General features: G+C 41.2%; 15 protein-coding genes across 21 annotated transcripts; 8 read left to right on the plus strand and 7 right to left on the minus strand.

The window, feature by feature from the left end:
- The first annotated feature begins 2,559 nt into the window (after positions 1-2,559).
- Positions 2,560-19,775, plus strand: LOC119559932 (mucin-5AC). Its single transcript, XM_037873139.1, has 6 exons — positions 2,560-2,610; positions 3,067-3,393; positions 13,887-13,934; positions 15,880-15,926; positions 15,992-16,258; positions 16,316-19,775. Exons 2-6 carry the CDS (start codon positions 3,372-3,374, stop codon positions 19,349-19,351), a joined length of 3,420 nt encoding a protein of 1,139 aa, XP_037729067.1. The 5' UTR covers positions 2,560-2,610; positions 3,067-3,371; the 3' UTR covers positions 19,352-19,775.
- A 692-nt stretch (positions 19,776-20,467) lies between these two features.
- LOC119559934 (protein transport protein SEC31) lies at positions 20,468-23,139 on the plus strand. Its single transcript, XM_037873142.1, has 3 exons — positions 20,468-20,584; positions 21,683-21,729; positions 21,791-23,139. Exons 1-3 carry the CDS (start codon positions 20,554-20,556, stop codon positions 22,916-22,918), a joined length of 1,206 nt encoding a protein of 401 aa, XP_037729070.1. The 5' UTR covers positions 20,468-20,553; the 3' UTR covers positions 22,919-23,139.
- Positions 23,140-23,297: 158 nt separating this feature from the next.
- LOC119559933 (nucleolar complex protein 3 homolog) lies at positions 23,298-26,087 on the minus strand. The gene is made up of 4 exons (XM_037873141.1): positions 25,959-26,087; positions 24,288-25,906; positions 23,604-24,227; positions 23,298-23,546 (listed from the first exon to the last, which is right to left on the minus strand). Exons 1-4 carry the CDS (start codon positions 25,965-25,967, stop codon positions 23,324-23,326), a joined length of 2,475 nt encoding a protein of 824 aa, XP_037729069.1. The 5' UTR covers positions 25,968-26,087; the 3' UTR covers positions 23,298-23,323.
- A 291-nt stretch (positions 26,088-26,378) lies between these two features.
- Positions 26,379-27,386, plus strand: LOC119559936 (G patch domain-containing protein 11). The gene is made up of 2 exons (XM_037873144.1): positions 26,379-26,507; positions 26,560-27,386. The coding sequence occupies exons 1-2, from the start codon at positions 26,461-26,463 to the stop codon at positions 27,308-27,310; spliced, it is 798 nt and encodes a 265-aa protein (XP_037729072.1). The 5' UTR covers positions 26,379-26,460; the 3' UTR covers positions 27,311-27,386.
- Positions 27,343-28,690, minus strand: LOC119559935 (serine/threonine-protein kinase 16). Its single transcript, XM_037873143.1, has 4 exons — positions 28,499-28,690; positions 27,842-28,436; positions 27,646-27,780; positions 27,343-27,589 (listed from the first exon to the last, which is right to left on the minus strand). Exons 1-4 carry the CDS (start codon positions 28,606-28,608, stop codon positions 27,473-27,475), a joined length of 957 nt encoding a protein of 318 aa, XP_037729071.1. The 5' UTR covers positions 28,609-28,690; the 3' UTR covers positions 27,343-27,472.
- Positions 28,691-29,022: 332 nt separating this feature from the next.
- LOC119560903 (tRNA-uridine aminocarboxypropyltransferase 2) lies at positions 29,023-30,023 on the plus strand. The gene is made up of 2 exons (XM_037874601.1): positions 29,023-29,162; positions 29,226-30,023. The coding sequence occupies exons 1-2, from the start codon at positions 29,083-29,085 to the stop codon at positions 29,896-29,898; spliced, it is 753 nt and encodes a 250-aa protein (XP_037730529.1). The 5' UTR covers positions 29,023-29,082; the 3' UTR covers positions 29,899-30,023.
- On the minus strand, positions 29,927-31,181 carry LOC119560904 (general odorant-binding protein 84a). Of its 2 annotated transcripts, XM_037874603.1 has the most exons (5): positions 31,021-31,181; positions 30,513-30,737; positions 30,380-30,444; positions 30,200-30,326; positions 29,927-30,138 (listed from the first exon to the last, which is right to left on the minus strand). In XM_037874603.1, exons 1-5 carry the CDS (start codon positions 31,172-31,174, stop codon positions 30,044-30,046), a joined length of 666 nt encoding a protein of 221 aa, XP_037730531.1. In that variant the 5' UTR covers positions 31,175-31,181; the 3' UTR covers positions 29,927-30,043. The 2 variants fall into 2 exon arrangements, with proteins under 2 accessions (XP_037730531.1, XP_037730530.1); XM_037874602.1 differs by lacking the exon at positions 30,513-30,737.
- Positions 31,182-31,272: 91 nt separating this feature from the next.
- LOC119560745 (glucose dehydrogenase [FAD, quinone]) lies at positions 31,273-47,045 on the minus strand. 3 transcript variants are annotated; one of them, XM_037874360.1, is made up of 5 exons: positions 46,855-47,045; positions 46,731-46,772; positions 36,684-36,860; positions 36,492-36,612; positions 31,273-33,604 (listed from the first exon to the last, which is right to left on the minus strand). In XM_037874360.1, exons 3-5 carry the CDS (start codon positions 36,849-36,851, stop codon positions 32,016-32,018), a joined length of 1,878 nt encoding a protein of 625 aa, XP_037730288.1. In that variant the 5' UTR covers positions 36,852-36,860; positions 46,731-46,772; positions 46,855-47,045; the 3' UTR covers positions 31,273-32,015. The 3 variants fall into 3 exon arrangements, with proteins under 3 accessions (XP_037730288.1, XP_037730287.1, XP_037730289.1); XM_037874359.1 differs by having other exon boundaries at positions 46,731-47,045; XM_037874361.1 differs by having other exon boundaries at positions 32,055-33,604; positions 46,731-47,045.
- A 362-nt stretch (positions 47,046-47,407) lies between these two features.
- Positions 47,408-52,632, plus strand: LOC119559974 (synaptotagmin-4). Its single transcript, XM_037873211.1, has 5 exons — positions 47,408-47,552; positions 48,157-48,256; positions 49,148-50,334; positions 50,812-50,886; positions 50,950-52,632. The coding sequence occupies exons 2-5, from the start codon at positions 48,214-48,216 to the stop codon at positions 51,067-51,069; spliced, it is 1,425 nt and encodes a 474-aa protein (XP_037729139.1). The 5' UTR covers positions 47,408-47,552; positions 48,157-48,213; the 3' UTR covers positions 51,070-52,632.
- Positions 52,633-53,329: 697 nt separating this feature from the next.
- Positions 53,330-56,371, minus strand: LOC119559975 (SPARC). 2 transcript variants are annotated; one of them, XM_037873212.1, is made up of 3 exons: positions 56,277-56,371; positions 54,269-54,444; positions 53,330-54,202 (listed from the first exon to the last, which is right to left on the minus strand). In XM_037873212.1, exons 2-3 carry the CDS (start codon positions 54,425-54,427, stop codon positions 53,450-53,452), a joined length of 912 nt encoding a protein of 303 aa, XP_037729140.1. In that variant the 5' UTR covers positions 54,428-54,444; positions 56,277-56,371; the 3' UTR covers positions 53,330-53,449. The 2 variants fall into 2 exon arrangements, with proteins under 2 accessions (XP_037729140.1, XP_037729141.1); XM_037873213.1 differs by having other exon boundaries at positions 54,269-54,480; positions 56,277-56,335.
- Positions 56,372-57,347: 976 nt separating this feature from the next.
- LOC119560430 (zinc finger protein rotund) lies at positions 57,348-103,469 on the minus strand. Of its 3 annotated transcripts, XM_037873867.1 has the most exons (9): positions 102,980-103,469; positions 101,558-102,186; positions 92,223-92,762; positions 86,095-86,196; positions 84,868-84,907; positions 82,811-82,861; positions 81,786-82,066; positions 59,943-60,972; positions 57,348-59,105 (listed from the first exon to the last, which is right to left on the minus strand). In XM_037873867.1, the coding sequence occupies exons 2-9, from the start codon at positions 102,026-102,028 to the stop codon at positions 58,789-58,791; spliced, it is 2,832 nt and encodes a 943-aa protein (XP_037729795.1). In that variant the 5' UTR covers positions 102,029-102,186; positions 102,980-103,469; the 3' UTR covers positions 57,348-58,788. The 3 variants fall into 3 exon arrangements, with proteins under 3 accessions (XP_037729795.1, XP_037729796.1, XP_037729797.1); XM_037873868.1 differs by lacking the exons at positions 101,558-102,186; positions 102,980-103,469 and adding an exon at positions 93,397-95,522; XM_037873869.1 differs by lacking the exons at positions 81,786-82,066; positions 82,811-82,861; positions 84,868-84,907; ... (2 more) ...; positions 101,558-102,186; positions 102,980-103,469 and adding exons at positions 62,829-63,711; positions 68,535-68,771.
- On the plus strand, positions 68,919-75,770 carry LOC119561120 (GTPase-activating protein RacGAP84C). The gene is made up of 4 exons (XM_037875041.1): positions 68,919-69,011; positions 72,988-73,331; positions 74,562-75,369; positions 75,562-75,770. Exons 1-4 carry the CDS (start codon positions 68,919-68,921, stop codon positions 75,586-75,588), a joined length of 1,272 nt encoding a protein of 423 aa, XP_037730969.1. The 3' UTR covers positions 75,589-75,770.
- LOC119560151 lies at positions 95,549-97,438 on the plus strand. Its single transcript, XM_037873505.1, is given in 5 exon segments — positions 95,549-95,574; positions 97,057-97,147; positions 97,150-97,267; positions 97,270-97,397; positions 97,400-97,438. Coding segments are annotated over 5 exon segments (402 nt in total).
- Positions 103,470-112,566: 9,097 nt separating the features above from the next.
- Positions 112,567-115,157, minus strand: LOC119560425 (endoplasmic reticulum resident protein 44). Its single transcript, XM_037873862.1, has 2 exons — positions 114,592-115,157; positions 112,567-113,342 (listed from the first exon to the last, which is right to left on the minus strand). The coding sequence occupies exons 1-2, from the start codon at positions 115,149-115,151 to the stop codon at positions 112,673-112,675; spliced, it is 1,230 nt and encodes a 409-aa protein (XP_037729790.1). The 5' UTR covers positions 115,152-115,157; the 3' UTR covers positions 112,567-112,672.
- Positions 115,158-124,332: 9,175 nt separating this feature from the next.
- Positions 124,333-124,583, plus strand: LOC119560167 (the record flags this gene model as incomplete). The annotated part of the gene is given in 2 exon segments (XM_037873526.1): positions 124,333-124,477; positions 124,480-124,583. Coding segments are annotated over 2 exon segments (249 nt in total), but the record flags the coding sequence as incomplete, so codon positions are not given.
- Positions 124,584-139,931: the final 15,348 nt, after the last annotated feature.

Genomic DNA, 139,931 nt, shown 5'->3' on the forward strand with positions numbered 1-139,931 from the left:
GCCTGTAGGCAATAATTATCGCTTGCATTACGTATTTCGGCTGCTTCTCGCTTTTGTTTTCGGCTCGGCGACTGTGTGGCAATCTAACTGGGTTGGCATAGAAAACGGGCGTTAAAATTAACGGGAGTTAAATGGTTTTTCAATTCACAAAAGGCAAAGGCAACGCCGCGATTGCATGAGGGCCCACCATCCATGCTTCTGTGATGGATAGTTTGGGGTTAAATATAGGCTAGATGCCTTCTTAGATACTTCTACAATGATTTGACACTTTGCCCGACCTCTCGGCTTTACCCACCGAAATTGCTGAATTACTTTTCAACAAACGGAAAAACGACCTTTTAAGGTTATTGCCCAATGTTCATAGTTGCACTAAGGGAGTGCTTAAATTTGTGTGTTTCATTGTGCTCCCTGTTTACTTGGCAATTAATTCGTTTTGTCAATGAGTTTGTTTTAACAATTTATTTAGCTCTATTCGGTCAAAGGTTGAGTCCTTGAAACCAAGACAGTCTAAGTGTGTTGTACACGTACTAAAAGTATTGGATTGATTAATTTTTTTTGGCGTCTGCCTGTGTAACACTTTTCAAGAAATTATTATTATATTTTTATGTTCTTTGAATACCATAAAATAATAAACAGGTTTTTTTTTTTTTTTGACAATAATATTAGCGGAAAATTAGGGTCTTATTAGGAGCATCAAATAAACTTTTTAGTGCTGGCCAATCGCTTGCCAGTTATCAATTGAGCAATTCATTATGATTGCATGCAGCCCGCAAAGCCACAAACTCAATGTCATTTGCATGGGGCAGACAACAAAACATTGTCAATATCTTTTAATGAAAGGAACTACACCAACCAGTTAAGAGCCAGAACCAACTCGCCATTAAAGTCACGTTAAGCAGGCAAAAGGCAGAAGCGCCAACTGGCGGGTGATTACGACCGTCACTTCTGATTTTGAATAGAATCCAATGTTAATTTTACATGAACCGCCAGCAATTGGCGATGATCCAATGCTGGATAGCTACTGCCGTCTGCGCGATGCCCCATGGCTGGGGTTTCGTGGGAACATTTGCGGCTGCCATTATTTGAGCATTTTCGCTACACCGAATCCATAATCGCAGGCGCAATGAATCGGCATCTGCATCTGCCCCTGCCTTCGTGTGCAGAAGGAAGAAGCCGTCGCTGCCGAGCCAAAGAGACGCAGATAAACCCAGCGAAAATCAAATAGCGATGTTATGCAACCAGGAGTTGCTGGGCCCAAAGAGGCTGCCCCAAAATCATAATAAAAACTGTCCACTGTCAACTCTTCAGCTGTCTTCCCTTTCGCCCCATTGTCTGGCATGATTGGCTAGCAAGAAAATAGAAGTCGAGAAACAAGGCAAGAAACAAGAAACGCCTCAAGTCAAAAAGTCGTCACTGCGAGCATTTCGAATCTTTAATTTGTGATTTTGTTTGTTATGCCTTCCATGAGCGATCGAGCCATCGACCGACGATCCACCGACCCACCCCAGACCCCTGCTTCCAGTCCGAAAACCCTACAAGTGCTTCCCCTTCCTCATTAAAGGCTGATGGATTTCCAAACTGTCATCTTGCTGATTGACTGAAATCGATTTCGATTGAATGTGCCCAGCATTTAATGCAATTTATGGCAAATAATGCAAAGGAGGTTAATCCTTTTCGCTGACAACCGATTAGAAGGCGTGCGAATATTACGTAAGGTAATAAATAAGGTAATGATTGAAGATGATTTGTGAAAAGATTCATATTTTCTAGAATATTTTTATGACCATTGTTTTGATGATCTAAAGTATAAATAATTGAAATTTAAAAGACTTGATTTGCTGGGCAAATATAAATATTATTATTCCAAACATTTTTTATAAGTACTTTGAATTAATATGAGGTAAAGTGAGTTTCCTATTTTATTAGAATGATTAAGGCCTGGTTATTGTTATTTTGATCAAAATTTACAAACAAAATGTTTATGATATATTTTTATGATATAATAAAATGAAAATAAAAAACTATAACTCGCACTTCATATACGGTAATAGCTATTACAAACGTTATAGATACATTTTCTGAATACGTTTTTCCTATTTTCACTTCATACACACTGATTAAATACCTAAGATAGCTATTTCGAGCGTAAGAGATACATTTTCTTAACAGCCATGTTAAGCTTTCCAAGCCGATGGGGCTCTGTTAAATTCTTCGGAGCCCGAAGATTTGTGCTCTTGTCTTCGGTCTTTTCCGCCCCTCTCTGGATCGCAGCGAACAGCTGATCGCTGGACCGGTTGCAAAGTCAATCTGCTTTTGTTTGGCTTTGCTGCTGCATTTGGATGTTGGCCTGTCTTCGGGCTTCTTTGGGAATTGAGGAAGATGTGGCAGCGATCTTCGTTTGGCGGTAAGTTCGTCCGGATCGGCGACGTCGACTGGCTTTGCTTTTGCTGTGTTTGCGGTGGCTTTGCGAGCGTTTTCGCTAAACAGAGTTTCGAGTCTGCGGCCCGCTCAACTACTAAAGTTGGACGCCGCATTTGCCAATTGAAACATTCAAATGTGAATATCGTACGGGTGAAGACGTCTTCTGTTCGTCTGGCTCTGGCTCTTACTGTATTTTCATACCAATCTGATGTGATAAATTTAAGAAAAATAAAGTGCTCCTAGTGTTCAATACTTCAAACTCTTGTGATCATAAATATATTTTTTTACTTTCTGAGGAGTTAATGCTGAACTATAAAAATCATCAAGGATCTAAATTATATAGGAACAATTGTGAACAACTTTTGAATCTTCACGATTTCATTTGAAAAAATACAAACAAGATCACTTCAGGCTGCATTTATTTTAATTATTTTTTGCTTTTCTATCATTCATATGAACTTGGCCTAAATCTTGCATAAAAACTGCTACTAATTAACTTATTTTCTTTGAGATTACCAAACTTGAGTTTCGTCTTAATGACGTCTTCATAATGCAGACATGAACAGCTTGAAGTGATTTTGTGCTACTACCGAAAACATCAACTAAATCGTGATATCTGTGCATTACAACCGGATCCCACTCTAGCCCATAACAAATAATAAACCAAATAATCGAGCATAGTGAGACAACATAAACAACAATAACGAATAATATGCAACAATCTAAGTAATATTCACAAGAAAAACGAAAACAACAAAACGCTACGAATAACCCAGTCGGAGAGCGGAAAACTTTGTCATAAATAAGTTTACGGCGAAACCTCCATATTACTTCAATCACGAAACTGAAAGCAAAAAAGGAAGCTGTGGAAGATTGAGTTGCTGCCACAGTTACTTAGCTGAGTTACCTGAGTGTTACTGCTCCACAAACTGACATTCAGAGCACTGCCAATGATGCTGATGCCGCTTAAAGGTGAGTGAGCCGAGGAGATCTGAGAACATCTAGCCGAGAATTTCGACAGTTTGGCAGATCGACAGCTGAACAGCTTCGAGGCCTCTAATAAAATGCCAAACGCATTTCGTACGCATGAATGGATAAAAAATGGTTGTGTGTGCTCAAGCCGATGCCTTTCACAAAGCATCATCTTACTTAGATTTATAGCATGCATTTCCAAAGTAATTTTATTATTACTACTTTTGGCCAGTCAGCAGGCCAAAGATGCTGGTAAAATGTCAATGCGTTGGCTGCATAATGGAGAGGCCATTTTATGGTGGCTCTTGTAAGTTATGCAAGTAAACCTGCATCTTCACCAAAGCAGCACATAAAATAAATGAGTACAAAATTATAATACTTGACAAGGAATCAACCTCAAGGTTTTTAATTTTCCTAATGAGTATTTAACTTTTTAAATTCATTTTTCTTTTTCAACAGAAAATTACTTATGATAAGATTATTATATACAATTTCAGAAAACTGTCCGATTCCTATCCTTGATTGAAATAATATTTTTAAACATCATTTTTGATTATTCTACCGAAGAGCCAAAAATTAATAATATTTGCTTCCTTGAAAATAGGTTCTTCAACATTTAATATTGGATTTCTACTTAATTGGCTAACGATCAGGGTCCATATGCATCCGATTATTAAACCATTAAAATTAATAACTTCATCAAGATGGCTCTCTAGTATATTCAAAGTCATTATCGCAAAATGATCTGCAGTAGCTTGACTTCTTGTATTTTTAGTGATCAATGTAAAAATTAATTGGTTCTAGCCAAACTAAACGACGAACAATTTCCATAAATCTTTAATATGCCCGGGGTGACTCTGGGCTGATGATTAATTTGCAAATTGTTGGCTTGCTTAGATGAATAGATACAGCAATTAAAAGCCTCAAAATTGCCGGCATGCATTTCAATTTTTTGTAGGTTTTCTAATTTTTACTGCATAAATTTTGTCTTGCAAAATTTGCAACCGCAATTGTTGTTTTCGTCTTGGCATTGTTATTAACGAATCTAAGATAATGCTGGTGGGTCTGAGCACACAGTTCAAGGATGAACGGCAGCGGTAGCTGTTCAACTCAGAACAAACCCTTGGGAGGGGGCTGGGCCAGAAAGAAAAAAAGAAAAATCAGCCATTTGCAGCTGCAGCATTTCTGTGTTAGATAATTTCAATTGCAGCTCAGCCCGTGGTTACTGGGTGAGCAACTCGGCCAGAGGGCCGCAGAAAGTAGTGCAGGAATTGGGAAATGCGCCTTAAATGTCAAGAGGTGCCACAGTTTTGTTTTCTCCTACAGTACAGCCTCGTGGCGCAAATGAACAAAGGAAAGGCTGGCTAAGAGAAAAGACAAATTTAGGCCAAATGTGTGACTTAACGTCTTTCACATCGCACACACACCCACACACAGAGGCGGCGGCGGCTGGTGGGAGGAGAAAGGGGGCCTGCTTTTGTTTTATGTGGCAGGAGGTTAAAGTTGACTGGGGAGACGAGCCGAAGGCAGGCGAAACCCAGCCGGGCTGCCTCAAATGTAACAAAATGCTACAATATAATTTTGCCCGTTGTTGTCTGCAGATGGCCAGATAAAAGTTCAAAATGCGAGTGGTTGTTGCTATAGTCTTAACTGGGCTCTAGTCTGGCCAAGTTGGTCTGCTCTGGCCTGGTCTGGACTGGTTGCTCTGCTCTGATGTGCTCTGGTCTGGTCTGCTCATTAACGTTGCCAGCGAAAGAAATGGCAAATAAATTAAAAAGTCATTCAAGCAACAATACCCAAAAGGAGGATTCCCCTCCAGCAACTAAGGCAGTGTTGTCTCAAATCGCCGTAGTCGTGTAGCCTGTATCTGTATCCCATTCAAGTGTTGATGCGTTAACTGGCGCTGCGTGCGCATCGCTGAAAAGCCAATGAGCCGCATCTGAGAGATACGAGTAAAATTATCTAACGATTCCTTGTAGACAAAACAAACAACCTCACAATTGTTGTTGCCTTAAGGTGCTTAGCTGATGTTGTTTTTGCGGCCTGTCTTTAGTGATTAATGAAGTGTAAATAATGTTCAAGTTTTTTTTTTTTTTCTGCCTTTTTTTAAATCAAGATTTCAACATATTCTAGGCGGACTTAGTGGCGTTTTTCATCGAGGTAATTTTACGATTCATCATTCTGTTTTCGATTTCTGCCGTGACCATCTGAGGGCTTATTTGGGCAGCCATGAACAAAAAAACGAAAGACTTTGACAACGAACTTGCATCGAGCCAAAAAGTCCACTTTTTGTGTCGTTTTTGTCAGCTAGCAAAATGTCAGTAGAGTGCACTTGAGCCATAAATAACCCATTTGTCAATTTTTTCGTGAACAAATAGAAAACAAAAACCAACGAACTTGAACTTTTCAAAGGAACTGTGTGAATTTCGCAACGGTACTTTGCTAGGAGTGCTGAAGTGTTGAAATAAAATGATGTCTTTAACTCAGGCGCTTAACTATAATTTATCAAATTTATGCTGCATCAATCTTTTCCGTAATAATAGTTATTTAGTCGCATGCGTAGACCGTTCAATTACATCACGATTTTAAATATGATCATTACATCCACTCAACAGCTAAATGCCAGCATTCTGCTCGTTCATCAAGACACACGTGCGTTGCGAATTGCGTAGCGTTTGCCAGTCTTTTAATGGACCCATCTACATCCACCCAGATATAGCCATAGCCGTTTCTAGCTTAAAATATATGGCCATTCAGGCGGCAGGCTAAATGTCAGGCCAAGATGCTGACCTCCATGGCCTGACATGCTACGTTTAGGCCATTTTAGGGCTGCCAGCTCAATGGCATTTTGATCTGCATGGTCTAAGGTGAACTTCATGGAGAAGAAGTTACCAAGTTGGACTGTTAGTTGCACATAAACATTTTATAGCATTGGGTATCTTTGGAAGCTTAGCAAATCAGATCGTATTTCTTTGGGAGCAGAGCCACTTTTTTAGTACGAGTTTTTGGCCACAAAAATAACATTTGGTTTTAATACCTAATAATCTTAATTATCAATATTCTCCCATTCACTGAGCAAACAATGAAAAATGAGCAAATATTTGTCAGTCATAAAGCCGCAGAACAAGTTTCGCAACGCGCTTTCTTTATACGCATCTTGTATTTATCTATGTTTTGGTATCCAGATAATTAATTCGTTATTTTACAGTTGCTTGAGAACCTGATTCCAGATTGTTTGAGTCACTTCTGTGTTTGTTTACCTCTTAGGCAGGATCTAATTCGAGCGAGTGACATCATTTGGCTCGCGCTAAGGATGCGCATTAGTTCAATCGCGATCAAGATCAAAGAACAGGTTTCTGGGTGGGTTCATGAATCAAAAAAAAGGCATATCAAATATGAAGACACTAATGGGTTTTTTCAAGAGGTGTCGGCCAAGGCTGGAATCCAAAAGTTCCGTTCTCACCGCGAGCAATAAATTTATGACCGAAAATAATTTCCACTGATATTTTTCTATTAAAACACTTCGGTGATGCCTCTGAGCTATTATGACGAAAAAAAATAGACAAGAATAAACCGTCAATAATCGTCTGTTGGGCACTACTCAAGTAGGCAACACTCACAAATTGGTATCAATATCAGACACCGATTCAATTCCAAAAGCTGACAGCCAATTAGAAACGCCTACCTCACATGTTTGCTATTAAAAATCAATTCAATAAATCAAAGAAGTGAAAAACAAATTCCGCATTTAATTCCTCGATATTGTTTGATATTTTCAAGCACCATCAAGCGCGCGAAGGCAACCAAATGACAAGATCTTTCAGCAGTCATAATCATGTTTGCTAAGCAAAAACACTTTGATATTTTGGAAACTTGTTGTCGCTTACAGACGCGCGCTTAAAAATGGCAGGAAAAAAAAGGCAAAACCAACAACAGCATTTTTTGTCGTGCCAAAGTCAAGTTCGTTACTTGAGTCTTTTGTTTGCTGCTCGCAGTGCAGACTCTAGAATCGTGTTTTAAGCTATGAACTTATCTTAATTCGCCAATGGATTACGTTTTCGGACTGAAGAGCAAACAAAATGTAATTTTCCCGGTGATTTCCGCTTGAACTTTTTCATTTTCCGCCACAGACACGCTAAACGAACAGCGAAATCATAACAAAATCCAAATCAAAAGCGACTTTCATTTACGCGGCAACAGGCAAACAAGAAACAATTACTCCGAACAATAAGCAACTAATTCGCATTTCGGCTGCTGTACGGGTTGGCCACACATATGTTCATGATGTGAGTGCATAAAGATGGGTGCAAGTTGAAGCAATCACAAAAAGGCCATCTCGACGAGGAAAAGCACGGCAAAGAAAAGCCGCAAAGCCCCACTGACTCACTGGGAGTTGGCCATTGTTGCTGGCCGTAATTAAGCCAAGAGTTGGTTATTTAACCAGGTGACATAAATACGTGGCGCCCTGATAACAAACGCTGACCCAAATATGCGTAATCTGGAATTGAGCCGAACAAAAGAACGAATCCGAGGTGCAACAGTTTCTGCTGCCGCTGCTTTGGCAACTGTGGCAACTGCCGACGACGTCAACGGCAATTACTTATTAATTGCCGCTCGACTTGGCCTGCTAGTTGTTGGTAGTTGGCAGTTGGTGCTACTGGTTTTCTGCTGCAATTGTTGCCGGCGTGTCTGAAGCCGCCCGGGCTGTCATAAATTGCGCTTGCCAGCTCGAATCTCGCAGATTGCCTCATATCAATTGAAACTGGCTGAGCGGCGTTTTCAATTGTTATCTTTTGATATTTTTTCGGCTATTAGTGAAAACTTGGCACATCCTACAGAAAGTTATATATCTTTTCGGTGACAACTCAATTGTTATGTGAACACTGGCGGGGGATTAATTTCCGCATGTGTGTCTTCGATGGATGACACAGCGAATTGGTGGATTGGAGGAGGCAATACAGGAATTGGGAGATTGGCAACTTAGATGCGCCGAACCGGATTGCGTCGAGTTCATCTTCAGCCGAACGTAGTGTAGTACTTTCACAAAGTAAAGCCAAATAGGTTTTTTAATTTTGAACCTGTTTTCTTTTAATCACTAACACTCAATATAATTTCAAGATCCAGATTATGTCAAATTTGTTAAGTGCCTTTTTGTTGTTCTTGTTGCTTGTATATTGAATTTCCGTTCAACGTAATATATATTTTTGTAACTTTCAGAAACTCAAAACAAAATTGTTGTTTAATTGACAACCTGTTTTCTTTTAGATTAACTTCTTAAACGTTTGTTAAGTACTTTTTTGACATCTGAATTTTGTCCCATTTATTTAACAGTTATTGATGAGTAAGCACATGAGAGTCAGTCCTGTTCACCCCACTTAAAATCAAGTTTTTTGCTTAAATCTTTTGTTTAAATCGATACCAAATCTGGTTGACATTTTTGCAATATTATTTTAATGACCCAAACAGACATTAAATTGAAGACAAAATAATAAATTTCTTTGGAAGATTAAAGCATTTAATGGACCTTTATTGCTCCATTTGACCATTAAAACTAGAATAAATTGGCAAGAAGATATTTGATATGCATTGAAGACTCTAATTATAAATTCCGATTTCAATTCTCAGAGACCCGAATTCGGATTAAGTAGCTACAGCTTCCGGTTAAGGGCCCGGGCTCCTCGTTATGCCATTGTAACCCGAAGCTCTGCAATTACCTTGGCGGCTTTAATGGTATAATGCTAGTTAACTATAGTGTGAGCGGTACTCTCGTTATTACAACAGCTTTTTATGATCTGACAGGCAAACTATTTTCAGGGGAGCTGCTGAACAAACAAGCCAAAATATGTTTAACCGATAATTAAGTAGCATCAAACTCTGCCCACTGGAAGACTGGGGGCTGCATTCAAACCTTCAGACTACGAAATGGGCCAGTTCCAACATAGAGCGGCGGGATGCCAATGGCAGATCCCGCCCAGCGGCAGCTCTTGCATGAAGAATTGCTGGGGCGCAACGCAAATAGCTTGGCACACACAAAAAAATGAAAATCATCTTCACATTTGGCGCTAAATGTTTTTCGCTGCCTTACAAATCGCCGGCAATTTGCTTGGCCCCAACAAATTGAGTTCCCTTTAAGCCTAGGCACATGAATGCGCTCGAAGCTCCGACTCGCCCTCAATGGGCCAAGTGTGAAGCAGTTGACAGGCGGCTGCCACGAAGCGTCAAAGTGACTTCTGCTATGCCTCGACCGCCGGGCTATTTTGCTCTTTTTTCATTCTCGCCCAACAGCCACACAAATTGCAAATGAGTGGCCGACACAAAAACGCTGCACGGAAATGCACAAGAATTCTTGGGCAAAAAGCGGCCGAAAATTGTATCAAAGGCGGACAGAAATGGCCAGCGGCAGCAGCCGAAAACGATTGCATTTGACCTCAAAATCTATTAGCACGTCGAACTCTGGCGGCTATGAAATGCAACTGATGCGGGGCCCCTTCGGGCGACTCGGGGCCCGAAAATTGTGAGGTTGCGGCAAGAGTAACAACATCGGTGGCAATAATTGCCACCACACTCATGTCTGGGTGCATCAGCGACACGTAGGTCAATGCATCAACATCTGGCCAGGGAGCATCATCAGACGCAGCCGCAGTCTGGCTGCCTATCTCTCGGATCTTCGGGGCTACGACTTTTAAAAAATGTTTAACAAAAAAAAAATTGCAAAATTTACATGTCTTGTCTGACGCACATTCACACTTGGGATTTTTCATGAATGTTCCTCGCACTCGAATGAAATGCTGGGACAACTAAATAGTGGATGATTAATTGTTGGGCAAACAAAATGTCACAAACTACATGTTATGTGATTGATGAATTGTTTACCCAAAAATTGTCTCAGACTCCTCTTTTATTTAAATCAAGTCATATATTTATCACTTGGCTCAGATCCCGACCCATTTCGAAGCGCTCATCTGTCATTCAAAACGACGATGCAGGTACCTGAACGGACAGGGGTAAATATTTATTCAGTAATCCAATTATGAGTATTCGCACTGGCCCCAAACATTGTGCAAATATGAAAACGCACATCATTCGAATGATTTATGGGAAGAAAAGGCCCACGAAACAGGGGAAATAAACCCCAAATCGCACACTTTACAATGGGTTTTATTTTGGGCAGTCCCGAAAAGTGATCTCTATCGCTGGGATGTGCCAATATTAAATACTGTTTTAATTGCCCGCCTCGCAAGACTTTTAGGAACAACAAAGAGCAGCAAATGATGCTTGCCAAATCTGCTGTAAAATAAATAAACAAAATGCACAATGGGGCTGGAACAGGCACTTTCAAAACATTTGCCTGGGAATCGCTGACGGAGCCAAGTGATTTGCTCGCCAAAGACTTTTATGCATTTATAATGACATTTTTCACACAGTTTATTTCCAAAAGCGTAGGCAAAAACAACTGTGCGTTGCCATTTAAAATGTTAAACATTTTAATATTGTTTTGTTCCTCAGTTCAGCTTTGGATTTAGGTAAAATAGTATGACAGAATCTATTTAGATGTATAGCAGAGGGTAGGTAGCATTTTTCTGATTAATTATGGGAAATTAGCATAACATTTGCTCGAGTCAAAGATTAACACCGAAAGACAAATGAGTCAGGCAGGAAACTGGAATATGGTGTTGAAGTAGATGTTATCTAGATAAATGTGGAACTACCAGAACATTATATTTCCTCCTTAAGACGTTCGTGACTTGTTCATTTACTCCCAAGGATGCCAATGGCCTTTTGCGTCGGCAGACAATTTCTCTCCCACCATTAGCCAAATGACCAGCATATCCATCCGCACCTGCATGGCACTCCCAATCGCGGCGAGCAAACAAAAAGCCGCAATCAAGTTTTAGATTTTCCTTAGTCCGCGCATTAATCGTGGGGACTTCGATTGAAGATGCGCTGGCTTTATGCAATTTTTTTGTTCGCAACAGGAATGGCCGGCAAGGCGAGTCAGCCGTTTCATAATGAGCATCGCTAAAGGTGAAATTTTTCCTTTATTTCACCTGCACACGAGTTACAAATAAAGTGAAATAAAAACCATTTATCCAGCTTCGTTGGAGGAGAAGGCCACACAAGAGTCAGTGCAAGGCAGCAGCTCGGGCAGATAAGCCCCCACAATCCGGCAAAACACGAACAGCCAAAACAAATAAATCAAATCTTCAAATAACACGTATACGACATGTGGTCGACGGGGAAGAAGGCAGCAGAAGCAGCAAAAGCACCAGCAGCAGCAGCAGCTTGGCGTTGCCTTAGTTTCTATGCTCTGTGTTTCAACACTTTGCCACAACACAATGCGGCAAAGAGCGCAAAAAACAACAAGAAAAGCTGCGGAAAAAAACAAATGCTTCCTTCATGTCAGCTCAGCAACCGTAAAGGTTAAGCGGCAACTTGACAAAAAGGTTAAAACGATTTAACAGACATTTGGCTGCAATGCGAGGAGTGTGCCCCTCGAAACTCCTCACACTTCAGTCTGCAAAAGCGACCCGGGCAATCGCTGTATGCATCGATCCTTGGCAGATCCATCTTGAGGTTGATGTCCCCTTCCCGAAGTCCCCGAGCTCTCGAACTCCCGATCCCCGGAGGTCTAAGCTGCGCATGTGTTGAAGGCGGAACCAAATTGATCGCAGAGACCCTCGGCCTGGTGCGGAAAATGCAACCTCAGTCTTTAGCAGTTAACTGGCGCTAGCTTATTATTTTTTAGCTTTTCATTTGGTGTTGGCACAACACCTGCTCTTGCCATCGCGTTGACATTTTTTGTTGCCCCGATGATAATGATTCGGCGGCGAAACTTCCTTATTTGTCATTGTTGTCGTTGCACACTTTTCAGCCACACTTTGCCACCAAGATGATGAATCTCTTGCCTCGCTTTCTTATGAATTATTGTGGCAAGCACTTGATTAATATCATCCAATGCTTTTGCTGAGAGGAAGTGCCCGGCCAAGGAACATAATTTATCAATGAAGCTAATTCATTAATGGCAATCTATTATATAAATTCTCAAATGAACCCATCCGATTTGACCTTCGCCAGACTAATCGCCATTTAAGCCAATTCCATTCGTTTTGGCAAAGCCTTGACAATGACAAACTCTTGATTCGTGTAATTGCAAATCGAGAATCGTGAATTGAAATTAAAATCTGTGCAGACCAGCCAGTGCAACTCTTGAACTTTAACAGATCGCTTGGCTAATCGACTTAATTTACAATTTTTATTAAATTTTAATGTCAAGCTTTGTTCGCTTGGCTGTTACTAAAGTGGCGGCAGTAATTTAATTTTGTGTACCAACATTACGCTATTTTGACGAAATTAAATTTAGGTGTGAGAATATTTTATGCAAACAGCCGCCAACAGACGAGAACCCCGCCAAGGCAATCCACTAATTTAAATACAAAAAGCAATTTCGGCAACCGAAGAATCCAGCAGACAATGCATAGAAGCAGAATCTTCGTCGTCTCGAACAACTGCAGCTAATTCCAATTTAAATTTATGTTCGCATCGAATGAAATTTCGAGATTCTGTTCGATTTGCATTGTTATTGAAAATAGCCGCGTTACGTAAAGAAAACGAATCTTTTGTCTTGACGGTTCGGGTAATTACCCAAACCATTGAAAATGATTTAATTGAAAGAGTGTCGCCGGGCAGGCCGGTTGGTGTTTGTCTCTCTGGCTTTTGCTGGTGTCTCCCCCAGTTTTGATATTGTTTGCTGTTGTGCAAATTAAAACAATTATTTGAAATTATGCAAAGTACGCAGAAACTACAGAAACTCCACAAACTACGGGAACAGCAGCGACAACAGCTGCAAAAATGAGCTGACGGAAGCGAGCGATACGATAGTCGAAGCAAAGTGAATGTCTTGGGGGATTGACTGACTGCCTTACTGACTGACTGGCTGACTGACTAACTGACTAACTGACTAACTGACTGACTGAATGACTCCTGGCCGGCGCCCGACAGCTGTTCCTGGGCAGCCCAATCGCTTTTGGCTGGGCCAGCCTAAAATGTATTAATTTATTGCGCATACACCCTGTGCTGCAAACTGCAAATCTACATATCCAACTATCTGAGCATCTGAATCCGAATCTCTATATGGCGAGCAGATGTATCTAACGATCTGCCGTAAATTTCTGCATGCGTTTGTGGGCGTCTACGGATTATGCAATCGCTGAGAGCCTTCTGCGCTTTGTTTGTCTTCTTCGGCACATTGACAACTCTTCTCCGCCGATTTGTGCAAGCCCCGGAGTACATTTATTATTATTTCTGCCGTTGTTTTCGTATAATTTCTATTACCCAATAAGGCGCCTTGTGGTGTGTACGTGTTTTCGACAATAATTAGTTTTCCGTTTCTTTCTTTCTTATTTTTTGGCATCTCCCACGATCTTGTGCAATAAATATTCATAATTTTGTTAACTAGCTAAACATTTGTCTCTCCGCTTTCCTCTATCTTTCAGGCAATTCCAAATACAAAATGCGGTGTACGCAGCTCAACTTGTTGTGCGGTAAGTTTATAAGTTCAAAAGGTTGGACAGAGAAGGTAGGATTAAGTCAGGGATTGGAGATAAACGCCTTTAAGACCTTTTTTGGAGATCAAACATTTTAAGAATTTCCTTAAACTAATGTGGGTGTATATAACAAGCCATTGGTGAATCCAGACTCGGAGGGATACATATAATCTTGACATGGCTAAGGAAATATACAAGCTACACAATAAGTAGACTATACCCTGTAATTTTTTAAAAAATCATCTTAATATGTTTTGACATTCATTTTATGTTAACAACGCAGTTCATTTAATTTCAATATTGGTAATAAACAAATAGTACTTAAAGATAAAGTTAAGTGAGTATATTTATCTGTATTCTCCGTCACGTCTTGCCGCATGTAAAATTGTAAAATTATCCAGCTGGTGGTAATAGGCATGTAATTATAGTTTGTACAATTTATTATTCATAATTATATTCGATTCACTTAAGGGGAAAACCAAATAAATATTTCGGCAAATAAGAGGCATTCTTCGGGCTGGCAACATCCTTGACCTTGTCAGCCCATAATTTTCCCATCATAGATCACCGGCTAACGGTTGATGGCTGTGCGTGTGCCTCAAAGCGTGGGCGGCAAAGCGGCCAAGATTGCGTTAATGCGCCTTTGTCTTTTCTTAGCCGGTTGCGTGAGTCGTCTTCGTTTTTGTTATTAGGCCGACTTGGCGTGCGACAAAAAGGGGTTCCGAGACATAGTTCAGATTCGGATTCAGATTAAATGTGACTTTGATTTGAATTAATGGATTGGCCGAGTGCCTGGGAAGTGCAATTTTTACCGGCTCATTAGGACGGGCGTGATGGGGCTGGCCGAGACCCAGATGCCGAGCGGGCATTAGTGACAGCTCATCCAGCGAGCGAATGAATCGAATAAAACCAACAATGGCCGACATTCTTCTTTGGGCCTTTGGGTCTCTACGAGTAATTACGCGCCCATCGACAGCACCTCTCAATTAAGCTGGCAGTCCATCCCGCTGCGAGGGGCACGAACCCAATCGAAAAGGCAAACGTAATGAAACGACAGATCGGACAGATCCGAAATTGATGCGATGCGAGTACAACGTGGCGTATGCTTGATGAGGCGACCGTTCGATTTTGAGCCCGCTTGCCAATCAGCGGGCACAAATTATGGGCAATTGTTTTATTTGAATAAGGCAGCAACACCCGCGACCAAATCATCAGCGGGTCTTCTTCGATGATTCACTTAATCGCTGTGATTATGCAGCAAGTGGGCCTTGAATCTTGTGGCTATTTTGGTTATTCAATAACCCTCTGCAGCTGACATCTTCCTCTGCCGGCCGCCACTCAAGACGCAGTTCATCGTGACTTTTTTATTTCTGTTTCTTTCTTTAATTGTTTTTATGCTTTAAAATTTAATTATTGCACTTCGAGGAGGCCTGAGGTCAGTCACTTCCAGCCAGTCCCAGTAGTCGCGTCTTGCGTAATTTGGCAATGTCTGCCATCCAAGTTGAATGGAAAAGTCAAGGTCTGCGGGCTCACCGTCAAGAAGACATTCTAAACGGCGAAGGAGAATCCAAACCTGAAAAGTTGACGAACCAGACTTTGCGGAGAATGCCCCGAAAAATCGCCAAGCAAATCTTTGCACAAAGAACATAATTGCGGTATAGCACGAGAAGAATCATTAAAGGAATTCCTTTTAAAACTTTAAACAAGCGTGCAACTTAAAATTCAACAAGATATAATTAAGAATAAGTGTAGGTTTGAAGAGCTAATGGATTTGGTGGTTTTTTATAGAAGTTAGTTTACTATTAATTAACAATTGATTACAATATAAGTATATATTATCATATTACCAATAGCTCAAAGGCTTAAAAGGAAACCTATTATAAATAAGGATTACTTAGTGGTAACTTGTTATATAATAAAACCAATCAATTAACCATTACAGCTTTGCTCGTACTGGTATTTCTCGGCTGCACAAGCGCAGAATCAAAGGTAAGTTAGAATTACATTTTAACTGAATTTTCTCATAAGGTAATTTTTCCTCTTCCTTTATATAGTATCGTACTCCTGCCCGGATATTGGCCAAGCAAACGGGGGCCACTCAGTTCGAGGAGGAACGATATGAGGCGCATACGAACTGCAACGAACACAAGCACCACCTAAAGAAGCGTGCCTCTGATGAGGATGTGGACTACGAGGTGTACCAGGGAGTGGTTGGTCGTCCGGGCATCGACTTTCCCATCTACCCACGGATCCCAAAAACCTCGTTCAGCTGCCGTTCGTATGGGAATGGCTACTTTGCCGATATGGAAACAGATTGTCAAGTAAGATGATGATTAAATATGATCTTTAATGTTTAACTCATAAAACATTTCTTTCAGGTCTTTCATATCTGCGAGGAGGGCCGTAAGATCTCCTTCCTCTGTCCGAATGGCACGATCTTCCAACAGAGCGAGCTCACCTGCGACTGGTGGTTCAAGGTCAACTGCCTGGGATCCTCGGGTTATTATGCAGAGAGTGCTGAGATCCTCAACAAGCAGCGGGTGCATCGTGTGCGGCCTTCTGTTCCCGTTCAAGGATTCAATATAGTTGGTGGTGGGTTGAACATCAAGCCAAAGGTCACGCCAGTCGCTGGTCAGGGAAGGTCAGGTCCTCGAGCTAATCCGGACAGGCGAATTGATTCCACGGAGGATGTTCCTGCCTCAGTAGAGAGCGTGGACTTTGATGATGTATCCGGCGAGAAGCAGCGAAAGGTTCTGCCCAGCATCGATAGTAATAGCAACGACCACGAAACGCAGATCACTGCGGAGAGCTCCTCATTTGTCAGTGGTTCCGGCAAGCGGAGGACCAATAAGGATAGCAACCCCAATCGCAATGATGACATTACAGTTCTGAAACCATCCCGCAGTAGGGCTCCAGTTGCCTCCCAGGAAAGAGGAGTCTCCACTGAAAGAGCACGTAATGGCCACAGGGGACAGCATCGCTACAGTGGAAGTGAGGAGCACAGCAAGGAGAAGGAGAAGCCCTCTCCCAGCCAGTCTAAGGAAAAGCCAGAGTTCTTCGAAGCTCATTCCACCCGATCAGTGCCACAGACCACGCCTCACTACTCCACTGGAAGCCACTCCACCGTGCGCCGTCTGGAGCCCAGCAAGTCCACTCCTTTCTACACACCCACTGTGCCCAGTCTGGTTAAGTCGAAGAGCACCGATGGAAAGCTGAATTACATCAAGGGTGGTCATGTGGCCACAACACCTAATCCCCACAGATTTGGAGGCTCCAGCTCCGGAATTTTCCTGGAATCCTCAGTGGCACCGAAGGTTAAACCCACCGCTAGTGCCAGTATCGAACTGGACAGCACCTTTAAGCCGATCATCATTGGCATGAGGCATCACTACGATGTGGCCAGCTCCGGGGAATTCCGACCACCTTCCAAGTCCACCGAGAGTCGGGACTACCTGCCCACCACTCCGTCGCCATCGGCCACCAGCAGCGGACCAACTTATCTGCCCAAGAGTGCAAAGTCGCCAAGGGGAAATGCTGCAGCTGCAGCTGGAGAGGATGTTCTACTGTTTGCTCCCAATCCCGTGAAGGATGAGTCTGTCTACCGCAATGTGCAGGAAATGCTGAAAACAATGAACCTTCTGAAGGATCAGTTTGAGGACGTCGAGCTAAATGCCGCGGCGGCAGCTCCCGCTAGAGTTGGTCTAGAGATCCCACCTTCCTCGGGACCAGATGCCCTTGTATCCTTTGCCAAGTACTTTGCACAGGAACATAATGAAACATCGAATGCCCTGGGCAAGCCAGATAAGGCGGAGAAGCCGGACAAGACTGGAGTGAAGACTAAGCTATCTGTGAAGCCACCACCACTGCCCACCATCAAGCCATCGGACACCACGGCGCTACTGACCACTTCGGAGAATCCTCCAGCCATTAGTGATAATGCGGACGACATCAAGAAGAGTCTACTGAGTGATACCACCGTGAAGAAGTACAGCAATCTGTTTGGACTGAAGTCCGCCCAAGGTCGTGGTGCTGGAGAAGGGGACATTAGCTCGGGATTACTCTCTAACCAGCCCAATGGAACCAAGTCCGAAGCCGGTTCAAGGTACCAGCAGTTCCCACAGATTGGCAGCACGGGTTCCACTGTTGGTGCCCTGGCAGAGAAACCCGAGTCCCGTAAGATCGCTCAAATCTTCTCCAACGCTTTGTCCAGCTATCTTGATAATCCAGCTACTTTCCGTGCGGAACTCGCGGCCCGTGCCCGACCCACGGAGCCCCCAAGTACTCCCAACTTCAGACCCGTGACTACTACAGATCCTTCGCTCTTCAGCGATGGAACGGCCAAGTACTACCTGCCCACCAAGGGAGTACCAGATGCTACCACGCCCACACCGAACAGCATTGCGGCGGAAATTAACCACAAATTTGATTCGACACAATCTCCAGATTACTCCACCACCACAGAGCTCTACGAGGGAAGCACAAACCGCGGACAGGATCTGGAGTTCTCGGGAGAGCTTTCGCCACCAAGTCAGGATTCCGGCGAGGAGTTCCTGCAGCAACAGCAAACACAATCGTTTGTTAAGTCCCGCAACGATCTGCTCAAGGATGCTAGGCCGCAGAAGCTAGTGACCACCCACAAGCCCACCGAGCACCCGTGGGCGCTGAAGTCGCAGACGGATTTCCTGGATCCCCTGACCATCAACGATGGCCTGATGAAGGAGCAGCGGACTTCCACCACCAGTACCACGACTTCGACGTCCACAACAGCATCTCCGTTAGCCTACAGAGTAACCACGCCCACGCCATCACGTTACGAGTGGGAGGACATCTTCCGCAGCTACGACATTCCCAGGGATGCCCTGCCCTCCAGCAGTGGCCTCCAGAGGATTGCCAACAAGTTGTTCGGCGGTCTCAACGAACAGGAGGCACTGCATCTGCGAAACGTGATGGCCAAGGCGGAGCACGATCGCCAGGTGCTGAGCCTGCTGCTGTTGCTCATCCAGACCTGTGATGACCACAACGGCAAGGCGCTGGAAAGGAGCAGGAAGCATCTGCTGAACGCACTCATCGATATCGATAGCAAGACGGCGGCCGGGGGAAAGACCTCCAGGCAGAGACTGACCACCACCACCAACCGCATCCCGGTGACCACTTTCCGACGAGGTGGTTCCGCAGCAGGCGAGTACTTCACCAGTACCACGCCGGGCTACACGACAACCACGGATCTGCCCACCACAACGGGATTGGGGGCGGGCAGTTACGAGGAGACCACCAAGTTCGAGATACGCGTCGAGGACCTGGAGGAGACCACGACGACGACGGTCCCGCTGCTGGAGGTCAACTCGGACCGGAGGGCCCTGGAGCTGCTCAAGTCATTATATTCGCTGGCGTCCAAGTTCAGCAGCAGGCGATAGAGCGAGGGCGGTGGCGGTTCCTAGACCTTGCGAGTTAATGCCTAACTTTAGTCAACTCCACTCTCCCCCCTTCAGTTCAGTTTGATTTTCTTTAAGTTAAATCCCCCTATACCATTATGATTTTGATTCTGAACCACTTAATTGTTAATCGACTTCGTTTAGCCAATGCAATTGCGCAATTAGTTTGTAAATATGTAATCGAAATACTCGACGATGAGAGCCCTGAAATACTCCCGCGCCCGAAACAGGCATAGACTTGGTTGTTCCTGATGCCCAGCCAAGCAGTTTCCGCTTAAGTTTAATCGAGTGTTGTATTAAATTAGTTTCTTACTGCTTAGTCTTAACGAACGATAACACTTTCCATCCAGCATCCAGCATCCAGTATCCATTATCCAGTAGGTGCGATCTATTTGAACAATCTGTACTTCTTGCTGTCTGTTTGTAAATATTTATTTAAACTTAATAAAGTACATATAAAAATAAATAAAAAAGATCAACCGAAGTGCGCTTATGGACAGGAAACTAATGGGAGATGAATTGCCAGGGGGCCAAGCTAACTGATTAAATCATTACCACTGGCATTAGTTGGGGTCTCAAATAAGTCAACAGGGGTAATCCCAAGAGCCCATCACAGACTGCCTTGACACAAATCGAATGGCTTTTGCGTTTTCCAGCTCTAATATAAATCAATGGTGAGGTCGAACGATCGTGTAATCAGGCAATATTTAAATATTTTTGTCATTGCTACTGAATGCATTTACAAGAAAATCAAATTTGCCGCTCTCAAGGACAAGTCAAATCGTATTGAAATTACATTGCACTTGAAAAGGCCATTATATTGAATTGATCATCGCGTATACGTAACTTATATTACGTATACGTCATGTAGGGTCGCGCTGATATATGAATTCTGATAACTGGCCGCCGTCCCCGAACAATGGATAATCCAGCGTCATAAATCTGCTAAAGCGCAGGCACAAACGAACTGACGAACTGTCGTCGGTCTTTGGGGCAGCTGCCACATAAATATGGCAAAGATGCCGCATCCAAGTCGGGTTTTCAGTTTGGTATAAATTTCTAACAGCGTTCTAGGTTGGCCTGCAGTTGCTTCTCAAGTTTTGGACAGTTCGCAGGTCGTCGGGCGAGAAGGATTAACAGGATATCTCACTAGGATAGTACTTTGGAGTCCATACTACTCCACCATGATGCAACGCTGCTCGTGCGTCTTGGCAGGTGAGTTGGCCAACAAGTCGGACTAGCTGACCCAGACCCAACCCACTGCGGCGCGTAACTCAACAGTGACGAGCGATCGGCTGTCCGCCCCATCATTCCCAGCACTATTAGCACTTCCTTTGGAGGGCGTCTGTCTGTCTAACTTTTTGCTGCCTTGCATATTTACGAGGCATGCGTCTTGCCTTCGGCCCACCGGCTGCCGCAATTCTTGGCAGCCAATTGATGTTGCGGTGCGTTATTTCTGCAATTGGCACCGTGGAATTTTGAGTCTAAAAAGATACCAGTGCAGTTGTCTGAAAAACATAATATTCAAATTTTAAAAGAAAATGTTACTTATACATATAACGACATTGCTACTTACAAATATTTGGTGTAATTGGATAAATTTCAGATGGATAACAAGAATTTCTACTGATTTCAATAAACAAACAAGTAAAAAGCCCATTAAACTATCCAACTTTTGAATATTTTAGAAAACTAAAACCAATTGTATAGTGCATTTTGAACTTCGTTTGGCAATTTTATCAGTTTTTCGTAAGAAAGCATTACAAATGTACATTGATTTTTCATAAATAGATGTGGATCGATGATGGATTTTGCTTCTTTTGGCCACGAATATTCATAGGTTTTAAAACTGTAACTATTGCCTCAATCTCCGAACCATTACATTCCAAATCCGTTATATATTGTTGAACGTTGATGCACTAAGAGCTGTACAAAAAAGTGGCCCAAACGACACCAAGCACGTGCTTGTTACGCGCGGGCCCATTTTTACTTCGGGCAAATACGCTTCCAAATGTTGTAGTAGAGAGATCCATTCAAATTAGACCTAAAACCACGGTGCCCCCAACTTGGGAGTAGGAAGCTGATAAATAAAGATCGCGGTGCAGAACCGTCTAAGTCGCGCTATCAGCGCCCAGAATCGCGACGTACTTGGCCTTAATATGGGCTGCGAAACTTCGCTGCCATCGCCATCGATGGCTGGCGGGGCGTTCATTTCCATTTGGTGCGTCGACGGTTCCACAGCTCGGAGAAGATCTTTGCCAGATTCCACAAACGAATAGAAAGCGTTAATGTTGGCCCGTTTATTAATTCCAGTTCTGGTGCTGCTCTGGAGCGGTGGATTGGCCCAGTTGCAGGTGCAGGTGAGCTCCAAAAACGCTCCTGAAAGATTGCATTCCTAAGACTTAATCCTTTTCTTCACAGGCTCAAAGTGGGTACAACTATGGGCGTCCTGAGGTGTCCAATGTGGGTGGAGCCACCGCTGGAGGTCGCTTAACACCTGGACCGTATCCCACGGCCTCGGCTATTCCACTGACTCCCGCTCCGGCCACCACGGCGTATGGAGCTGGTTTGTTTCCCTCGCCTGCCGTTGGATTTACACCCAGCGGTCAGGCCACCACTGCTTTTGGAGCTCCTGCCGTTGTGGGAGGTAGTAACGCCGTCAGCCAGCCGAGGAGAACTTCATCTGGGGGTCTGCCCACCACATCATCTCGCGGTGGACCCTATGGACCACAGACTTCACAGTACGGTAATGCTCCCGGTGGCTCTCCAATCCGAGTTACTAGTGGAACTGGAGACAGCGGGGACTACAACGATGGCGAAGGCGACTACTCGGCCATTCCGGGGGTTCCCGGAGTAGATTACCCCATTTACGCACAGGTGCCGCGCACCAACTTCGACTGCTCGCAACAGCCCCTGCCCGGATACTATGCGGACATCGAGGCGCAGTGCCAGGTCTTCCACATCTGCGCCCTCAACCGGACATACTCCTTCCTCTGTCCCAATGGCACGGTGTTCAGCCAGGAGACACTGGTCTGCGTTTGGTGGAACCAATACGATTGTGTCTCGGCACCCAGCTTATATGCCAATAATGCTTACATCTATGACTACTCTGGAGGAAGTGGCTCCAATCTGGGAACCTCTAGTGCCAATAATGCCTATCGTCCGGCTGCTGCTGCTACCACTGCCTTCGGGGCACCTGTTGCCACGGCCGGAACCCTTCGGGCCACCGGAGTGCCTCAGGTGTCTGGTTACAATTCCGGACGGGGCTCTTATCCTTCGGCCACGCCCACTCCAGCCGCCCAGGCTCAGAGCCCGTATGGCGCTGGTGCCGTCCTTCGACCCGCCATCGTCCCGAGTGCCGGAGCCAATCGGTTGCCGCCGTCTGGAGCTGCTGTCGGTCTGTTGGCCACCGCCGCAGGCTCCCTTCAGGATAACTCAGTGGCTGGCTTCGGTCAACCGCAGCAACCTCAGTTAGTGTCAGGTGGCAATCGGGAGTACCTGCCACCGGCCAGCGTTGGACAACGGCAGCGTGGAGGAACCTCTGCATAGACATCGAGACCCTGGCGAACCCTGGCACCTGTACCCGGTTTTATGGCATTAGATTTAGCGACCCTAGATTTAGCCTCTTTATAGTATGTTAGGAGCTCCGAACATAGATCTGTCTAATTAGTTTTAAAACCCATTCAATGAAATATACTAAAAATAACTTCTTAAAACAGTCAATGGAAAATTAATAGAAAACGGAATAATAATACGTGGCTATAAATTTAATTAAAAGTGCGCAAAAATACCATGAAAAAGCTAATATCTACTGGGTACTTAACTAAAGAAGGTTTTGTATAATGATGATAAAAAAGTGGCTTTTAATAACTTTCGATATAAAGTATCCTTACCAGAATATAGAATAGTAACTTTTGCTTTTAATTTGTTAAGGTTTTATCTCCAATTTGACCTTTATTGAAGTGCACTAAGAAAATCAATTTGTAATGTACGCTTATCCTTTACTTGTGAAACTTTGGCCTCCCGTAACAGTTTTCCGTACTCCTGCTTGAAGTCCGACCGGATATACAAATGTTTGCCCTTTTTCAGTTTTGGCTGGCCGGTCTTTGGCAGCGGTATCGTTGGATTGAAAGCCATCTGTGTGCTGTCGTATTGCGTGAACAGTTCGTGAGAGGTGCTAAAAAAATACATTATTTGTTAGAATCACATCTATAGCCGACATATAATCACTTACAGCTTGCCGATATCAGTGGGCAGGGCTCCCTCGCCTGAAGCTGGGACTCCGTGGGCAATGTGAACGGCCATCCTTCGCACCGTAGGATGATAGTGCCGTGCCAGGAGAGCGAGCTCATAAAGCGCCGTGCTGGCCGCATTACAGTACTCGGGATCGTCCAGTTCAGGGTCATAACGTCCTGAACCGATGCTAGTATCCGTATCCAGTAGATTGTCGAGCACAGAAGTCAGCTGGAAGGTCTGTTTTATGGTGCCCAGTGTGGCTAAGGTTCCGTTGTGAAGCAAATGCAGACTTCCAGTGAGCAATCGCTTTACGAAGGCCATTAAACGCTGTTGGCTCATATTTCGACGTCGCTTCACCAGCACCTCATCAAGAGTCCGAAGGATAATGGTAAAGTCATCGTGATTCTTGCCCGCCTGCACGGCAAGCATATTCCGGTAAAAGTGCTGGTAGAATCTTATTGGATCTATGTTAAGCACTTCACCCTGGCCGGAAAGGATAACAAATATGGTTTGAACGCAATGCAATCGCTCCCGATAGCCCAGTTCGTCTTGATCCTCCAAAATGCGGTTAAGCACATCGATCAGGTCGGAGAAAAATTCCAAATTAATGACATGCGCAAATCTGAAAAAATTATCTTAATTAGAGCAGATTGAAAGAATGAGAGGTACAACCACCACTTACTCTGCCAAACCCTCTAGAATGGCGCTTAGTACGCGCGATGTGGGATCGTTCTTCAGCACGCGGAAATAGATCGTAAACACCATCTTGATGATCTCGGTAAGCTTCTGGTGCTTGTCCTGCTTGTTCTCCTCGGCACGGGTCTCCTCCAGTTCCCTGTTTACCTCGGTCAGCTTCTTCCGCCTCTTCCGCTCTTTCTTGGACAAACTCAACAAGCGTTGACGATGTGACTCTAGCTTCTTTTGCTTTAGCTCGTTCTCCTTCTCTGCATCCAGGTTTACATTCTTGATCTTAAGGCCCATCAAACAGGTAATGCACTCCACATGAACATTGTTCTGCTTCGTTTTTATAAGGTGGTTAATGCGTCGCACTATAAAGAGAGTCATCTCCAATCGCTTGTCGTTGGAGAAGACTGAGCGGAAGCATTGATTGACCGCTGTTCGCATCTCCAGATAATTGCAGTTAAGCATGTAGACCAGCAGTTGGGCAATGTTTTGGACGTAGTTGAAGTAGGGATGCGCCACCAGCAAGTCACACATGCACTGCACCGCCACGGTGGCCAACTTGACGGTCTGGGGCGTCCTTAGACCGCCTCTTCTGTTCACCTGCGCCGTGATCTGCTCCAGCTTCTGCAGGAACTTCTTGAACTGCTGGAGCAGAGCGTTTTCAAAGGTCACACGGTCCAGAGTGGCCTTGCGCAGCGTCTGCATCTTGGTGTCCACCTGACCCACTCGATACTCGGGCAAAATGTCTTTGAAGATCTCGGTTACAGAAATTATAGCCAGCTTTCTCACGGCCATCAGGTTGGCCTGCCGACTAGCTGGGTTGATTTCATCCATGAGTTCGTACAGAGCATGGAAGTTGCGCATTTTATCCTCTGGTTTTTCGAGCAGCCCGGAGCAAATGATTCCAATGCGATACTTTTGGCGCTCAATCTCTTGCTGGCGGGCAATCAGCAGATCCGTGGTGGAGATGAGTTTTTGGACAGGAACTGCGGACGGCGCCTCGACGTCGTTGACCACATCGTCATCGCTGTCCTCGTACTCCGTTTCCCCGTCTTCCTCTTCCTCAGAGTCTTCGTCCTGCTCCTCTTCGTTCTTCTTCTTTTGCTTGGGCTTGGGCAGGTAATCTACCTCTGTGGTGCGGGTGATGATCTGACCATCCCTGGACTTAATGGGCAGCAGATCCAGCTTAATTTTCTGCGCCGCTTGCTCCTTTTTGGTGTCCGAGGCGTAAGCCTTTTCCAAGCCGATTGACTGACCCAGGTCCTCGTCCTCCTCGCCGGTAGTCTTGGCCTTTCTCTTGCGTTTGTTGGCATGTAGCAGGGCAAGATCATCGCCATCCAGCATGTCCGCCACGTTATCCAGCATCTCATCGTCGCCATCCTCATTGTCGTCCTCGAGAGGATCCAGTCCCAACGAGGCTAGTTTGTTGTGCTTCTTTCGTTGGGCCAAATTGTCCCGCTTTCTCGCCTTCTGCGAGAATATGTTCTGGCCCTGTTCGCGTTTGGAACTCAGTTGATCGCGCTTCTGCTTCTGCTTTTGTTGTTGCTGCTTGGACAGCGGTGTTTTCTTTGATTTCAGGTGAGCGGCCCGCTTCACCGAGCTGATTTTTACCTTTTTCTAAAGTTAATTGGGTTATTACGTGTTTTATGTGCTTATTTCAGTTACTTACCGCACCCATTGCGCGTGTTTTAATTGATTTATACTAAAAATTCACAAATGTTGTATTCTGAATTTGCCGAGCACATGGGGAGCTAAAGGAACTGTCCACTTGCCAGTGAAGAGCAACAGCTGGTAGAGTGCTGGCAACTCGTTTTTTTAAGGATTTGAGTGGTATTTTCTACAGTATTTTTTTGGCTTCGCGGTTTTAAATAAATACTGATGTCTTGAAAGGTGATACATGATCTGTTAACGGATGTTTAATTTTATTTAAACATGAACAATGGGAATTTATAATTAAATTTATACGTCGTAAATGTATTTACTCTTACGAGAGGCACACAAAATACAAAAATAGCAACCGCCTAAAATAATGTGCATCTAACAAATGTTCAAATTTGTTTGGTTTGCTGATGGTGGTGTTTTAAATTTGCAGAATTATCCATTTCTCGGCGCACCAACCACGGTCATACTAAAAAACAAGGTGTAAACACGGTTAAATTTTTAATAAACAAATGTCTGACGAGGAGGAAGATTATATGTCCGATAAGTTCCTGGCTGGGTGAGAAGAAACTAACACATTATTAGAACATAACTAACATATTTCCCATAAGCCTGCAAGATGTGCGGCCCAGCCTGGTGCAAAATCGAGGCAAGAAGCGGCAAATTGAAGTCGAGACCAAAAACGAGGAGCTGAAGAAACGCCAGCGAGAGGCAACAGCTGCCTCCGGAAAAGTGGACAATGATCGGCTTCAGCAGTCGCTCAACAAACCCCTCTCCGCCGACAACAAGGGCTTCCAGCTGATGGCCAAAATGGGCTACAAATCGGGATCTGGTTTGGGCAAACAACCGGATGCACGCACGGAACCCGTGGGAATTACCATAAAGAGCGGTCGTGGAGGCCTAGGACGCGAGGCAGCCGTGGCCGAGTTGACCCTTAAAAGGCAGGAAATGCGGAGGGCCCACCTCCTCAGCAAGGCAGGCATCGAATCCGGCGAGGAAATCAGCACAGAGGCTTATAGAAGGCGGGCGACCCACAAAGCGGAGGAACGTAAACTCCAGTACGACATAAAGCGGTGCCAGCAGACCTGCGAATCGTTGGATCTTAAGTCCGGAGTTACAGAACCAGATCTGGACTTCTTTTGGCCACCTAAACCAAAGGAGGAAGATGGATCCGGCAGCGAAGAAGACCCGGAAGAGGAGGAGCCTCCCAAGGAGGAGCCATACAGTCCATCGGAGCAACTAGAACTCCTCACTGGCTACCTGCGCACCGCATATACCTTCTGCTACTGGTGTGGAACCCACTACGAGGACGCCGAAGATCTCGGAAGCAATTGTCCAGGACTCACGCGAGACGATCACTAGGTCCCGTACATAAAAAACAAAAACTAGATTAATTACACATAATTTCACAAAATCTCTGCAGTTTTAAAATTATTTTACAATAATACGTAGTCAAAAAACAGTTAGCGGTGTATCTAGTTCGGTGAAGTGCGTATAGACGCGTTGGAATCCAGTGAGTGGGAGCTACAAGCGACCCTCCAGTTTCTGTATAAGGTCGTGGGTCCTTTCGATGACGCTAAATATGAATGGCCGTTCCATGGGGTCGGTGCGGAGCATGTAGTTGATCAATTCGTGCATGTCCTGGATATACATTTAAGTTAGATTTAATTCCTTTAAGGTGGGAGATATGATCTTACCTCTGTGTAGATGGAATCCTCTGGAATGTTAACGTGACCGCTGAGCACAGCCAGAGCTACGCTGTCGCCTCGCTCGTAGACGGGATCGTAGGGTGAGTTAAAGTAGCACATTGCATATAAAACACAACCAAGACTCTAAAAGAGTGGATTAACTATGTTAAACATGAAATTGTATGCACCTGGTATATTGTTTTACCCATATATCCGTCCGCTCATCAATAGTGCAGTACGTTTTGACGGTAAATAGCTCTGGAGCCCGGTAGACAATGGAACTCCTCTCCTCGGCCTCGTCCTGCAACCGCTGGGCATCCGCCTGGCCCACAATCTGCAGGCGGGCTTCCGTCATGGAGCCGAGATCCACAATTATGGGCTCAAACGAGTCGGACAGGCAGATGTTGGCCGTTTTCAGATCACGGTGCGCCAGCGGCACCGGCTTGGCCTCGTGAATGGCCTTCAATCCCTCGCAGACGCCCAGAAAGATCTGCAGGATCTGGGCTTCGGGCATGTGGTCCTGTTTCCGAGATCGCAGCTGCAGGTGGTCCGCCAAAGATCCGTGCTTGTAGTAGGGCAGCACGATGTACAAGGTGCTCGTTGTGTTGATGACGATGTCCGCCTGGCCTTTCAGCTCGTAGTCCACCACCCTGATGACGTTCTCCGAGTCGATTTTGCGACAGTTTTCGATTTCCCGCAGCGCTATATTCTGGTCGTCTATGCTGTGGCAGGTGATGCGCTTTATCGCGTAGCTGCGTCGCGTGGAGGCATTTTCCCCAAGGTCGATCAAGCTGAAGCCCCTGCACAGACACCCAGAGATTAGATATTCCGGAGGAGATAGTGGAGCTTATGTGGTACAAACCCAGTCGCCAGCCTGTCGCGGATTGTGTACCGGGATCCGTTGATATTCAGGGTTTCCTTTCGGCAGAAGCAGCCTCGTTTCATGATCAGCGTCCAGCCTATACTCTGCATTTTGCTTAAATTATGCTACGGTCTTTAAAACTTTAAGCCTAATTACTAGTTTAATTCATGTACAAAACCTAAATAGAAAACAGAAAGCTGAACTGCAATGTTTATGCGCGTTAGGGCTTACGATGTTTGCTTATCATGACTTGGTCAGTTGATTTGTTTTCTCTAAGAGAAACCTTAGTTATACAATGACATTATTTAATTTTCTTTTGAATGTTATTAGTTTCCCATAGCATTTATTTTTCAATATATACTATTTAGTTGTCATAATTTATTCAAAACTAAATGAATTCTCGTTCTTGGTCACCTCATAAACAAAGATTTCCCTGCCCGCTCACAGCTGATTTAAGGACAGGCTCGTTTTGTCTGCCATGTGGCGCCCGTCGTTGCCACCTAGTCACAAATGGTTCTGCGGTTGCGAATTTCGTCTTGTGCAGAACATCACTTCGCATTTATTTAATTTAATCAATTACAAGGATGGAGGATGAAGCTTGGCAGGATCTCGTAGGTATCAGCGCCGACCCGCCCGACAGACGCGACAAGTGCGAGAAGTGCAAGTGAGTGGTAAAACAGGGAATCCTCCACTGAAATCTCAAGTCTTATGATGACATCTTTCACAGACGGCCGGTGGTTGTTTGCTGGTGTCCAGCTTTACCGCATCCGCCGGAAGTGGTGGCTTCGCAGATTGTGATCCTGCAACATCCCGCCGAGGAGAAGAGATCGCTGCGCACAGCTCTTATGCTACAGCTGGGGCTGGAACCCGGAAAATGTGTGGTCTACAAGGGCAAGCGTTTTCCCAACAAAAACCACGCTGACCTGCAGAGTATCCTCGACTCTCCACAGACGCTACTCCTGTATCCCAGCCGGGATTCAGTACCGCTGGAGGAGGTGGACCGTAGCGCTGGTCCCTACACCCTGGTACTCATAGATGGCACTTGGCCGCAGGCCAAGGCAATCTACGCCAGCAGCCCGGCTCTGCACCGCCTGCGGCAGGTGAAACTCATCGCCGTGGGCATCAGCGACTACATCATCCGCACCCAACCCACCGAGGGCTGCCTCAGCACCCTGGAGACCGCTGCCCAGTGCCTGGCCGTGCTCGAATCCCGACCAGAGCTGCGACAAACACTTGTGCGACCGCTGCACACGCTCTGCAAGTTCCAACTGGACAACGGAGCCGTGGAGCACCAGTCAAAGGAGTTCCTGCTTAAAAACAACCAGTACCCCAAACCCATCGGCAAGCGGCTGAGCCGCCTGCTCAGAAACACCACGTGCGATGGCAACGAGGATACGTGATAGAAGGAGTAGAAAATCAGCGAAGGAGTTGCATGTGCCTGCGGTTTATAGCCAACTAGGTGCATTGCTCGTAGCATTTTTGGTTTTGTAACGCTAATATTATAATTTTCTACTGATTAGTCCCAGAGGCTGACTTTGCTGATACTCAAACGGTGGGCTTGTTCCTAGCATCCGTAAGGGCTCTGATGAAGACGCACTTCACGATGGCATAGCCTCGCATGCAGGCATTCGTTTCATCCTCTGAAGATTAGAGATTTAAGATGCCTTATGCATTTCAACACGTCCTGTTTAGAACACTTACTGCCTTCGGCCTCGCAAGCCTCAATGGAATCACCGGTGGCTGGCCAAACATATTTGCGCACCAGATCCTTATTTAACTTATAGTCTGTCATCAAACCGGACTTTTCGAAAAAGCAGTTGAAATAACACTGCAAAGAAACTGTGAGAGAAGGGAGGCGAAGGATCTGCAATATACACCTACCATGCTGGTTGCTTTATCCTTGTCCTCTGGCAATTCACCCGTGCTATTAAATTGCAACACGTTGGCTAAAAGAGATGATTAAAGACGTCAAACATTGCCTTCGTTATCCTCTACAATCTTTCCCGACACTCACTCGATGACGTTATAAAACTAGCATTGCAGTTCCGATTAACCTCTTCAAAATCTACATAGTCAGCTTCTCTTGGAGCTGGAGTGGTCGTGGATATGTCATCCACATCGCCATCGAAGCTATCATAGTTTATAATGAAAATATCGCCGTTATCCTTGGCATGATCCTGAAGAGCACTGACGCAATTCAGGCTCAGGCTCAGAATAGCAAAAACAGCACACGCTTGAACTAACCCGGAATACATTTTGATCTAGCGGAATGCCTAATGGGCTTTAGTGGCTTCCCTTTTATAGTTTGCTGATACTCTCGTGTATAATAAGCTTTGATCGTGCCATGCACAGTTAGAATAATTTTAAAATTTCACTTCCGGAAATTGATTACCAATAAATTGGGCTTTGAATAAACTTTGCACAAAAGAAACTAATATTTTCAGTGATTGATCAATTACAGATAATTTTTTAGCAAACTTATCTGGATAACTATAGAAAAGTTGATATGACAATCCACTTACCATATGGAATCATGTTCTCGTCCGCACAGGCAACTCGAGCCGTGTAGAACATGGAGTGCATTTGCATCTGCACTTCCGGATCATCGGGTACGATGTCCTGAGCACCCACCCAAACCAGATACAGAACTCCGATCAGATATAATGATCGAAACATTTTGCAAGACAGACTGGTAAGAGAAATTTTGGGCTCCTATTTATACTGATTATCGCTGATCGTGCGCTAAATGTTGACAAATTCATGAGATCGTTTGGTAGTTAAACTAAATTGTTGCACTTTAATCGAACAATAAATACATGCAATTTACGCGTACTCAGAAATATAGGACATCATTCATCCATGCAATTGCAAAATGAACGATAAACGAAATTTACATTGTCAATGGGTCACAAGTGTTATATAGATTAAATGTAGTTGTTTAAGACCGACGAACGACACGCAAATTTTACATGTTCAATGGGTCCACATCAATTACGTATGTAGTTTAAGTGTAATTTTAATTGGTCAACTTAACGTTCATTACAAAGCGAACATTAAAAGAAATCTATACGGTCAAACTTCTCCAACTTAAACTGTGCTAAATGATTCAAAGTTAATTTAAAAATCTACATTTTATAGGCAAATTTAATGTTTTAATAAAACTAAATTTGCTTTTTATAAGATAAATCAAAAAATACCAAAGCAAGAAACATAAACATTTTAAGTTTTATCGAGCCTAGTTGTTAATAGTAGTAAAATGTGCAGTTGAAGAAGTTCGTCTGTATATTCAGTGGGTCACAGTAGTTAGTTTAAGAGTAGTCTGTTATCTTATAGAGAACATTAATGGAGATTGCGCAACGCGGTGTGCCTAGAGTGAGAAGCCTTCGGATGGGATTGGATCGGATTAAATTAGATTAGACCAATTTGAAACATAGAAAGGTTTAGTTTTGCATCTGAGGGGCCTTAATAATAATTTCGCTTAAATTTTTACTTGCAGTAATTTTCGCTCGGATTCTGATTAAATTACTCTATGCAACGTCCACGTCGCATCCACGCGTCAGACCTTGGCGCCCCAGGCCCTCTTCAGGAGGTAGGCGCCCTTCTCGGCGATCATCACTGCGGGTGCATGGGTGTTCCCTGCGGTAACCTTGGGCATTATGCTGGTGTCCATCACGCGGAGTCCTCGAATGCCATGGACCCGCAACTCGTGGTTGACCACTGCCATGGGATCGTGACTCGGACCCATTTTGCAGGAGCCCGCCTGGTGATTCTCCGGACCCGTGTTCTGCCTCACGGCGCACTCCCAGTAGGCATCGCTACCGAAGGCGGGCGCCTCGCATCCCTTCACCACCGTCTTGTCCAGTCGCATGCCGTACTGCTGCAGCGGCGTCGTTTGCGACAGCCGGATGGCGAACTTGATGCCCTCCACCAGGGTCTTCACATCGCGCTCGTCGGTCAGGTAATTGGCCACAATACGCGGCGGATCCAGAGGGTCGGCGGACTTCAGGCCAATGAATCCACGGGAACGGGGATTCAGAACAGCTGGGAAGATCTGTATGGACCGGGAGTTGTTAGAGAGCAACTCGCCCACCTGTCCTGTACGAGCACAACTGGCCAGGTAGCCACCAAAGTAGAGCTGCAGATCGGGAAGATCCGGCCTATCCGCCCAGCGAGTGGCCAGCTTTCCGGTCACATCCGAAATTCCTGTGCCTGACATGAGACCATCGCGGAACAGCAAGTACTCCATGGCCGTGGCCCAATTAAGTGGTGCCGTATCCGCATCGTCGATGAAGAAGTTCGTAAAGTAGGCCACGTGGTTGTGCAGGTTCTTGCCTACACCTGGAAGATGGTGCACGGTCCTCACATTTACCTGCTGCAGTTCGTCCTTGGGACCCACACCACTCAGAAGCAGGATCTGAGGGGAGTTGACAGCTCCAGCACTCAAAATCACCTCTTTTTTTACAAGAATTTTACGCATGCTGCCGAACTGGTCACTAACTTCCACTCCCAAAACATTCTTGGTGTGCGGGTGGATGAGGATCTTGGTGGCCGTGGTGTTCAGCAGGATGTGCAGGTTGTTGCGCATTCGTGCTGGTCGCAGAAAAGCCCTAGCTGAGCTGTATCTGATGCCATTACGGGCCGTCATCTGGGCAATCATGAACCCGGTGGAGTTCTGACCATTGAGATCCTGCACAGAGAAGCCCATCTCCTCCCCGGCCTTTAGAATGGCGTAGGACAGAGGTGGATTGTAGGGGAACTTGCCCACGGGCAACAGACCGCCCTTGGCGTGATACTCCGTGCCAACGTCATTTAGTTCCTGGTTATCCTCCGACTTCTTGAAGAACGGAAGCACGTCATTGTAGGCCCAGCCAGGATTTCCTTGGGCTGCCCAGTCGTCGTAGTCCTCGCGGTTGCCACGGATGTACATCATGCCGTTCATCACCGACGTTCCACCAAGGACCTTGCCACGCGGCCAGTAGCAGCGCTGCTCCATCGAGGAGAGACAGGCCATCCGCTCCGGTTCCGTGTTGTAGCGGTAGTCTATGTCGCTGCCAATAAAGTTGAGGAACATCGAGGGGATCTGGGCTCCCACAGGTTCATCGCCACCTGGAAAAGAAAGAAAATATCGTAAGTATACGAAGTGTCTTTTAAAGATAATATTTTAGGTAATATATTATTCATAACCCGCGATTTGCATCCTTAATATTGCTTTTTAATTCGCATAATTGGATTTAAATTGTTCGCTTGCATTCAAATATTAAGAATCCGACTATGCAAAAACAGTGGTATACTTACGAGTCTCAAGTGATCAGCCGAAATTAATAATAAATGTTGACGGGTCGAATTAACATTTACATTACAGTTTTAGCATAAAAGTCTCTATTAGAAACGAACTTTTTTATGTCCATATTTCTTATTTTTATCTTACAATACGAACTTCTTTGTATACATATTTCTTAAGCAAGTTATAAACATTTAATGGCCCTCAGTAAAAATAGAATTTATGCCAATAATTTAGTTTTCATCTTCAGAACATAAAATCCATCCATCCATAGAATATTATTGCACCATAATTTATTTATAAATTTAATTTCCATAATTACTTGAACCAACCGAAACTGTTTTATAATATTAAATAATTAAATCCCATCAATAGGAAGTTGCAAAATTTGTCGAATTTAAATGCTAAATTCCTACCGAATAAGGTAATAGATATGCACCTATCCACCAACACCGAGATACTTCGAATAACTGGTCGTGAGTCTTGATTAATAGACCCTAACTGCCCATTAAGAAGCAGTACAAACAAACTCCGATTCAACCTTCAGCTCTTGGGTGGCCAGCCCCATTTGGGTTTGGGACACTTGAGGCACGCTTTTGCTTAACCCATGGCAATCCATTATAATTAGTATATTCGCTCAATCAGCGTTCTAGAATTTCCGTTGAGCTGAGCCCACGACTCTAGTTAATTAAATCGATTCAAGTGGAATCTTTGATTGCTAACCATAGCGTGGGAGCCGAAAAATTTGACCGCAAAATCCTGAAGTAATAATTTAACTTGGAATTTCAACAAAGGAAAATTAAACAAAATAGCCAAAATTAAGAAAGAAATACAAATACCGGTGATACTCTGATTCATTGAGTACCAGTGTTATATATGTTCCCCAAATTGTTAATAACTTGTTCTGCGGCAAGTCCTAACATATGTCTGTGTCGCGCAAATAAAAACAAAGTCGTTTCTTGGTGTTTACGCGACGGGATCAGAGAGAACAATTAACACCGGGAATACGCATTTTAATTAGCTTAGAATAAAGGCTTTAGCAAATAAACAAGTTGCAGTCTGGACCAAGTTCAACAACTTTTCATAAATATAAACCACATAACTCTGCCAAAAATATTCGAGTTTGTTATGAGCGCATGATTTCTCCAAGTGTGGCAAATGATTTGCGGTGACATTAAGTACACATTTGGAATATAGTTTAAACAACCCGGTTCTAGCTCATATTTAAAACACGTGCTGGGCGAAAAGTGTAGCCATTAACCCGAGGCGAGGTCATTGGCGGGGTCAGTGTGCCAGGCACCGGGTTGACTTCTTCAATCAAAGAAACCTCTTAGTCTTTTTTCCGGCATGCTTTTGGCATTGACTAAATTTGACGAGTTGCATGTCTAATGTCAAGCAAGAATTAAGCTTCTGCGGCTTAGTCGAAACAAAAGCCACTTTAGCCGGGAGTTGTCTGCTCATAGTGATATGGTCGGTCGTATAATAAGCCTGGTAATGGCCACTACTAATTGCACTCCAGCCCCAGGCATTGTATTATAATTAACGCCAACGCATTGACAACTTTGAATGTGTTTCTCTTCTGCGTTTTTCGGTTCGTAATTAGTGTAATTAGTGACGAGGCGTAAAAATTGTCGCCATAAAAACAATTACTTTGCGCAAAAATTGGAAAACTAAGGGAGACCCACAAAGTAAGCCAAGCAGAGCCGAGAATGCTGATAGGGCAGTTTTAATGGAGCCATTAGAATGCTTTCCCAGGCCCGAAGATATTTCAAGTGATTTTCCGAACGCTTTGTTGTCTTATTAAGACATTAGTGTTAGACGAGACAAACTTATGATTAATGACGTTATGCTTTCGCTTTAGGAGAGATGATAGATACCTTAATATCTTACTTGTTAATATGCTTCAATTAAGTTGAGTATGGTCCAGATAAAATATTTAAAGTATCTTAGTTTTGCAATTATATTATAAGCAGTTTAAGCAGGTTAATATTTTAGCTTTATGTTTGAAATATATATTTAATACGTGAACTCAGCTGGTCTAATTGATGTTTGGCATTATATTACCTGGTTACTGGGCTATAAACAAAAAACTCGTGCTTCAGCAAGTACGATGCGATTTAAAATTAAAATTATGCAGTGCTAAAAAGCCTTTTAGCCGAGTTTGCCGCATATTTGCGTCTAATTAAGACAAAGTGAATGAACTGCATTGAACATCGGCACCGATAATTAGAATCAAATACATTCGCAAGACACCTACATGCGCTGAAAGAGATTCACGTGTGGTGCCTGAATCGTTATTCATTCATAAAAAAGGCTGTGAGCAACAACAATTATTGAATGCAAGAAACCAAGTCAAGCGAATCGAAAAGGAAAAAAACTTTACAGGCTTTGTAAGCGGGCTAACAGCTCGAAGCGATGCAAAGTCCTATAAAGAGGAAAGATATTTGCATGGGCCAAGATTGCCTTCGGGCCGAGGTGGCAGCCCGTTTAGTTTACATAATGCTCGCGGCAGTTGCGGTTGCTTCTTTGCCGCCGAGTCTTGCCCAAGTGGCATTAGAGTTGCTGCCATTGTTGCAGTTGTTGCCGCTGTTAAGCTTCAATTACTTCTAAACAAATGCCACATAACGCGCCTCTAATTGCCCGTGAGCAGCGTGAGTTTATGTTGCTGGAAATACCCATGTGTGTATGAGTCGCTGGGGCAACATCCCTTACCGGCTTCGATCAGCAACACCTTCCATTGGGGCACCTCGGACAGTCGTGAGGCAACCACAGAGCCCGCTGAGCCGCCGCCAATGACAATGAAATCGTACTCGTAGTCCGGCTCCGATCGAAACTGTAAAAGTAATGGAAATGGTATGTGATATTGATAGCCACTCTTTGTGGCCATAAGTATTTATCACTTACCCTTGAGCTTGCCCGGCCGCAGGGATCCTCCAGATCACACTGGGAACGGATAAAGACCTCCAGAAGACCCATGAACAGCATGAAGGCACTTCCACCACATGTGGAGGCGAGGGTGGGTCCGGTGGGCACGCCCACCAAACAATCGCAGGCTGAGGGGCTGGCGGACATGTTGATAGACTAGAAAATTGGAAAAGAACTTTAATTTACCATTGATCTTAATGAAAATACAACTAAGTATTATACTATGTATGGACTATCAACATTTCAATATTGTGGTACTAGTAAATTCAAGTTAAATGAAAATAGAAGTTTAATACTTTATGTATATATTGGTAAAGATACCAATTCATTTTAAAAATTGATTTAACCATTTGTTTTCATTAAATGTTTTCACAATTCATGGTCACAATAAATTAGATGACAAATATTAAAGTAACAAACGAAAGTCTTAGAACACGAACTTTCTACATAAAAATGTTTCTCGCTGAAATGATGGAAACAAAAATTTTAGAATCTTGATCAAAAATATAAGAAGTTCGTGTTCTAAGTCTTTCGATTTCTCGAAAATGTTGATTAATGAATCATACTAAAATGTACATTATATTTTTCCAATGTACAAATAATAGCTTTAATTATCTATTTGCTCATCTAATTTTATAATTTCCAGTTGATTAAACGCAAAGCCATAGGGCAAAGTCATAACATTTTTGTAAACCACAACATGAACTTCTGTTTAACCTTGCCCACTGAGACAAAGACTGAAAATTATCAAAGTAATGCCCCAGCAACAGTACTGTAATTAATAAGAGTACCCACCGAGACAATGGGCGTCGTCGTCCGTCTCAGTGCACACCAAAAAGCAAGCCCAAATGAAATTTAAATCAAAAAGATACTTTTTATTTCTTGGCCATTTGGCAAACAAACAGCAACTGCCGCCAGCATTGGCAATTACCGAAAGGCCAAACAGACAGCGAACAGACAGAAGTCATAGCTCATCATCCGAGCCCGGCTTTGTTCATTCAGAGGCTGCTTCTGCTGCATAGTTTCACATGACCTTAGCCCCAAGCGGCCAAAAATGTTTGGCTGGCTTCACTTTTCTTTCCTATTTGAAATTTCGAAATTGCCGCTTGCTCTGTGCCTAAAACAGAAGCAATGAGGCTGGATGGGATTACGGTAGCCAGCGCCGGTTGAGTAATGTGCAATACAATTATGTCATTTGTTCGTCTCGTTGGTGGTCAACTAATGACCGCCGGGGTTGAACAGATTGACTCTGGACTCCAGAGTGACTCTGAAGGCGGGAAAACGTGATCTGTTCTAGGCTCCTTTTATGGGAATGAGAAATGTTAATTGTTTGCCTCTAACATTGCTCTTCACACTCCTTTTTGGGCGGTTCATTAGCGCCCAAAATAAAACCGAAACCCAACCGAACCGATCCCCGAAATCAGTGCATTTTTGGAAGATGCTGACAACGCTTTTGACCTCAATTAACTCGAACAGCTTGAAGCAATCAAATTGCAATTTGTATCCATCCAAAAACAGAAAACCAAAAAACAAAGCAAAAAGGTAATTGAAACAAAAACAGAAACCGAGAGTGAAACAAGAGAATCACCTAAGCGGAGATCGAGAAGATCAAGCAATTGCTACAGTTCGTCCGTTTTTTCGGTTTTGGGTGCCACAATGGAGCTCGCATCTGACATTTGGAACACGATTTTTCATTCATTCAATTGCATTTTGGTGTCTTTCGCTTTTAAAGTTGAAGGATGCCACGAAAGTGAATCGGAGCTTGGGCAAAGGCAGCGAAAAATAAAAACAGAGCCACAACAAAGTCGGAGAACATACGCAACTCAAGCGAGCGTGGAAAATCGAAAAGAGAGGCGGTTGACCTCGCAGCCAGTTTTCCAGCAGGCTCGTAAAAGCCAGGTAACAAAAGTGGCAACAGGCGAACTTCAAACGCCAAGAAAAACGCGTGCAAAGTCGTGCAGCGCTCAGAAAATTAAAAGTTGTTCGAGCAAGTTTTGCGTTGCAAACGGATTTTGGTCCACTTCTGCGTGGCTCATGGTAATTTGTGGGAAAATCCTAGGGATACGAAATCGGGAGTACTTCAATTTGCAATATGTTTTCCTAAGCTTGTTCGTTTGATTTATTGGTAATCGTTTAATGTGGGGAAAAACAATAAAATGTACTTATAGAGACAATATGCAAGAAACAAAAAATTTATATATAATTACAAAAATTCAAAATCGCTTAATGTATTCTGGAAATTGCTAAAATTAAAAAACAAGAACAATTATTTTTTCTTTACTACAATTCTTTAACTAGTGGTCAATACAAAATTGGGTCACTGTTTTAATGGTGAGAATATAGTACGTTGAAAATTACATAATCAGCTAACGACATTTTTTCTTGTTATCATCTGATTGTTAACACTTCCTGCGTAACCTATCTGACAAGATTATCAATGGAGTTGTCATAATTACAGCTTGTTTTTTATATACACCTTTATCGGATGTAAAGCGTGGTGCATAATATCTTGTGCACTGAAGTAAACCGAGTGTCGATTAAAGCCGACTCGAGTTGCAGTTGTCTGCTTGTGGTTTGTTTTGTACTCGTACTATAACTTCATTGATATAGCTTGGCATTGTCTTCATTGCTACGTTTGAAGGTTTCTTTGAGCTGTCAGTCAGTCAGTCAGTTAGTCAATCAGGCAGTCAGTCAGTGTGAACAATACCGCTGATAGAGGCTTGGTTTTGGGCCTTGTTATACAGTTATCTCGGTGTTGCTTCTGCCATATGTTTAGGTTAAGGCATGGTTTTTCGGGTGCTTATTAATGTGGGAACCGCGCATTTTTTAGAATAATAATCATAAAGTAATGCAATTTATGCGTGCCACTACAAAGGCGCCAGATAAAGCCATGTGATTTTGACTGAATTGTGTAAGGTCCACCTTTGGGAGGGGTGGGATCTGATCTGGTCTTTGTCAGAAGATTGGAGTAGGGAATTTTAAAAAAACTATAGGTTTTAAAAGCACCCCAAAAAGTTCAAACTTTCCAAAAAGGTTGATGGCGAACAATTTTTATACCCGTTACTCGTAGAGTAAAAGGGTATACTAGATTCGTCGGAAAGTATGTAACAGGCAGAAGGAAGCGTTTCCGACCCCATAAAGTATATATATTCTTGATCAGGATCACTAGCCGAGTCGATCTAGCCATGTCCGTCTGTCCGTCTGTCCGTCTGTCCGTATGAACGCTGAGATCTTGGAAACTATAAGAGCTACAATACTGGGATTAGGCATGCAGATTCCTGAGATTCCTGCGCAGCGCAAGTTTGTTTCAAAAGAGTGCCACGCCCACTCTAACGCCCACAAACCGCCCAAAACTGTGGCTCCTACAGTTTTGATGCTAGAACAAAAATTTTAACTGGAATGTATTGTTCTCATCAATACCTACCGACTGACCTAAAAAAAGTTTGCCACGCCAACTTTAACGCCCACAAACCGCCCACAAACTTCAAAAAATCGTAAATATGAACGCGGATATCTCGGAAAATATCAAAGATAGAGAAACGAGATTTCAGATTTAGATTCCGTAGGCTTGAGCGCAGCGCAAGCTTATTACGCGAATATGCCACGCCCACTCCAACGCCCACAAACCGCCCAAGCCTGTGGCGCCCACAATTTTCGTGCTAGATAAAAAATTTTAACTTAAATGTATTGGTCTCGTCAATACCTATCGATTGATTTAAAAAAAAGTTTGCCACGCCCACTCTAACGCCCACAAGCCGCCAAAGCCTGTGGCGCCCACAATTTTCGTGCTAGATAAAAAATTTTAACTTAATTGTATTGGTCTCGTCAATACCTATCGATTGATTTAAAAAAAAACTTTGCCACGCCCACTCTAATGCCCACAACGCTTAAATCTGTCTACCGCCGGTAGGTGGCGCATTTGCTGCTTGCATATCTCCATTTTCCTTTGGTCCCTTTAGCTGAGTAACGGGTATCTGATAGTCGAGGTACTCGACTATAGCGTTCTTCCTTGTTACTTAGTTTAGTTATTATTATCATTATCATTTTCCTAGCGTAGTAGCATATTTTTTCAAACACATATATGTGATTTTGACATACTTTATGTTCACAAATTAAGTAAATTAAGTCAAATGCCAGAACTGTCTGAAAGCTTTTAAAGAATGTCATTTGCCGTAGTAATCACTTCATCCAATTGCGGCTTGAAAGCCAATAAACCATTCAAATAATTTTCAAAAATTTCACATCGATTTTAAGTCAATTTAAGCCAGCAATTTCAAACTTCCCCGGCTGGTAGATAAAGCGCATAATAAGCGACTAAAAACCATAACAAATTTAATGCTCAACACATTGCGGCAAATTGGAGTCATTAATTTGGCCAATGGACCTCCAACTTTGAGCGGGAACGAGTTTGCTTTTGATTTCGCGGTTTTACTTCTTTGCTCGATATCAAAAACTAACGGTAAACGCGCTAAAGTAGAGGCATACGAAAAAAACAGAGACACAGATAAAAAAAAAACGAACCATAAAGTTTTTCACGTTCGGGCGTAAAATTGACAGGCGGGACCAAGCTGGCAAGGTGTATGAATAATTTAAAGAAAAGCACGATAAACGCAAAAAGGCAAAAAGCCAGTTGAAATAGATTTGGAAAAAGTTAATAAATAAAGCTGAACACATGGAGGATCTGCGGGAGTGGGGGATCTGACCAAGAGCGAGGCCATAAATTAACGCCGGCATCGCGGTCTGCAGAGGATAACGAGCCGGCAAACCAAACATTGCCCCCGGGATCCCCCGCATCGATATTACGCAGCCATCTCCGGCTGTTTCGGCCATTAGAAATTGGCCAAGAAACCAACGAGTGTGGCAAACTAAAGCAACTGCAACTGGATCTGGAACTGGGGCTAAAGCTGGAAACGGCAACCTGCAACCTGCGACTGCAGTGGCAACTAGCAACTGGCGGCAATTGCATTCGCAGCCAAACTGGAGGAAACTGCCGCGCAATGTCTGGCCAACTTGGCCAATGTCTGACTCAAAGTCTGAGTGGCCGTTGTTGTTGCCGGTCTCATGGCTCTTTGGCCATCTCTTGACTTCCTATTTTCACTTTCATTCGTCATGCGCGTGGCGGCAAATAGAAATGCAACAACACGGCGTCACACTGCAAAGCCACTTTGCTCTTTTCTTGCCCTGTGATTCAATACCCTTCTATGGGCCATGTAAGTTAGCCCGAAGTACTAGAATGCATTTGAAACGCCTTGCTTTGGCCGAAAAATTATCATTATTTTTACAAAATTTTATAAAAATACAAAATATTTTTATCAAATCCAAGAAAAAGTGCAAAATGGAAATTTACAGAATTTAATAAAAATACAATATATTGGACTTCCACACATAAAAATAGTAATTATATTATTATTATCATATTAACAACGTAAGAAAATGTAAAAAGCAAAATTGAAATTGTATTTGAACAAAATCCAAGTGGAAAATCATTAAGCTTTAATAGTATAAGAAAGTAATGGTAGTAATGGATATAGGTAAACTTGACTGTATTCAAATTTTTTTTCATAACTGTATATTTTATTATAAGTGTCACAAAAAGAATCACCAGAGGTCACGTTCAATTTTAATAGTCCTTTACAATTCTTTTAAATGTTACGAAATGGGTCGGAATTCTAAATATTCAACTAAAATATAAATGCATGTATTTTTTTAGCTCAGACCCATGTTTCTAAGACTTCAAGATTAAATATTTACCTACAAAATGATACCAATTACTAAAAAATCCCTCTGAAATCTGCTTAGTTAGGGTGGTAAAAATGTCGCTATATAACCATTGGATTGCAATTGTTTTTTCGCTTTTTTCTTGTAACTTTTGCGTACTTTGTTGTATTTCTTTGCCTCCGCTTGTGCCCCAGTCAGTTGTCAACGCCGCATCAACAATGTGCGAATGTTTTGTGTGAGAATTCGCTGGCAGTTGTTGGTCGCTGTTGTTTTTGTTTCCACCTTGTCATGCTTCAACACGTAATTGTTAAATGTTAGTAGGCAATATTTAGTTAATGCACTTCTGCTGACGCCGGTCAGGTTAACGGATTGACGTGTTTGCTATGGAAAAGATGCCAGGCATCTGTTGGCTAACTATCTACTTAAAGATTCTTTTATCGCCAGTAGCTCCGGATTTCCCCTGGAAATTCCGCAGTTTCTGGTTTACAGGCTTAAAACAATCGGTTGCCTTTCGTTGGTATTGATTAAAATCTGTAAGGCATCGGCTTATAACAATAAAATCGAAACTCGTGTACATCTGCATGATAGATAATTGGAATTTTATTAGCTTTCTGTTGTTATTATTTCCAGAGAACTGCACAGTATAATTCATTGAGATGGCAATGACCGGCACGACTGACAATGGATTTTTCCACCAGAAACAGAAACGGAAATGCCACAAAAAACCTATAAATTTCCCATTTTTCTTCAAGTTTCGGTAGAAAGCCGAACAAAAAGCGTTTTACATAATTTATTTAAATTTTGTTTTTCGGCCGCCCGGGCTATTGTTGCACGAACTACGTGATTGAATATTTACAACATTTTGTTGCATTTCGCTGGGCAAAAGTTGCGGCAACTGCATGTAATACCCTTGGCGTTGCCAATTACGTGGCACTCGTACTGTTCGTACAGTTCGTACTCGTACAATTAAGCTCCGAGTGAAATTCTGCAATTGCGCGGCGCATCATTCCGGCGATTGTCAAAGACCCCAGATGAGAGTCTTGATTGATCGCTGGTTACGTGCTGGATAAGGCAAAAAAACCGCAGCCACATCAGCCGCATCCACATCTATTCGGCGGCCCGAGGCAGATGCAAAAAAAAAAAGAAGTAAAAATATAAGGTGGCCAGCTCGGCTCCGATCCACGTTGTTTCAGGAGCTGCCTGTCAACTGGGTTGCCATTTCATGAGTTCGGTTTCGGGCCCCGCAGACAGTAACAACACTTTTAGTTTCATTGCTAAATGAGTGAATTTGTTAACAGGGTTGCGCTGTAATTGATGTTTTCCCCGGATTTCTCACGCTTGTCGCTAGGATAAAATCTTGTGAGCCGCCCAGGGCACAGCGATTGTCGATAATGACCTGATACTTGGGCTAAGAAATCCCAAAAAAAATAAATAACTCTACCAAAGCTGTGCTATTCATTTTTGTATTTCAGAGAAATCTGAAAAATATTGCACTCTTTATGCAATCTAATAATAAGGGAATACACATTGGAATGTAATAGTCATGACGAGGACGTATAAATATTGCCCCTTAAAACGAATCCCAAAAATTCAAAGTTATAACAAAAATGCACCAAAAGCGTTAAGCTATAAAGCCAAACAACTTCCACTTTTCTCCCAAACAATTCAACAAATTATAAGTAATTCCATAACAAGCGTGCTCATGCATTTATGCCTGAACCCATTAAAAAAGAGTTCGCTTGCGCATTTCTTTATTTGCTTATCGGATTCGATGTTCGTTATAGGGTCTTTGAATCTCGCTTGTTTTCTTCTGTTTTTCTTTTGTTGACAAGAGGAAATTAAAGAAGGTGACGATGATCCATCACATTTTATTTAGGGCAAGGAAAATAATAAAAATCTTCTGAGACTTCCAAAAACAATCCTACCCTTTTCTTAAGAATATAAGATCTTACAGTTTTAAACATTCCATTTTTCCCATCGTATATTATATGATTTCTCAAAATGCTAGTTCGAAAAAAGCCAATCCAAAACTTTTCACTAATTTGTAGTGAAAAAGCGAAGCTATCTGTTCCATTTTTTAATCTTTTCTTAATATGATTATTCCAAAAAAACCAATCCTCAACTCTTCATAAAAATATAAGATCATTCAACACAAAATACAATTCGTGTCGAAAAAAAGCAATCCATTCCATTCCATTTTTCCCAGTGCATATTCAATCTTTTCTCAATATGCTAATTCCGCTTCCCAGAAAACTTCCCCGAAAAGCATTCAAAATTTGTCCCATTTTGCGACTTGTGTTGGCTCACGTCGTGGCTGCTCTGGCCTGGCAATGTGCCATAACGAATTGTAAACAAATAAAGCCAGCCAAAGACCATTTAAATGGCAAAGGCAAAGACTTCAGGAACGGGGGGCACATGCTGCAGATACATTGAATGCTCGAAATGAATGGACGAATGCCAAAATGCCCAAAAGGGGAGCAGACATTCGCGAGGCGAACACACAACAGGCAGCCAAAGTCAATCGATGTCTCTGAAGAGGAGTAACAAAAGACAAGCAACAGGCTTGGCAAACTTTAGACTGTTTTTCGAGATTTCTCTCACTTTTTGGGCCCAGCAAATGTTGGCAGCAGATAAAGCGGCGACAGCACGCTTCCAAAACATGGAGACATACAAATTTTTATCTGCCGCTGACATTTAAACATGACTTTAAAAAATCTACGGGACTTGTGTGTGCAAACAGTTTTTGTGTGTGGAGTCTTTGAAGTTTTTGGCCAACAACTACAGAAAAGAAAGCTAAGCGTGGGTGTCATTCGGTCAAAGCACCCTGATCCATGTTCACTTAATCCCATTGCCCCCAACGATCCCCGATTCCCCTAGGCAGCAAACCTTTTTTATATTCGCCGGCCACTGTTTGCCCTCAATAAAATTTGATGGATCATCGCCGCCTACTTTAATTTGCTCTCGCCAATAAAAAGAAGTACAGAAGGAAACAAGCAAAATTTAAAGGCCCTAAAACGAACATCGAATCCGATATGCAAATCGAGAAATTATCTTTGCAAGCGAACTCTTTTTTAATGGGTTCAGGCGTAAATGTGTGAGCACGCTTTTTTGGAATTACTTGTAATTCGTTGAATTGTTTGGGAAAAAAGTGGAAGTTGTTTGGTTTTTTGACTTAACGCTTTTGGTGAATATTTGGTAACAACTTTGAATTTTTTGGGAATCACTTTTGGGTGCAATATTTTGGCGGCCTCGTCATGACTTATAAATTTCAATATGTTTACTTTCATGATTAGATTGCATAAAAAGCGCTTTATTTTTAAGGGATTCCGCTTGACTTTAAAATTTGAGTTCAAAGCATTTAATAAGAAATATTTTGTTGTTCGCTTTGCCTTAAGGTGTTACCATGTTTTTGGGGAATTCCGTTTTCGTATGACTAATCTTTGATTTTGTTAATTTCTAGAAATGGGTTAATGAATTGCGAATTCTGTGAATATTATTGGGAATCACTTTTAAACACCTTTAATCAAATTTCTTATTTTCTTGTTCAAATAATATATATTAAATGATAAAAAGTCCGTCCAAAAATCCATTAACTTTAATTTTTTTCAAAATGTGAGCTTGTTAGCTTGGTGATTTCCTCTTCTGTCTGAAAATCATACTTAGCACCTAACGGATATTTCCATTCAATTCGGATCCAAAGACGAAATGTGCTCACCATAAATAAGCTCAAGTATTATGTCTTTTACAATACCACCCGTTTCCGTTGAAACGAGGTGGCGGCTAATAAGCGATGGAATTGAGGGAGAAACCGGGTTAATTTCCTATTACAGTAATGGACGTTTAATGAACTGGCATCGTATAACACCTTAATGTGAGTACTTTTTCAGACGAATAATACACCGTGTAATTGAGCACAAAATCGAACACGTTAGTGGTCAAATGGCAGACAATGGGTGACCGTTTTGATGTGTGTGGAAAAAGAAATATAAACCAGTAACTAAAATCAGAAACGTGTCTAGAGCACAATCGTGAGGTATGCGTTGTTGTGGGCCAGAAAAACAAACGAATCGAATTGGAGCTATTGCAAAAAAGTGCAGTACAATTTATCGCCGTGAGCCATCAGAAGACCAAACAAAGTTCCGTTTCTTGGGCTTATGACAATGGCAAATTTCCAGCAGACTTCGGGCCCCAAAGCTGGCCAAATCTTTTGAGCTTCCTCAATGCCAGAAACGGACATGGCAAATTTTTGGGTTGTGAAAACCGAAAAGCCAGAAAATAATAGAAATAAAAGCGATTGCATCAACTTACGATCGTAGAGTCCAGTGGTTTGGTGTCTGGTTTCCTTTTACGCTTTAAATATTGAATTAATTATTTACTCCTTATTGAAAATGCCTCGAGGAAAATTGCTCAATGGCCCGAAGAAGATAAAAACCTGTGTGCTATTTGGCCTAAACGTTTTCCTTAGCAGCTTTAATTAAACACAAAAAAACACAAACTGCGGCTTTCAATGGTTTTTAGTCACTGCCTTCTAGGGTTTTTGTTAGTTACCCTCTGAGCACTGCACTAAGATGGGGTTTCTGGTGGGTCTATTAACTTGTTCGAACTGCGCGCAGACGCAGAGCGTTACCGACTCAGCTTCAGGCCAACAGGCGCGAGTCTTTTTAAACTGGCCGAAAGCTTCAACTTGACGAAAGACAGCTTTAAGCTGGTCAGAAAGTTGGCGCTCTCGGAAACTTGGCCCAAACTTGAAGCTTTTAGGTGTAGGAAACCAGTGGGGTAAGTAATTGGTATAATTTTTAACGAAATGGATTTGATGATTATAAATTTTAAATATTTAAGTCTAACTTATATTTATTTTGTAGTGTTGTAAAACCTTTTGTGAACCACCCTTGTTTCGGCTAAGACGTCACAGGTTTCTTCAACCCCCAGTTAGCCAGCCCACACAAAAAGCTGTTAACTTCTTTGTGCGCCTGTGCAGGTTTAACGATTTCCAAGTCAGGCGAAGAAGCCACTGGCAAAATAAAGTCAAACGGCTGCGGAACTGCGTTGTTGAATTTTGTTCCACACATCGTGGGCATTGCAAAGGTTTTAATTGTTGGAAATTACTTGTGAAGGTCTAGATACAGAAAAGTAAGATAATTTAACATGTAAATAAGTAAGATATGAGCTTAAAATTATAAAAAAGAAAATCCTATAAGCTACCCAGAAGCTGTTGCAAAGTAATTGTTCTACTTGAAGCTGGGATGCTGCAAAAAACAATAAATACAAAAACTGAATGTGATAGGAACAGTGCTTATTTTGACAAAGTAACTAGGGAAATGAAAGATTGGTGATATAAGAAAGAAAATTCTTTTAAGATGTGTTTTCCCCATTTAACTTGTCCCGTGGAAGTGGAAAACCCAGCGAACTTCGTGTGCGTGTGTGCGGGGGCTCTGATGATTCATGCGACCCCATGGCTCATGTGTGTTTGTGGCTCTCTGCTCTCTCCCAAGAACCCGTGCCAGTGTGTGCCTCTTCAAGTAATGAAAATAACAACAAAAGCAAACCGTCAGCATAACCTGGCCAGAACACGGGCAGCAGCTGCCCGCGAACAAAAAGCCTCTAGCATACATTTGTGCGCAAAATCGATGTACGAAATTTTTCACGTGCCACAGAAAGTTGCAAACATCCGAAGACAGTTACCAAAACTTTTCCTCCTCACTTACAAATCGTGACTAATTGTTATTCCACACAGCTACGAGGAACATCGAGTGCGAACGTGCTAAGAGCGGCGAAGCCAAATCCATTAAAAATGGCTGAAGAGTATATTCCAGATGTCAGCGTCATGGACACAAGTAAGTAACATATTGCAGGGCCAAATGCGACCTTTGTGGTTGATCTGTCCAATTTGCTCATTAGCAAGTTGTTCAAAGTGTTGGGTATAACTTTTTCCCAAACTTTTTCGATGGCAATGAATATTTAATTCGGGCTTTTGTGCCTGGGCAAGTTGCACATCATTCGTGTGCGTCGGTTTTGATTGGGGTTTCGTTTGACATTTTTTATGAGTACGAAAATGTTATGTAGGCTTCATTATGTGGGGTGTAATGCCTTGACTTATTAAGGGATTAGTGAATGTCAAGGTTCTTGTGGGTTGCATTTAATAACATAAGAAGTTTACAAACAACGCACAGCTGTTTGAGGAGAGTCTGTCTTTCCTTCTTTTTCATTTTGGTGACTAATCACAGATGTAAGTTAAGATAGTGTTTTATATATGCAAGTCCAACTGGTTTGAATGTTGATTTTTGATCAATTTTTATTATACTTATAATCTTAACATATTTATTAGGAAACTTTGTTCATTTAACCTAAGCAACTTTTAATCATAATTTATAACTTTTCATAATTTGAAGGAAAAGTATATAGGGATTTTCAATTAAGAAAATTAGAATTAATGAATGCAAAGATTTAAACTATTTGTAGATTAATTTCATTTGAAAATGTTGTTTGTGAGAATATTAAGTTTTCTCTTAAATACATTACTGTGCCTAACTTATAAATTCAATTATTCAAAAAATTTAAGACTTATGGAAATGATTGAGTTTTTATTTTTTTTTTTTAACTTATTTTTTTTGGGTAATGAAGAGCTAATTGCAAGCTGGAAATTGTAAAAATCTGTTGGAAACAGAAAAAAGTTTTAAATACGTTGGTTTATTTATTCCCTAATCAAATTCGATTCTACTCTTCAGTTGTGCCCGCCATCCTGGGACTGACCGCGGCTGCTGTCCTCTCGTCGGTGGCCTGCATCTGCGCCCGGCAGATGCGCCTCCGGAACAAGAAGCAGAGCCAGCACGACGCCTCGTTTCCCTTCCAGCCGACCCGGCGACCGACCGCCGTTCGATCGCCCAGCGGCCAGCCGCCGCACTATCTGAAGAAGTCGCCCTCGCCGACGGGCGGCAAGCAGATGGGTCTCTTGTCGCCGATGCAGGATCAGTCCACCTCCCCGATCGCCCAGCCGAATTTGAAGTACAGCGAGGAGGACGACGGACCGCCCCAGCATGCGGAGCAGCATAACGGCAACCAACTGACCGTGGTGGATGGAAACGGAATGAAGCACTCGCTGCACAACAGCCTCCACCACTCGCCTGTGGAGACGATCGCCAACGGAAGTGTGACCATTACCCTGGACGACCATGCGCTGACCAACGGGAAGGAGCTGTCCGTGACCGACCAGTACGGAAAGCTGGGCACCATCTACTTCAAGCTGCGCTACTTGGCCGAGAGGAACGCCCTGATGGTCTCCATCATCCGTTGTCGCGGACTGCCCTGCAAGGGAGGATCCGGAGGAACCGGGGACATCCCCACTGGCATGAACGGACGCACCCAGGCGGCCACTGACCCCTATGTCAAGCTGCAACTGCTGCCCGACAAGCAGCACAAGGTCAAGACCCGCGTGGTGCGAAATACCCGGAACCCAGTTTACGACGAGGACTTCACCTTCTACGGCCTGAACATGAACGACCTGCAGAACATGTCGCTGCACTTTGTCATCCTCAGCTTCGATCGGTATTCGCGCGACGATGTTATTGGCGAGGTGGTTTGCCCATTGACCTCCATTGAGATCGGGGACATTTCCAAGGAGGCCTTGTCCATCAGCAAGGAGATTCAGCCACGCAGCCTGAAGATTCGAGCCCAGGGTCGCGGCGAACTGCTGATCTCGCTCTGCTGGCAACCGGCTGCCGGGCGCCTCACTGTAGTCCTCCTTAAGGCCCGAAACTTGCCCCGCATGGATGTCACCGGTCTGGCCGATCCGTATGTCAAGATCTATCTCCTCTATAATGGCCAACGCATCGCCAAGAAGAAGACGCACGTGAAGAAGCGCACTCTGAGCCCCGTTTTCAACGAGAGCTTCGCCTTCGATATTCCCGCCGCTGAGGTAAGTTATCTATTGATCTAAAAATCACTCTAATGAAAAACTTTTACAAAATGTACGACTTTAAATGTTTTAGAAGTATATTGGTTTTAAAGATAATTTCATCCATATATGAGTACATAACTCAAAACAGACTTGAGTTATCCCTAAGAAGGTTTTATGGGTTAACTGTCACTTGGTGTATAAAATATTATTCATGATTCCATCCATTAATCAGATATAAGGTGTTATGTGTTGAAGAAAATTTAATCTTTATAAAAACGTTTAAGTTCTGATAAGTATTTTAAATTATTATTTTTTTATTCTGTTGGGCTTTAATGTCAACCGTACAGGTATAGTGAGATTTTTTGTTTACAACTATAATAAGTTAAAAAAATATTGCAATAGTTTAAAATAAATTCCCCCTTGTTAAAAATGTAACGTTTAGAATGGCTATATCTAAAAACGATAATAACAAAGGAAACTTTCATAAAATTGCAGGGCACTGGCGCCAGTCTTGAGGGTGTGTCTTTGGAGCTGATGCTGCTCGACTGGGATCGCGTGACCAAGAATGAGGTAAGTCGATTTGGATGACCTAATGCTAATAACTCTATAATTGCACGATTGACATTCTCGCAGGTCATCGGTCGTTTGGAGCTGGGCGGACCGAACTCGAGCAGCACCGCATTAAACCACTGGAACGAGGTGTGCAACTCGCCCCGCCGTCAGATCGCCGAGTGGCACAAGCTGAATGAGTAGGGGAGGGGATGTTACCACCTGGGCGCAGGCGCCCCTTTACTAGGAGGAGGAGGGAAGAAGCAGGAACCCGGCAACTAAAAACGGGAGTCATACGTTTCATCAGCATGAGCTCGTTGCCACTTTGAGTTTTTGTCTCTATTAGCTTATAATTTTATATTTTTAAACTAGTTTTCTACAATTTGATCAAATTAAATCTAATTTCTTCAAGGTCACTTGTGATCTGTACGTTTAGTTGCTTTCAAATTTGAAGCACAATCTAAGCGGGATAAAGGGCGCTTTACGCCAGAAGCAAGAAAAATATTTACCAAAACTAACTAAATTAAATGTATTAGAAAATGTTTAGGACCTTGAAAATGCATGTAAGTGTAAGATAATTCAGAAACATCTTAATATAAAGATGTTTAAAGATCTGAAAATGGAACGAAAAAGAAAAAATATACCTACATATTTTTAATCGACATCATTTTTGTTGCTGTACAATACTTTACTTCTACGCTTTATGTAACTTACATTCATATATGATTTTCATATCAACTAATGAAGTCCCTTTTAATGTGCCCACCATAAGAAAAAATCAAGTTGATTTCCAAAAAGAGATACATTATTAACCATACATATGTATAAAATATTTATGATGATATCTAACTCTTAAGCGTAATGTCTGTGTACAATTTGATTTGTATTGTTTAGAACATTTTTGTTTAAATGTAAAGTATTCAACTATACCATGGATTCAATGGATACCAAACACCAAAGCTACATACTCCGAAAGCTCTTGAAGTGTGTCCAGATGGAAGCGAAGAATATGGCTTACTGCTTAACACTTTATACGTACTCTTAAAAATAAAAATAACTAAAACTACAAATAAAACTAAACCAAATTGAATCTAGAGAGAACACGCAGCAGAATGCTTAGCACCAAGAAGCTACAAAACCACACACAAATCGATCGAAAAAGTCAGAAAAACATTGATTCGGAGAAGAAACCAAACACAATACAATAATGTAAGCAGCATAGTACATGTAGGAAACCAATAAAATACTTTAGAGTATAACCACTCACGAATAGCTCAAACAAAACGCAATAAGCACTCCAGGTGTATCTAGCGGCACTACTTATAAACGGATTGGATAATGGAACCCCAGAAAGCATAGCTTACCAACGACACCGAGTCATTATCCACTTACTGATACTGAGTGTACTGAATACAATTATGAACTATAACAGATCTATATAGACATCAGCCCGCTTCTACGTATATTTTGTAAAATGAGTGTTAGAGCATTAAATTTCATTGAATAACTACTTACATTGAACCATAAGGATATATACAAGCATACATAGCGATTCCAGAGAATGGCAAATACAACTTCAATTCGTGTCCAATCAAAACTTCAATTCGTCTAATGGGAAAACAATAATTACCAATACATATGCGAAGTGTTTTTGCAAACGAACCCAAATTATATGAGATGTGTATAATTCTACATTATATGTAATAGTAACTGTAAGCTACATCAAATGGTTAATTTCAGTAATAAAACGTATTATATAAAACAATATTCTCAACTATTTTTTTAATCTATGTCTTAAAATATCCCGCCACTTAATTCCCTTGCTCGTAGAGTAAATATTAAATTTTTTTTGGATTTTCAATCTGAAAGTAACAGTTATTTCTTATATTTTATATAAAAGTTGGAAAATAATCGTTGTATTATGACTTTTAAATGCAAGGTGATAAATGACATGTGCATTTTTAATTAGTTTAACAAGCAATGTAATTGAAATTTCTGTCTGCGAGTATTTATATAGGTTTATTTTTATTTAATTGCAATGACTACCTTTTCCCTTTAGCTTATTCGCAGGGCAACGTCATCTTGGCCAACTAAGCCATCCAGCATTTGGGCCCCATTAAAACATGCGACCCTAATGTTTTATTTAGATTTTAGAAAAGACAAGCTGACAATTCGACGAGCTGTAATGATTTTGGCACATTTCTGCGCCAGTACGCACTTCTTATACACAACATAATGCATAATATGTATTTCTAGCATCTCCCATATACAACAAATAACAATAAAAACAACGTATTACTCCCACGCATTGTTGGATTTTTAATGTATAGTACAGTCTAATTCCAGTATTGCGAAGAAATTGACTTTTTAAATATTGCATTTATCTCGAACTAAAAAACTACATTCGTAAAAACATAAACAAAATGCGGAACAAATAAATCCATCCTATTCATGAGAAATCCCATTTTTTTAAAATTTTATCATTTATTTCATTTAACACCGAGCACAAGACAAAAACTTGTTAAAGTAGACATTTTTGGATTAAGGAAGCAATACGAAACTACTTAATGCATTGTACATCGGTTTAACCCAGAAGGTGGGGCTGAGCTTGCTGGACGTCGTCGCAACGCTCCTTGAGGTCCTCGGGCTCCAGCTCCAGGCAGGCGCCCCACTCCACCAGGGTGATGCGATGGTCGTTGTTGGAGTCGCAGGATTCCAGGAATGGTGCGATGCAGTGCTCCAGGCTGACGAGCGGGGCACGGATGGGGAACAGCTCGTGCCGGGAGACGGAGCGATCGGTGTCGCCGTCCAGATCGCACCATTTCCACACCGCGGCGTTCGACCAGCGACGGGAGTTGTTGGTCTCCGCCTCCAGCTCCATCTGCATGTAGTGATCGGTCAGCTCATCGCGCTCGGCCAGATCCCGCATCACGTTGAACAGCCAGTCGCGCATGCGCCTGGGGAAGTCCTTGAGGTCCTCACCCTCGCAGGCCCTCGGCTCGTGGCAGGCCCCGTAGTAATCGATGTGCATGTGGGCGTTGTCCGCATTGGTGCAACCGGGCTCTCCACTGTCGCACCAGCAGCGCTGCTGATAGACGGAGCAATCCGATGGCCAGGTCTCGTTGGTGTTGGTGCAAACCAGGCGGCGGGTGTCCAACTCCTTGGGGCACTCCGGGATGCACACGCACTGGGGCTTCTCGTCGTGCATCTGGCAGATGCGACCAGCTCCGCAGCGAATCCTCTCGCAGAGATCCTCCTCCACAACGGGATTGAGCAGATTGTGCTGGACCTCGGCAAGTTTGGTGGCAATCTCGTTCTCCCGCTCCACATCCTTGATCTGCAAATCGGATTTAGTTATTTACATAAATGTATAGTTAGCTTCAGTGGATGAAGGGCAACCCACCTGGTTCTTCTCCTCAAGCAGGCGCAAGAACTCCTCCTCGTTCTCATCGATATCGGTCAGGTCGAGGTCATCCAACAGCTCTTCGTCAACTTCCGAGGAGGTCTGGACCTGGGTCAAAGCCAGCAGCCCTAAGGCGAGCAGCAGCCAAGGAGAGCGCATCTTGCTGGCGATCTCAACTGCATAGGTTAAAGTTTGATGGTAAGAAATGTGTACTTAAAATAAAAGGGTATATTGAACTTTATAAAAGCTTTTCTCAATAATATTAAATGTATTCAAGACTCTATTTCAAATTTCTGCCTCAAAAACATCCAATTAACTTATAAAAAATCCAGTTTAACAATAAACTAATTATTTGATAACTAGCAAAATCAGCCATAAATTATTTTTGGGGTATTAACGAAAGTCAGTTTATAAATAAAATAGGTCAACAATCAAGTTTTGGGGGATAACCCCAATTTACCTTGAGATAACCTTTGGCCTTGGAAAAACTTCCGTTTTATGGAAAGCGATATCATGGGTATTTCTGAGCGCACCGGCAAAGCTTCTGCACCCCACAGGAAACTGTGGGGTCGCCAGTCTTATAACTCACCCTTATAGGATGGTTTTTACATTGAGATGAACGATATGCGGCGGCGTCTTTTCCTCATTGAAAACAATTGAAAAAGCCGCAAAAATCTTGCCCGCCTCTTCTGCAGGGTTCAAAAGGTCAACGTAAATAAATCGCGCAGATACAGATGCAAAAGTTCTCCTTTTATGAGAAAGTTAATTTATGGATCTGTGCCAACGGATGGAAAACAATGGCAGAACATTGTTGTCAGGGAATCGAGGGAAGATCTCTATTACAGATTAAGAGTTTTTGATGTAGAACAAAGTGGTGATTGAAAAGGGGCCAGGTAATGGATGAAATCTCAGATTTTTAAATATTTGCTTTTTATTTCCTTTGAGAGTTGCAAATAGTCTTCTTGCTAATGCAACCACAAAACACATTTTTGTTTTTACAAAAAATTTAGGCATGTTGAACACATGTTAGTTCAAAGCTATTTATGAAATCATCGCCAAAGCAAAAAATGTATATGTAGTATTTGTATTTATGCTTGTATGTGAATATCCCTGATTAAAGCTGACCTTATATATATACACAGAGTCAATTCAAACCCAATTTCCATAGTCCCTCTTTAATCAGTTCAAGACGTCGCCCTAGTTCTATGATTCGACTTAGTAAATGTGCTACAAGTCTATGGTACATTAATTGCCCAACGACACATTTGGCTTATCGCAGGCTTGGCCTCACCGCCTCTTATCAGGATCGCTTCCGTTTTGGGGACCGAGATGTGCTTAATCGCCGCTTTTGTGTTGCAAAATATCAAGTAAAATGCGCAGCAATGTATCTGGCAATTGAGAAATGTGTATATACGATCTCGGGGACTGGGGGCTTCCAGGAATATCCGAGTTGGATGCTGTTGCAGTGCATTCCAGATGTATATATGCTACTCTATATGTATATGCACTGATGAGTGGGCCGCCTGTGGTTGCAGTTTAATTATACCGACAAAACTAGAAACAATGACGTGATACAGCGTCCAAGATGCAATGTTTATGTTGGAGGGGCCAATGAATCGGGAATGAAATGAGGCCTGCCACAAAAACAATTTAGTTGAATTTGCGGAACTGCAATTCGCTAACGACTGCGACGACGATGATGATGATGATAACGGCACTTTAGTTGGGCACAGTTGACCTTGCAAATCAATTAACTAACTTTTTTGTCTCTAGTAAAATGGTTAAAAGCACAGAATTCTGGCAATTACCGCACAAATTTCATCGAAAATTGAGTCCAATTGATGACTATTTGTCAATACCGAAGAACATTGAACTTGAAGAAATCGAACCCAAGCTGAGCATGCAGTAATTCGAGAAACAACCAAAGTATCTGTCTCTAAGGCACACTTATTTTCACTTCGATTTGCACACTCAATCCTAATCCCTTGTTCCACTGGTCAATACTCACTGTAGATTTATAAGAACAGTATTTCCTTTAAATGGTCTGAGCGTGTAGACGGATGGCAAGTGACTGTTCGCCTTTGGAAAAGCTTCCGAATGATTACAGATCTTTAAACTGGAGCATTACCCATGTTTTGGGAACGCATCCGACATGTTGGCTGCCAACAAGTTCGCTTGGAAGAAAACACACATTGATTATGGATCGTTACGCGGCTTCCAACATGTTCGCTTGGACTATAAGCGGTAGCATTACTTTTAAGATATCTAATTAAATGTATTTTCAGTTGCATTACCCTTGGGAAATTTTATGAAATACAATTTGAGTAGCTTTATTTTTGGGACATATATTGAAATGAGTTTTCAAAATCATTAATATTTCAATGCCAATGAAGTGTTGAATTAGGATTACTTTTTAATGAAATTTGATAAAACAAGAAAGCAAGCTGACTTCGGCAAGCCAAAGTATATATACCCTTGCAGCTTAAACCATATCATGCAATTAAAATCGTTCTTATATTACAGAAGCCGTAAATTCGAAAGATTTGTATGTAAATATTCCGATTGATTCTATGACATATATAAAAAATCCGAAATTATAAAATATTAAAACAATGCTATAGCCCATAGAAGATATCAAAAACAACAAGCTATATATTTTCCAAATTGTTGTCTTGATAAAATTTTGATCGTTTGTATGGCAGCTATAGGATATAGTCGTTCAAATAAGAAACGAAATTGTTTGATCAACCTGAAGTAGAATAGATAGACTTAAAAGTAACATTTTATGAAACTATGCACTTAGCTTACCTCAACTACAGTATTTATAAACAAGTCTAAACTACCATTTAAATCATTTTAAGGCCTGAAATTTTATGAAATTTGTGATGTTTTATAGTAAGCAAAGGTAGTGACCACTTAACCTACTTAAGTATGGGTTTGGCATCGATGCACTTGTTGCAGCTCCAGTTCGAGATGATACGAGCTTAGTGAAATAATAAGCGATGCCTATCAAATGTACTATATCCGAGCCGTTATGCAGGCCACCCAAAATAATATGGGCAAGACACAGGCGAAGGGGAACATTTAATTCACTTTATTACGGGTTGAGTTTGTGGTTAATCGGAAATCAATTTACATCAACTGAGGAACACACATCTACTATTGACAATTATATAAGTATGTATGCATATTCAGCTGGATATCCGCGGGGTATCCACGCCGTTCAGCGATCGAAGTCCAATCGGGAACTATCTTTGTATTCGCATATCTTAGCCATTGAAATCGTACTGTAATCTGCTGTAATCGTTAGACGGTAAAACAATAATCATTTAGCTCAGCTATCTGAATACCCCAAATGTTTCTATTTAATGCGTGTGTGTGTGGTTCAGAGTTCATTTTGCTATTCACTTAACTGTAGGTGTTTTGTTTTGTGTTCCATTTTCGGTTTTGTCTTTACATTGAGATTGCATTCTGGAGTTAAACACTAGCTATGGGTTAGTTTAAATTTACTTTAGATTAAGATTAAAATTAGAATTACTTTATTTAATAATACATTACATTTGATGTTGTCATACTCGTAATTACGTTTAGGTTTAGTTTCTGCCATTAGTACGAAATTTTATAGGACACATTCAGTTTGCTTAGTAACTGCGGTAAAAACGCTCTTTAAAATGTTTGATTTTTATTTAATTCCTCCTCTGGTTCGATAATTTTGATCACTTCAGTCTTTCCAAAAAGTAATACAACATCTCTGTAAGGTTTTGTTTTCCTTTTTCTGTTTTCGCAACTGCCAACATATACTTAGAAAAGATTCTTTCAAAATAGTTTTTATCTATCGCATAGTTTCATCTATAGTTGTAAACACATTTGATTTCTTGAATTCATTTTGCTGTTTGTGTTTTGTTTCTCGAGAAGATTCCCTCGGAAATGTCTGTATTTAATACGATACACCTAAACAAATATATACGAAGTTTTGTATTTAAAGGTAAATTACGTTTGCCGGTAAGTTCCTTTAGGTTGATGTATATCTATGTACATATATCGGCTTAGTTAGCAGCTTCTGACTTCTGCCATTGATTTAAGACTGCGAGATCCGTTTGTGCATCGAAAATAAATTCATTTTCAATTATATTTACAGGCGGCAATAGACGAGGTCCTAGAAAACCAATTACTCGATAGGGAAACTTTAGCTGGACAGAATTTGTATACTCGTAAAACGCAGGATTTATATTGGTTACTCGCCAGTAAGTCGCGATTCCGGTGTTCGATTTCAAAGACATAGTATAAACATAGGTATGGACGGTGTTGGTCAAATTAGAGTACGTATCGTTGGCCATTTACAGTTTGCTTATCAAGTGCGCGGGAACACCCTTAACTTAACCCAAATAAGATCTACCAAAATTACAAAACGTCCATTACGCACTACGACTAACTACAAATTAATACTGTACAGGAATGCACGCCTCGTCTCTGCTTGGAGAAATAATGGATGAACTACCAACTTAGAAGTAGGGCCCTAGCTATCCCTTGTCCTTCCCAGGACCCACGCTAACGCCCAGGAGGTGCTCCCCCGCCATCAGACCCGCCGGCTGGTGGGCGTAGTTCCGGATCTGGTGCAGCGAGATCAGCTGGTTGGGGAACGCGTTGGCGTTGTTCTGGTTCACGTTCTTGTTGGGGAAGCTGATGGCATCGTAGAGATAGGGTCGCTGGGCCATCGGGTGGTGGCTCAGCGAGTTCAAGTGCGGCGGCATCGAGTTTATCGGCGTGAAGGCCGAGTTGCTGGTGGTTTTCGTTATGGACGCGGCGTCGTAGGGTCCCACGGCACTGGGGGTCGAAACTGTGTGGGAAATGGAAAGTAAGGAAAATGTATCCGTTAGTTAAAGCCGTTTAAATTGATGCAAATCATTTTTTTTATTTAGCTGCTAGTTCGAATTTGTGTCGATTGAACAACAAGTTAAATTTTTAAATCATAAGAGTATCTTGGGAGAAATAAAATGTAGAAATATTATGTGTTTGTCATAATTTTCAATTCAAAATTTTCAAAATTTAAATAAAAATTCTTAGTGAGCTTAAAAAGTTTAGATGTTTGCATAGTTGTGCAGACCGCATTAAAATTTTAAAAATGGCTCCTACTTGGAACGAGTCATTCTAAAGAGATGTCAAAAAACATTTCAAGCTTCGACATACAAAGGAATATATTTCTCCATTTTATAAATGTCCTCTTAGACATAGTATCGAATTATATGTCTTAATATCCAAATATTCATGTATGGCCAAAGTTCTCAGCTCATTTGAATAAAGTAGAGTAGTAGAAAAAAATAGACTCGGCTAAGTTTAACCAGTGAATATGCCAATATCGTTGGTTTCGTATAGTTCTGATAAAATTAAAAATGGGTTAAAAAGAAATTTGACAATTTTTGTACTTAAGATTTTTTCTCGATCAATCTGTACATAAAATATTCTGTACCTATAACAATATAAATTTGATAAAAGTTTATTAAACAAATGTCATAGTGTCTTATAGTCTTAAACGTGCCGAACTATGGAAAAATCGGTTCAAATTTTAGATCAAATTACATTTTATATGACTTTTTTAAATTGTGTGTCTATAAGTACTTTGACAGTAAGTTGTTCTTGACAAAAAATGAATGAATAGCTCTACTTGATCACTTACCGATATCCTCCCGCACGGGGTCGGGCATCCGATGATGGGGCTGCAACTCCGAACCGTGTCCGTTGCTCTGGGCGCCGTTGGGTGCCGTCGGCTGTGCGTAGTGGGCCTCCATGCTGTGCTGCGGGGGCGGCTGCTGCTGCGGATGGTGGTGTTGCTGCTGCTGTTGTTGCTGCTGCTGCTGCTGGGGCGGGACATGTTGCTGCGGCGGGACTCCGTGGTGCGGATGGTGGTGCTGGGCCTGCTGCTGCTGTTGCTGCTGCTGTTGTTGCTGCTGCTGCTGTTGCTGCTGCTGCTGGTGCATCACCTCCATGGCATTGGCTGCGGCGGCGGAGTCGGGACTCACCTTCGGCCAGTAGCCGTTGTCGCTGGGCGCAATCGAGACGGGCGGCAGGCCCAGGTTGTTGCGCTGATGCTGGGCGGGATTGGGGGGTGGGGGCGGTCCGTTGGCCGAGTTGCCCGCTCCGCCGGCAGCAGCAGCAGCAGCGGCCGCCGCAATGGCCGCCGCACTGCCCGGCGCAATCGGCGGCCGCTTGTCCGTCCGCTCCGCGTGCTTCTGCATGTGCTTGGTCAGGTAGGTCTCCTGGGTGTACGACTTGCCGCAGTACTGGCAGATGTGCGTCTTCAGGTGCTTCGACTCCTTGTGCTTTGGGATGTGCTCCAGCAGCGAGGGCTCGTCCGAGAAGCACTTGTAGCAGGAGTTGCACTTGAACGGCTTGTCCGTCTGGTGGCACCGCGAATGCGACTGTAGGTTGGAGAGCTGCGAGAATGCCTTCTGGCAGCCGGGATGCCGGCACTTGTACGGCTTGTCGCCCGTGTGCGTCCGGATGTGCTGCTGCAGGTGCGAGAGCTGCGTAAACTTCCGCTGGCAGATCTCGCAGCGGTACGGCTTGATGCCCAGGTGGATCCGCGTGTGCTGCGACAGATACGACGAGTTGGCGAAGGCCTTCGAGCACTGGGTGCACTTGTACGGCTTCGCCTCCCGCATGTGGATCTGCGTGTGCAGCTGCAGATCGGCCTTCGAGCTGAAGATCTGAGGATGGGAAATCGGTTATTTAGCGCTGGGATTATGAACGGATTGGCTGCTGCCTGCCTGCTGCTGGACCTGGCTGAAGAGGGTTTTCATCGCTTCTAATTTTAAAGAATTTGAATTATAAGAATTTTCACTATATGGCTTACATATCGAACGATTTGATTGATTTTACACCGTATCTTGTCGAGAACAACGGGGAATCAAGAAGTTGAATCCACCCTCCCACCCCCTAAAACAAAATATTGTGTTGTAAAAGTTTGGTTAAAAGACATTCTTTTAAAAACCCTCGTCATTATCATTAAGTCGTGCACTATGGTATCGCCTTTATATGTACAAGTATTATAAAAACCTTTCTTTACCTTATTTTCCAAAATAATATAATATCTTATGATGGAGTTGTTAAACAGAATTTAAAAATTAAACTCTCATTGGCTTGAAGATTATTGGGAAACGCGCTTATATTGGCTATTTTTATGCAATGAATTTCATGCATTCTCGACCACGTGAAATAAAAGTAGGCCCGTTTATACAACACAGGCAAATTAAGGAAATAATATTAGCTGAGGTGACAGATGCTCTAAAATTTTTTTGGATCTCTATAGTTAAGTAGGCTGTGCCTCAGCATCTTTGCATTGAGGCTGATTTCATAGTCAACTTTCGTGTGTTATCAAATTTATCAAACGGTGTTTATGCACACACCATTTGGCTCACTTCAAGAAATGATTTCATGAAATAAATACAGCATAAACAGAGTAATTGTAGTTTAAAAACAAGTATTCAGACTTGTTTAAATATATTTCAATTTATTGTTCAAAGAAAAAAATCACCCATTTTCTGGATGGTCGAAATTGCAAAATTTTTAAGATTGCGAACAAGGATGGTGCGATCTTCAAACAAACACGTGAAATTAATTCTGAAGTCCATTTGTCTTTTTGGTCGTTTATCTCTAAATGTTAGTTGTTTAACTTATTCAATTCGTCCAATAGAATTGGACTTGTCAAATGTTTTAAATAACTAACAAATCAATAATTCTGTCGCCTGCATTTGCTGTTCAGAAATTGCTTAGAACAGCATTTCTTCAAGTTTGCGGTCCATTGGCTAAGGAATCTTGGTTAGGCAAATTTTTAAGTGAACAAATTTGAAAATGGTTTATTAAAGAAAATGGGTGCTTGGATTTTCATAAAGGCAATCAAATAAATATCTCATTTTGTAACACAGTGTTATTAATGTATTTTTAAAAACCTGTGTAATTGGGTCGAAATGGAATAGGAATATTACAACAGGTAAAAGGTAAGACACTAAATGGATTATCCTGGATACAAATATCACATTCCTACGTTTTAAAAATATCTGTTATTCTAATGTTTTATGAAGTATGCGTCAAGTGCGAGTTTCTGCAGACAGGTTACTTGACAGCGATTATAAACCCTGTGTATGGGTGGTGACCAAGAAAAACGTTTGGTCCACGTAAGTACATTTCTTGCAGAAAGCGGCGTGCTTTATATGTCTGCCTCAATTATATATATGTATTTTATTGCAATAAAACAAGAATAAAGTACAGCGCAATCTTCGTGTTCAGTTTCTTTTAAATCCCGTTCACACAAAAGAGAAACGATTAAATGATTTTATTAAAAGGGATTTGGGTTTAAATGTTTTCAAAAGCTCTAAATAACCTTTCTGTCCCTTACATTTACCCGAAATTCAATCGATGGTTTTAAAACATTATAAGCTAACAATTTAAATATTCTTAATAAAAGTTGTTTACAAGTCAACCATTCCAGTAAATGGAGATTTTGTTTGACCCCCTTAACCCAAAATATATAATGTTTATAAACTTGTTCAAAAATCCCCATCACCTTGGTGTCCTTTACGTCCAACTGGGTCATGTGATGCGGCGAACTGGTGGAGGACGAGATGCCATTCCCCGATCCCGCTGCCGTGGTTACGCCTCCCACTCCAGCCGTTCCCGCAGAGGGATTCTGGGGATTCCTCTCGTTCAGCGTCGCATTCTGCATCCGTATGCCACCGTTGTCCACGCTGTTGCTGGTCACAATGATGTGCTGGTTGGGATTGGGGTAGATGCGCGACTTGCGGCCCCTGGTGGATCCGGTTGGAGCGGTTCCCGCGGCCGAGCTGCTCCCACTGCTGCTGCTGACCACTGCATCGTTGACGTGCTTCTGGCTGCTGGCCACCGATCCACTGACCGCCGAGGAGGCCACGCTGCTCTCCAGATTGGTGATGCTCGGCTTGGGCTCCGGCACCAACTGGTACTGGTGTTGCTGCTGCTGCTGATGTTGCTGCTGCTGCTGTTGCTGCTGCTGCGGTGGCTGGGAGTGCTGGTGGGGCTGCTGGCTGTAGCTGAGGACCGAGTTCCGCAGATCGGCCGTGTTGGAGAACACACTCAGCGGACCCAGGGCCACCCGCTCGTTGAGGCTGTTCCGCAGGTGATCGATGGACCGATGCACGGCGTGCGAGTAATCACCACCAGCGGGCGGAATCTCCCCGATCAGCGGCGAGTTGTGGTGGTAATCGAGGCCACCGCCTATAGGCCGATACTCGATCAGTCGGCCTTCCATTTGGCTGCTTATTAAATCTATTTTGGTTTAATTTTATGTCACTGGTCCAAACACAATTTAATTCCGGCGAGGATTTGCAGGTATCTTTAGATTTTCACTTTCACTTTGTTATAGTTCAGTTAGTTTTTACTGTTTCGAAGAGGAATTATATTTGGTTTTTAATCTGTTATGTTATTAAAAATACATAATTAGTAATAACAGCAACGCGTGGGCTTATTTTTTAAGAGGGTTATTTAGTTAACTGATTTTTTAGGAGTTCTAATGGAAATCGCTTTATATATTTATGGTTCTACTTTTTCACTAAGAAAAAGAGTCCATGAAATTTTACTCATCGATATAAGTTCTTCTCAGACACAACAAGTAATGTTTACTGTAAAAGGTCAGACCTGAACAAGCCAGAGAAAACTGCCCCAGGCGATTTTGAATAATTTCAGATGAGGAATGGTAGATAATAAGTAAAGGAAGTGAATTAAAATTGTCATATAACTTGAGCCAACTGTTTATGAGTAATCCGCACCTTACAAAAATATCTTTGAATGTATCATCTCTTCGGGGTTGTTAGAAGAATGTGTTTGACTGTTTATAATTTTGGGCTAGACTAAGAAATGGCCAGCCAAGTTTTGGATTTTTACCATTCTTACAAAGTGACTAAAATCGCATTTAATATTAAAAAACATTTTTTAACACTTTCTATTCTGGGTTATGCGGGTTAAATGCATATGGTACTTAAAAGTGGAATTTCCTCTTTTTCGCCATTTCAAACACCATAATTTATCATTTGACCAGAGAACGATCCCGAGATTTCCCACAATTTAGCATCCTAAAAATGCGAATGCAACAATTTGCGAAATAGAATAAATTTGCCGAAGCTGTGCTGGCGCTTTGTTGACATTCTGCCACAACTGCCAAAGCCAATATTAAATAAAGGGGAAATAACACAAACGAAGCTCAACTGGAAACCTGCGAGACGCGACCGCAAAAACGCTTTGGTCTCGACTGGGGGCACCGCCGAGCCGGAAAAGCGACTTTTTGTCTTCGCTTTTGTTGTCCTAAATCTAACGCCATTTTTTCCACAGCTCACTTTTTATTTTGCATTTTCAATTGCTACGCCTGTTCACATTTTTTTCTTATCCCCCCTTAACGTTTTTACGCGACAGAAATATTTTTTCCACACGAATTTGGCTTTTTCGGCTTGTGTTCGACTTTTTGCGACGCGTTTCCGTTTTTCCATTTTCTATGCATTTCTCTTTTTGGACTGCCTTCGATTAGATTTTTTCTATATATTTGTATAAATGCTTGGCTGTGCTTTTTCCACCTCCCTCGTTTTGTTGATTTTTTTTGTGGATAGCTAGTCATTCAGGCGCAGACATGCCGCAGACATCCTGTGGAATTTTCCAGGTGAAAGTCCTCAATGGTACGGTGTTTTTTCTGCTCGGCTTTTATTGAAATGCTCCAATTTGATACCTTCTAGTTCTAAACGCGACAAATTATTCATTCATGAGTTGAGCGTTTGTTTGCTTTGTTGTCCTGTCAGTGCTGCTGTTTTTTCATCTTGTTTTTATTAGTTTGTTTAGATATAAATGGATGCAATGGATTTTTTGCATTTCTACCATTGACCTTGAATCGTATTTTTGTGGGTTAGAATTTTGCCTATTCAAAAAAGATGGGAAAATAGATGTGTCAACACTTTGGCTGTTAACACGCAAATACAAGCGAATAAACTGTGGCTTTGGTTCAATTATCGCAAGTGTTAATACATGATTAACAAATTATTTATGGAATTGAAATGTAAGAGCTGAGAGGTTCTCTGAGATTTAATTGACATGACAATGAGCTGCGGAATGCCTGGTGGCAAATATAAAATGCGAAATGAATTTAAATGACTGCTCTGCTTGAAATGGATACCTGAAACACATTACCTTGTAGTTTTTATAATTTATTTTTAATTAAAATGATTTCGAACTCTTAAAATGATGCACAGTGTGTTGAGGAGGCCGTAACTTCCAACGAAATGATCTACGGTCATTATGAAATACATTTCTCATTTCCACGCAAAAGGTATATAAATCTATGCCCACACCTGCTGCTGCCAGTCAGGTGGTGTGATTCCTTTTTTCTTTTATTGGTTAGCTAAATATTGACTTTTTTGACATAGCCATTTAATTTATATAGAAAGCTGAACAAACATCCAGGCGAGTACATAAGGGCTTGCACATAATGTAATAATGGCGCAAAACAAAAAATGCAAAAAAAGCATTCCAAACAAAAAGCAAAAAATTAAAACTGGGGAAATTATGATGCTCTGTCTGTGTTTGCATTTACACTGGGTTTGGGTTTGTTTGGGACCGGGTTCGGGTCCTAAGGGGGTTTCCGATTGTGTTAATGCGTAGTTTGGGCTTTTAACTAATTAACATTTAGCGGTTTGGCAATATTCTCGCCAGGCTCTCCAATCGCATTCCCTCACAGATTGCGGGGGATGTTATTAATTGAAAAATGTGTAAAAAGTTTTGCGCGCTCTTTTATTATTCATAATTTGCTGTTGTTGCTGTGTTTTTTTTGTTTAATTCTGATTAATGCATTTTTCACACCGCTCTTTAGGTTTTTGTATTAACTTGTTCAGAATCACAAAAATATTTCCGCTTTTTCCACAGTTTTTTTTTTGTCAGTTGATGAAAAATGCAATGCGCTATGTTATGCGATACATTTTTTCTTTGTGTTAACCTTTTTTACATGGCTAGTTTCTTATGCATTTTAATGATATTTAATTTCACATTTTGCCATAGGAGTTTGTTTTGTCTGCCTGTTTGCACTAATCATTAATTAATTTCACATCACTTAAAATATGCAATTAATATTATGTGTGTTTCTCGTAATTAAAAATAATGAGTTCATCTTATTAGAAGCGTTCGCCCGAGGCTCTGTCGTAAACGATGTTAGCGCCGCGCTAGTCTTTGATTAACTGATCGCTCTGAACAGGATTCTGGCCAGGGCAACCCAGTGAGGGAACAGCTGCTGGCCAAAGGGCCTGGTTAACGGCTGGTTATGCGAATAATACCCCAAATCTCACAGCTCATTTCTGCTCTGGCGGTGGCCCAGCGATCTTCTCAGCCTATCAAATTTCGAGGACCCAAAAATCAAGCTGGACCAGCTTCGAATCAGGTGTTTTGCGGTGCCCAATTAGTTTCAGCTTGATTGGACCAGATCAACTCAAGGCTCGAGTCGGTGAAGTCGAGTAGAAAAATATTCGGTCATCGAGCTTTCTAAATTGCGTGGAATCGATTTGGGAACCTCCGAGAAAGTGAATTTGACAGGCCAGCAGGTCTCATGATTTCGATTAGGATTATATTTTAAAGTTGATGACATCCCATGAAGCTCGAACATCAATCGAAATTAAAACATCGTTGAGTAATAAACAAAACATTTTTTTTTAAGGGCTGTCTGTTTAATGAATAAATCTTTCGATTTTTGGGAAATACTTAGTTGTTCAGTCAACGCAGTTAAAAGGATGCTGCTTCAAGGAATATCACTCATACGAACTTTTGCTTACGATCAAAATTTTATTTTAAAATATTCGAACTACACAAAAATATTGATTGGGTTCCTATTCTTACTTAAACTCGAAATTGACAAGGCTAGAAATAGAAGAACTTTTTTTTTGTACATAATTGTAATTAGCATTAATTACACTACTCTAAAACTACCTTATAAAAGGGTGAGGATGGGCTTTAATTTAAAAAAATAACAACCTAATGTACAAATGAATAAACTTTTCAAATCAATTTCTATTTGACTGCTTATTTTTGGCTAACATTTTCAGAACATTCTAAAACATGTACCTTTAACACTAAATATAATTTTTATTAAATTCATTTGTAACAAAACGCATTCATTATTAACCAGTTTTGGGTTAAAAATCAAAAATTGTCAAAATCGCAACTAGATTTTGCTACTTTAGTTTAGGGCATGGAAAATAACCCTAATTATAGAAATTTTTTTTATCTTAGCACGATTATATTTAATTCAAAAAATCTTAATACAACTATTTTTCTTATTTTGGAAAAACAGTTAAAACAATTTTAACTTCATTTGAAAAAAAATTATTAAATTTTTTTCTGTTTTTTGCAAAGCTATTAAAATAATTATTTGGGCCAAGATTTTAGGAAATCCCTATACCGTCAAGACTAAGAAGAACCGTGGCTGTATTTAAAATGAGTTGTAACTAAAACGGACTGATTGGTAAATTGGCTTAACCGTTCCGTGAAAGTTAAACAGGACTGCAATTCTCAAGGAATAACACAGCAGGGAGTATTTGATGTTTGCCAATAAATAATTCACAAGAAAGGGGTAATATTTCCCAGGGAGATAGATTTTTCATTGCAGTATCAAAATTAAGTTATGGCCATTGAGTGTGATTTGGCAATCGGTTGTTTACACGCACGCCCAAGTGGCATGAGATGTCCTGACCTTGATATTGAACACAAGAAACAGCTGATACGCTGTGCAGGCACACCAACACATGCACGGCAACCGGCGAAGAACATTTATTATTTATATGTAAAGCCCGCCAGCTTCCCCGCACACACACACTCTCACTCCAGGACTCGCTCAGAAGCAAAACAAAGCCAGCTGTGGCTGCTTGGCTGGCTTTCTTCTGGGTTTCTCTGCACGTGACCAAGACAAGGACGCGTTGCTTTAGGAACTCGCGTATCCTTAAGATACACACCCACACACGCACACGGGCCCGATATTTTTTCTTGGCCAACAATAAATAAACACACACTGGCGAGCGGGGAAGCCGGAAAACGTCTAAAGGCGCGCACACGTACGTGGCACCACCGGAAACGGAAACGGCAAAGGCAACGGCAACGGCAACGGAAACCGAGACCAAGTCAAGAAAAAACCCACTGCTCTGTGTGTGTGAGAGTTTTCCGCTTTTTTCTCAATATTTTCGTTTTTTTCGTGGCGCTTTCCTTGCGGCTGAGATACTTTTTCTTAACGCTGCCGCGACGACGAGCAGGAGGCGAAGGAGCTTCGCCGAAGACGTTCCTCGTGGTGTTGTCGTGTTGTTATTTCGCTGGCTGCACTGGTAGTGGTGGCCACATCCGCATCCGCATCGGAATCGTTATCCTTTGTTGATATCGTCGTCGGCGGCGGCGGTACGGACTCAAGGAACATGTTGCGCACGGAGAAAAAACACGGAGCAGACTGAACTGAACTGAACGGACTTGGCGAGCGTGCCGGAGCCGAGAGCACGATCCGTCACCAATGTAAAAACTCAACTAAAGCGATGATGAAAAAATCTGAAACAATATATTTTTGGGGGGCGAACCGCACACACAGATACTCTCCAGAACAGCCACACACACACAGATGCAGAGGCGACGCAGCATCGACAGGCAGACAGACAAAACGCGCACTAACACCATTGCGGCGCTTCAAAACGCAGCGGCAGCAGAGTCCTCTGTGTGTGTGTGTGTGCGGCAGTGGGTGGCCGTGGGTGTTAGTGGGCGGTGTGGGTGTGGGCCTGCCTTACTAAAGGCCGCCGCCGGCCGACACACACACACACAGCCAAGCGGTAACTTCGAAAAAAAGCAGCGGCCGCAGCAGCAGCAGCGCCAACAACTAAGCGAAAGCAAAAAAAAGAATACAACAAAAAAAGGACATGGCAAAAAAACCGAAAAAAATATCCAACGCACACAGAGAAAAAAGTTTTTGGTTGCATAGGCGGCGGGCGGCGGCGTCGCAGTCGGCGTCTCTGCTGGCGCTATTCAAATGCTGCGACGCCGGCAGCGCTGCCACCTGCCAGCAACAACAACAAAAACAACAGGCGAAGCGCCAACATTGACCCAAACTCGCTGGGAGGGGGGTGGGGGCTCTAAAAAACGCGGAAAAAAATTGTGTAAAAAAATAAAGGGGAATTTTGCGCCGGCGACAAACCCACGCACACAAGCACACACATAGCCATGCCAATACACACTCACACAGACGCACTGGCATTTTTTTCGCTGTTAGCCTTTGCCGCCCCAAATATCCTGTCTGCCCCACCCCCTTTCGGCCCGCGCCCCTCTCCCGATTTTTTTGCATTTTGTTTTGTTCGACTTTGATGCGAACGTACTTTTTTTATTGCGCCAAAGAGAGGGGAAAGTAGAACGACAGAGAGAGAGAGAGAGAGAAAGCACTCGCTTCAGTTGACTTTGCAGGCTGTTTTTGAATTTTTTAGCTCTTGTTTTGGTTTTTGTATTTGTTTTTTATTTGGCACTGGCACTGGTCAACAATTAACAAAAGTCATTATTGTGGCCTGTGTTTTCCCGGCGATATTTCAGCTAAAATAGCGAGAATTGGCAGATTAATCAATAGCGCCGGGAAGTAGGCAACTGTTTTCGGTGGTCGCCTCATTTCTGTGGTTGCGCTTTCTAGCACTCAATCAGCCCGACATGGGTGGCGCTGGAAACCCCAAAAAATGTGGCAGGGGGTGGGGCGGGTTGGCCTGCCCCCAGGAGGGGGGGCAGAAGCAGCACACACCTCGGGCAGCAGGAGAAAAGCAGGAAAGGCAGCAGCCTCCGCCCTGACCTAAGCCACCGCGCTGGCTTAACTGCCAGCAGCAACCACCTCACATTCAGCCACCCCCTCCGGCCCACTCCGCCCCACTTCACCCCCCCTCCAAACACCACCCACCCCCACCACAGCCCTCTGCTGCCGTCGACGTTTGTCTGCTGCTGCCGTCGTTGCTGATATTTCTAAGTTCTTTTTTTCGCATTGCAACCTTGCCTCAACTTCTTCGCAGAGCAGCACCAGAAAACACCACCCCAACCCACCCCACCCCATTTTCCTTCTCTCACTCGCAGCTTGCACATTTTTTCCCAGCATTTTTTCCATTTCCATTCGCTGTGCATTTTTTCTCTCGGCCGCCCCTCCTTTTTCCAATTTTTTTTTTCCTGCCACAGGAAATAAATTTTTTCCTTCTATCGCCCCGTCTCGCTTGCACCTTGTGCATTTTGACCCCCCCGTTTGCAAAACACAATCATTTTTTTGCAGTCATTTCCCCATCGCTCTAGTGATGTTGCTATTGCTGTTGCATTTGCTTTTGTGTTTTCGCTTTTAGATTTGGTTTTTTAGGTTTTTTTTGCATCCTGGCCCCAAAGAGAGAGCGAAAGGGAGAGGATGAGCCTTAAAAAATAGCAGAGTTGCCATTGAAAAATACAATTTATTATAAATTGTTGTTTTTAGTGTCCAACTAGAATTGGGTTAGACAAAGCGGCGATTGAGGCGGAATTCTTTAACAGGTTGTTTTGCGTTTTATAGTTCGGTTCACAAAAGGTCATTTACTGAATTGATCTTTATATTTTGGAAAAAATGGTAAGCAAATGTATCAGCGAGCTAATTTTAGGACTTTTTTGAGGTGATCTTTTTGGTCAATTAGTCTTTGGAATACACATAAATCATAGAGATTATAATACTTAAGTTATATTGATAACTAACGGAAGGATTAAAAACATAATTGTATCTAAAAGTTATTATATAAGGATTAAAGTGCATTTACGTAATATTGAAATTCAATGCAAATACATTAAAATATATTAAAACGTTTCTTCTTTTTTGTATTAGATGATGTAAGTACTCGGAAACAAATTAAGAACCTTAAAGAGTTCGAACAATTACAGATCGAAGGGCAAACTACACTTCATTGCTTACATTGTTTTAGAACTTGCACTGACACTTTGGAACCAGAAAGTTTTCAATATTTTAGACTGGCATGCCACAAAGCGTATCCTTATATTTTGTGGCCACTGGTAAAAACATTTTGATCAACTTTTGTGTGTGAAAAATTAATTATCACCACGTGGCAACACTGTCAACGTGCTTTGATGCCATTTTTTCCCACTCGTTTTTGTCCAGAACTCGCAGTTCAGCTCCCCTATTTTTTTGCATGTTTTGTTGAATGTCCAAACATTTTTTATGCTGTTTTGTTTCGTGTTTTTGTTTTTTGTTTTTTCCATACGCAACGGACAGTCACACACACAGGGCCACACACGTATTTTAACGCACACACACACTCGCAGGCGTATCAGAAAAAGTACAAAAAAGCATTTTGGTAAAAGGGGGTGAGATCGGGGATTGCATGGGCTTATTGCGATGCGTGACTCGTATTTGTGGACTTTGAATACAAACAAAACAGTCGGACACAGATAGAAGCCCACACATGTGCACTTATGAATACTACACACAGACACATAATCACAGAGAGAGACACTCTCACTCACATCAATGTGTGCATTTCAATACGCATTAATAACTACGAATTCAATGTGGCAACCATCCTCAGTATCTCAACCCCCCCACACCCTCATAACACACACACACACAGACACGCACCGGCGTCACTGCAGCTGACGCCTAAAAAACGACTACAAAAAAGCATAAAAATCAAATTCCCCGCCCTGTTCGTTAATTTCGCTGCCGCTGCTCTTCAATTCACAGCCGAAATTGAAAAGTGCCGCGATAATTTTCCGCTTTCAGACTATCCCTACTTTAAAAGTCCAGTAAAGTTAAATCAGCGAACGGCTAAATGATTACCCGAAATCCAAGCCTGAGGATTAGAGTTCCATTTCCCAAACAAAAAACACCGAAACCAGCTCTCTAAATTCTAATTTTCCTGTTTTTTTAGCACCACGATTCAACATTTTCGCTTTCTGATGTGCTCGCTTCACATGAACTGCAGCATTTTTTCGCACTACATTTTTGCTGGTTGCATTCTATGTCTGGTGGCCGCAAAACGTTTTTCCATGAATTTTTCATCCATTTAGCGTCGCCATCGAGCCATTTTCTGGGCGCTTAGAATTCATTGATACTTTAGCAAATTGTTTTTTCAGCTTGATTTTTTACAATCTTTTTGTTTTTGGGGCTTTTCAGGTTTGTATCGTGACATTGAATCTCGGGGTGTCATCAAATGCTCTGCCGCCAGGGCTTTAAGTGGTCTTTGGTTGTTTTAAAGGGATTGTTTACTTTATTTTAGGGACACTAAAAGTTATCAGTGAAAGCATTTTTGTGATAAAATATTTGAACATCAAAAATACCCTGAGTTGAAAGACTATTATTATTATATAACTCACTTCTATCAAAGTACACCATTTTGTTTGCCACTGTGATAGAGAAATTGTAGCAGTTTGTAATTCTGAATTCCAATTTTTCGCATTTCTATGCTCTTTGTTTATATTTTACAATAGATGATAAAATACCAGTAGGCATTGCATTTTTCTGCTGCCGAAGCAACTTCAAATCGTCAGTTTTCACCCGATTCCAAATAAACCGGAAGTATAAACAAACATTTCGGTGTAATATTCTGAGAAACGAGCCGATAACTTCTGCGAAGCTGACTCAATCCGAAGTGGCGTCTCTTCGGAAATTGCCAACTGACCAGAACAGCTGAATCAATCGCCAGCTTGTGGATACTCGTGCGATTAGTGGGTCTGAAAGTCAGGCGCCTTCAGTCCGAATTTATTTGCTGGCCGATCGTCCCACAATGCAGAACAAACGGAGGCTTCTGCGGGAGTACAGATCCTACGATGATCTCAGCGAGCACTTCCGGATGTTCGGGTCGCAGTCCCTGGACTCTCTGCAGGATCGCGTGGATATGAATCCCAGTGGCAGCGACGGGGTCTCCACGGACGGACTGGACTACTACCAGAGCTGCTCACAATCCCATTCGGGGCTGCTAAGGGAGCACAACTTCAAGGTTAAGTCGTACTACTACAACGTGGGCAATTGCGTACACTGCAGGAAAAGGTAAGATCTACGCTGAGAAAAATAAGTTACCTCAAATGTTATATCCTTGTGGCTCCTTAACTTAATTATTTCAAAATGCTGGTAATTTGTATAACTTCAAGTTCTTTCAACGTGGCTTCCGCTAATCAGATTTGAAAATTAATGAAAAATAATCGAGATAGTATAGCTATCGATACAATTCATTAAAATGTATTTACATAACAAAGATATAGATCATGTACTTAATTTCTTAAAATTGTAGTCCAAATGTACTAGCACTCTAAAATATGGCAAAAATTTAAAACCATCAAAACATTTTATTTTGTGCTTTGAGTTTCTGTGCAAATTACTCATTCGACACTTATGCTACTTAGAATTTAGTCCAAAAAAATCGTTCTCCCAATTTTAACATTACCAACTAATTGACTTTGCTGGGATAATAGTTAAAATAACGAAGACTAAATCGATGCCACCTAGATTTAAAAAGACGATTGACTAAGCGCAATTCTACGTATGAGTGATAATCTTTAAAGCCAACGCGTAGACCCTAAAACAATTTTTTTAATGCAAGGTCGTATTCCTAATATAAGGACACCGTATAGGTGTTAATCGTTAATTTAATATAATTCCGCCTTGTCTTCAAGCCCATTGTTAGATTTGCCTACTTTGCAAACTCAAGAATACCCAAAGTATTCAAAGTATGCAAGTTAAATTCGTCATGCACTCTATAATATCTATTAAATTTGTAAGAATTTGTAATCCTTTAAATTCTGGAAAAATCTATTGTGTAGAATAAAGCAGGGACCGAAAATAATCATTATTTTTCAGTTTTATTTTGGAAAGACTACTGTGATTCTTAATTTGACAAGTCAAAAAAGACACTATATATATATTACTCTTGTCCACGAGGGCTGTTTAACTTAACCAACTTGAAGAGAAACTAACAATATATTTACTTTTGCCCGCAATGTATCTAAAAATCAGACGAATTGGAAAAAGAAATACCAAACTATCTTAGTAGGTCATTTAAAAGAAAACTAAGTGCTAAGAATTTTGTACAGCAAAGAATTTAATATTTCTTATGATATGTATGGAAAGGAAGGGGTTTTTATTTTCAAAAGACTTCAAAGTGAATATTTTTAAATTTGTTTTGTACCATAGGTTTTATGAGCTTTGAATGGTCTTAAAAAAGTTTAATCTTATCTGAACATCCCTATCCATCCCATCTAACACATCCCCGATCTCTTGAAGGATCCGCTTCGCCATGGCCAGCCTGCGGTGCCGGGCGTGTCCGCTCCGCTGCCACATCGCCTGCTGTCGCCAGCTGACGGTGAACTGCATCCCACAGCCCCAAATGAGCACGAAGCGTGGTAATCTCAGCGATTATGCGCCAAGGGTGGCGCCCATGGTGCCGGCCTTAATTGTCCATTGTGTCACGGAGATCGAGGCGCGGGGGCTGCAGCAGGAGGGGCTCTACCGGGTGTCCTCGACCCGGGAGAAGTGCAAGCGGCTGCGGCGGAAGCTGCTGCGTGGCAAGTCCACGCCGCATTTGGGCAACAAGGACACCCACACACTGTGCTGTTGTGTGAAGGACTTCCTTCGCCAGTTAACACATCCTCTGATACCCATTTACCATCGAAGGGATTTCGAGGAGGCCACGCGGCAGGAAGATCCCCTGGCCGTCGAGATGGCGGTCTATCTGGCGGTCCTGGAGCTGCAGCAGGCCCACAGGGACACGCTGGCCTACCTGATGCTCCACTGGCAAAGGGTGGCAGAAAGTCCTGCCGTCCGCATGACGGTTAACAATCTAGCCGTGATCTTTGCCCCAACACTCTTCGGGGACCTGGACTTGACCCTCGAAAACGTGGTCATTTGGCAGCAGGTTCTGAAGGTGTTGCTCCTTTTGCCCGCTGGATTTTGGGCCCAGTTCCTGGAGGTCCATCCGCTGCCCACTCCTTTGGGCAGTACCTATGATTTCGAGGAGCGGTACAATCAGCGGCACTGGGACCAATCGTCGAATCTGGGATGGTCCTCCGTTAAGACCTACTTTAGATCTATGGTAAGCCCAAGGGTGTCCACGTTTTTACTTTAACGAACTGGGTTCGAATCCAGCATTGCTAACATGATTAAAATCTAAAATGGATACTTACAGTTGTAAGAAAATAGTAACAAATTCGAACCTAGTTGAATATAGTTTTGTTAAAGCAAAAACATACATTTTATATATACTACTAAATTGTCTTTGTTTTAGGTAAACCTCAGCAGCACTAACCTGTAGTGTAAAGCAGATGACTGATTGTTGATTTAAGTGGACACATTTGTTTTGAACAAAGAAAAAGAAAAACCTGTGGGTGGCTCCTACCATTTTTGTAGAAGTTTACTCTGACAGTTTTCTTTTTTCTATTTTAAATAACTTTTCCTATTCTTTGTAGATAGAAAATTAATAAAAATAGATCTTAACAACTGCGTTTCATTTATTTATCCTGTGGTTAAAAGTCTCAAGGAGAGACTAATATTAAAACCATTATAATAAAAAATATATAAAAGTATTTTTTAAAATCATTTAAAATTCGCCTAACATAATAAAAGCGGTTATATTTCGTATTACCAATTGCAAGTACATCTATACTTGCTTCCTGAAATTCTCCGTAAAATACATTTTTTTATTTTAAGGAGGTAAATATTAATATATAATTTAAATGTTAGTTTTAAATTATTAAAAATTTTTGATTTCTGTTTAAAATGAAATTAAACTGGTTTTAAATTTAAATTTGCATAAAGATTAATCAACAAAAATTAACGTATTAATCTGAACCATCTTTTTCTGACTACAACAAATAAATCCATAAAAATGTGGAAAATCACGAGATTCCCATTATGAGTCAATATTCCCATTTGCGATTCTTAATTTATGAAATTGCCGAAAATTAACAGTATCAATGCCAAATTTGCAGGCAGAATTCAATATGATATTCGACTAATGAAATAAAAAACCAAGCTAAAACCTTGTTCGCACCACATAAATAATATAGCATGGCCCAAAGCGACGTAATCGTATGACTATATATTTCGAATATTGAAACATTAATAAACATTTTTAATTGAATTTGCAGTTTTTTCCGGCGAGCGTTGATTAATTCCCAACCGTGGAAAAACATGTAAAAAATTAATAATTTCCATTTCCCATATTTATGTTTCTTTGAAGCGTAAACCAAAGCACAAAGTAAAATATTTTGCCGCGTCCACATATAAATAAGTTAAAGCGCCAAGAAAAAAGTTAGCATTTTAAAAACAATTTGGTGAGTGGAGTGCAAAAAAGTGCGGCCATTAAATGCAAAAAACAAGCAAAGCAAAACAAAACTCGAATGCACTGGACGAGTGCATAAATAGACCCCCGCCATATCGGTCGATCCCATACGATCCCAGGCCAATACATGGTGGGAATAATGTATAATGCAATCAAAAATAAACACAAACCGAGACGGCAGCTGTGTGCGAGGAGAGCGGCAATCGCGCGGCATTTGCGATGCGCTTCTGTTGCTAACCGCTAAAAATGGCAAATGGGCTGGCAATTGTTGCAGTGGTCGCCCGTTAACGTTAACCAAATGCTAATGCCAAAGGCCAAAGGCCACAAAACGCGCACACCACCACACACGCACACCAGCACACTCTTAGGGGCAGTGCGCACCAATACCGTGACAGAAAAATGCGGCGAAAAAATGCAAAAATAAATAGGCAAAACAAAAATAAAAATAGTTTACATAATTCATGTATTATATCGGATCAAATTTTAATGCCCGCCGCCGCTGCCTGCGTGTGTGTGCGTGTGCGAAAAACATTGCCTACTTGGGGGCGCGAGTTAAAATTGTTTAACAAATGGCATGACTGCAATGTATGTGAGTGTGCGTGGCGTGTGGCGTGTGGCGCGCGAGTGTGTGTGTGTGCCAGCATAATTCGTATGCAGTTTTTGCTTTTTTTTAAACTTTTTAGCCTATTTTTATTGTTAATTAAATGAGGGGAATAACAGACACAGTCCAGTGCTGTTGAGCGTGTAAGTGTGCGCCCTGCGTGTGTGTGTGACTTTGTGTTTGTTTTGATGTGCGCAACAAATTTTTGCAATTTTTCTATTTTTGTCGGCAGTTTTTCACCCGCTCGGCATTTTCCGCTCGTTCTTCGCTTGTAATTCACTAATTGATAGTGTGAGCGTGCCCCAAACCGCCACGCCCCCCGCCCCCACAGCCCGCTGACCACTTGTGTAATTGTGTTAGTGCCTGCCCACACATGAGCACACACAAAGTTGAAAGCGCAGCAAAGGAGAATGGAAAAAAGTAAATGCAAATGTCAAATAAAACTAAAAAATTGCAGTTAAAAATAGTAGAATTATGCGTGGGGAGATAGCAAAAAAAGGAAAAACGGAAACGCTCACCAATACTAGCACAGCGTGGTGCTAATAATAACATAGGGTAAAAATCGCAGCTCACTTTTATGCTTATTTCAGTTATTTCTGCGCGTTTTTGCCCCTTTGCTAGGCGTGTTCTATAATTTTATGTAAGCTTTGTGTCGGTCGCCCCAAACAAGTGGGCGCGGCATGTGGTCCATAAAAAGTTCAGTTTTTCTGCACACCTTTTTTTTGTGTTATTGTGGATAAGACAAATATTTTGCTGAAGGGAAAAAACTTGATAAAATACACGTCCGTGATTAATTTTGTTTTTAAAGGATTTCAATTACAATAAGGACCTTCCTTGGAAAAACAAATATTTGCGTTAAGTTTTGAATGTTATTTGTGGAGTGTTTTTAAAGCTTAAAAATATGCAGGGAATGCGGTGGGAAATTGTTGAATACCAAATTCAGTTTTTGCCCACTGCATTTTAATTTGTAGTGCTTAAAATAATATTTTTCAGTTAAAGGCTTTTAATGCCGCCATAGATTTGGCGTGTTTAATGATTTTCATCAGTAGGTCTGTATTCAATCAGGATGCTTGTACACTTATTTTTAAAAATAATTTTAAAATAATGTGTATTTTTCATTTTCCCGCTGTGGAAAAAAGACCGAGTGAAGCTCCTGACATGCGCCCCGAAATGGTGAACATAATTTTTGGTCAGCTGAAAAAACCGGTTGGAAATAGCAGTGCCGTGCCACCACCACCCCCCACACCTCCCAAAAAGGATGCAAAGAAAGTGGCAGAGCAGAGCACACTAACATGATAGGCTGGCCGAAACATCCACACACTCACACACACCCGAGAAATGTGGCCAGTTCCAGCTCAAAAGGTACAAAAAAAGGAGAGGGGGCTGCTGCAGGACTTTTTTGTACATATGAAAGTGCCAAGTGTAGTAATTCCAATTGAAGCTGGGCTGGGCAACAACAAACCGACTACCAAAGTCCAGCTGCAGGAGCAGGATCGCCAAAAAAAACAAAAATGGAAAGTGTGGGTAATTAAAAAAGTAGCAGCAGCCGCTTTTGAGCGTAGAAACGCACTAATTTTCAGTAGTGCAGCTTCCACTCACACACGCACACACACACTCACCATAACAGGGAGAACATGCATGTGCCAAAAAGAAACACAAAATTGACACACTCACACCAGGATAAAGTGCACACACCCACACACACGCACGTGGAGGGGCAAGAAAAAATGGAGAGTGTAGCATACTTTTAGGCATGCTGCTATTTCACTTTGTCCCGCACAAATGAACACCTCCTACGCCCAAGTGGGTGTCTCTCCCACCCCCTTTTCACCCCCCTCTGTGGGTGTGTGCGTGCGGCACCGCTCATCAGCGCTGCAAATGTTGTTAGCCCCGCACCGCAATTTGTGGGCAATGTGGGTGTGGCATATATGCCGGACACATCATTCGTCCAAAAATGTTCGCTGTCAATACTGTTCTTCAGATCGGAAAAAATTCAGAAAATTGTTTACTTAACATAGATGTTGTTTGGCGAGAGAGTTACCATCGTCGCTTAGGTGAAAAGAACGGAATTCTGGGGGTGTTCTTGAGAAGCATTACGATATTAGGTTATAATAATGTGTCAAGATATTTTGAGATGAGTAATATTATAATATTAACAATCACTCCACAAGTTTAGATCTATTTCAAAAAATTTGACACGAAACTTAAAAAAAGATCCGAAACTCAGATTAAATTTACTCCGAAGCACAAACAAACTTTATAGATTCTGTGAGACCCACGGGTTTTTATACCCTTGCAGAGGGTATATTGATTTCAGTCAGAAGTTTGCAACGCAGTGAAGGAGACGTTTCCGACCCCATAAAGTATATATATTCTTGATCAGCATGACTAGACGAGTCGATCTAGCCATGTCCGTCTGTCCGTCTGTCCGTCTGTCCGTCTGTCCGTCCGTTTCTACGCAAACTAGTCTCTCAGTTTTAAAGCTATCGGGCTGAAACTTTCCCAAAAGTCTTATATCTTTTGCAGGTAGTATATAAGTCGGAACCAGCCGGATCGGACAACTATATCTTATAGCTCCCATAGGAATAATCGGACAAAAAAATGAAAAAAAATTATATCTTTGGTGTTTTTTAGCATATAAACTCCTAAGCTTGGAAATAACAATTTTTAAATAATGTTGAATTTTGAATTAAATTTTATCGAAATCGAACGACTATATCATATAGCTGCCATAGGAACAATCGGAAAATTTGTGGAAAAATAATATGAAAAAAATTTTAGCTTCGGTGTTTTTCAACATATAACCTTCAACGCTTGAAAATAACATTTTTTAATTAGTTCTGAATTTCGAATTAAATTTTATCAAAATCGGACGACTATGTCATATAGCTGCCATAGGAACGATCGCAAAATTGGTAGGAAAATAATATGAAACAAATTATAGCTTCGGTGATTTTTAACATATAACCTCCTACGCTTGGAAATAACATTTTTTAATTAGTTCTGAGTTTCGAATTTAATTTTATCAAAATCGGACGACTATATCATATAGCTGCCATAGGAACGATCGGAAAATTGGTAGGAAAATAATATGAAACAAATTATAGCTTCGGTGTTTTTTGACATATTATCTTATACTATTGGGAATATCATTTTTTGTGTTTTTAAATTTAATAATTATAGCTGCAAGGGTATATAAGCTTCGGCTTGCCGAAGCTAACTTCCTTTCTTGTTTTAATTGGGTTTGAAACCATTAGAGATCTGTGACATTCCTGATTATATAAGAGTTAAACATATGTTGGCGATTAAAATTGGTTAATCACGGTATGAAATGTAATTTTTTCTCTGACTCCGATTTTGGTTGTTATATCGAAAACTCCAAAATATAAAGCGTCGAAATGCTTATCAAATCTATACAAAATACCAATTATAAGACACAAAATGATCGTGGAAGTCTGTATCCATTACCCCGAACTGATTTCAAAGCACCCCTAAATAAAACATCCCTGCTGAGGATCGCTTATCATGTCTTTGGGCCACCAGTGTTGGATCTCACGCGTATCGGTGACCCACAAGGGCTCTGACAGCTGGCACCTGCCCGGTTCAGGCCACAAATAACCGTTAAAAAACAATAAGCTCAATTAGCAGCAATCAACGCAGGCCGTGGACGCTGCATAATTGACATTTTACGAGCAAGTGCAGCTGTTGGTTCAGGGTTTTTTGGGCCTGCCTTCCAGCCACGGCTTGAGTGTCAATGCAAGTGCGTGGGGAGCCGCGAATAAATGTGAGAAAACGAGGCAACGTGATACGAGCAGGGGCTGAGCACACTGTAAAAAATGTGGCCATAACTTAACAAGCTGGATTTAAACAGATGGAACCGAAGGAAACATATTAACGATATGATATACTGGGGAACTACACAAATCACTGTTATTTTAGGCGTCTAAAAGTATGCAACAATATATTTTTAACTCAGAAGTATAATGAATTAATTCAGAAATAGGAATACCCTTTATTCACTGGATTTATAGACCTAAAACTACATTTTAAAGTGATTTTAGAACCCTGATGACTTGTGTAGCACCCCTCATTTGCTTGATGAGTTTGAGAATCCATTGAGCCGGCGTTTAAAGCAGACTAAATTAAGTCACAAAGTCCTTAAAATCATCATAATGATGATGATGACCGAAGTCATTTTGAACATTTATGTTTTATAAAGTACCTCTATTTTTAATCAGTACAGAAAACTGTTTTCAATAAATATCAATCAGTCTTAAGATAAGAATCTACTGATTTTTCCTCAGTGCCAGTGAAATCGGAAACTTTTGTCGAGCTTAATCAACTGGAAAATTGTAAACAAAAGCCGATACCTTGCCGGGCCCTCTCAGGGCTCCGAATCCGATTGGACCCGGTCCCCCTCGGCCACCCAATCTTTCGGTCAACTGGTTCATGCATCGCCATGGGCATCGGCATAATTCACCAGTGGCCACCCTTAGCCTTGAGTTCCCCTGCCAGCAGCAGCCAGATATGTTGGTATTAAAATCGAAACAGTCGCGGACGCACTCACCTGAGGGCACATTTTGCACTGATACTTCCGTCCGCTGCCACCGCCAGTTGCATGTCCGCCGGCCACCGAGGCGACGCCGCCGGGTCCACCCATTTTGCTGGCATTAATCGGCTGGGGCACCACCAGCAGGGCGGCCGCCGAGGCAGCTGCCACCGCCTGGTTGTGGTGGTGGGCGGCGGCGGCGGCGTGGTGCGAACTGGCGCCGAGGCTGGAGTTTCCACCCACGGAGGCACCACCGCCGCCGCCGCCCACTCCGTTGGATGCACCCAGGCCCAGGCCACCTGCAACAGGAAGAAGTGCATAAGGGTCAAGCAAACAAATCACTGAATATTAAATCAGAAATATTCCTGGCAGGTGTAGAACAAAACTTCTTCTACAATCATTTTGTAAATGTGATGAAAACTGAATACATTACAATACAATACAACAATATAATATACATTTTATCTGAACAAAATATTATAATGGTGAAAACAAAGGTCAAGAAAAGCGTAAAAGCCTTGTTTTCGTAATCTGATTATAAAATTGTGTAATTCTTAAAAATATTTATTACTCTGATAGAGACAATAAATGCTTTGATAACAAATGGGTTGAACATTGTTATGTAAAGTCTAATTGAGTCTTTCGTTATTAAGATTTCAAGTTAACATGTTTGAACCTCATATTAATTAAATACTGTTCTATAACTCTTATACTTAGTATTTTAATGTGTTGTCATTGTACAAATGCAATTTCTTAATACTACACTTTAGTTTAAAGTTAAGACTAGACTAGGACTATCCGCTAAAATACAATATTATTTAAAGGTTTCATAAGTTTTAAAATGTAAATAAATGGTGTATTTAATTGAAAATCATGTTACTATTTTGCATTTTAATGTTATTATTTGTTGATTGGTAAAGTATGAAAGCAATTTGAAGTTAAGGTCAATCAACTTAAATACATATGATACTGCCAGAACAACAAATTTCTTCTCCCAGTGGCCGTGAGTCATTATTCCAGCCCACCTCCACCCATCAACTCACCTTGTCCCGTAACCGCATGATGCTCCAGACGATTGTCATCCAGAAAGTGACCTGCAAAGGCAATTGAGTTGTTGCATTTAGTTGTTGTGTGTCAACGGTGTGGCGCCACGGCTTGGAGCGGCATTAGTGCTGCCCCATGGTTGTCCATCAAGTTCTGGTTCGGTCGTTCGGTAGTTTGGTCGTTGAAGTCGCCGCCAGTGACGTTCACTCACGTTGGCCATGTCGCCACCTGACCATCAGCCATCGACCAGCAACCCAACAACCCAGCTCCTGACTGCCTGCCTGCCTGCTCTCTTTTTCTAATTAAACTGAGACATTAGTTGGCCCCGCTGATTGCCACTGGGAAATCGCCCGAGGAGTTATGTGAAAATAGTTTCGCATTTGCCCGGGTTTTAGAATTTTTTCTCTGGCCCATTTGCGTGCAAAAATTGTGTGAATCCGTTAATGAGTTTGTCTGCTGGTCGGCCGGCCGCAAAGGGTTGGCCAGGATTTCGGGGTAATCATCAAGTTATGAACAATAAGCACAATAAGCGCTGGGGAAATTCCTACGTAAGCCGGCTTAGTCGAACCAACCGAACCGAGCCAAACCAAACCAAACCGAATTGCTCGGTTTCTGGGCGCCCCGCAGCTATGTCAAAAGCATTTCTCTAATAAAGCATTTGCAGATAATTGCTGGGCCCCGTACTCCGCCACTTCTGTGTTAATTACAGAAGAGCTGGCCAGTGGCGCCAGCCGGAAAGTTCAGCTAATGAACAGTGGCAACTGCGAGTGGAGTGGCTTTTCAGCGGCATTTCAAATGGAGGACCGGCAATATGAGCCGGGGACACCAGCAAGAGTTGCCTTATTGTTAATTTGTACAAGGAGAGTATCCGATCCGAGTACATCTACATCGCGGCTAACAATGTGGACGATCGCTATCGCAACAAAGGCAACGGCAACGGCAGCAGCAACTGCAACAGCAACAGCAACCACCGCAGCAACAACAACCTTATTGGCCAATTGCCTAGCGTTGACATTATCGGTCGGCGATCATTGCCGCCAACGTCAACGCCAACAAGCTCTGGGGGTCCAGATCCAGGTAAAGGTAAGGCCAGCCGGATGGAAGTTGCAACTCCAAACAGGAGCGTGTTGCTGTCAATGTTGCCTGTTGCTAGTTGGTAGCTGGATGTTGCTAGTTGCAGCAGCAACAATGCTGCTACCAACGAGCCCAGCTAAAATGTTGTTTGCATTTTAGGAATTTATGTAAACATCTTGTAAGCATCTTGAGACTGTTGTTGCTGTTGCGGCTGTTAAAGGTCAATTTTTCGGCTTATTTTGCTGCACCGTAACAAAATCACTTTTTAAAATAATATTGTTAAATTATATATACTATTGTTGATGTATTTTAATATTACCCAATTTAATATTATCCTATACTTTTAAAAATGTTTTGTATTTATATCAATTGGTTTGTTAAATAAGAATGGTATTCATACATTTCAATTACCGGAAAGCGAAAGGCTTCAAAATATTTTAAATTACCGGCCAAAGTTTTTCTTTTAGAAAACAAAGAAACAGAAATGGTACATTAATTTATTGACCATTAAATTATTAAGAATATGCCAATCAAATAGGATGACAAAGGTACTTCAGCCAAAAATCATCTTTCAATGGATTCTATCAGATATATTTAAAGTACACAGTAATGACTTTTTTAGATTTGATCAGGACTACAGTATCCAGATCATTTTATGTTAAGTAGCTGGTAGTGAAATTTTTCCCTGTGTGGTACTCCGTGGGAGTATGAGATCGGAGCACATTGTCTTGCCGGCTTTTGTTCGGCGGCCCGCACGCGTTTTCCAATTTAGCTTTTGCATTCTTCGGCGAGTGGGTTTAGATCGGTATCTGGGAGATCTGCGGTTCGCGCGCCGCGATCTGAATCTGGGAAATTCGTGATTATCGGTCGGGCTGTTTTTGTGAGCAATTAATTAACAAGAGCATTGTCGTCAGTCAGGTTCTGGGTAGGTCAAGTGATCTGGATGCTGGTTGGTATAGGTCCGGGCCGTCGGCTGACTCACCTTTCTGCAGATTGTTGTGGTGGTGATCGTTCATTTTGGCCTGAAAGGGAAAGGAAAACATTGTGGCCATTAAGTTAATTCGTCACAAATCGTGTGCAAAAGCTCCGCGTGGCGGAAAAGCCAAAAGCAATTCAGGTAATTCGATTTACAATTGCCGCTTCTAATCTGGCCAATCCCTGATAATTGCTTGTGTCTAATGTGAATTCATAATTATTCTACACGCATTTAATTAACCTCATCAACTTAACATTATTATCAAATATTCATTCGCAAATGTGCAGCGCTGACCCCACATCAAATGGCCATAAAACAATTTGTGCGCGCTGTCAAAATATTTAAACAAATTTTCTAATGACTCTCAGCCCGGAAAATCGCATTAAAATGTCCAGTGCAAAAAACGAATGCGATTTACACAGTGAAAATCACAAACAACAAATGTTTTCGCCAGCTGTCAGGGCGCGTCAAAGCTAAACAAGCGATAAATGAATTGAAAAGCAAATCGAACGCGTGACAAAACCAACAGTCCATCCACATCAAGGCGACTAACGCCAAATATAAATAAAAATTCTAACCGCCGGCCAGCGAGAGTGACAGATGCGATGGAAAAAATGTGGAAAATAAGGAAAAGAACATCTAAAAAATGCCACCGCTTTCGATTGCATGTAAATTCTGAATGTGGGTTAAAATCCTCCAGCCAGACATGACCTAGGACGACATGACCCCCGCCGTCATCGATGCGATGCCAACAAAACGGAAATCGAATAAAATAAACTTGGCCTGCCGCTGGCCGTGTCAAAAAATAAATGCCAGCCGGCTTTTTCTAAACAATTTCCATATGCTTAGGCGGGCGGGAAAGCCCCAAAATGCAACAAGAAAATATAAATACAAATATTGCAGCGGCGAAACAAAAGCAAAATCTGGTCTGGCTTTTACCAGACACAGTGGGCTATGAAAGTAAATAAGCGTGATGGGTGGTTAGATGGGTGGTTGGATGGGTGGTTGGATGGGTGGATGGATGGGTGGTTAGATGGGTGGATGGATGGGTGGTACAGGAAAAGGGGGGTCAAAACAAATCCAAAGCGATGGCGGCACGCGAGCTTAGAATTTGTTTTTGTTTCGCCTCCCACCATTTGGCGAGCCATAAAGTTATGCCAGTTTGTTTTACCAACGCTCGGATACGGATCTATAGATAAACATGCTATAGCGAACATTTAGCGGGGCACTTACCTCATACTCCTGCTTCAGGGACATCGGATGATGCTCGCTGGCATGCTGATGACTGCGCGGCGTCGGCGGCCAAAGATTGTAATCGCCTATGTCTTTGGCATGCTGTGGTTGTTGGTTTTCGGGTTTTGTTGGTCAATTAGCCGGCCAATAGCACATGGAATAAAACATTTAGATCACATTTAAGTGGTGAATGGCAGGGGTTCTTACTACTTTCTAAGGATCAAAAGTTTAGACTTATAAGTTAATAGTGTTCCATTCAGTCAATTTATAATTCATTTTACACAAGTTCTTTACTTTCTGCAGATAAAGAGTATTAAAGTAAGCGTTCATATAATTCGAAATATAGTGTATCCCTTAAATTTATTTTAAGAGAAGTTAGTTACTTCAAAATATTTTTACTATTTGTTTCATTTTTTCGAAAGGCGAAGATATCTTTGGCGCTCGCCAATTTTTAAGTGCAATTGCCGACTATAACAGTTTGGATTCTTATCAGATTATTTATCAACAATTTAGTTAAATGGAAAAAAATGACTTGGACGATGGCTTAGGTTCATAGAAAATTGTGTTTCTCACTAACAATGAAATCCATAGATATACTAACATCATTTTTCCTATTACACAGTAATGTAATAATTTAACACTAAAATAATAATTTTACTTAAAAAATAAAAGTTGTATAACTCAACAAGAAGCACCCTTACTTTAACATAAAACCTGTTCTTAATATTTTTATATGACTGCCAGACATATTGAACTAATTAAAAAAATTGTGAAAATAAAATTAAGTGCTTGGGTCTATGTGCAATATTGTAGTTGGCCCACCTGTAGTTTGAGTTTATAAATTACTCATTTTAAGTCAATTTCGCTACTCCCAAATTATTATTCGAACAAACTGTGTGGCATTCCAAAATCTACCGTATAACAAAGTGTGAATTTTTTTTAAAGTTATTATTTCGCGACATATCTTATTGCCCCTCAACGTTTTTAGGGATTTTCGCTGAAAATAACGATAATTATCCCAATCGAATTTTAATAAATAAACTATTTTTCGTGCGTTTTGTTTCATAGCTATCTAAAACTCTCCATAAAAAACAGTTCTATAAAAATGTAGCGCATAAAGGATTAGGTAGCCACTTACAGATGAATGCTTGCATCAATTGAAATATAAAACCACTTAATTGATTTATTTTTTCCATACATATCCTAAAAAATAAATATTGAAAGCTTTCCCGAAATAGATAATCTATCCTCTTAATTCATTCTAATTGCTCTTTATCTACTGTAACAAGATCTTCATTGGCGATGTGCTCAGCAAAAAAGGCTTGAAAAAGGGCATGCATGAATCGGAAACCGCCAAGAAAAGCCACATACAAAAAAGAGGCGGCCAGCGGCTCGAAATACTAATACAAATAAATGTGAGTGTCAATTGAAATAGAAAACCGCGCTGCACACAATCGAGGTGTCAAAGCGACGGCGACGGCGACGGCGATGGCGAATGTCGACGAGAGCGACAAAAGTGCGGCGGCTTTTGGTGTTGGCCCAACGCAAAAACGCAAAATCGCAAAAAACCGGAGCAAAACAAAGCAGGCCAAAACACAACTAAAAAAGTGTTGCATAGCGCAAGGGGAGTTGGCCACTGTGTGATAGGCCCACACACGTATGCGAGTGTGCGTGGGGCTGCGCCTGTGTGGGTGTGAACCGCCGAGCGTTAGCCTTGTTGTTTTAGTTGCCTTGTCTCTGCATCCCTCTCCCTGTCTCTTTCTCGATCCTTTTGGCCAACTCGCCACCCTGCCCCCACTCCCCCTCCCTGCAGCCATGACTAGTTAGTAGGTGGGCTAAAAAGCAGGAAAAAAAGCGGGAGGCAGACACACGCACAGACGCAGCTGCTGATGAAGATGACCAGAGCCACGGACACGGCTGTGGATGTGGATGTGGATGTGGACATGGACGTCGGACGACGGACGGAAGTGCTCTCTAACCAACAGCCCAGCACCAAATACAAGCCCAGCAACAACAGGAAGGCGTCGCTTGGCCCACTCCCATTTTCCATTTCCGCCAAGTTCGGTTTGCAGCACGCAGCAAAAATGGACAGGAATAAAAAAGGAAGACATTTTGCGAAAACGCAAAAAATGGCACAGCGCGCAGCGGCAGCTTTCTCTTTCTCCCTTGCTGTCTCGCTCTGAGGCTCCAAAAAAAAAAAGAAAAACGGAAAAAACCAAAGAGTTTCTAGAGGAAAAAAATCAAAACAAATTTTTTAACCCCTTCGCCGGGCTGCTGGCAGCGACGTCGACGTCGCGTCCGGTGGGTGGGGCAGATTGGGTGGCTTAGCCGCCTCTATGCAGCGTTAAAAAGTGCAAAAAATTAGGCGGAAAACGTTAAAACATTTTTTTCCCCCTGCAATTGCACGTCCTGACCATCCGACAGGACTCGCAGGACCCCGAGCCCAGCCCCCCGAGCGTGTTTTGCACAATGTAGCAACCTTTGCCGGGGGATTTCGGTCCGGTCTGGGTGGTCCAGCTCCAACCCCTCCTCGCAAGACGCTCCGCTCCAGCAACACACTCCGCTCGTGAGCCCCTCACCTTGGCTTAGCCTGCCCCTGCCCTTCCTCCTTGTGCATTTCATTTTTATTTTATTTCCCTGGCTTCACATCTTTTTAGTCATGTTGCCACTGTCTGCTCCTATTGATTTTTTTCGCATTTAGTCGAAAAGAAAAAATAAACTAAGTTCCTGCTTTTTTCGTGTTCAAATGTTTGACCATCCGCACTTCTGTCTCATTTCTGCAATGCCCTTTAAAAAGGCTGAAACACCTTTGCCAATAATTCAGGGATTTGGGTATTATCTTAATGTTAATAAACAAAAAATTTCAAGTAATAAATAATTGTCTACCTTAAGTTATAAATGTGATTTTCTTTTATGTAATATCATTGCATTTTTTTAATAACTTTGCAGGATTTTTTGATCCTTAAATCTAACGAACAGCGATTATAAATACTTCTTGAAAAACTTCACAATTTGGCATATTATTCTATTCTATTTTTGCAATAGGTTGTAGAATAGAGACACGTGATTTTGCACGTTATAAAAAAGTGATCTGCGTGCCCATATTTATATGGAATATGAATTATATATCAATATTGAATATGAAATTTTAAATCGATTAAGTCGAACGGTGATTAAGAAATGTAGACGAATATTGAAATTGAAAAATCATTATCATGGGGAATATGATAATACATTTTATTAGTCACCAAGAGTATAATTTTTTTTTCGTCTGTGGTATAGGTAAAATAAACCTGCTTAAAATTGTATATAAAAAGAAACAGCTTTTAGCAAATAAATAAAAATCCCCTGGTGATTTAAAACCTTTCTAACTTCAAAAGGAGCAAGAGCATTAAAATCTTCGGCTATACTTCAGTAACCTTTACCTCTTGCTTAGTTTTTTTGTCGCCAAAGTGCGGCGTCGAGGTCTGAGGTTAGAATAGGTTGTCTCTGGCTCTTGTTGATTTTGTTGCTACACAAAAATTGTGTCCAACTTTGTTGCAATTACTTTAAAAAATTGAAGTTGCTTGCGGTTTTGGTGGTTCTGCTTTCCGCCCCTTGTTTTTTTCGCTTTCGCTCTAACTCCGTTCCCAAAGCGACGTGCCGTGACTGGCCCCATTAGTCAGTTTTAGCCTCGGATACAGAATCGTACTCAATTCCGATCGGAGATGGAGTCGAAGGTGGTCTGTGGCCGGTTTGTTTCGCTTCGCATTTCAATTTTCACTTTTCCGTTGACGGTTTTTTCCTCTAATTGACGCGTAAGTATTAATTGCAAAGCTTTGTTTTCCAACGTGCCGCGGTCGGTGGTTTTCTTTGTACGGCAGACAAGTTTGGCATATGTTTAAGGGATATATAATTCATTTGCGACTAACTAATCTACTTTAGTTTCGTGCTCTGGCGAAAATTAAGTGCAAAATTAATTAATGAGCTCCTTTGGCAACCTTGCACTGCTTGTCTCGGCTAACTAATTTCGCTAATGCAAGTGACAACAGCAGAAAAAAATACGTGATTGTTGACGCAGCCAGTTGGTAAAGGGCAGATGGATGGGTAGAAGAGGACATACCATTGTTCAACTTTAAAAATTAATTAACTACGAATATCCTTTAAGAATCATGCGGGTGTAGCAAAGTTTTAAATGGGTTTCGGCAGGACTCGCTAACGAGTCCATTGAATGGAGACTCTGGGTGGGATGCGGTGGTGGCGGGTTGGAAATCCAAGGTGAACCTTTCTGCCTGGACACGTCGTCGTCCTTGGAGACAATCACTCTCCATTCAAAACAATAATTTCGCTGCTCCTTAAAAAAACTGTTGGGAAACTCGCTCAAGCTCAATGGAAAGCAAAGGGAAAAACAAAGAAAGCCGGAGCAAAAAAAGGGGAGGGTGAACAGCAAGACCAACAAAACAATGTTTAACGCGTCGCGCAAAGAAAAACTTGTTTACATCTTGAAAAACGCACAAAAAATGCAAAGAAAAAAGTGTACGATTTTTTACACACCGTGGCACGCGAGCAGAGAGCAAAGCGTTTTGCTGGAAATTCGCAGAAGGAGCAGCGGGCAAAAACAAAACAGAAAAAGGTATAAAAAAGTCGCAGGAGGGGAAGCTCAAAAGGATTTTTTTCACCGTCGCGTCTGCTTGGAGAAATGGAAAGGGCTGAAGGTTTAGGAACAGACGGCGATGGGGTTGAGTTGGCCGAAACAGTTGTTGGCCCGAAGTTTTGCCCAGTGAAAGTGCAGGCGGAAGGGTTTGGCTTTGGGGGCCACGATGGAGTGGGTGGCCCACTCCCGTCCAAAAGAATCGTCGCAGATGAGCTGCTGGAATCGAAAAAGGGGTTGTTGTTGGCAAATCACTGGAAATGGGTTTACGGCAAAAGACTTGACCTGAAGCTGGGCTCAAGGGTTAAGGTCGTTGTCTTTAGTCAAATTCTAAGCAGTTTTTCTCAGAGTCTTAACAATTTTTAGGAATTTTAAACTGCAATGTGGCAGGAAAAGAAAAAAGAGGGCTATGAAAAACTTGAAGTGCTGATAAAAATCTGAAAAATATAGAGAATAAGACTGCAATCCAATTAAGACTCCCGTTTAATTTACACAGGCAGCTATCACTCATTTAATTCACTTAGCTGGGCAAGTTTGCTTGCATATTAATTATGGCGCAGCTTCATTGGTGTCTTGGAACCACTATCATCTAGGGTCTGAAGCACCCGGCTGCAGTGTCAAGTAGAAAAGTTTTCCTTTCTCGACTTTAGCCCTTCTCCCATCTGCGTCTCACTTGCTCTATCTCTGAAAAGTTAGTCCGCGAACAGAGAAAACTGCAAGACAAACTTCAGCGACAAGTCCGAAGTTAATACACTGAAGCAAATCGATTTTATTTACTATTTTTGAGTGATGCTTTTATATATTTATCGCATTTGGGTCTAGCCTTCCATAAATACCAGTTGTTGACGCTGAAAATGTACGTTTACTTTAACATCCGAAGAATATCCTATATTTTCTTAATGTAATGACGGTTGTATTTTTAACTTATTTAAACACCTGTGAAGAAGGATTCGCAAACTTTAAGATTAAAAAGGGTAGTTTTTTTTTGAGTCATTCTTTTGTTCGAAATACTTTATCTACATTGTAATTTTTGTTGAGTCATTCTTTTGTTTTAAATACTGTATCTACATTGTAATTTAACAAATGTTTCAAAAGTAAGTAGTACTTTATAAGTTTAAGATCCACCATCACTGGAAGCTATAAAAGATAAATTTCCTACGTTCCTAACAATATTTTAAGTTAAATTGAATTATAAAATATAGAATAGTCCTAACATTATAATTACTGATGTTGATAAGGGAGTGATATATCTCTTTTTTATGGTATTTTTTAAATATTTTTTTATTATGATTAAAAAATTTACGAAGTTATTTTCAAATTTAATAAGTGCAATTGGAAATTTTAAAAATTCTTTAAAAATACTTTGTGGTCCCTGTCAGATAGAAATATTATTTCCTGAACCATAGCTGATTTGTTCAGGTGTGGCTTAGAATAATAAGTGACACGCCTCTCAAATTTCCCCGCCCATCCCCGGCTAATCAAAATCCGAGGTACTCACGTCAACGTTGCCGTTCCACATGTAGTGCATGCCCACGGCGCCGGGATCGTGGTGCGTCTGGCCGGTCATGTGCTCGGCCATCACGGCACTCATCCAGTGGACCAGGCCCTGGGTGGGATTCTGGCCCTGGACGCCGCCGATCGGCATGTTGGCAGCGGCGGCGGCGGCGGCAGCGGCGGCCACGGCAGCGGCCGTTGGATTCGAGCTGGGGTTCTGGGCCGGATTGGGGTCGGAGTGGGGGTCGGATGAGGGGTTCTGGCTGGCGCTGTTCTCCTGACTTTTGCACGTGGCTACGGTGACCGCGTCCGGTTCTGATGGTGGTGACTTTATGGAGCTGCCAAAGTTTGGACGCGTCTGGGATGCGGGTTGGGCTTGATTCAAATTAATTGCGGACAACGAAGTCGCTTGGGTGGCGCTCGCCTCGTGGGGCGGAGTGGGTGGTGTTGTGGGGTGGCTGTTGTTGTTGGTGTTGCTGCTATTGCTGACAACCTCGTTGTTGTTGCCGGTGGACCACGAGTAGCCGTTGTTGTTGTGCGGCTTCTGCAATGAAAAATGGTTTGTTGCCTGTGTGAAAAGGGGTTTCGTCAAACATTTTAAAATTTTGTTGGTTAATGTATTGAGCATGAAAAAAGAAATGCCTTTTTAATGGCATTCATACCATGTACCAGTCGGTACGAGGACTTCTATATTCTTGCTAATATATGCTGAATGGCTACTCGTACTACAATTTAAATGTACACTGACCAGAACATAGTCTATCAAAGTTTAGAAATAGACACTAGAAAACCATCGCTTTTAAATTTGTTCCAATAAACAAAGCATTATAATACCCGAGTATATGGGTCATATAAAAATAATATAAGTGTTTTTATCCTAAACCTATTTTAGAGCCTTTAATTACTATTTAAGTAACCAACGTATCATGTTGACGTAAGTGGCATTGATAGAAACATTTTATTTCATGTGACAATTACGTTTTAATTGTGGGGCAAGTAATCTAATTTAAGGGTTGCGTCCTTCGTAGTACCAACTTGAGTTATCCATGCAGGGAGTGTAGACACAGGAAAGCCTTGTTTTATTTGTACTTATCTGCATCCCAAAATAATCAAAATTAAACCCCTTGAAATCCCATTTATGACCCCTCATTTACTTCTGCCCATACTCCCATACTAACATTATCGCTAGGGTTCTTTTCGATGATGGGTTTCTGCTCCTCATTTCCTCCGCCGTTGTCCTGGGTCTCCTGATCCGGCTCTTCGAGCTCCGTCTTCACCGGACCGTTCCCGTTCTCTGGAACACAGGCGACCGCTGCAGCAGCCGTGGAAAACAACAAATTTCCGGGTGGATGCGAGCGACCTGAGGACGGTGATAGGCTGGGGGCGGGGCTGGGCGAGGGCGTTCCGCCGTAGAACTTGTGCTGCTGCTGCTGCTGTTGCTGCAGAACAGCGCTGGCGAACAGACTCTTGTAGAATTCCGCGGGCATCAGGAAGGGCGAGGGGGCGGGGGCGGTGGAGCCGGGGGTGGGCGGCCCAAGGGCGCCCATGTAGCCACCCCGCTTCAGCTGATCCTTCAGCAAGTCCATGTCCGGATGGCTGTATTTGCCAATGAGTTCGTGCATGACAACCAAACCCAGTGGAGCCCAAATGTAGGCAACGCTTTTTATTCCCGCTCGACAATTTCACTTTCGAAAGGGGGAAATCCCCGCTTACAGCAATTTATCTAACTGAAGCACAGTTTGTTTGATTTTCCACACACACAGCCCACATTGAAAAAACATACCGGAAAGCGAACAAAAAGTTTGCAACCAAATTTGATGTCTTTTTATTTGGGCTTAACTTTTATTTTATTTTAGATGGCGGGGGCGGAGTGCACTTCAAAACTTTTTCCGCCCATTTTATTTTTTTCGGCTGCACACCAAATTGAAACAAATAGAAATGATTTGCCAGCAGGAACTTGCCAGCAACGACCTTGAAAAACTTTTCCTGGCTGGCAGCTTGCTATTTTTTTATGAGTTTTATGGTTATCCTCGTGATGGACATGTGTAGGAATCCTTTTTACTTGCATATGTTGACCAATTTTTGTTGGCTTTTTGTTTTGTTTATTGTTTAGTAAACACTTTGTCGGGGCCCGTCGCTCGTTGTCTCTGCGTTTTGATTTATTTGCTCAGCTGGTTGGGTCTTGTTTACTTTTCATCTATGATTGTTTCATTTTGTGGCGGGGGCTTAGGTTTTTATTTTGGTTGGTTGCGATTTCCACTCGGTGGGTGAGTGTGTGTTAAGTTAGCCGTCAAATGGTGTGTTTATTTGGTTTTGCCGTCGAATTTGTTATGTATTCAATTATATTGGTTATTATTATTTAAAAGATTATTTGGTTTGATAAATATTTTAGTAATTTATTTAAAATACTAGGTAGATTATTTTATTTGTTAAAAGTGAAATATGAATATATTTTACTTGTATATTAAATGTAGTTTGCACTGGGTGTTAGGAACTTTGCGTTGCAATTTTGTTTTGGTTTGATTTGGAGTTTACATGGTTTTATTTTTGCACTTTTGTGGAGGAACTTTGATTTTGAAATCCATTGTTTGGCTCTAGGTTTTCATGGTTAATCTCCGGTATCTGTTGCACGTTTTAATAGGGAGTTTACTTCATCTTATCTTGGTTGTGGCACTGCTTTGATATTGCGTATACGCCACGTTGAACGCTGCTGATATCGCGTATACGCCACTTAAAGTCGCAGCTAAACATTTTCCGCATTTTCCCTTACTTGAAGGCTGATAAGAAGGGATTTGGGTGTGAGTGCTAGCTAGTTGGACTCTTGGGTGCGTTTGTGTGGGTCTGGGGATGTCCTCCCGTCCGGCTGTCCGGTTGTCCGGCAGTCTTGTCCGTGAGTCCGTCTGCGTCTCCGTCCGTCAGCGAGCGTGGGATAACCTGCAACAACTGAGGAGCCCAACTGGAAGCCAAAGTGCAGCAGCTCAAGGCAAAAGAAAATGGCGAGCGCGCGCGAATGTTTCATACACACAACCCATACAAATACTCACTCACCCACACACACACAAACATAAAGGAATGCCGCGGTGTATGTGTGCGTTAACTGAGACTCTTGTGTGTTGTGAATGTTTTGTTGCTCCTCGCAACCTTCCTCCGGCTGCAGTTTTTGTTATTCCTGCCCTTTTTTATTTTATAATTCCCCCCCGCTCCTTTTTTATATGCACACTGCCCGTTATAAAGACATACATTTGCAGTTTCAGCGCGCACTGCAGCATTTTCTTGTAAGAAAAGCGAAAAACGGGGGAAAAACAGAAAATAAAGCTGAATTTGCGCGACATGCGGAAGGGCGGAGTGGCGGGGCGGTGCGGCAGATTGATTTTCTTTTATACGGTTTGCTCATGTTTGTGATTTTTATTATTTTGATTTTCCTCGCCGTCTCCAAGCGACGTTTGTGTGAGTGCTGCACATTCTCTAAGAGGTCCTGTGTGCCTGTTTTTCTTCAAAAAGCTGTGCTCGCCGTAGGCGTAGACAAGAAAAACAGCATTTGGCATTTTCCTTCTCGTTTGACGGTGCTTGGGAGCGAGCCAAAGCCAAATCAGACTTCAAAAATAGTGAGCATCGCTAAGAAAGTCACAAAAGCTGAATCACTTGGATGCCAACATCCAATTAAGATCTATGAGTCTAACTGATGTTGCAGAATTGCCTAAAAATTAAGCTAAACAACTAAAGAAAGGGCTTCATTCGAAGAACTGCTCGAACTAAAATAATTATTCCAACATTTTTACTTTATATACGTCAAAAATATGTATGTTAAGGTGACTAGTTTAGTAACAATAAATGTATACTTTTAGCAATAAGAATATCAGCCAATAAATAAATAAAAATTGTTTAGGGCCTAGAAGCTATAGCTAGAAAAAATTTGTTAAAAGCTATTTGTAATTGCCCTAAAATTAGAATACAAATAAATAAGTAAATAAATAAAAATTAACACTCTCTAGTGTTTATTATAAGATACTGCGATAAAATGACACATTAAATAAAAAAATTCGTACTTTTAGATTGCGACAAAAAAAAATTAAATTTTTGTTACGTTTTAAGGAAACATTTTTTTGTTTTGAGATTGCATCGTAGGCAGGAACCTATTCTTGGTATCCAGAAAGCTAAACATTTAATAACATCTGCCAGGCCGAAAGACCATTCTTATGTATTTCCTTCCACTAAGTTTTTGTGACTTTATTATCATTTTAACCTTTAGTGCTATCGAGATTCATAGGATTGTAGGAATATAATCTACAGTAGCTAGCACAACCCTTCCTATGTTAGTATTAGTTTTGTAGACTTTACTATCATCTTAAATAAATAAGTAAATTAATAATCAACAGTTGTTAAAGAATTATCAATTTATTTTTAAATCAAGTTAAAAGGGAGTTTTATTTTCTTATTGCGTTACTCTATTCCAGTGGTCGGCACGGAATATAATGACATTTTTTCCTTTATTTGTGTGAGTAATGCGCAAGCTGTCCCAGCTTATCGATGTGTGTGTGACGACTACTGTTGTACGCTGTACGGGTGCCGGCAGAGGCTAAGCAGAGCTATTCCCTATGGGACGGTGCCGACCGCCAAAAGGGTTACGAATATTGGTGTTTGAGAAGTATTATAAGAACCAAGCCCCTATTGGTATATAAGGAAGCGTCTTTGACTAAAACTATTTTTAATTAGCCTTAACAGAAAAGCTCTCTAGCCCTGTCGGATTGTTTGTTATAAAGTTCGTCCTTTTAAGCACATGGATCTTAGGAGTCTTCTGTGATGTACCGAATCCACCCCCAAAACTGGCCTAATTGCAGTTGTTCAGCCCTGGTCACGTTGAGGCGCCATCTGGCGTACGGTGGCCGCAACTGTCGACCGCGACAGGACACGGATGCGGATGCGGATGCGGCACGGATACGGATGCGGATGCGGATGTGGACACGGACGCGAGCGCGGCACCGCGACCAATAGATTTGGCCAAGCCCAAGCGAACTGAAGACAACGAGAGTTGCAGCCCGCCAAAGGCAACAAACCCGGACCACATGCAACAATCGCAGTTACTGCGACGCCAACAGCGACGCCGGCTGCGACTGCGACTGCGGCAGAGGCAGGGGCAGCGAGTGGTGAAAAAAGGAAAACAGGCAGAGCGGAAGCGAGCTCCGCTCCGGCGACTTATGGCCATGTTTGTTGTACGGGTAAGTAGCAGCAGGAGCTGTGGAAAAGCAGCAGCGAAATGGCGCGCGCGAAAAGGAAACTCAAGAAGTAGAGCTCGGAAAGGCAGCAGTAACAAACACGCACACACAGACACACCAACACACACACTCGGACATAAAAAAGCCAAGTAAAATTGTATTTTTTCTTGCACATGAAGCAAAAAACGCCAGCAAACTGAAAGAAATACATTGCAGGCGTCGAGCAAAAAACGAAATAATAACAAAAAGTTGTAAAAGAAAAGCGAAACCGTGTGATGTCCTGGCACAAACACACTGGCACACTCGCACACACACACACAAACACACAGGCAGGAGCAGAGGAAAATGCCGCGACGACACATCGAAGAAAGGATAAAAACATTCAGCGCTGCCCGCATCGCAGTCGCCGTCGCTGCCGCGGCCGGCGTCGCTGCTCTGGGATAGCTGCAGATGTATATCCTTCTGCCGCCGCCACTGCTCAACTCAACGCCCTCCTGGCCCCGTTAACATTTCACGAGCGCCAATTTCTTTTCCTTCATTTTGTTTATATTATTTCCCTTCTTCTTACTATTTTTTCCGCAGCTAGCGAAGCCCGTTGTTTTGTTTGTTGCCGCTTGCTGTGCAATTTCTCTGAATGTTTTTCTATTATCCGCTGCAATTTTTTCCCCTTTAAATGGGGCAGTGTCTGTGCGGCAGGGAGAAGAATATTCAAGAATATTCCCAAGTCGCAACAAGATCGAGGGAATTTCAGGTTCTGGACGGAAATTGAGAAATTTTCAAGGAACGAATTCAATAAAGTTACAAACCAAATTCCCATTTAGCAATTTTATAAGTTTAGTCCACTCTTTAAACAATGATCTTTAAATATTCATATACCTAGTACATTTCCTTAAACTATGGATTGTTGAAAATTATATCTATGCTTTGCAATATTCATAAACCCGAATTCAATTACATATGATGCTGAATATCAGTATTGAAATTTTAACGAGGAATTTATTGATCCCTAAAATAAGTCTAGAAACTGAAAGTGGTGTTTCGATAAACGAGTTCAATTATAGATGGTTCTAAGTATCAAGTATTATTATTATTTTATTATTCTGATGAACAAAATAAAAGTGACCTGATTTTCAACTTGTATTTTCGATTGCATTTAAGTTGTAATATTAAAATCTTACTCCCCATGATCCCTGGAATTGGAATTCTTACTCCTCTTAATTTAGATCATAAATCATTAACGGCGATCTTTGGGTATATTTTAGTGTTTTATTTTGCCACACCATTTTCTTTACCATACCCTCTGCAATATATCTTCCTGGTAGATTTCAAAAACATATTAATATTACTTTCTTGCAACGCTCTTTTAAGCCGATTTGCTTAAAAGAAGTACGAGGGACCCATCCAGACCCTTTGCCAACAGAAAAAAGGATAACGATTTCAGAGTGCAGTAGTTGCATTTGCAGCGCAGCCGGCGTCGCAGTCGACGTCACGCGAGCAGAGAGGCGGCGGATGGGGTCCCCAAACTAAATCCTGTCCAGGAGCATATGTTTTTATGTGCATGTGCTGGCTGCCTTTTTGTTTTCCTTTTATGTTCAAGGATTTTCAGCTGCCCTTTGCTGGCAGTCCACACACACTTACGTAGTTGTAGTACCAACACACATGTGTGGGGCTGTGTGGGTGAAATGTCCTGATAAGCGTAAGAAACGTGCGTCCATTTTGCATCGCCAAGAAGGAAAGCAAATGGTATTGCCCTTTAAGATGCATTAAAAGCTCAGAAGAGAGTACGAAAAAATGGTTTCTAGCGGGATAATTGAAATTTATGAGGTATAAGATACCCAAGTGAGATAGTTACAATTTATTTTGGCATGTTCATTCAAGTTACACTATTTTAATAAGAGGATCATATTGATTCTAACAACTTTTTATATGTGGTATAAACATTTTCAAATATCGGGCTTATCAATTATACTTGTAGGTATAAATACAATTATGTAGGATGTTAATGAAAATACAATACATATATGAATTTAGATATTAAAACATTAAAAACATATTAAAAGCAACTTAAAACTAACTCTTATCATTTCACTTTACTTCCCTTTAAAGCGAATAAACTCCACAGGTTGAAAGCTACTTATAATATTCCAAGCCCTTATGTCCTTTCATGCAAAGGACACCTGTTGATTTGCTTTAATTTTCCTCCAGCCACTCGAAGCCAATTGACTTCGCCATTAGTTAGCGAAAAGCTCTGAAAGCCAGGCAATTATGGCATATCCTGTGCACGAACCAATCTCGGAAAAAGTATCCTTTAAGCCTTTTGAAAAAGCCAAGCAGGAGCTTGAGCATTTCTCCAAATAAAAACACTCGAAAGCACGAGCTCTCTTTTTTGGGGCACGCTCTTGCCGTCCTCCAAAGAGAAAACGAAGAGCTCTTTCACGCGCTCTTCGAGTTGGGGGCGTGTTTGTTTTCGTGTTTTTTACTCGCCTGCCACTTGTGTATTTCGGTTTTTTGCCCTGCTCGGCTTTTAAGTGTTATTGGATGATTTTATGGAAATTGATTTGGAGCACGCCCACTTTTCGGTGGTGGGAGAGGAGGGAAAACAAGTGCAGCAGCTGCTCCAATGGGGATACCAACCAATAATTTGACATAATAACATTATCCGTACACTGCTCTAAAATTAGGCAATAAACAGAGCGGCGCAGCGGTCATAAATTGTATGCTTATCAACCACCATTGAAAATGTAGGGTCGGATTACGTAAAGGTTTGGTTTTGGTTAATCATTATTTTAACTGTATTAATAAAGGAACAGCGATAGTATCTCTTTAAAAATAAAAGTACACACTCTGAATTTTGCAAGTTTGGACACAAATATTCTAAACTACAGGGCAAGTATTTTTCTAAGTGTAGTTTTAAACTATTTGTATTTCTTTTATAATACTTATATCTTTTATTAATTTTGAAGAACATAACAATAAATTTAAATTTACCACCGAATTTAATATCTATGTTAAATTTAAGCATAATAAGCTCCATAAGCAAAATAAAGACTCAAGTAAAGTTATTTTGTATCCAATTTCGGTAGGAAGCCCCTTCATCGACGATCTTACCGAAATATCGGAGATTAATCTTAAAAGCATAAGTGCCTTTATTAAATCTTCCGGGTGGAAGACATGCTGATCAGCTTAACACAAGCTGAAACTACTAGAAACGGGACCCTAGAGAAGGAAGAAACGAGATCATGCGGTATCACAACGGACCCATTGAAGTCTAAGTGTGTCGGACTATAGTCCGACAGCCGCCCTAACCTAACCTAACCTAACCTTCGGTAGTGACAACCAGAATAGTTCATTTTGTTTCGGTATCCTTGCTTTGTGTGGCTTTAGCGATTGGCACAATTCTTTATTGATACAATTGTTTCCTTATCACAAAATTTTTATTACCAGATACAGTCTTGACCGTGGTGATCCTTAAAATAATTTCAAATAAGCACTCAAACAAATTAACAAAAAATTGTAATATTTCATATTTTAGTCCCGTTTTCTGTCCTTCTGGTAAACCGAAATTTAGTTTAGTGCATTAACACTTTAAGTTTAAAATCAGGACGCATTGCATTACCAGATACAGTCTTGACCGTGGTGATCCTTAAAATAATTTCAAATAAGCACTCAAACAAATTAACAAAAAATTGTAATATTTCATATTTTAGTCCCGTTTTCTGTCCTTCTGGTAAACCGAAATGTAGTTTAATGCATTAACACTTTAAGTTTAAAATCAGGACGAAAAAAATGACCTTATATCCAAAACGGCTCCCTAAAGAATATGTTTGTAAACTCTTATATGTATTTATACCAGATCAGGATTTTTTTGATTTGATCAGAACCTGAGCGAATTAATAAGGTCCGTTGGCCCCCAATCGGATAATATCTCTCAAAAAAAGTTAAGTTAAAAAATCCACACAAAAACAAAACACCATAACAAAATCCTAAAAACTACCTCGGTAAAGATAACTTTTTACTTCTATAGATTAAATTTATATCTCTCCGATCATCTTATCAAATATTATTTAAACGAACCTATTTGTGTATTTTTTGGCAAGGAATTTCGAATTTCTCTCAGTGTGCTTACCCGAAACGAATGCTCCACGGGACAGTCAAGTCCCAGTGCGTAATCCTCGACAACGGTTCCCAGCGAGGAGGGCTCGCCAAAGACCTGCTCGATCTTGATGGGCGGACTGGGCAGCAGGGGCGTGGAGCTGGATCCTCCGACGGCGACGGAGGCGGCGGCAGCAGCGGCGGCAGCGGCTGCGGCGGCAAAGGAGCCCTCGACTATTACTGGCGACCCCTGGCCGCCGGTCTGGCAGACGGGAACCGAGACTGGATCTGAGACTGGACCGTTGCAGGGCGTTGGCGGGGCCGGGCAGGGAGTGGGCGTGGCCGGGCCCTGGAGATGGCTACCATCGTGGTAGGGGGTCACAACGAACGAGGGGTACGAGCGGAACTGGTGGTAGTCACCGTGGCCGTGCGAGTTGTTGTGCGGATTCGAGTGAGGATGGTGCGCCAACTGAGGTCCCTTGTACCAGGTACCATGCATAATCATTTAAGCACCTTCGATTGGCGGTTCTTGAAAGCGTTTTCCTAATTAAATTCCTCTGGGGGGGCACTCGTTATATCTATTTCACTCTGCATTCAATTTACGCTTTGATAGTTATCTTTGATTGTTCTATTCACTCTTTGGTGAAAATTAGCTAGAGACAACTGGTGAATAGAGTTAATTGGTTAACTAGCAATCAATAAATCCTAAAATCTGGATAATGTACTAAATCCATAAACAGTATTGCGCACAAGTAGCTTATATATTACAAATCTCAAGCATCTTTTTTCTCAAACTTCCTAATTAGTTGAGGAAATTATTTGGCAGTTTACAATATGCAATGATAAACGTGATATGAGAACTTGTTTTCGACTGACTTAAACTCATAAATAGTTCTGAAGATAAAGAGGGATGAAAAGGGTCCTTTATTGTTTTAATACCCGTCGGAAAGGTGAAAATTAATTTACTTTGTTGCAAAACTGTATTTCATTAGGAAAATGGATGTTCATTTTTGGGGCTAAGTGAAAAGAATTTAGAGGAAATAATAGGGCCTATTAATACGTGCAATTCTACCTCATATAGAACAAAGATCGAATACTATTTTTTTTTCTAAAAGTCAACCTTTTTAAAAAATATCATTGAATTTTTGCAGGAAAAAACTTTCAAGAATGATAATATTAAATGCCGTTAAATAAATATCATACAAATTACTTCGAACGTTTATGAATTGTTCATATCCCTCTTCCATTAATTATATCTCTTTAAAATGTTAATAAAGGGTTGTAAATAGCACGTTCTTCTTCCAGATAAAATCTCTAATTCAGAACATGTTAGTGCCTTCCCGGGTTTAAGACATAAAAAAAAGAAAAAATAAGAAAAACACTTTATAACAAAAGGTTCTTATAAATCCCAAGTTTTTGCACTGATTGCTTTACTAGTTAACCATATTTCATTTACTCTTCAGACTGTCTCGTGGATATTCCGGTAATTTTCACGGGTAATACTTGGGTATTCCTCAATATTCATTCACTTGCATTCACTTAGACAGCGCTCAGCTGATCGTGATCACAATAACTATGCAGAAACGCACAAAAACACGTTTATAACGGCTTGAATGTATCGGCACTTGACCAATTTTCGACCCTTTCCGAGGGCTTGGCTGCTTTTTTATTTTTTATTAGCCAGCTTTGACGGCGAGGAGACGACGTGTGGTGATAACAATTTGCGACTTCACTCGGCTCGGTTTTTAATTGCGATACTGCGAGCTGGGGGAGCAGCTGCACTGGCGGAATGGCGAAAATGCATTGCACTTTGCGACAGAATTCTTCGCGGATTGGGTCGCGCGGGCAAAAAAGACTGCGGAGTGCACTTGGCTGGAACGCGCGCGAAAGTGGCCAACTGGTGGACAGTGGCCGAGTGGCCGGCCGTTTGGGCCAGGTTTAATTTGGCTAAGCGCTTGGCTTTGGCTTGGCTCAGCAGAAGCGGCAGCGAGCAGCGGCAAAAAGTAGCTGCCAGCTCGCAAGAATTCCGAACTCGAATGCTGAGTGCGGCCACGAAAAAAACATTCAAATGCCTCGCACTCGCCGCCAAATCGCAGCGCAGCCTGCCCTCTCACTCGCTCCCGCTCGTGCGCTCTCCCTCGCACCCGTGGCGAGCAGGGCTTTGGGGCAGGCGGCGACGCCTGCGCAACAGCTTTTTACTCCTTTTGCTCCACGGCAGCCGCAAAAAACTAGTTCGCTCTCTCTCTCTCTCTCTGACTCGCTCTCTCTCCCTCTCTTTGGGGTGCTGGGACGTGGATGCGATGGAAAAAATTGTTTGTGGTTTTTCCTGCCGCTCGCTTTTTGCCGCCGCGTCTCTTGAGCAACTTTGATTTGATTTCGGGCTTTTTGCCTGAGTGGCTTTTCTTTTCTCTTGACTTTGAGCATGAATGAGCATATTGCATGTTGCACGTTGCACGTCGCTGCTGCCCGGCCAACGGTTAATGCTGCGCCCTGTTTTTATGGCTCAATCTTTATGGTAACGCACGGGGGCGTTGTAATGACCAGAAACGAAAGTTCAAGACCGTCAATGAAGGCGAGATTATGAATCAATACTTGTAATAATACAAAAAAATTGCATTAATTTCTTGATCTTAGACATTAGGGTTTAGGCCAACTCCCATCTATTTTTTAAAGATCGTAAACAAACCTTTTTGTATTAGAATTATTATTTGGGACTTGGACTTTGCACATAAACTACATTTAACCCTTAAAGAAATGTTAAAACTGAAGATATATTTAAGATTCAAGATATACCATACTTCATTAAAATAAGAAAACAAATTTTATTATTATTCTTACTATTATTATTATTATTATAGATAGAGTAGTACATAAGGAGTAGAGTTAAAATAAATATATATTTAAAGAAATTCCCCGATAAGTACACAAAATAATTTTATTTATATTTTAATTCGTTTTATAGATTTAAATTTGGTGTTGGCTGGTGTGTTGGTGTTGTTGTCTGCTTTTGCTAAAAGCTAAATATATATGCGTTGTGGGTGCTTTTAAAATGGAAGTTGTAATAAGTGAATCATTTTATTTGAGAGAAAAAAATCTGTAAATGTTTTCTTTTGCAGAATTTTTCCCATTGAGATACCTCTACCGTTTGGCGAATTTCCTGCCAAAAAGAAGATAAGAATACATATTTAATGCATTCCTTCCGATCCCAAATGCATAATTTTCCGCAAAAGGCACACGGCGAAAGACAAAAAATCGCATCCGCCGACCATTAGCCCATTGACCAACTTCGATGGCGAACCACGCGTAGTAATGAGTTTTTAATACATGTAATATTCAAATTAAAAATCGGCAAAAACTGCCAAAGTCAGTGGCAAAAACGAAACACGCTTTTTGCGGCTAATAATCGCACATATTCATTTCAAGCGCGGTGGCGAGGCGGCTCTGAAATAATTTCACTCATACGCAATGTAAACCAAGCTCAAGAGCAAGTTGGGAAAAAGCGGCGAAGCGCTCTTAAAAAAACAATAAATGCGGGCTAAAAAAAGAGAGCGAGCGAGACAGAGAGGGCGAGAGTGTGCGAGCAGGTCGGCACGCGGGCGAAGGCGGTGGAATTTTTATTGGAGCACTTGGTTTATTTCTTTTTGCACTGCTCGCCCCTGGATTGGCATCTTTTTTTGCCAGCCGTTCCCTACATATATTTTTTTAAATTTTTACTTCTTTTTCGAACCTCTGACAAGGCATTTTTTATGGGCACGACATGTGTCGCCGGCGGGTGGGAAAAAGGCAGCAGATTTTGGCTGTGACAACTGCAACTGCAGTTCCTCGGGGAAAAAGGTCGAAATAAATGAAATTAAAATGCAAGTGCTGCCTGGGAAGGCCGTTTATTTAGTTAATCAATGCAATTGGCCGTCCACCTGGGGACCCAGAACTTAATGCACCACCGCGGTAGCATGCCAGGTATGTCTGTTCCCATTGGCAACAATGTAGCTCGCTTTTCCATACTCGAATCACTGGGAAATTGCTTCATTTAGCGATCGTGCTTTTTCAGCCGGCGGTGAATTTAATGTCCAGCAGTTTCCCTTTCGGTTTATCAGCTAATTTGATTATTTCACCTAATTGCCCGCCCGCCGCAATCACATATTTTTTATGGCCCCCATTTGTTCTGGCTGCCATTTTATGCGCCTTTCGTGTTGATTTTCATTTGGCTGAGTGCTGCACAAATTTTGTTATCGGCTTCGACTGTCGCCGCCCTTGTTTGCACTGTCATCAATGCCATTTTGTATTTGCATGCGACCAGCCATTTTTAGTGATGGCGCGGAGATAACCGAATGCTGGCGGACTGCGTAAATAATTTATCAAATGAGCAGAATGGTGCTTTAAGCCCTGGCAGAGGGTACAATCATTCTGGTTTGAAGTTTGTTACGCAGGGATGGAAACGTTTTGGACCCTATTTCCTTGATCCATAGCCAAATCCATCTCCTTTATTCTTTATCTATCTTTATCTTTTTATACCCGTTACTCGTAGAGTAAAAGGGTATACTAGATTCGTCGGAAAGTATGTAACAGGCAGAAGGAAGCGTTTCCGACCCCATAAAGTATATATATTCTTGATCAGGATCACTAGCCGAGTCGATCTAGCCATGTCCGTCTGTCCGTCTGTCCGTCTGTCCGTCTGTCCGTCTGTCCGTCTGTCCGTCTGTCCGGATGAACGCTGAGATCTTGGAAACTATGAGAGCTAGGCTATTGAGATTTGGCGAGCAGATTCCTGAGCTTCTTACGCAGCGCAAGTTTGTTTCAGTAGAGTGCCACGCCCACTCTAACGCCCACAAACCGCCCAAAACTGTGGCTTCTACAGTTTTGATGCTAGAGTAAAAATTTAAACTGAAATGAATTGTTCTCATCAATACCTATCGATTGACCCAAAAAAAAGTTTACCACGCCCACTTTAACGCCCACAAACCGCCTACAAACTTCAAAAAATCGTAAATATGAACGCGGATATCTCGGAAACTATCAAAGATAGAGTATTGGGATTTCAGATTTAGATTCCGTAGCCTTGTACGCAGCGCAAGTTTGTTATGCGAATATGCCACGCCCACTCTAACGCCCACAAACCGCCCAAGCCTGTGGCGCCCACAATTTTTATGCTGGATTAAAAATTTTAACTGAAATGTATTGGTCTCGTCAATGCCTATCGATTGATCCAAAAAAAAATTTGCCACGCCTACCCTAACGCCCACAATGCTTAAATCTGTCTTCCGCCGGTAGGTGGCGCATTTAAATCTCGTTTTGCTGCTTGCATATCTCCATTTCCCTTTGGTCCCTTTAGCTGAGTAACGGGTATCTGATAGTCGAGGTACTCGACTATAGCGTTCTTCCTTGTTTCTCATGCAGAGGGTATAACGATTTCAGTTAGAAGCTGCAACGCTGTGAAAGAGACGTTTCCGAAACCATCGATCTAGCCAGGTCCGTCTGTCAAATTTGTTTTTAAATGTAAAAATTATAATTTTGGTGTTTTAAGACATATTATCTTCGGATCCTGGACCGAATACAATTTTTAAAAAATCGAATGATTAGATCATTAAGCTGTCATATGAACGATGGAAAAATTAATGGGAAAATAATAGGAAATTAATTATAGCTTCGTCATTTTTGATCATTTCAGAATTACGAATTTAATTTAATAAAAATCGGATGGGACGGCAAATTAATGTTAAAATAATTAAAAGACCGTTATAATTCGTTTTCGATAAATATATTCGGTAGTAAATTGAAATAAAATATCTTACATTTCTGTTATCAATTTAGTTTTTCAAAAATCGGAAAGCTCTGTAAAGTATATACAATGCTCCCATGGGAACGACCTGCAAGGGTATAGGAACTTCGGCTTGCCGAAGCTAGCCACCTTTCCCGATTAATTCAATTTAATCCATTTAAATGCCAAGCTTAAAGCTATATATTTAAACTTTTCTAATTGCCATAAAATCTGTACACGTCCCTAAGCATACTTCTATATCTCCCATCTGAAGGATAGGATAAAGTTTGACTAGGCTATAATTTTAAAAATAGACAATGAAAATACCATATTTATCCCGAATAAGTGAGCTATGTTTTAGGTTTGCGAGTAGGTACTTTTATTCATTAAATGCCGTTTTCTCTGGTATGTTACAATTTAAGCATAATATAATTTAGAAACTAGAGCTATTTATTTTTTTTTAAATATTGGCATTTTAATCTGAGATGTAAAACATTTTTAAATTACGTTATATTTTCTATTTTAAATTTTCTAAATTATAAGGAACCCCGTTAATAGCTTACAACATTTTATGTTTTATTAGATACGCTGAAAATGTGGGGCCATAACTATAACATACAAGCTATGTATATTCTTTTTAAAAATTCGTACAAATCGTAAATCGTAATACTTAAACCAATTCTGTTGTAGTTTTTTTTTAAATACTAGTATGATAATTTAAATTTGAATGTGTATACCCTTGAAAAGGGAATCACGTTTTCAGTCCGAAGTTTAATGCTTTTTGGGTGTAATTTTCCCGAAAGTGTTTCTTATCTTGCAGGCAGTAATGAAGTCGGAACTATATCCTACTATAGTAGAATACGAATTCTAGCTTCGTCATTTTAAATTTCAATATTTTTTACTCTAAGGTACAGCATTTTTTAACGATTTCAGAATTTTGAATAAAATTTTTTTTTAATTGAACGACTATATCATTTAGCTGCTATAAGAACAATATGAATTTTAATGAGAAAACATAAAAGAACGCTATAGTCGACGGCGTCGACTATCATATACCCGTTACTCTGATTTAACTTGAAATTAAATAAAGTTTCAGTGTATTTTTATTGGCGCGACACACACCACCGATAACAGCGCCAGGACACCTAGCGGATTTAGCGGAACTTAGTTAGTCATAGCATTTAAAATAACAATGCGATTGGTATGATTCTTATGTATGGATTAAAAAAATCAATTCCCATTTACACTGAAAAAAATCGTTAGGAACGTGTGCGCCAGACAGACAGCGTTATGGGCGTTTGTGGAGGTTAGAGTGGGCGCGGCACGACGCATTTATCATACCCTTTTACTCTACGAGTAACGGGTATAAAAATAATAGCTGCTTTATTTTTAATCATATTCTTCTTTACTCTAAGGTATAGCGTTATTTTAAGAATTCAAAAATGTCCTTTTTTTTTTTGAAAATTGGTCGACTATATGATATAGCTGTCGCGGGAAATACCGGTGTTTTCAGATATAAGGATTCTGTAATATACCTAAGATTTTAGATGCGTGATATGGTTTAAGCTGCAAGGGTACATAAATTTCGGTTTGCCGAAGATAGAATCCATTCTTGATTACTTTAATATTTATGATGTCTTACTCAATTATCAAATTTTTTAACAGTTTAAAATCTAATAATGAAACGAAAACGAACCAAAGGGGTTTTTAATCTCGCAAATGTATTTCTTCGTTGTTCATTGGGGTTAACCTAATTAAAGACCCACAAAGCTTACAATTTATTTACAAACCCTTCACAGAAGGCTTGTTACTTTTGGGTTATTTATTTTTTTGAGAAACACAGTTGCACGAGTTGCAGCACCAAGACCGCAATGCAAAGTCCGCATCCAGTTGCATGATGGCGCACATTTATCGCCGCAAACCGCAGCGGGACAGATAACTGATGTGGCTGCAGATGCTGCATTGCGGCGCCACCGACTCCAGAAGCCTCGGAGCGAAATGTCAAAATGCCAGCCAGCAAGCTGAGGTAGTGGCCAAGTCAGAAGCAGAAACAGAGGTAGCAGAAACAGGGCCCAGATAGCCGTCATGCTTGGTCATGGACGCCAAATGGTTGACAGACTCTCCAGACAGCTGCAATGGCGCAGGGGCAGGGTCTCGGTGTTGGTTTATGGCCTGGCTTTGGGCTTTTGGCCAGGGCTTAGGGCTTCCGACCCGGCCGAGATGCATCGAGGGTCCGGAGAGGCTCCGCCTGTTTTTCGACCGCTTTTTGCCGATTGGCCAGAACGGGTTGGCCGAGTGCCGCAGAGCGAGACAACAGGGCGCATGAGCTACAAATTCATGGCGAGCGAGCGAGTGGCCACCAACTGAATGGTGTCTCGAGTGAGATGGAGCCACTCAGGCAGCCGGTGGAAGTGGGACAAAACATGCCTTAAGAGCAGGCTTCGAGCCAGACCCTCTCTTTTGGCCACACTCTCTGGGCCAATTCCGCAACACGTGTTGGCGTGCTGGCCTGCGTGCAAAATAACCGAGTTTTTTACCCGCTCATCCGACGCGTATTTTGTTAATTTAATTAAACAAAAACGTTTTGTTTGTGTTTTTTCCATTTGTTGCTGGCCAAATGGTTTTTGCCCCGTCGCCGAGCACAAAATGAAATTGGAATCGCGCTCGTGCACAACTTTGAATATGTTGAGCTCTCTCAAATCGTCGCTGCCGCCGATATTTCTGCTGTTTGTGTCAATTTTTGCCCGTCTGCTGCGACATTTGCGCTTTTTGCGGCATCTTGTTTTCCCTCCGATTGCTGTACAAGTTGTATCTGCCGTTTAATGACTTGCGCCGTTAAGTTTTAATTGAAATATCACACACTTGACCACTGGAAATTGCCATTGTAATGGTCGGCCGGGGTTTCGTTGGGCTTTATGGGTTTTTTTTGGGACTTAAGTAGGAGCGCATTGGAAACTGAACCTGGATTATCTGGGAAACTTCCGTCAGCTAGGTCTATTTGATTTTTTCATTGCCTGCATCATCAGCCAAAGAGAAATTTCGAAAAGAAAGGGGTTATACAGGCAAATTTCAGTAAGTAAATATGTCTATGTAGCTAACATCAAATACATTTTAGTTAAACTCATGAAAACGAAAGGTTATATAATGTACTTTGCAAAAACATTTACAGTTTAAATTTTAATAAAGTTTTTTTTTATTGTACCCTTTAAAAAATGAATTTTTATATCATTATATAACGATCATCATAACTATTGGTGCAATTTAAAAATTGTATGTGCAAAAAAAAAGCTTGTTTTTCTTTTAAAAAATTACTTATTACTTTTTAACTTGTTAACAAACGCAATGTATGTATTTTTCCATCTTCTAATGGTCAAATAAATTAAGCTACTTTTTGAAACTTTCTAAGAAGAAGTTCGAGTTTTATTTGATCATCTCTCTTTCCTTACAACGGTAAAATGAAAATAAATCGACCTTTAAAACTAGGTTAATTCCCCAAAAAAGACAGTACCTAAATTGTAAACGGAAGTTTTTCCAGCTTTAAATTATAACTCGCATGTTTGTTCGGCCAACACTGGAACTGAGAAAGTTTTAAAACTTCCGCACGTGACTTCCGCGACTTTTGTATTGTCGATCGGCCTGATGATCCCAGTGGCAATTGAAGAGGCTCTTGGCCAACTCGGCTGTCAGCCTGAAGAGTTAACGATTGCAGCGGTAATTGGAGCCAAGTCAGTCCGTCGAGGCGTAGGCGATTAAAAGGCGATTATTTCAATTGTGGCCCGAGAAATAATGATGCCAGTGGATGGATGGATGGAAGAAGCTGCCTAGGTAAGTCACCAAGAAAAAGCAGTCAGCTGTCAACGAATTCGGCCTAGTCGTTATGTTAATGCGCCAAAACCGTTGACATTTATTGGCAGTTATTTATGGCGGACACTTCGCGCGGACTCTTGCCGGGACACCATTTTGGGACCTGGCCATTTTGGCGACCAGTGCTGCCCGACTATGGAAAATTCTATAATTGTGCAGGTGACAACGCGAGTGGCACGCGCTGCTGACGCTGATTAGAGGCAGTTGCACCTGCAGCTGCACTCGCCGCAGTTGCAGATACTTCATCTCAAGTCACGCTCGTTTGTCCGCTGGCATATGACCATAAAGATATTATTAATTATGACAATATTGGAGTAAAAGTGTTCGCTCCGGGGTACGGCACGAAAAAGGAGTGCAGCGACACTCCCTCGAGGATATTACATTCTGTTTCTGAACTAGATCTTCGAGAAGACGTCCATTCAACACCTTACTGTGGTAGGCAAATAGATAAAGTGCTAAGTTTGTGCGTTCCATCATTATTAATTTTTAAGTTATTTAAAAATATGTATTAAAAACAAATCACATATTCTTCGAACTATATATTTGAAATTTAAATTACTCCCATAACTTGATTTAATTTAAAAGCCTTGAGTGGTTCTACCAATACTTTTTAATATATTCCTTATAAAGTATTATGTTTAGTACTAAAAGAAAAAGACATTTGTAAACTTATGTAAAATTTATTATTTTATATTTTAAATATATTTACCTCTTATTTTTGTCTTGGGCTTTTATAGTTTACTGAACCATCTTATTCATATTAAAAAACGTTTGCATGCTTAGAAAAAAATTTAATAAATTGAGTTTATAAATTACTTTAATTATTAATGTATTTTTAAGTTATATCTGTATGTCATCCAGATTTGCGCACTGTACTGGTATTCTACGCCTGTGAGATTTGTTTTGTGAGATGCTTGACTAATGAGTTTATTAGTATTTATATGGTCTTCCTTAGAGCAGTCTGCAAGGCATATTCAAATGAAATCGACTTTCCTGTTCTGGATGGAAACGGTCTTCCAAGAAATATCGATATCAAGGCACGTGTCATCTCTTGGACAGTCTGATGAGATGTCCATATCTGATGGGTGTTCGATTTGTCACAGCGTCCAAAATTGGGCATTCAATGTTGGACAAGTGGCTTGTGAAAATATTTACCGTCATAGCCTAGGAACGCTTGTGTATTCGATGGAAAATTACCATTATTATATTTTTTAAGTGTTTATATCAACTATTTTCATTACCTAGAAAAGCATTTATGTTTATTTTAAGGAATTTATGAACACAAAATAGTTTATTTTTAGTTTTTTGATATCTGAAAAAGGGTTAAGTATTGATTTTTTCGGAAAAATGTCAAGTTTCTTATTTAAATAGCACTCATATTTTAAATCTTATATTTAACAAATCTTTTTAAAAGTGTGTACTAATACTATTTTATTTGTATTTTATTTAAAAGCATTACTAGAAGCTCAAGTTACCAAAGAAATTTAAATGAAAATTTTAAGAAGAGGGAAAATATATTTTTAACTGATCCTACAACTCGTCTCTAGTATTGTTGATCAGAGTATAGCGGTGTTTTGAGGGCCTAAGTTCCTTAAACTTGGATTCGTGGACAACCGGTGGGAGTTGAACAGGATCGATCGTAGACTCGGATTTTTCGTCATCCTCGAGCGCTAAGTGGAAATTAAAATGAAGGGATCCGTTGAACAGATCATCTATGAACTTTTTGAGGACGTCGGGCTGGTGAATATCCTCGAACCGCGGAAATAGGTACATGTGGATGAAAGAATCGATGGCGATTACTGGCAGATCATCCAGGGACTTGCCCATATGGTAGAGCGGGTGTTTGAAGAGCTCTCCCTCAGCAATCAGGAAATTTACCCTCGTCTCATTCTCTAGCTGGCGATGAATTGCCTTCTTGAATTCCTGGATGGGATCCAAATCGTATTTGTTGTAAAACAGCAATACTAATGGCAATCCCTCCTCGGAAAGCTCTTCGGCGTTATCGAATGTAATTTCTCGAACCAGCGGCACACACCTTTTCTCAATCCAAGCGGTGAGACTTGCAAAGCTGGTCATGTTGCCCTGGTACTCATTGTAAGCGTGCTTGGGATTTGGAATCGAGGGATCACCTCGAAAGATCAGGGTGTTCTTTCCAGGTGGACGAAGCTCCTTAGTCAAGTCACCGAAGCCCACAAGGAACCTTTTATCAGGGGTGATGAAAATATTACAATTAATATGTATTTAAATCAATTGTGTATTTATGAATATATTGTAATTTACATTAATATTAATAAATTCAGAACTCAATCAAAATTGTTTGGGAAAAAATAGTGAAGCGGTCTTGAGGTTGGGGGCATGTTGTAATTTTTTAGTGACTAAATTTTTACATAACAATATACCACCATAAAGGTGTTTAAGATCCTTGTTTTATAATATTCATAACACGATCAAATTAAATTGGAAAAAAAATTAGCAACATATGTTATATTTGTCTTCCCAAATGAAACAAGGAAGAATGCTATAGTCGAGTGCCTCGACTATCAGATACCCGTTACTCAGCTAAAGGGACCAAAGGGAAATTGAGATAAGCAAGCAGCAAAGCAAGACTGAAATGCTCCACCTACCGGCGGTAGACAGATTTAAGAGTTATGGGCGTTAGGGTGGGCGTGGCAAATTTTTTTTTGGGTCAATCGATAGGTATTGACGAGACCAATACAGTTCAGTTAAAATTTTGTATCTAGCATGAAAATTGTGGGCGCCACAGGTTTGGGCGGTTTGTGGGCGTTAGAGTGGGCGTGGCATATTCGCGTAACAAAATTGCGCTGCGTACAAAGCTACGAAATCTAAATCTGAATCCCGATTCTCTATCTTTGATAGTTTCCGAGATATCCACGTTCATATTTACGATTTTTTGAAGTTTGGGGGCGGTTTGTGGGCGATATAGTGGGCGTGGCAAACTTTTTTTTGGGTCAATCGATAGGTATTGATGAGAACAATACATTTCAGTTAAAATTTTTATTCTAGCATCAAAACTGTAGGAGCCACAGTTTTGGGCGGTTTGTGGGCGTAAAAGTAGGCGTGGCACTCTACTGAAACAAACTTGCGCTGCGTAAGAAGCTCAGGAATCTGCACGCCATCTCTATAGCCTAGCTCTCATAGTTTCCAAGATCTCAGCGTTCATCCGGACAGACGGACAGACGGACATGGCTAGATCGACTCGGCTAGTGATCCTGATCAAGAATATATATACTTTATGGGGTCGAAAACGCTTCCTTCTGCCTGTTACATACTTTCCGACGAATCTAGTATACCCTTTTACTCTACGAGTAACGGGTATAAATATACGGTATTGAATAAGCGATATCTAACACAAGTTTTTTAAGTGAGTGGTCAAATAAAAATGCAAAAACAGATTTCAAAATTGTAATTATTTAGTTGCCTGAACTCACCTACAGTCGTTACGCATTAGGCTCGCTACCCTGCGATATGTATCGTATTCGACGTGGTCCTTCGAAATAAAATATCCAATAACCATACCATTGCCCACGTCGGCGCTTTTCAGCTCGTCGATTGTGTGGAACTCCTTGATTGGATCCGATAGCTCCTTTTCCACAAACTGCACAAAGGCCTCCAAAGATCTCTGGCCACGGTACTCCTGATTGCTAATCAATCCATTCCTGACGATCTTTATCGTCGGATACTTAATTATACGAAACTGGTCGGCCAGTATTTCTTCTTTGTCGCAGTTTACTTTTCCCAGGATCACACGGCCAGGTTCGGGGAATTTCTGATGAATCTTCGCCGCCGCCTCCTCGAAAATAGGTTCCAAAATCTTACTAAAACGGCACCACTCCGCATAAAAACTGAGCAACACCAACTCATTGGAATCGATAAATTCGTTCACGTTTTCGTAGGTTACCACCACCGTAGAGTTTCCAGTGACGAGGGAAAGTTGATGAACTGCGACTGCCAGCAAAGTGAGGATTTCCAAACTGCCGGCCACCTTCATCTTCACGCGACTGATGACGTTTGTGGGTTATTTTCAAGGAATGAGACCAAATTGGATTCGACCGATTTAAAAATTAGACGCGATTATAATGGATTCGCCTACCCCCATGAAAGTATACAAATTTTTGAAATCATTTCTGGTTTTATACCAACATTTGCAGTCATGAAGCTGGTGTGTTCGATGAACATCGCTCTCCTTGGCAAGGCAAGCAATTTGGGGCAAATTTGGTAGACCAACATTCAATATATCATTAATAAGTTGATCAAAGCTTTCGAGCTTTATTTTTCAACAAAATTTGCAATGAAAATAAATAAATAAATTACAAAATTGTGTAGTAGGTTTGGAAAATTCAACCTGGGACCCCTATTAGTAAATTCGGGGGTATATGTGATTTTTTTTTATTTGGTCTTTTAGGAATGATTTTTTCCGGTCGGTAAACTCATATTTTTGCCAACTATAATATTTGGATAATTCTATGTCAAACGTGGCATCCAATTCGTAGTAACTTCTTGGAAAAATTTAAAATACATTTTTGTATATAAATATAATTTTACATTTTAAATAATAAATAAATAGCAGATTGTCATCAAGGAGAGGATATCCAAATAACTGGTCCAAAACATAATTAGGGAAAAAACTAATTCGATACATCAAGTTTAAATAAAATAACAGTGCCCAATGGATTCGTTTTGTACGCTTGGTCATTTAAACAACTAATTTCTGTTGGGCTTGATTTTGTGAAAAGTTGTAAATTAAGAGGCTAAAGTGTTTTTTGAGCGTTTTGCTTCCTAGAAAACCACATTGACAAGAATTGTCTTAATATTTTAAATCCAACTAAATAATCCACATTTCTGTAAAAATTTTAGCATTCGGAGAACATGTATTTCTGTATTTTATTTATTATATTTTCCATGTTCAGTATTGCAAATTCAATTTGGGTGCCGCCGTTCTGTAAGTATGCACTTACATTCTACTAAATTTGTATTAACTTAATTACAAATGAACTCCAGGTGACCTTTTAGTAATAGATGCACCTTTAAGTAAGAATGTCAACCAACAAATAACTAGATTCCTACATATTGTCCAACATTTCAGAATGCTCCCATTCTAAAGATTGCGAGAGTAAGTATTTCTTTATGAACATTCTAAATTAGATATTAACTTTAAATTTTACATTAGCATATAGGAAGTGCTTAGGTCCTAAATACACATAATGGTGAAAATAATATAAAATATCGATGCGCATTTCATTATAACATCTTGTAGGGCACCCAATAAAATTCCTTGCCAGCTAAATATATGATATATATGAGTCTTCCAGTAGACTTGGATGCTAATGATGCGTCATGGTCATGGGACGATGTCTGCAGTTTAAGACGAATTTTCAGCAGACAATTTGGCAAGCTGTCAACGCCACTCACAGTTGAAGGGGGCGTGGCAGCTTGGAGATTTTAAGAGGGTAAGAGAATCGACAACTCGGAGCTAATGATTGTCTGCGAAAGGACATCAATCAATCCGAAGTTAAAGCAAAACCACCCTCAGGGGAGAAATCGCCCCGTAAATGTGGTTCTCACATTAAATAAATAAACAAACTTATAAACTCATTCAAATCATATTTAAAAATCATCGCCGAACAGCAGGAGCAGTAGCAACAGCTGTCCGTTTATGAATTATTAGTTGAAGCTTATCAAACGTGACCAAAATCGGAACGGAAAAGTTAATAATAAAAAAGAGGGAACAGCGGTGGGCCAGCTGTTGCTATTGAAGGGCCAAGCAAGTGTGAAAAATCAGCAAAACGGAGGTCCAGGAAAATATTGCGAGTCCCACCCCAAAGAGGAGTGGAAAGTCCTGACAGTTCGAATGGCTCACATGTGCTGTGTTATTATCTTTTGGCCTGACCACAAGACGTGTCAACTTGCGGTTCCATCTACAGCCGAAAATATTTCATATATAAATCAGGCTAAGAAAAACCCTGTAGACTCGTGAGCTTACAAACTTTCTTTTTCAGCTGGCAAGCCGCTTATAAATTTTTCAGCAACATCTTCTACTCGATGCTGCAGTGAACAAAAATCGTTTGAAAGTATCATACGGATATTGAATTTTTATCCAAATATTTTGTTCGTATGAATTATTATTAGGATTGTAGATACATAGATATTAATCCACCACTTAAATAATTATTAATCGGGTGTCACAGAAATCGCTTGGGGACGGTTGCTGTGATGTCCGACATATTATCTATAAAATTGTATAACATTTTTAATGTGCTTTTGAGTAAATTTGCTCTGGTTTTAGGAACAGTCCCTTTAAGGCATACTTTGTTTTAAATCATATACATAATTTTTGCTACAGGGTCTTTGTTTTTGGTTGGAAGAAAGTTAAAATAAAAAAAGCAAATTGACCAGATTATCGAAACAAAGCAAAATCTTGAACTGATGCTTTTAGCAAACATTAATTAATGGAAAATGATTTCATTTAGATATTCATATATTAAAAATTTGTCAGAAAAGGTACACCCAAAACTAAAAAAAAATATACTTTCTTAGAGTCCCTAATATTAATTTTTTTCTGTGCATAAAATCTGCTTATTGAAAGGACATGTGGGTGGTCCGTTTGTCCTCAGTTGTGGTCAATATTACAGGACTTGTCCTACCCAACGAACGTCTTAAAGGCGAGCTCTTAAAGGTCTTCAGCAGCTCGGGGCACCGCCCAAGTTGTCGGGCCATGACTGCCACGGCAAGGTGACGTAATTATAGATGTACTGGTAAGTCGCCAGCCTTCGAGCCAAAGTGCAATGGACGCGAGACAAAGCAACCCTTGAATGCAGCGGACGGCCAGCAAACAAATTCGCAACGGGAACCGGTGTAGCTGCGAAATGTTAAACGTTGAATGCTAAATGGCAAACGGCAAGGACAACAAAGTCAAGGAACAAGAGCCGCAAAAGGGTTGACACGGCCCAAAAAACCGAGTAGCCAAGTGGGCGTAAACCAACGCCGTGCGGTTGTCCTGTAATTAAAAATGGTATGAGTCCTTTGCAGTGTTGAAAACTTAAGATTTCCGTAAACCTTAAAACAATTCACAATCACTTTTTACCATTTGCCAGTATGTATATATTATATATTTATCTCCAAAAATAACCACTTCAAAGCAATGACAGTGTTTTATTTTTGATTGTGTGTTTTATTTTAAACAATAATATAAGATATATTTAAATATACTACATATATTTTTACGTAAATATTTATAAATATTCAAATTGAATATTTTAGACATAATTTGAAAATTATAGATTTTTTTAAAATACCTAGTTAGCTAGAAATAAATGTTAACAAATGGTGTATCCTAGGATTTCTGAGAAGGCATTCAGAATGTTAAGTAAAATTTTATAAATTACACAAATTTTATATATTTTCACATGATTACTCGCTGCTTATACGTATTTTGTTAAAGAAATACAGTCTGAAATTAGCTAAACTGGCAGCTCTGCTCGAGAGTATCTAGGGGATATGCGTTCGAGTTGGCAAGAGTTGAGTTGTCGCAGTTCGGTATCTTGTAATCTGGCAGTTACAAGACGCTGCGACACATTAGCATAAAATCATGATTAAGATACGAAACTTCTCCTGGCAGTGCGTATCCGTATCTATGCTTTAATGAGCATAAGTATCTTATGGGTAATTAACGCACACAAGACAAACGTAAATCAAGGTTATCTTCCGTTCGAGGTAGAGGTAGAGATTCAAGAGCCAGCAAATCCTTTTGTAAGAAAACGCAGTGTGGACATAAATCCGCTTAAAATGCAATTTATAGAATTGTAGAATGGACATCCTTTTTCTTTTTTCTTTTCGGCTAGACGTTTCCGTTTGACGCAGTTTCTGGATGGCTGCAGCTGAGTGGGAAAGTGTCATTAGCATTGATTAATTCGTCCTGCGATTTACATGGAAAAACAATCAATCAACACGTCCTGCTCGTCCTCCATTAGTCAATCTCGAGATTGAGATTGAGATGCACAGCGCCACTTGAACCGCTAGCGAGTGTCAACCGGGCAAAGCCATTCCAAGCTGTCCATCTGCCCTGTCTTCCGTGGATTCCATCCATCTATCCACCCATTTCAGGGACATTAGCAATCACAATCGTCTGCCGTGGGGCACATCATTAACGGCTTTCTGGCGGTGGTGCGGCCTTTCTGGGGCGGCTCATCAGCAAGGCCAAAATGTTTATAGAGCTGTTCTTGCCAGTTTCGGTTTTAATGAATTACCACGCTCCCACCTCGTGTGGGAGCAAAAGTTTCCACTCGGCCACAGTGTTCCCCAATTAAAGAGGTCGTTGGTTTAAGGCAGGTGCTTAGTGTTGGGTGCTCTAATATGTCTTCTAAAAATCTATAGTCTTACTAAAGCACTCACCCTAATAAATCGATAATCGATATTTATACCAATATTATAAACTTATCTATAAATGATAACTACTTTAAGTTAAGTTAAACATTGTTCTAGAATCTAAATGCTTTTCTATCTATTCTATTCCCATGACGACCCCTTGGGATCTCTCTTTCTGTGCTTCACCTAGATCATTGCAGGCATAATTAAGCCACATCAATGTCGTGTTAAGTAGCCGGCCGACTAATGATAGCAACATTTGCAACAAAAGCCAATTGTTGGGGAGAAGGAACTTGGTAAAGAGGGTTCCGAACTTGTGGGGAAACCCATACAAACAAAAGCTTTGGGACTTTAATTTTTATGCGTGAAAACACAGACCAACAAAGGCCCATAAAAAAAAACAAACAAGTAGCGACCACAGGCGGCACTTAAAATGCGAGACATTCATTTTTCTAGGACTCAAACACACAGAAGGACGAGGGGCGGTGGCAAGCGGAAGGACACGGGAAATTCAATTAGCCTGAGAAGTTTCGGGTTGGTTTCACCGTTTGGGCAACGTTTGCTTAGGTAATGTTTCAATTAATTCGGTCCCCGGACCTCAGATGTCTGGTCAGTCCTGCTAATGATGCTGGGTGGTCCTTACAGGGGCGATAGCATTAGATGATCTTTAAGGATGATGCATGGGATTTCCATCTCCCAAAGACCAAATCAAATCAATTGCCCGCAATTAATAACACCAATTCGGGCTCGTTGATCCAGACTGCGACAGCATTTCATTATTTGTTATATATTTCAAAGATATTTATTTGATAAACGCCGCCGACGTCGCCGTCAGACGCCAAAAATCTCATCGCTTTAAGTGGCTCATTTCGGTACGAGAATCGTATGGGTAATGGGTGTGGGCAAGGGTCCTTTGCAGCCATAACCGCAGGCAACACACCAACACCAAGCCGGAAAAAAAGAGCAGGGCTCCACGGCTACCGGGTAACATATCAAAACGCCGCAAATGGGCAGGAAAAAATAAAATCATATGAACACAAAGTGCCAAAAAAAGGCAAACATGCGACGTCGTCTAAAGGATTTGCCCCATGGCAGGCAACGGCAAAGACAAAGTAGCTGTGGACCCTGAAAAAAAGAGAACTGAAAAAGACCCAAAAATGTGCTGAGCCAAGACCACGCTGTGGATATATTTGGGAATTTATGCCGCGATTTCGAAATGAAAAAAGTACGGGAAAAAACGGGAAAATAAAAGTGAAATAAATGCAGGGAGGATGGCATTGGCGGCGGCAGAAGTCAGAAATCAGAAGAGGATCGCGTATTCGGTAGCCCGCAAATGTCAACCAAATAAATTTGAAGACTCTGCTTCGGTAATGCTCTGCCGACTAAGTGATACGCTTTTTGGAGTAGAGTCCTTGGGTTCGAGAATTACGAGTATACATATACATATGTGTTAATGAAATTAGGACTGAAAGTAATGTTGTTGACTGCGTCTTAGTTTTGAAATATTAGGTATTTTAAAAACCGAGGTGCGATATGTGAATAATACAATTTTAATTTATTAACACAAATGTTTGATTTTCACTCTATACGAATATTATTCAAACTCAATTACTGTTTTGTTGAAATTATAAAATATATTTGTTAATACTGTTTAAAATTACATTTTGTCGACTTCTTTTTTACTTTTGATAAATACATTTTTAAAAGATGTTTAATTTAGATGGATCAATAAAAAAATGTAAGCGACAAGCATTTTATGGAAAATAATATGCATACAAAAACTCTATGTAATAATTTATTCAACAAGTCCATCTCTTTTAGTATAATTATGGAACTGAAAAAAATAAACATTTATTTTCAAAGAAAAAGTCTAAGTATGTTTACAAATTTTCTGTATTTATGTAAATAGCTGGTTTGAATATAACTGATTATATTTTACTGAAAGCTTATCCCATTTCAATTCACGACAATATTTATTTACAAGTTTCATACTTAATATTTTTTTTTGTTCTTTCTTCCTTCAACAAGAATATAATATAAACATCTAATGAAGGGTATTCCTCATATCCAATTCATCTTCTGATGCAAGTGAGTCACTTGTGGGACGCTCCCTGCGATTCCGACCTCAAGCTGCAGTGGAGCTCGCACTAGGCAGCGTTAATCCGATATGTGATTACGAGTGTTCTGACTTTAAGCATCTGTTAAATTGGCTTAATCTCCGGCTCAGTGTGCGTGTGAGCCAGCGTCTGCGTTGTTCTTGGCCAGAAGTCGTGTCTCCCGCTGCCACTTTGTAACTGTTGTCATTTTTATTGCCCTGGGAATGTTTTTTGTCCACTGGCCCAGCGCACACGCCCCGCAAAAAAGTTTTTTTTTTCTGCCTTCCTTCCCGATTTCCTCTCCTTGCCTTTGCGACTGGGTGTCCTTTGTACTTGGCTAAACAAAAGTTTTGTCGATGATTTTATTGACCAATTTTTGGGTGCGTAAGTTCTGTATTTTTTCCGTATTTCTTCTGTTGGCAGCAAAGTTTTTTGCATGCCTGCGTCCCAGAAGCCAATGACAGACAATCAGGAATCGAGTTCGTTTATTTTGGATTTTCTTTTCTTGGACTTTTTTTATGGTTATATTGCTTTATCTGCGGGGACTTAAAGTTTTATTGTGATTTAAACACTTGTTAATCGTGTGTGCATATGTCAACTCACTGTCGCCTTCTTTGTATATGTTCGTGGGGGTCAGATTCGGTTTTTGTGAGACTGGGAGATTAAGTTGTTATTGTATATTATGGAGCTCCTGTGGAATGGGAAGTAATAAAAAGATAGGTAAGTATTCTTACGGTTCTGGCATAATTTTTGCAACGTCTGTGACTACCTTAGTGTTAGTGTTGAATGAAATTTTAAAAAACAGTTTACTTTTTTGTGGAATTTATAATTTATTTAAAAATGGCAATAATTATTGAAGTAAAGTAGGTACTACACGTTGCTTTTATAAAAGTCATTATGGATTTGTGAATGTTTTTTTAAGTTTATAAACAAAAAAATTTTTATTTTATTTACAGAAAGTTTATAGAAAATTACTAAAAGATGACGTGTATTAAATTTAAAGAGTAAAATATTATTTAAAATAAAAGTAAGGATATTGCACTCTGTTCGATCCAATTTGCGATGTTGTGATGTTGTGTATCTAAGTCGAAATTTACATTCGCGTAATTCATGTCACCACCAGCGCCGGGGCTCTCGCATCTGGAATCCATCGTTTCATTGATAAATTGTCCCAGTCCGAGGAGATCTGGGCCAGTCCGCTGGACAGGTTCAAACGTCTCGGCTTTGGCAGAGGCAAAGGCAATCACTTCGCTTCAATCTGCGGGTGAGGAGCTCCTGGCCAACTCGACTGCCACATCTGCTCAGCTCCAGCCGGATGAACGATTGTAATCAAAATACAACAAATTAAGGGGAGAGGAGCGAGGCGAGTGTGCGTGAGATCGGGCTGGGTACCTTTTTTAAAATATTTATTTATGCAATTATTTTGCAAGTAGCTCAAAATAAATAAATGAAATGAAATAAAATAGCAGACCCGGCTAACCGCGTACCTGGGACGGGTTCCAAGTGCCCGGGCACGACTTCAATTGACGAGGCAGTAAATTAAAATTTAAATTTATGCCATTTGCCAGTGGAAACTGCTGCCAGAAAGGCTGCTCTGAGCTCTGAGCCATGTTGGTGTCCCGAAAACGGAGAGACAGGGCACAATTAGGTGCAGCTAAAGGTGCGCCCGGCCGTCTTTTCAGGTGATGAGTAGACCCGGCCAAATGGCCAATGCCCGGGGAAGAGGAAGGGGCTCAGTATCGGCCATGTCATCACTTCTATTGTCATCATCTCGCGTCATCTTTCTGTCAAAAATGTATTTATTTATTTGTGCATTGCAAATACAGTGCCCGAGCCCTGAGTAAAACGTCATTGCGGTCACTTCAGCGCGGTGCCCACCTGCCAACAGGTGTTGTTCGATCCCTCGCAGACGCGTTTTGACCCAATTAGTTGTAGTTGTGGCCGGTTACATTGTAAGCTCGGAGTTTATGGCTCGTAAATGTCGCGGCCGGCCAGTGTTCATCATGCTGCACTAACAAACGGTCGAGACTGAGTCGTATACGTAATCTATACGGTCACATAATATACATATTTTTGGGAAGCTCTCTATGATCTCTTTATAAACTTAAACAACAATAAATAAATAAATAAATATGTCTTATAATAAAGAGATTTAAAAAAAATTATATATGTGTGTTCTCTACTGCATATATATTTATCGTATGTGATATAGATTTAGGAAATAAAAACGTTTTGAAGACAATTTCGTCCAAATTCGTTTTTCAATAATTATAGTTATTCTTCCATATTTTCCATGGATTTTAAAGTACCATTTTTTTGAGTATTATGCAGAGTCGTCCAATTTTACTCCATTTGTGGAACAGTTTATTAGTTTTTCTCTTAGAGTAAAAAGATTTTGTGATTACTGACTTTCCTTAACAAGAAAATTAAAACCTTTTTCCGCTGTGCATTTCCGTTAAATGTGTGAATCCGCAACTCGTTTCACACAATTACTACCGCAAATTACTGGGCGATCTTCCTGCACAATTTGAGATACTGCCTTTCTACACTCATTAGCCCAATCATAACTGTGAAGTTGTAAAACCGCCAAAAACAGGAAAGCCAGCGGAAACCACCCAGATCCACTTGCGATACAAAGACATCCTCGACCGCCGAAAGGGGGCCATAAATGGCAATCAACAGACAATCAATGGGTTAAACCCTTTTTGCTTTATGATCCGAAAACAATTTAAGCTTTTATTTGTTTTTGATGCCACCACAACAAGTAATCAGGAGCCGCCAACTTGTCTTCCAAATGGTAGCAAATCAAATTGCCCAACAAAGAACGGAGCGGACCAGAAAAGACCATGGTCCCCACTCCGCGAGGAGCTGGGTGCAATGAGCATACATCATGGCCAGAAGTTGCATTTGGACACTGCCCGAGTAGGAGTCCAATTGATGGATCACCGAAAACCGACTGCCCGACTGCTGCAATTGCTGCTGCTGCTGCTGCTGCCGATGCTCTGCCGCAGTTGCAGTGGGACCAACGCCAAATGAGTTGAGAAGCAGTTGCGCAAAACGAAACCAGCGATAATGATCATGCCAAGCGCAGAACGCGTTAAAGATTTCAACGTCGTCATCAGCGGCAAACAGAAGCGGTCTGCCACAGAGGGTACCCGCTGGAATGAAATCGCCCTAATGCCAGAAAAACAGAACAAGCTTACACTAATTTCGTCAATGTATAATGGATCATGGATGGATAAACCCACATGGACTATTATTCATAAACTTTTATAAAAAATAGTTTGTTTTTATATCCCGATAAGAACTTAAATCATTATGTCCGTTTTATTTAGCTTTTTTATAAATGCAAAATTTTTTTTGGAAGATTTATTTTCACAATTGCTTATTTTGGGTAATTTAATGGTAGAGTTATAGTATCATAGGCCTTAGGCTTGCCCTGAGATTACATAATTTAAGAAACAGTAAGTATCTAATGTATAAATGTGCAAGTTTTTTCGTTGGGGGCTACATTTATTATAAATTTATTTATTATAAAGAGTGATAAATATATTGACGGATTTAAGAAATCAAATTGTTTTCTTCGCGATGTCTTAATATAACGTTTATCTAGTAGGCTTATGGTGCATATATTTTCAAATCTTAAATGACAATGAAAATAAGTAAGCTTTTCGTATGGTCTCAAATATCTTAAAATATTTAATGCATATAATCTAACAAAAGAGTTTTTATTTTAACCACCAGCATTTCTTTATTTATTTTATAAAACCTGTTTTGAAACTAGTTAAAGTACTTCCCTATTTTGAAGAATAAAGTCGGGTTGTAACATCAAGAGATTCTTCTGTCAGCACCTGCAGCATCCACTGTAGCACACATCTGGAGTCTTCGTCAGCTCCTGACCCATCGGCGACCGGACGTAGTCGCTGGCCAAGTGCGATTGCAAATGCACGGAATTCTCATTGAGCCCCCATCCATGGGCAGTCCGCCCCTCGGACACCTCGCCCCTTTCCGCAGTTGGCCAGGCCATTAACGCGGCTTACTAGCACTTGGCATCGGCGATCGGCTACCGTTGCTACCGGTTACTTCTTGGCCATCTTCATCTCCATCTCCATCGGCCGGCACTTCTTCCTCCGAACGGCATGCCCCTTCCACCGCTTCCACCGCTTCCTCCGCTGATGAGTTTAGTGCCGCTCACTCGTCAATGATTTGTACTTTTTTCCCGGTGCGCGGTGCCCGCCGCCTGACGAAAATCATAATAATCATAATAAAATGCAGCTATATCCATTTTAACACCAAAAATACGAGTATGTCTGGCTCCTGCCGTTGAGCCCGGTCCGCGGGATATTGGCGGCAGGGAGGAGCGGAGGACCATTGAAGTATTGCCGTTGTCATGTCAATTTTGGACCTGCGGACCTAGCCAGAATGGCCTGTCGCATTAAAGTCGGTGATTTGTGTTAGGCATCGACGGTAGCCGCTTCTGGGTGGTTCTGGTAATTAAGTGTGCTTAAACGTGCTGAAATTGTATGTTGAACGCCGTGGTAAATGCTAATGGAAAGTTTCCTATTCGCTGTGAGTTGTAATCTCGAAATTATAGGAAAAATAGTTTATTATATATCAATCAAAAGACAGGCCTCCATATTTTACTAAGCTTCTCGCGCAGCGAAAATCAATAAATTATTAAAATTAATTGTAACCAGGATTTCATTGAATCCCTTTTTTTTATGGTTCTCTGTCTTTTAAACTCTAACTTTAAAATAAAAAGCACAAATAATTATAGTTGAAACTATAATATATACGAAGTTATTGCAAAATTTTTTTTTTATAATATTAACTGGAATATTAACTTTATCAGCATGGAAGATAAAGTGAAAATTATGTGTTGCATTAAAACCATTTATGAAATACACATTTAAATACTCCTTACAATTTGGCTCATATTTTCCCATGTACACAATTGTGAAAAAAGTTAAATAAAAAAACATATAAACACTTGCCGAACCGCAAAACAAATTTAGTTACAACAATGACAACCGATGCAGCAGAAACGGCTGTGTATCTGCATCTGAACTTGTATCTGCATCTGCATATTGATCTTGCAACGTTTTGCTGCTCCGTTGCGGCGATTGATGTTGTCAATCAGAGCAGATTTAAACGAAGGTTAAGAGTTGCATACGTTTAATCGGGCAGATCGGGTCCGCGGCTGAAATACGAACTGGGATCCAGAGGCAGAGACCACAAGCAAATCATTGAAGCGCGTAAAACGCGGCAAGTCCAGGATGCTGCAACGAACCCCAATCCGAGTCATCGGTAATGATGCAAGTTTCTCTGCCAGATGCCATGTGATAGAGATGCGGCGCCGCTGATTGCAATCGCCGAGCGTTTACTGTTCGCTGTTTGCATTTGTGTTGCAAATTTACAGCTCCATCAGTGGTCCGCAGGTTGCGGCTGCATCATTAGCCCCACCAAGGTCATGGCAGATCGATGAGGCAATCAGTTCGCGGGGCCAACGGCAAATGGCAACAAATTAGCCAAAGTGATGATGCGTTAAGTGGCAAAATGGCGCAACCGCCAATAAGGAAATTAGTTTTGGCGGTTTGCGGAGCAGCAGGGTGCTAGGGGTTCTAAAGGTTCCAAGGGTTCTGACACTCGTCACATTGCAGTGACAGCTGCCCACACTCTTTGGCACTTTGTCTTTGGCCAATTAAAATCAAATTTCAAAATTTCGAAATGTTCAAAATTTTGTGCAACTGATGACAGTTTAATTGCCGTCCTGACAGCTGCTTTCACTTAGGCACGAGTATCATCATCCGAGATCTGGAGCGAGTTGATATGGGGATGCGAGATAGATGTCCCCGTCGATAAGGTCGCACTCCGCAAATTTTGACATTAATTACTCATCAAATTGTGGGCACTTTAAAGGCGCTGCCTTTTTTCGAAAGTCATTGTCATTTGGGTTTTAAAAGGGTTGTCGTTAAGGGCTGTTTATTTACGTATAATGGATAAAGCTAACACATAAGTGAGAGAATTTTTGATATGTAATCAATTTTAATATTTTTAGAACCATCTGCGGCTTGTAATGAAAATAGTTGTTGATTAATCAAAGATAAAATTATTAAATTATATAGAAAATGGTTTTGTTTGTGTTATTTTATTTAAATTAAATTAAAAAACTGCAAAATTATAAGTCTAAAAGTGTTTCTTAAAGTTCCTTTTCATAATGATATCTCACTTCACATTTGCCATGATAGAAAACAACCAACCGAATTATTATATGCTTTAATAAAACTACCCCGGTCAACGATTAACCTTGAGAACGTCTTCGCGATTTCATGTCCAGTCTCCCCAATTTGTTAGGTATATGCAAATGCGCCAGACAGATAAACACACATTTCCAGCTACCAATGAGCCGATTCAGTAAACTTGGCCCGAACGCATTACCGTTAGAAGCGCCAAATTGCCGCAAAATGGAGATCAATTTGCATGTGAGGCCGCCGCGGGCAAAAGCCAGTAGCTCCAATAACTTCAAATTGGAAATCATAATGCGGCAGCGAGGAGAAATTAGAATATCAAAATTTTTTGTCTGCCGATCGATTGGCGGCTACTGCAATTTTGTTGGCGATAATCGAAATTGGCCCTAATCACGAAGGTCCCAAAATTGCCGCCGATCGTCGCGAGTTCGGAAAACTAACTGTTCATTTTCGATTTTGCATAATCGCTGCGAGTTGTGTGTTGCGGCTCTCATGCAGATCCGACCGATTGCATTAAATAGCAATTAACCTTAATTGATTGCACGATTATCGCCAAACATAGACAAACAATTTTCCCTCCCCTCCGCCAGCAAAATTTCACTTTCAGGCTGTGTGCAATTGTGCAACTTCCGAACGGAATTACAGCCAGCGCATAGAACTGGGGGCCCGGTTGTCTATCATTAGCATCAAAAAGCTATCATCATCATTACCCGAGCACGAGCTCACACCTTGCACGCGATGAGGCTGCCGGATTCGTTGGTGTTGCTGCGGTGCTCTTGGTGTTGCTGCCGTGCTCTTGGTGTTGCTGCCGTGCTTTTGGTGTTGCTGTTAGATACGCACGCAGGCAATAATCATAGGTCAATCATAGAGGTACGGAGGTGTTGCTTTGTAAAGTGCGGTATAATCAGTGGGCATGCAGCAACTATTTAGATTTCTGGGAAGATGCGTACAGTTCTTTCATCTTACACCCAATGTTGTTCTTCTTCAACACTGGACTGATGAAACCATTTATTCTCTGTTTTTCTATTGAACTTTAAAACATGGGCTCTTCGAGGGTTACCTGACATTCAGTTATTAATAGTGTTTTGCTCCAATATTATTGTTGTTCTAAGTATTACGCAATACTTCCAAAAATAGTATAAAGGAACTCAAGAATCCTAATAATACTAATCACATTTTCCCGATGTGATTAAATTGTTTGGTGGTATGCTTACATCAATTTGATGAACACCGCTCCAAAACTCTTTTTGTTCTAAGTGGAACTCAAGAATAATAATAATATTAATCGCTTTAGAATAAATAGTTCGATGGAGTGTATTCACATAAAATTTATGAACACTGGGAACATCCATCTCTACAGGTATTTAATCCCCTTTCCGATTGAAGGCTTTCAGAAGGCTGACATAAGTTGACAAACTTTTCCAGCCAAAGGCAGCCTGAATCGCTCAATCGAGCGGCTACAAAGTTGGGCTCCAAATAGATATATCAGTAGCTTTAAATATAAATCAATAAGCGAGCAAATGGCAAACGCTGCATGTAAGCACTAAATCAAAGTGTCAATACGGGTAACTGATACACTGGAGCGGAGCGGAGTCGAGTTGAGCAGCGGAAATTGAATTATGCCCCGTTGGACTGCGAGACTTCAGGCTGGACATGCATGAATGAGCGTTTGACTGAATGGCTGCCGTTGCTGCTTTTGCCGCTGATGTTGCTGCTGCTGCTGCTGATGTTGCTGCCGTTGGTATTGCTGCTGCAAATGTTGCCGCTGAAACCGCTGCCGTCTTGAGTGACAGACGGCGGACAAGTGGTGCTCGAACTCGAATCGGGTGCAACCACTTTCGTTGGCCAACGGACATCGTCGATCGGCATCGACTGTGTGAATCTGTGGTATATAGTGGAGTCGGGCAAATCTAATGTCCACGTCTGAGCGATTTCCTTTGCAAACCCGTTTCAGCGGGCATTAGATACGATACGCATATGCGATACTATACTTTATGGTCCACAATTAAAATTGTGCGACTTGAGTGCACATCCAGGGAAGTGACTGAGAGGGGGTACAATTTCTTTAAAAATATTAGAAGATTTTTCAATAATATAATTTTTTTATTGAAGAACAACAAATCCTTTATAGGACCAATAAATAATGTGCATTTTTGTAATTTGCTTTGAATAACTCGTATCCTATGTACCTAATCTTATTGTTAATGTCTCATTTATAAATGCTAGCGGGATAGCTGAAATATGATTGGCCAACCAAAAAATCGTACAGAAAAATACTCATTTGGCAACATATAGACTTTAAAAATATTACATTTAAGACCTAATCTGTATTTAAGCAACACATTTTCTTAAGTCCTTTAAAGATAATGGTTAGTGAGTTGTTAAAAAATAAAACGGATTTGAAGACGAACCAGATCTTCAAATAATATTATACATATTATGCATCCAATATGTTGTATATATTTAAGGAATATGCGGTGACTTATTATTTGGCCAACAACACAAACCCCCTCTGACTGAGCCACTGTCCCCAAGAGCCCGACAAACGCATTAAATGAAAATTAGTTGCAATAACATGAAAATTCATAGCTTAATATAAGGCACACACACACGGCACCGAGTGGTAGTTGGCTGACAAAAAACTTTTACTTATACATTCGCCGATTGTGGCAGATTGACATGGGAAAATGCTTATAAAAGGACTGTGCGAAGTGTTGAGTTATGATCTGGGTTTTTGTGCAGCTCGGAACAATAAATAATCTGATTGATTGTTGGCGCAATTTAATTGAGATGATACGTGGGTCCGTCGTTGACAAATCCAATTAACGGCCGATTTCCCATGATCTAGTGTCGCAATATGCAATAAAAGCGAAAGTGTCGCTCATTTGAATATCTGGCTGTCTATCCGCTAGACTGACCACTTTCAATTACCTGACACGTTGAAAAAAGTGTTTTCCGAAACGGAAGTGGAAAGTGTTGCAATTACACAGCCCAAACAGTCGAGGGGGTAAAGTTAGCCAAGCAGCAATACCTGAACAATACAATTCACGAGTATTTGTTGATTTGTTTTAATAAATCATAATGCGTTTTGCCCGATCTAAAAAGGTCCAATTAGAGTCAAATAGGGCAAATCCAAGGGCTGCTATTAAATTCGGATGCCAAACATTTTTTGGTCGGCGATTTCGTCTGCAGGCAGACAAATATTTACCAGATATTTGGCCCAAAGATTAGCAAAGGTTTGCGGTTGCTAACGGCGTTTTGGGGCAGCCAAAGAAATCCATCAAGGGATCATCAAATTCGAAGTGACGTATTACGTTTTCGGAGGCCCAGACTCCTGAGCTCAGGAATGTGCGGACCCAGGCCCCAAAAAATAATGCCTAACTGAGCGCTCGAAGAGGAGATGGATGGAAAAAAGCCAATAAAACATCAACACGAGCAGAATGATAACAACTAAGTAAACGTCTGTCACTCAGTCGACCTGGCCAGAATTTTGATCAGCCAAAAAGAAGAGACCAAAGGAGGAGCACTGGAAAATATGTAAATAACATTAAGATCGATATTGATATGATATTTATAAAAATATATATATAGATCTTTGTCACATCTTTAAAAATAGATCTAACCATTCCAGCGGAATTGTGTTGTTAAATATAGGTTTAAATTATAATGTAATTAAAAGTGTTAGCAAATTTAGATGACTCATCGAAAGTATCATAATTTTTTTGGGTGTATACACAGAACCCTTAAGTTCAAGGATCGGGAATCTTCGATTGATGCCCACGGCAGCTGATCAAAGGCCCCCAAACTTGATTGAAGGCTGAGGGACACTGACGATTGCAGTGCAAATGATAATTTATTAGATTGCGATCTTTGGCCCGGCACAAAAATGTGCCAGTCGCGGAATAGAAGCTCCTCCGGGCTCCTTTGGCATTTTTATTGAATTAATTTAACTCGTCATCGTCTGCATTTCTAATTAAGCCGAATTAATCATGAGCATCCGAGCCGGTCGCAGTGCACTAATTATGCGTAGACCAAACTGGGCTAACCGATCTGGATAGAGTTCCTCCATCTTGAGTTGGTTTTAGTGGGCCGCGGGAGCAGCTGCTGGCGGCGGTTTTGAAAGCATTTTGCCAGCACGATGATCACGATGATGGTACGATTATGATCAAACACTTGATACCGCAATCGCAATGGGAACTGGAACTGAAACCGGGGCAGAACATTGTCGAGCTTTGAACCGAACTCGATCGGGCTTTGATCTCTTCCGACACGCACGACACTCTTAATGTCATTGTTTACCCTTTGGACCCAGACGACGGCCTTGATGGGGACCCCAGAGTGGTATTCGATCAAAAATGCCAAAACAGTTAGTAATCATTTGGCCCTTTTTGGAGCTATTTTTGCACAAAGGAATCACCAAACATTCCACATTTTAATAGACTTCAGTCCTTCATATATAATATGATTTATACAAAAAAGATCATATCCAAAAAAAAAAAAACCATAAAATAAATTGGAAAAACCGTTTAGTCTTATAACTCAGAGTGATAACCATTTCAGTTGTCTCTCAAAATTAAAATTACATCTATTTCATTCCGCTATCCTATTTCGAATAATATTGTGATCATTCTTGAAAATTCCCCGTTTCTTTTCTCAAGTTAAAAAATCATTGCGAATACCTCTTTAAAGACATTGCTCGTCCTAATAAATATAGAACATTTAGCACATTTGGTTATGAAATTTATAACCCAAAAGGGAAATAGTCCATGAAATACATTACATAATTCCCTCATAATCTAGTATTCAGATGGAAAATTTTACACTAATTTGCTTAATGCTCCACGAAATATACCATTTAATTCCCTTCTAATCCGGTCGGTAAAGTTGCCCTCTACAGAAGCGGATCCCATATTTGGCTTGGAGGATTCCCTGGCAGACTCATGTCAGGTTTCCTTACAGACATGTGTGTGTGTGTAACCTGCCCCTTTTTAAACCGCTTAATAAAGTCACTTAAGTCGACCTTTTGACTACGTTACAATTGACACCCAGCACAAACACACAGACACGGTGGCAGGAGGGGTGTTTGTGTGTTGACAAAAGTTGTTTTTGGACCCCGGGGTGCTGCCATTGTTGCTGCTGTTACAAGATATATGCACAAAGGGGCGGCGAGGGGATGGGTCGAGGGGGGCGGCGTGACAGGCTGTCTTTTGTTGCGGTCAACCGGAAAACTGCAAAACATGTCGCCCGAGCCGCTTCCTCCCTTGTCCTTGTCATAACAACAGCCAGCTAAAAAAAGGATCAGAAACAAGTCTGTCAAGTTTTCAGCTTACAAAATACCTGTCGCCGCTGGATGTTTGCTATGTGTGTGTGTGTGTGTTTGCAACCTCCTCAAATGTGATAAATACGTGCAACATAAAATTCTGAATCATTAATAAAAACGGGGGTTGCAACCCCCCATTCTCGCTGGGCCTAAGCAAACAGGATGAGTTTGTCCTGGAAGTCCATTCCGTTCTGGCGCAAGCAATTCGCCGTAGTTGCGGTTGAAGTAATTTGTACAATTTTTCAGCCACATCATGTGTTGCCCCATCTCTGCGTTTGGGGCAATCTGCGCATCATCATCATCATCAGCAGCAGAAGCAGAGGATTCCTGCGATGTCCTGGCCCACATGATGGCCTTCCTGTTGGTCATTATGGTCATTAAGCCCCATGCTACACGCATCTTAATCCCCGGAACACAGACAACCGTACTCCAAGTCCTTTATGACGGATGGCCGGAATCGTACCTTTAATTTGATCAGATTTTGTGAGTTGGAAAAATGGCTGAAGCATTAATCCTGGCACAGATATGTAGGTCAAAGTTAAAGAGGTGAACCAGTGAGTAACAAATACTCTTTGAGTTTGTGGTGCTTATACTTTCTTGGCACTAATTAAAATGTATATACCATTACCCAAGGCACAACCTCATCGCCTCAGTTAATTCTACACACTTATTTTCAACCATTATTTTTTGCACTTGGCTTAAAAATGTTCCCGCTTTCTGTACTTTATAATTTATGAGGCATATGTTACCAGGCAAAAGTTACTATGACACAAGGTTGATGTAATCTAAATAAAAACGCCGGGAAATCCAAACAATGCCGAACAAATTCCGTTGCTACCTTTTACCAGCAAAAGAATTTCACGCTGATTTATTCGCTTTCCAAGGTATGACAAATGTAGGATGAAAATAGAAAGAATTCACATTAAACGGCGATTTCACAGCTCAGCCTTATATTTTGTACAGTTACTTACAGAGTTGACCATTAAAGATGGACCCCGTCATCTGAGTTCATTGACATTCTGCACCGATGATTCACAGAGCACTTGACAAATGAATTAGCTCAATTCACTCACAATGCGATACAATGCATGTCTTTCAATGGCAAAGTCAAAGTGTCAGGCTGAAGTCAAAATAACAGTAGACAGAACCCACAGAAATATATAGAGAAGTCGCCGACAAGCAAACAAGTCACACAAACAATCAAGGGCTTCCTGCTGAAACATTGCAAACTTCCGACAGGCCAAGGAACAGGGAAACATATGCCGGCAGTGTGGGCAGCGACCCCGCCACCGACCCCACCATCAATATACCAATCTACAGTTCCAGCCAAATCCACGCAGAAAAATATTCTATTAAATTTATTTTATTTAACAATTTGGGATTAGCGTACAATGTTAAACTGGACTTCGACTCTGGCTGTAGTTAAATAAGCCTAGGTGGCAGATTCTATTAATTTTTATTGTATCAATCTAATCACATATTTTTTAAACAACATTACATTTGGTTGATGTTGTTGTATGTATAAGAAATACTTGAAGTTCGTATCCTATCTTACGGAAAAATGATTTATTTGATAAATTTTAAGCTTCTAAATTTTGGAAGCTGGATCTATAGGGTATATATTCAATGCAATATATCCTCTGATTTGCAATAGAAACTATTATTATTTTTTCGGGACAAGCTGCTAAAAACGTTTTCATTCAATCCATTTAATTTCGAAATTGCCTTGCCAAATTTTTCTCAGTGAAACTTCTAAGGAGCGAGTGTAGTTGAAATATTTTTGGTGATTTATTTGCAGCGCGTAGTTTGTGGCATGTTCACTGCCGACAAAAGACGAGCCAGCGCCAATAAACAAATTGCCGACGCATTTTGTCAGCCCTTACGGGGCCAGGATTATGTTAAACAGTTCGCCAGGGCCCCAAGAACCAAGGAACCCGTCCGACTGCCAGTCTGTCTGTCGAGACCCTCGATTCGACTCTTCGGGGGTCTCATTCTGAGCGGAGGATGAGTTGGGCGAGTGATTTAAATGAGCGTCTTTAGAGCGCCACTTAATGTGTCATTGAATTTAAATCAATTTGCCGTTGTGTGATGTTTAACTTACTTTGGGGTACTCCTGTTTCAGATATTTTTTTAAAATTAGGTATCTTTATCGGTTTTTCGGTCTTTGTTGCAGATTCTGTGTCCCCTGAATAATAAGAACTGAATTACATTAAAAATAAAGGTTTTTCAATAATTCCAAAAATTTGAATATCTTGTCTTTTGTTTTTTATTATATTTAATAATATCTTTTATGATCTTAAATAATAAAAAATAATTTAATAAAATAAATTATAGTTAGAAAATAATTATTGTTAGATTTCTTTGTTTATTGCATGTAGAGGTAACCGATAGTTGAAATAAATTTAAACATCTCCATTTTTAATTTAGTTGTTTTATGAGTTGGAGAATTTTGTAGATAATTATTACTAATCCTGGAATGCCACGACATCTTGCTTAACCAACATTGCACATACGCCCCATGTGTTTATTGTACGCATATTCAGCTATAAAGATTACCAGCTGAAGGAATCGTAGACAAGGCAATCCATTCACATTAAGGCCGCCCCTCGCTGGCCAACTTTCAGACGACAGTAGCGCCTGCAGTGAAATAAATCACAGAAATATGTCTTTCATCTCGGCGCCTGCAGTTTGCAGCTTTGCAGTTCAGTTGGAAGTTGGTCTTCAGCCTTCTTTGCTTGGTAGCAATCACCGCCGAAGCGCCTAAATGCAGGCCATACATCATCGCACATGCCAGATGGCCGGCCACGCCCCAATCCGAGTGTTTGTCGCCTTAATTACTAGCCAGCACCTCACAATATTTGTACAGTAACTGCAGAGAAAACAATTATTAGTTTTTATACTTATAAACTTAAAAATAAATAATAAAAACCAATAAAAACATACATTTATACAGAAAAATTATAAATATATAAATATTTTAAGGGTAAATGTGGCATACCATAATATTGTAAGTAACGTAAAAATAATATATGTTTTTTCACATACTTAAAGTTTTTCAGAACAGAAATTCTTTGGCACTTCGAAACAAAAATATTTTATAATTTCATTTAAAATGATCTATGATGTAGCTAAACTCGATCGTTTTTCTCTGTGCAGTGTAAAACTTGCAATTTACCTGTGATTCTTGATGAATGAAAGGCGCCCGAGATTCAGAGGAGATTTGAAGGGGGCTCGTGCAGGGGATTCTGGGCCCCTTGATTGGTGGCTAGATCATTTGTCAAGGAACTGCATAGAATGTGAGCGCCCTGAGGTCGCAGCGGAAGCTGTAATGAGTTATTCGAGGCAATTAACTGGCGAACTCTTCCCCAGGGTCTCAGATGTCTCCTTCTTCCTCCCTATAAATACTGCGCCATCTTCTCCCACATAAGTTTTGGATAACTGCTTTCACAGACACAATGTACCTTGACTTGATAAACCACTAAAAATAATTTACGACTTTCTTAGGAATTTAAATTTCAACGCCATTGCCCTTTCTCTCTCCTCCACAATATTTCCTTCTCTTTCTGGCTATCCCTTGTTGGTGTTCAAATACTTGAGATACTTTTTTAGCCGCAACGCGAAAATTTATGCGCTGCATGTGTGTTTGAGTAGGGCTCACAACAACCTGTTCCGAACGCCTCACCCACTCGGTATAACTTTCACACTTGGAGAAAAACCAAAACAAACTGAAAACATTTCTGAATCAAGTAAAATAATTATTAGTTACGTAGTACACATAACAGATATATACGGGTGCTATACATAAATCTTATTTAATCTTACCGAAATTTGTTTGGAAATAAGTTGGGTGGGATTTTAAAATAATTACTCCTCTGAATTATTTAAAAAAATGTATAAGTTCAAAAAGTTTTTAGGCCAAATACATTTAATTTTATAGTGAACAGCTCATTCTTTTGCATACTTTTATATTTAATATTTATGTCTTTGAAGCTTTTTTAATTTAATTGATGGAAGTTATTTATGGCTTATTATTTTCTATCCTTTCATCGAGATGGCTGTTTATTTCAGAACTGAACCCATGACCTTAAAAACTAAAAACCTTTTTCAGTGCATTACAAAATACACTGTGAGCCTTTTTATTTCCGCTTAGATAAGTTTACTTCATAAGCGACACTAAATTATATGCCAAGAATGTGTTTGCTGGTCGCCGTTTCTGGTAGACATCTTGTTCATTGTTGTGCCTCTTGTTCTGCCACTGTTATTATAATTTATGCAAAAATATTTTCGTCTGAAAAATACTAGTACTCGTACTTTTGCGGTGGTCTCCATAACCGGCAGCCTTGGCTCCTTCTCCAGACGTCAGAGATGCGACCGCCTTATCCACATCCGTATCTGCTGGGAGCAGGGCACGTACACGGAGTAGTTTTGATAAATGCTTAACTTGGCCAGAAACAGGGGAAAAGGGGTGCTGCAAGATAATAAAATACACGTATCCAGGTCTTGGCTTTTTGGGTATTGGAAGTCTGTTTGTGACGGTTTTTTACTACCAAGTGTTGGAAAACGAAGTGTAAATTGTTTTAGGTTCTGTAAGGATCAAGGATAGGTTAAAGCAACCAAAATAAGTGAAATAAAGGCATTCAGGCAAATTAATACAATTAAGTTAAAACATCTGTGCGAATGAAAATAACTGCCAATTTGCAAGAAAAAGAAAATTTATAAGCACATGGACAAAATCCCTCCATCAGCCAGTGCAATGTCAGAAATGCAATTTTCTAAATAAATCGCAATTCAACCCCCGAAGCGGAGCAACACGAGCAATTTGTGTCCCGGTGGGCGTTGCCCAGAGCGAACATTTGGATGACGAGCGTCCTTGCAGCGTCTGCAAAATCTGCATAGACGTCACCTCCCTGAGTGGAGGAGAAATTTTGGGCTGCGCAAGTCTCGAAAAAGGGGAGCCACGCCCCTAGCACTGGTGCAACAAAAACAGCAAGTTCAAGTTGAACGGGGTGATTTAATAACGAACTTGCAGAAAAAGCACGGACCCGGGAAATGTGCAATGTAAATGGCAAACAACAAAGTTGACATTGATATCGCCGTGTCAGAGGGAAAAACCAGCTATGTCGGTTGTAAGTGGAAGAGTTCTTTAATATAATAATTGCTTAGATACTTTGTAATCACACTATCATTTCATCTTTTTGTATTAAAGGCCTTCGTCCTTTTTCGTCGAATTCTTAAATGTGTCAAAAGAGTGTACACCTGGATAGATAATTTTTCTAAGAATTGAGCTTTGCCAAACGAAAAAAGAATTCAGTCTATATAAGATCTAGTTAAGATAAAGTTTGCAGACTTTGTAATGATTACATTACCAAGCTACTTTTCATGCCCTTACAAAGGCTACTTTCATTTTTCCTGCGATGACTGTTCAGGAAAGTTGTGATTTTAAAAGTAAGAAATTGTGAAACAACTAAATACCTACACATGTATTTATTTTTTAAATATTTATCATATTTCTTATTAGTGAAATTGTAGAAAAACATTTAATATATTTTTATCGGGCCTACCTTTACTAATAAAATAAATTTTATCTATCCAAATCTTAAGCCGGGTTAAATTCAATTAGAATAAAAGAAAATCATACAGACTTTGATTAAATAAATGTATTATTGGTTTATGAAATTCCAAACTTTTGTGTTATTATCCCGAATTCCATCGTATGGCTAAATAAATTTTATAATACTTCGAGGTATTTATACAAGATGATACGTTTTAATAAGATGTCAGTTCATAACTGTTTTAGAACATACATTTATTAAGCTTTTTAAATTATTAGGCAATTATTCAAAATACAGCTGAGCTTATCGGAATGGGAGAGGGTATCTTAAGTCTTGTCCTCTGTACTCTTCCTCGACCGAATGCAACTAATCCCTTCCATATAGGTTCTTCTTGGGCTTTCCTCCCAGCTGGGCAGCCCACCTAGACATCGGCGGCCGTTCCGCTGCCGTGACTAATATGGCACCGACCGATGGCGATGGCTTAGACCCGCAGTACTCCTACTGCCGGCCAGCCAGCACTATAATCAAGCCTTGCACTTCGCAGCTATTAAGCCATAAAATCCGAGGGGAGCGGGGCGGGGAAGCCCGGTGTCTCTGCAAGCGGCACCGGCTGCAGAGTCTTTTCTCCGGCATGGCTTTTAATTATTGTTTACATTAAATGGTCATGAGTCCACCGCTCCGCAAGTCGAGGCATTGGGCGTAATTCGCGTTTAAGCCGCGACCACTACCGTGTACTTAAACAGCGATTAGGCCTGGTCAGACTCTCTTCGCGTAATTAACGTGCGGCGGGGGGCTGGGGGAAGATCGGTGGGAATTACTGTGAGAACCTCGGCGGTTTGTGGGGCAACAGGTCAAAACGGAGATTTGCCAAAAAAAATGCCACTTCCTGTCCTCCTTTAATTCGCTTTTAAAAGTGGCAAAGTTTTTAATTAAGCACTTCAAGTGAAGGGTTATTTGCCCCATCATCATCCTGTGAAATTTTGCACACGTCATTTCCCGCTCGGCATGAATTTGCATTTTCCCGAGCCACCAGCTCATTTCAATATCCTTTCGCTTGTTTTCCCTGGGTAAACGATGTGGGGGGTAGTTGGGTTGCCAAGAGCTAGACGAACGGAAGTCATTTGTTTAATATGCGCCGACATTATCCTTTATTATGGCGGTTTTGCATTTCTGTGGCTTATGAACTGGCAC

Source organism: Drosophila subpulchrella, unplaced genomic scaffold (genome assembly GCF_014743375.2).
Source record: "Drosophila subpulchrella strain 33 F10 #4 breed RU33 unplaced genomic scaffold, RU_Dsub_v1.1 Primary Assembly Seq354, whole genome shotgun sequence".
NCBI classification, from domain to species: Eukaryota; Metazoa; Arthropoda; class Insecta; order Diptera; family Drosophilidae; genus Drosophila; species Drosophila subpulchrella.

Bases quoted from the DNA above. Each gene is read 5' to 3' on its own strand.
- LOC119560904 (XM_037874603.1), bottom strand. From the start codon at position 31,174: ATGTTTCGATCATTATATCTGATCGGAGTTCTGTATCTGGTTTGGGTG. The intron at 30,738-31,020 runs GTAAGTGGATTG...ATTCCGGGTTAG, and splicing joins CGAGAACATGATTCCATATG to TTCAAGCGTGTGCTGTTTTT. The intron at 30,445-30,512 runs GTGAGTGTCGGG...CATCTCTTTTAG, and splicing joins TAGTTTTATAACGTCATCGA to CCAACGTGTTGCAATTTAAT.
- LOC119559933 (XM_037873141.1), bottom strand. The intron at 24,228-24,287 runs GTAAGTGGTGGT...TAATTTTTTCAG, and splicing joins ATTCTAGAGGGTTTGGCAGA to ATTTGCGCATGTCATTAATT. The intron at 23,547-23,603 runs GTAAGTGATTAT...GTATTTTTTTAG, and splicing joins CCCACTGATATCGGCAAGCT to CACCTCTCACGAACTGTTCA.
- LOC119559974 (XM_037873211.1), top strand. From the start codon at position 48,214: ATGGCTGAAGAGTATATTCCAGATGTCAGCGTCATGGACACAA. The intron at 50,335-50,811 runs GTAAGTTATCTA...ATAAAATTGCAG, and splicing joins TCGATATTCCCGCCGCTGAG to GGCACTGGCGCCAGTCTTGA. The intron at 50,887-50,949 runs GTAAGTCGATTT...ACATTCTCGCAG, and splicing joins ATCGCGTGACCAAGAATGAG to GTCATCGGTCGTTTGGAGCT.
- LOC119559935 (XM_037873143.1), bottom strand. From the start codon at position 28,608: ATGCAGAGTATAGGCTGGACGCTGATCATGAAACGAGGCTGCTTCTGC. The intron at 28,437-28,498 runs GTTTGTACCACA...GTGTCTGTGCAG, and splicing joins CGCGACAGGCTGGCGACTGG to GGGCTTCAGCTTGATCGACC. The intron at 27,781-27,841 runs GTAAAACAATAT...CCACTCTTTTAG, and splicing joins ATGAGCGGACGGATATATGG to AGTCTTGGTTGTGTTTTATA.
- LOC119560903 (XM_037874601.1), top strand. From the start codon at position 29,083: ATGGAGGATGAAGCTTGGCAGGATCTCGTAGGTATCAGCGCCGACCCG. The intron at 29,163-29,225 runs GTGAGTGGTAAA...CATCTTTCACAG, and splicing joins GACAAGTGCGAGAAGTGCAA to ACGGCCGGTGGTTGTTTGCT.
- LOC119560425 (XM_037873862.1), bottom strand. From the start codon at position 115,151: ATGAAGGTGGCCGGCAGTTTGGAAATCCTCACTTTGCTGGCAGTCGCA. The intron at 113,343-114,591 runs GTGAGTTCAGGC...CCCTGATAAAAG, and splicing joins CTAATGCGTAACGACTGTAG to GTTCCTTGTGGGCTTCGGTG.
- LOC119561120 (XM_037875041.1), top strand. From the start codon at position 68,919: ATGCAGAGGCGACGCAGCATCGACAGGCAGACAGACAAAACGCGCACT. The intron at 69,012-72,987 runs GTGTGTGTGTGT...ATCAATCGCCAG, and splicing joins CAGCGGCAGCAGAGTCCTCT to CTTGTGGATACTCGTGCGAT. The intron at 73,332-74,561 runs GTAAGATCTACG...GATCTCTTGAAG, and splicing joins TGCGTACACTGCAGGAAAAG to GATCCGCTTCGCCATGGCCA.
- LOC119560745 (XM_037874361.1), bottom strand. From the start codon at position 36,851: ATGTCCGCCAGCCCCTCAGCCTGCGATTGTTTGGTGGGCGTGCCCACC. The intron at 36,613-36,683 runs GTAAGTGATAAA...TTACTTTTACAG, and splicing joins GCGGCCGGGCAAGCTCAAGG to TTTCGATCGGAGCCGGACTA. The intron at 33,605-36,491 runs GTAAGGGATGTT...TTTCTTTTCCAG, and splicing joins GGTGTTGCTGATCGAAGCCG to GTGGCGATGAACCTGTGGGA.
- LOC119559936 (XM_037873144.1), top strand. From the start codon at position 26,461: ATGTCTGACGAGGAGGAAGATTATATGTCCGATAAGTTCCTGGCTGG. The intron at 26,508-26,559 runs GTGAGAAGAAAC...ATTTCCCATAAG, and splicing joins TCCGATAAGTTCCTGGCTGG to CCTGCAAGATGTGCGGCCCA.
- LOC119559975 (XM_037873212.1), bottom strand. From the start codon at position 54,427: ATGCGCTCTCCTTGGCTGCTGCTCGCCTTAGGGCTGCTGGCTTTGACC. The intron at 54,203-54,268 runs GTGGGTTGCCCT...TCCGATTTGCAG, and splicing joins TGCTTGAGGAGAAGAACCAG to ATCAAGGATGTGGAGCGGGA.
- LOC119559932 (XM_037873139.1), top strand. From the start codon at position 3,372: ATGATGCTGATGCCGCTTAAAG. The intron at 3,394-13,886 runs GTGAGTGAGCCG...TCTATCTTTCAG, and splicing joins GATGCTGATGCCGCTTAAAG to GCAATTCCAAATACAAAATG. The intron at 15,927-15,991 runs GTAAGTTAGAAT...TCCTTTATATAG, and splicing joins GCACAAGCGCAGAATCAAAG to TATCGTACTCCTGCCCGGAT.
- LOC119560430 (XM_037873867.1), bottom strand. From the start codon at position 102,028: ATGATTATGCATGGTACCTGGTACAAGGGACCTCAGTTGGCGCACCAT. The intron at 84,908-86,094 runs GTAAGTGCCCCG...TTTCCCTTTCAG, and splicing joins CCCTGAAGCAGGAGTATGAG to GCCAAAATGAACGATCACCA. The intron at 59,106-59,942 runs GTAAGTGATCAA...TTTCCCACACAG, and splicing joins CCCCGTGCGGGAGGATATCG to TTTCGACCCCCAGTGCCGTG.
- LOC119559934 (XM_037873142.1), top strand. From the start codon at position 20,554: ATGATGCAACGCTGCTCGTGCGTCTTGGCAG. The intron at 20,585-21,682 runs GTGAGTTGGCCA...TATTAATTCCAG, and splicing joins CTGCTCGTGCGTCTTGGCAG to TTCTGGTGCTGCTCTGGAGC. The intron at 21,730-21,790 runs GTGAGCTCCAAA...TTTTCTTCACAG, and splicing joins TGGCCCAGTTGCAGGTGCAG to GCTCAAAGTGGGTACAACTA.